At 42.6% G+C, this 144,179-nt stretch overlaps 2 protein-coding genes across 2 annotated transcripts; one reads left to right on the forward strand and one right to left on the reverse strand.

Annotated features, from left to right (window-relative positions):
• Positions 1 to 23,794: 23,794 nt before the first annotated feature.
• TNMD (tenomodulin) lies at positions 23,795 to 111,834 on the forward strand. Its single transcript, XM_075836723.1, has 7 exons — positions 23,795 to 23,818; positions 23,982 to 24,119; positions 60,457 to 60,597; positions 74,894 to 74,995; positions 77,097 to 77,250; positions 78,518 to 78,669; positions 110,895 to 111,834. Exons 1-7 carry the CDS (start codon positions 23,795 to 23,797, stop codon positions 111,102 to 111,104), a joined length of 921 nt encoding a protein of 306 aa, XP_075692838.1. The 3' UTR covers positions 111,105 to 111,834.
• Positions 78,990 to 109,741, reverse strand: LOC142658927 (uncharacterized). Its single transcript, XM_075834534.1, has 4 exons — positions 109,558 to 109,741; positions 109,281 to 109,434; positions 108,840 to 109,165; positions 78,990 to 79,108 (listed from the first exon to the last, which is right to left on the reverse strand). The coding sequence occupies exons 1-4, from the start codon at positions 109,739 to 109,741 to the stop codon at positions 78,990 to 78,992; spliced, it is 783 nt and encodes a 260-aa protein (XP_075690649.1).
• Positions 111,835 to 144,179: the final 32,345 nt, after the last annotated feature.

A 144,179-nucleotide genomic window follows, 5' to 3' on the forward strand; every position in this document is an offset into this window, starting at 1 on the left:
AAGGGAAGCAGATGGTTTGGAGCTTTGTATCATCAAATCCGAGCTCCGACCCCTATAAAGGATTTTGGACTTGTTGAGATAAAAAAAAAATGATCGGTGCACTTTAAATCAAGGAAGGTTATTTGCAGACTTGTACGTCTGTTCATCTATGACCTACAAAACGGCTCCTTCCCTGTAACATATGGCGGCTCGTGCCTCCTTAATAGCTCCGGGCTTGTTTAAAATGACAAACTAAGTGCCGCTGCTTCTTTGAGGTAGTGCCATCTCCCCGGTATATTAATAAATGGATTGTACAGGCTTCAGATTGCAGCCAAGAGATCTCTTTGGTTTAAACATTCCTCATTAAACATCATATTTTTTTCTCTCTGTAACATGTAAGATCCAATCAAAGGTGCCCATATTAGAGAACAGTGTCATGTAATTGTATGGAAAGAACTTTGCCGACTGTCTGGGAAAAAAATGTTTTCCATTTAGCGCCTCCAAACTCTGCGGGAAGTCTGGCGGGTATCTGAGTCTCGTGTTCTGCAGAGATAAAAATGTTTCTTTTTGAATTTGTTTTACAAGGTAAAAATTTGATGAAGAAAAAAACAAATGTGCTTTGAACACAACAATGAGAAGACATGGGAAAAGGAACGGTAACACGTGAATATATTGTAATATATATTGTTGGGGGAAAGCGTCCTTTTCATCACCTTCCAGCAGCCTGTAATTCCCTTTTTTCTTCCTGCAGAATTCATATATGGATGGAGACATCAAGCGGAGCGCTCCAGCAGCGTTATCTCCGTGTGGCCGGGAGCTACAGCAGTGGCACTATCTACAAGAAGGGGGAGTGCTATCTACAAGGGGGCTGTGGGCTGTGTGGCACTACCTAAAAGGAGGCTGTGTAGCACTACCTACAAGGGGGCTGTGTGGCACCACCTACAATGGGGCTGTGTGGCACTACCTACCAGGGGGCTGTGTGGCACTACCTACCAGGGGGCTTTGTGGCACTACCTACAGGGTGCTGTGTGGCACTACCTACAAGGGGGCTGTGTGGCACTACCTACAAGGGGGCTGTGTGGCACCACCTACAAGGGGGCTGTGTGGCACTACCTACCAGGGGGCTTTGTGGCACTACCTACAGGGTGCTGTGTGGCACTACCTACAAGGGGGCTGTGTGACACCACCTACAAGGGGGCTGTGTGGCACTACCTACAAGGGGGCTGTGTGACACTTCCTACCAGGGGGCTTTTTGGCACTACCTACAGGGTGCTGTGGGGCACTACCTACAAGTGGGCTGTGTGGCACTACCTACAAGGGGGCTGTGTGGCACTAGCTACAAGGGGTTGTGTGGCACTAGCTACCAGGGGGCTGTGTGGCACTATCTAGAGGGGGAATCTGTGAGTGGTGGGCTGATGGTCATTTTACTGTGAGTGGGGGGGCTGTTTGTCATTTTACTGCGAGTGGGGGGCTGATGGTCTTCAAGTGGTTTCCACCTCTGAGCCCCAATTTAAATTAATAGGAGGCAGAAAATACCTGCGTCGCCCATTTGGAGCTTTTTTGCCTGCGTCTTTTGCATTCGCTTCAACGGCTTAAAAAAATGCTAAATATTTTTTTTGCCTTACAAAAAACGCTGTGTGAACATGCCCTACGAGTGTAGTGCTTGTTTTTAGCCGTTTTCTGTCTTTCTTGAAAAATTTTTGGTAGGGGTGCCCTGAGGAAATGTTATTTTTCCAGTGCTGCCTCGAGTCCGAAAAGGTCGGGAAACTCTGTACTAGGCTACAGGATAACGCCGGCCAACGCAAGGATTCCGCTGTGGAGCAGCTCAGGTCATTGTGGAAACAGAGCCTAGGTGAGTACAATTTTTTTTTGTTTGGGGGCACTGTCTACAAGGGGGAAGTGGGAGGCTGTATGACACAATCTACAAGGATCAGGCGGGGGATGATGGCACTGTCTACAGGGAGACTGTATGACACTATCTACAAGGGGGCTGTGTGTGGCAGCCAGGGGGGGGGGGGGCATTAAACTGTGTGAAGGGCACTAAGCGGACATTATACTGTGTAGGGATACTACAGGGGGCAATATACTGTGTGTGACACTTAGGGGGCATAATACTGTGTGGGCACAATTAGAGGACAAAATACTGTGTCCTTGAAGGAGTTATAATATATTATTATACTGTATGGGGGGCACTAAAGGGGCATTACACTGTGTGGGGGCATTATACTTTCTTTATGGGGAATTTCTTTATGATGGGGCGGGGCGCCAAAAGAAAATTTCTCACGGGGGGGGGCATATATTCTAAGGCACCTACAGGGGCTTTTATGACATCTCATTCTACATCCATACATTAATATGGAGTTGTTCCCCCCCATTGCAGCTAAAACAGCTTCCACTCTTCTCTACAGGATTTTGGGGTCTGTGGGAATTTTTGCCCATTCATCCAAAGGAGCATTCATGAGGTTAAACACTGAGGTTCGGGGAGGGGGCTCATAATATCCATTCTTGTTCATCCCAAATGTGTTGGATGGGGTTGATCTCAGGGCTCTGTGTGGCCAGTCAAGTTCCTCCACCCCAAACTTCCCCAACCAACCAGCAAACCAACCGACCAACTAACCAACCGACCGACAGACCAACCAACCATGTCTTTATGGACCTTGTGCACTGGGGCGCAGTCATGAGGAGAAGAAAAGGCTGAACCCCAAACTGTTCCCACAAAGCTGCAAGCTACAATTGTCCAAAATGTTCTGTACACTGAAGCATTAAGATTTCCCCTCAATTGAACTTAGGGGTCGACCCCTGAAAAACAACCCCATAGCATTATCCTCCCCCACCAAGCTTTACAGCTGGCACATTGCAGTCAGGCAGGTAACGTTCGCCTGGCATTCACCAAACCCAGACTCATCATTAGACTGCCTGATCCAGATAGAGAAGCGTCACTCCACAGAACACGCTGCTCCAGAGTGCAGTGGTGGCGGCTTTACACCTCTCCATCCGACACTTGGCATTTTCCTAGTGAAGTAAGGCTGGCGTGCAGCTGCTCGGCCCCCATGCCATGAAGCTCCCGGGCACAGTTTTTGTGCGGATGTTAATACCAGAGGAGGGTTGTCAGGGGCGTAACTAGGGGGGCAGGCGGGGCATGTGCCCCGGGTGCAACTCAGAGGGGGGCGCCAGCGCCACCCCCTCCTGGACTATAATTGTACCTGCGTCTATAGGACACAGGTACAATTAGAAGCAATGATTGGCCGGGTACGTTCCGTGCCCGGCCATTCAGTGCCTTTCTACGAGTGAAGCGGCGCGATACTTTGCGTCATTGAAAGGCGCTGAATGACAGGGAAAATCACTCTGCCCTGCCATCAGCGCCTTTCATAGACGCTTCGTTCAACCCCAGGAGACCTGCGCAGAAGAAGAGAGCAGGTCTCCATTGCTGCCGGACGGGATTAAGGTGAGTTTAAATAGTTTGTTATTTTATTGTAATAAAAACGTGTGTGACCTTATCTACGGGGGAAGGGCGGGCTTATCTACAGGGGGGGCTTTATCTACAGGGGGGACTTTATCTATGGGGGGGCGCTATATACTGGGGGGCTATATACTGGGATGGGCTATCTATGGAGAACTATATACAGGGGTGGGCTATATCTATAGGGGGCTATATACAGTGGTGGGCTATCTGTGGAGCACTATATACAGGGGTGGACTATATGTGGAGCACTATATACAGGGGTGGACTATATGTGGAGCACTATATACAGGGGTTGGATATATCTACAGGGGGGCTATATCTACACGGGGAGCTATATACAGTTGTGGGCTATCTGTGGAGCACTATATACAGGGGTGGACTATATGTGGAGCACTATATACAGGGGTGGACTATATGTGGAGCACTATATACAGGGGTTGGCTATATCTACAGGGTGGCTATATACAGGGGTGGGCTATCTATGGAGCACTATATACAGGGGTGGGCTATATCTACAGGGAGCTATATACAGGTGTGGGCTATCTGTGGAGCACTATATACAGGGGTGGGCTATATCTACAGGGGGGGGGGCTATCTGTGGAGCAATATAGGGGGAGCTATTTGTGGGACACTATATACAGGGGTGGGCTATATGGGAGCACTATCTACAGGGGGCTCTATAGCAGGCACTATCTACAGGGGACACGGTGTGTGTGTGTGGGACAGAGTGTATGGTGCTTTTATAATTAGAGGTGCAGTGTATGGCGCTATTATATTTAGGGGCGTAGTGTGCGGTATAATGAGAACTTTATCCTTGTTTATAGGTGTAGAAATGTTGGAAAAGTAAGAAGCTGAAGACATCTGAGCGGCAAACTGCAGAAATGGGCTGTGACCGGGAGAAGTCATCATAGAGGTCTGGACCGGATGGAGAAAAAGAATTAGAATCTGAGACATCACCGGTGAGTCACTTAATGTAAATGTTTATTCTGCCTCTAATCAGTAATGTAGTCACTGTATGATCTGCAGCGAGATGATGGGTGGTATGATTATGATTTATTTGTTGTGAAACAGCAACTCCCGGCATATCCTTACCATTGTTCGGGCCATGATGGGATCTGGAAACAAATTAGTGCAAACCTATACGGCAGGGGTTGCACTAAATTGAGCTGTATTTGTGCTGGTGTTGTATTTATGTACTGATCTTTGTTCTGGTGCTGTATATCTGTAATGAGCTTTGTTCTGGTGCTGTATATATGTAATGAGCTTGGTTCTGGTGTTGTGTATAGAACTATATTGCTTGTAAAATGTACAAATGTTTTTATGCTCGAGTTACATTAAAAAGAAATGTGGAAAAGAAATGACACGTCATTGATTGGTAGAGAAAACAAACATGGCGAGGGGGAAGGAGATGTTGGGAAAGAGGTTGGGGGGGCGCCAAACTTAATCTTTGCCCCGGGTGTTGGATAACCTAGCTACGACTCTGGGTTTGTACTCTGCAGTTATGGAGTCAGCAGACTGCGGTTGACTTTTCTGCACTTGCTCCTCAGCACTCAGCGCCCTGGCTCTGTTACTTTACTGCACTTTGTGGCGGTTCCTTCCACTTTACAATAATATCACTCACAGCTGATGGTGGAATACCTAGTAGGGAAGAAATTTCCAGAACTGACTTGTTACAATGGTGGCGTCCTATTATAGGACCGCACTGGGATTCAGTGATCTCTTTACAATGACACGTTCCATCACAAAGGTATGTAAAGCCGACTATGTGGCGAGGGGCCCGGATCTTATACACCTGTGGGAATGGGACCAAATGATCGCCGGAATTCAATGATTAAGAGGGGGGGGGGCAATACTTTTCTCCAGATAGTGCAAATATATACACACATATAAGTTTTTCTGTTTTAGTTTTTTTTTTCTAGTATTTATTTTGTTAACTTTTTATTTATTGAATGCAGTGATGTGTCTTTCCTATGTAGTTAGGAGTCGGGCACAGATAGTCAGATACCAATGGGTTCAAAATCCTTTCAAGCCGTGAAACGCATCAGTTCAATTTAAAATTCAATGACCGTCTTGACAGTGAGCCAATGCGGTTAGCATAGAGGGAGAATCATTTGCTGTGATCTTTCTGAAAGCTAAGTCCAATTTAATTTTTTATTGCCCTTAGGTACAGGTATAGAAATTCTCCATATGGGTGAAAGAAAAAAAATGGAGTTTCGAATGTAAAAATAAGTCTCAACTTATATTAAGAAGCCGAGAGCCGCGTTTGAACTTGTACAGCCGGAATCTTCAAATAAACTTCGGTTTTATTATTAGCAAAAAAAAAAAATCTACAATCGCCGGTTAATCTCGTTTATAACAGAGAACAAAGAGTCGACATGAAAATAACAGCTACGTTATGTTTAAAGAAAAAGTGAAATATAAAAGTGTCCAGAAAGTGGAAATTTCCAGATTTCAGAGATTTGAGATATAAAAGTTATCGCACCTCCACAAGCTCTGAAGGGCCGGCTCCAGGGATCTCTCATTTTTTAGGATTCCAATAACTGATATCCATGATTACGTAACCACACATCACGTTCAGGATTTATGCAACCAAGTGAAACATAACGAATGTGCAGATAATCTGTAATATTTAAAGGACATTTACATTTATACGTATTTATTTATTTATATACTTATTTATAAGCATCACCTTATTTCTCTGTTTACGAATTAAAAATCTATACTAACATGGTAAAGTTGGAAATATAACCACTCCAGCTCTGCTACGTCTTTCTTCTGCACTTCTACCCAAAACTGTTTCGACTAGGGATTTGTGTTGAGGTAAAATTATGTTAATTTGTATTTATGGTCCTTTTGCCTTTGCAGCAGCTGCCTGGCACTGGTTTGTACTGAAAAATATTTTTTGTTCTAATCTGTTTTTTGTTTTTTTGTTTTTTCTGATTGTTTTTTGCTATATTGACTGGTATGAAATTCTAAAGTCATCATGTTATAGAACTGAACCATACAGATCTGTAATGTGTAAGAACCCTAAGGAGAATGTGCAGTCATCTGTAAACTGAAGTATAATTGGGTTATGCAACAAAACAATAACCCACAATACACGCTGCTGTGTTACGTGAGGACTCGGGATATCTTTGCATAGGGAATATCTGAAAATGAAAAAGTGCTGTCCCCTCAGGATAACCCCTGTCCATATGTCGTATTAGAGACGGTGTATAATATTATATTTCCCCTGCAACATGCCGCAGAGTTCAGGCAATGGGAGCCCCACTGATCGACTGACAATAGAGGGGCAGCCACAAAAAAAAGAGGGTTCCCCCTAGTTGGACAACCCATGGACTATACCTAAACTTTTTTTGTTTTTTTTTTTAATTCCTTCCATTTGTTATTGTATGAATATTTTTAGCCATGTGTGTCATTTTATTTAAAAAATTAAATAAAAAATATTCATATATAATATTGCTTTCTGATTTATACAATGTTGCTTTGTATTGTCGTTGTTCAATGTCTCTTTTTTAGGGACTTGAATTTATTAATGTCGACCTATTATTATTATATATCTGTAACTCTTTGCAAAGAAAACAATTTTGCTCCCAACGCTGACGGGTGCACAGGAGCCAGTTCACTGCTTTATTAATAGATCCCAGTGGAAACATAATATTACTTCACCCCAACAAGTGGCTACTCCCATCATGTGAAACTGTCAGGTTTCATTTAACATTTGATACAGAACATTTTTCATTGATTTTTGTTTTGTCTATGATTTACAGATCATTAAATGTATCCCCCCCCCCCCCCCCCATATATCAGTGATTACATCTCTACATTCAGAATACAGAATGATAATATTTGAATATTTGTTATTATTTAACAGAATATGTAAAAATGAAAAATATATCATAATAATAAGTTATTATATTTGCATTTTGATGGTGATGTACAACTGTCTATAGAAATATAATTTCATTTAAAAAAAACTTTTATTTTCAGATTCTACATTTTAGTAACGCAAGACTTTACTGTTTGGAAATATTTGAAGAAATAATTGTTTGTATACTTTAGGGGAGTTTTCTCATAGAGGACGGATATCCTGTTCGAGACGCCACATTTTGAGCCAGAACGGAGAGCTGTTCTGATAGTCCCAGTCCCGGTCAGTCCATGAATTGATAAATGAAGAAAGGAAAATGATCACGGCACCGGAGAGAATATTTGATGTAATATAATGGGTGCAAGCCTTTACAGGAACCTGATCCAAGGTCCCACAAATGGAAACAACAATTTTCAAGGAACTAGGCAGCACATCCAAAAATAGGAATTTTATTTACCCACAAATTCTACGTTTCAGTCCAGCAGGACCTTTCTCAAGCCTCATCCACAGGATAGGTCATCAGTATATGATCGGTGCGGGTCCGACACCCGGAAACCCACACTGATCAGCTGCTCCGGTGCCTCTGTGCATCAGACGTACATGCCGTAAGCAGTTGGGTTCGGTCACGGAATAGCGGTCTGGTTGCAGTACGGCAGCTCTGCTCCTTTTCAAGTGAATAGCTGCTATGCAGAATGGCCGCTATGCAGAATGGCCGCTATGTTGTGGTCAGAGCCTTCTGCTTCCAGCTACAACTACTGCAAACCCTGCATAACATCCAGTGCCCGGAGGCAGCCAGAGCAGCTGATCAGTGTGGGGTCCGGGTGTCATAGGTCACTGATAGGTCATCAGTTGTCTGGTCGTGGACAACCCCTTTAAGGCCAAAATTGTCCATGTCCTTAAAGGGATATTATGTTTTCAGAAAATAAATGTTATGCTTCGTATAATAAAAAGGTAAACTATGTTCCTCTCTACAGTCTGTTTCTGTATCAATTCTTCACGGTTTTCAACATCACTGCTTGCTGTCATTCAATAGAAACCTTCATTGTTAACTTCCAGTGCTAAAAATCGTTCCCGGTCATGTGATGGACACACAGGTGCTCAGTTTGTGACAAGACACAGCTCTGATACACATACTGTACTGTAACGAGCCGTGCAGCTGTGTGTCCATCACTGATATCTTGCACAATGAGCGATAGATACATTTGGCACATCTTTTGTCTGTCTCGTCCACGTTTAGGTTGTCTACAATTCAGACATTATTATTAAATCTGCCCCTTAGTAATTATAGATTGTAGAATCACATATATAAATGGCCACTAGAGGGCGCTGGACGTTAATATTTTCCTCTGTATCTCGGCTGATGGGAGTTATCCTGAAAGCTTTGGAATATTCTCACTGTCCTAAGAATAAACCTTTTTGCTTTGTGTTTCTCAGATTTATGTTTGTGAATTCTTTACAGTAGAACAGATGAATTGCTGTTGTACAGTGACGGCTTTACGCAGGTATATTCCAGGCCAAATCTGCGTTGCTCCATATAATATTCTGTTCTGATTAAGGAAAAAATTTAATATAAATATGTATAACAACCATTGAATTTCTAGAAATATATTTCTGCGTGCACTGCAAATAATCGATGCTTATCTGCTATATTTTGTTTATTCAGTGACTCCAGATCAGTCAGACATCCACCTACTCATACCCGAAACTCAGGCTGCTGCTTTCCCTCTAGACCTGCACATCCACCATGCTTTATACATAGTTGGCAACATTTGAATTTTTTTTTCCAGGAACACTTAGCCCAGAATCACACAAACGAGTGCAAACTCGGACGTGAAAAACTGCAGATTTTCACGTCCGAGTTGCACCCGTGCGGGTCTTCACAGATCCCCATGGATTTGAATCTAAGGACGGTTCCATTACAACAGACAATAGGACATGTTCTATTTTTCCACGGACCCTTCACACGGTCCGTTGAAACAACGGCCCCATTGAAATACATGTGTCCTTGTGACGGCCGTTGTTTTAATGGCCGTCACACGGACGTATTCTATGTTCGTGTGAATCTGGCCTTAGGGTGTGGCATCTTTGGTGGGTGTGTCCTATGGGCGTGTCTTATCTGGTGGTGTGGCGAGTGGGCGTGGTTTTCTTTCCTGGATTTCTGCATACAAATAAAGGAGCAAAAATGTCTACTATGGTGGCCGGTATGTCTCTGGTTATCTGGTTGTTTGCAGGCAGGTGATATCTCACTTTATCAACAGGGCTAGGCGATATGTGCTGACTACTACTGGCAGCGTAAAAACCAGCGTAGATAGTGCCACACTAAGTGCCCCTTGTAGATTATATCACACATTGCTTTCTGTAGATAATGCCACACATCCCCTTTTTAGATAATGCCACAGTGCCCCCTGGCGATAGTGCCACACACCCCCCCCCCTGTAGATAGTGCCACGTAGCTCCCTGGAGAGAATGCCACACAGCCCCTTGTGGATAATACCACAGTGCCCTCTGTATATGCCACAGCTCCCCTGTAGATAATGGCACACAGCCCCCTGTAGATAGTGCCACACAGCCCTTCTGTAAATAGAGCCATACAGTCCCCTGTAGATAGAGCCACACAGCCCCCTGTAAATGATGCCACACAGCCCCACTGTAGATGATTCCACACACCCCTTTGTAGATAGTGGCAAACACACCCCCTTGTAGATAATGCCAAACACCCCCTCACCCTGCAGATAGAGACATTGTGGTTCCTTCTAGGAGGGGAATCCTCAGCCCCCGCTCTGGTCAGGGATTTTTCTCCTGGAGGAGCCCCTGACAACACTGTCCATATATGGAGAGTGACGTCAAGATCTCTTCCAGTAGCGGAATCCCCGGCCAAAGCATCGGCAACAATCTGGCTGGGGATTCCAGCGCTCCAGGAGGAACCCCTGACTTCATACAGGAGCTCCCTCTATGATCGGAATTGTTGCCCGACGCTATGGCTGGAGATTCTGCTACTGGAGGAGTAAATGGCAGAGCAGGAAGCAGATAGTTTCCTGCTCTGCCATAGTATTTAATTGTATCTGCTTCCTGAGGACGCAGATACAATTAAATGTGGCAGTTGTCGGGACGCGTCCCGGGACAGTAATTTGCCGGGACTGTTTCTGTAAATTCAGGACTGTTGGCAACCATGGCTTTATAGTGCAGCACTTCTTCTGCTGAGTATAAGTCACTGTTACATATCTAAGAAGCTTAGCAGGAAGGGCTCATTTTTTCTTCCAAATGAATCAACAATTCAAACAGTACCCCACCCCCACAAAAAAAAAGAAAAGTCTATTACCCTACTATATCTTGGTATCTTGGGGTGCCCCCTGCCCAATGTTCTGGTTTGCTTGTGGGAGAGAACATCAGCTATTGATAACCACACACACCAGCCCCTCTCTGTTCCTAGACCTTATAGCAAAGCACTTATCCCTGGTATGGACCATTTTCTGAGTGGGGGAGGGGGTGTCATAGGTCATTGATAGGTGATGCTGAAAGAGTGACAATTTTACCATCAATTTCTAAGAAGCTAATTCAAAGGCAACAACCAATATGGCTGCACTTCCGGTTGTCAGAAAAAGGACGGCTACAAAAATAACCTAAATAAAATGCCAAAATGTCTAATTTAATAAAATGTTGCCCCTTTAACCATTTGGGTGAAAATCTATTTTAATCATTGTATAACCAACAGTTCTGCAACTTTCTGGTATGCTTTTTGTTTTAAAAAGTCTTGCTTGCTGTCAGTGAATGTAAGGATTCATGGTCTACAGTCAGAAGTTGAAAGCTTGTCCTGATTGACGCTGCTGCAGGTTGTTACAATGTATTAGTGTAGGTAAGAGCTGTAGAGTCCAGGAGAGAGATTTGTTCTGAGTTTAGCTTCAGGATTACCTAAATTCATACACTGTAACAAACTTTCAGCTGTGTCAGACCGACTGACCCTGACAGGTTTACTGTCCCTGAATGTAAAAAAAAGAATCTCTCGATTTGTTGACAGCAAGCAGAGATTCTGGAAATGAAAAGAAATGGAACCACAAAATATAAAAAAAAAATTGCAGAACTGTTTATTTTCAGAGCAAGAGAATATTGTCAGGAACAATGAATGGATTTTCTTCCTGGAAAAAAAACTAAATTTACCATGATACTGTCCCTTTAATATGAATGTTGTCCTATCGACCAGAGGTCCTCAATCTTTTATACCTTGTGAGTCACGTTCAAGTAAAAATTGTGAGCATGTTACACATAGAGAAACAGCAAATAATGAAATTTCAATTTGCAAACAAATATTTTATGTTGAAATTTTAGACAGGTGCTATACCCCCATAGGGGCACTTATCTGGGGTTAGGATGTGTCTGTAATATTAATGTGGATGTTATATTGTAGCAGGTGCAAATGGCCAGAACTGAAGCTCCCTTTAGCGTGCCGCACACGAGGGGTCCCTGTCTGCCGAGCCGCTGCTTGGGGACCACTGCTATAGACCAATCTGTAACCCACTGGTGCGTGAAATGCTGATGCCCCTCGTCCTGTGCTTCACCCCAGTATTATTTAAATGTGATGTCCCCTTTAAACCGAATCCAGTTTCAATAATAATAATAACAATAATAATAATCTACAATAAACCCTTTATTATATCTCCCCAAAACAGCGCAGCAGACGCCAGCGCAGTCTCCCGTGAAGTGTCAGGCGAGCGTATGATTGATAATGACTCGTAAAAAACAATATGAGAATACAACGCGGCCGCGCTTTTGACGGAGAACAGTTTGTTCTTACTTTGTTGCTGAGTTCATTTCATACTTTATTGTCACATTCTTACTGAACTGCAGAATGTATGAGGGTGTGTTGTGCATAAACGATAATAAAATACTCAGACCTCCAAAATAGAAGCGCACAAGGCGATGCCAAGCCGCAGCCGCCATCCCCGCAGACCACAAGTGAAGATTGTTTTTTGTTTTTCTTTGAAAATTAACATTAAGAGCAGAGAGGAACAAGGTGAGACATCTGGAATTTTAAGAACGATGGACATTTAGTCAATGGGATTAAACTTGGCTCGGAATTTCCTACTCCCTCCATTAAAATTAGGCAACATGATGGTTGCAGCTTCATGATCTCGGACTCAAACATGTCACTCTAATCACATAATGGGTCATACCAGTTGGGCAAAGGGGGAGCTCACTGTATGTCCGTTTGTTAGTGTTGAACTCAATGGAGAATGTATACATCTGTATCTAAAGAGCTCCCCCTAGTGGTAGCTGCAGGCAGCCTGAATTGTAACATAAACTGTAAAATTAACTGGTGGGGATTTGGAGCTTTGCATAAGAAAAAACGATTTACAACTGCCATAAATATATATATATACTTTCGGGCAGTGCCTGATTGGCCATACAGTAAGTCTGCCCCTGACCCTGAGTATAATCTCTAGAGTAAAACTTGGTATCTTTACCTTTCTTCTGTGGTCTCTATTTTTTTTATATATCTCTCTACCATTGACCCAAAACACCCTGTCCCTCTTGTTTCTCGATCTGTGCTTCTTTTGGAGATGTTCTATAGATTTGCCAGCGGCCGCCACTAGGAGGCGCTTCAATTATTCAGTTCAGTGTAAAAACAAGTCTGCAGTACACTCCCACGCTCCCTCTAGTGGTGACTGCAGGCAGCATGTTATCTTTGCAATTTCTTTCTACAGTATGCAGGGAATTTGGAGCTATGTATAAGAAAAACAGAATTTCCTACCAGTGTAAAATCATTAGAAGAAATTAATCAACACCGAATTTTGAACATATTTAAATGAAAAACAAAACAAAATGGTGTTCGGAGGTGGACATAACACTTAAAGGGGTCTTTCAGTGACACTTAATTTTTGGGGTGGGCAGCACACGAGCACTGAGGAATTTCATTAACACAAACAAAATGGAGCGGGCATTGAGGTGTAGTCAAAGACTTGAATGGGGTGGGCATTGAGGAGGCTGTGGACGAATAGGAAGCCTCCAACCCGGGTATATGTCAGAAGTCCCAGGTTTGAGGCTTCCTATTGGTCCACAGCCTCCTCAATGTCAGCACCATTCATTCTCTGCTTATGCTTCAATGCCGGCACAATTTTCTTCAAGTTCATGGTATTCCTCAGTGCTTGTGCGCTGCCCGCCCCAAAAAAAAACATTGGGGCGAGCAGCGCACAAGCATTGTGAAATAGCATGAACTAAAGTAAAGTAACTGAAGTAAATTACGCCGGCATTGACGCATAAGCAAAGAATGAACGGCGCGAGCATTGAGGAGGATGTGGACCAATAGGAAGCCTCAAACTCGGGTATAGGTCAGAAGTCCCAGGTTTGAGGCATCCTATTGGTCTTCAATGCCCGCGCCATTCATTCTCTGCTTATGCTTCTATGACAGACCTGGGTCGATACCAGTGAGGTATTGACACAGGTCTGTCGGCATAATAACGCTCGTGCACGAGCGTGTGCCGAAGAAAAAAAACTGTATGATGAAAAGCAGAACTTCCGGCCCGCCAGAGGAAGAGTAAATAGGAACAAATGTATTGCGATTTTTGACAAAATGTATAGAAGGAAATGGAATTAATTTTGACATAGAGTATTAGAACAAAAATGTTGTGTCCCTGGAAAAAACCCTTTAAGGACTACTTGTGCAGCGTTTTCTCTTACCCCTCCTTAATGCTGCTCTAGTCGGCACCTCTTTACAGATGTCTCTTTGGCAACCGGCGCCCCTTATGACATCATTATCGGGATGCATCATTTCCCTTCATATTACCATGTTGAACACCAAAATTTGGTGAAATAAAAGAAATGGTGAATTATTTGGCCAACGACTAAAGTATTTACTGTCGGAGATTTGGAAAGTTGGCATAGACTAGACCCGGGTCACCTTCCGTATCACACAATTTACTGCATCAAAGGCAAATGGTGTAAACAATGTGTTTTCCTAATCGAGAATCTTTATTTTTTATCCAAAACGGAGAGAATGTCGTCTCATAACGTGTCGTGCTGTGTTTACTCTCACAACGAGGGACCAGAGGCGCCAGATGTTCTCAAAGCCTAAAATATTTACACACATTTTACGATTTCTTTATCTTAGTTCAAAGTGTAAGCGGTAAATACCTGAGGGCTCCGCAACGTGTTTTACCGCAGATTCCTGCCCGGGAGGGTTTATAAACTTATTCCTAATCACTTCAAGCCAGTGGGTCCAGGAATGTATTAACCAGTTATATAGTTACATAGATGATAAGGTTGAAAGGAGACGCAGGTCCATCATGTCCAACTTATATTCCTACCGTGTGGATCCAGAGGAAGGCAAAAACCCTGTGTGGTGAATGCTAATTGCTTTCTATTAAAAAAAATCCTTTCCAACTCCACATTTGGCAATCAGAATAAATCCCTGGATCATTGTATCATCCCCAAAAATCTAGTACCCATAAGTGGTAATATTGTATTTTTCAAGAAAGTCATTCAGGTCCCTATTGTATTGATTCAATTAATCAAATGCAACAATTCAATTTAAACCCCGCAATTGCATTTCCTTCCATCCTCCCTCCATTCCTCTTTCCTTCCAGTCTCCTCTCCCATTCTTCTATCCTTCCTTTTTTCCTCCCTCTCTCTCCTACCTCCCTTTCTTCCTTCTTTCCTTCCCTTCCTTTGTGCCTCCCTCTATCCCTCCTTTCCTTCCTTCTTCCCTCTATTCCTCTTTCCTTCCTTCTTCCCTCTATTCCTTTTTCCTTCCATTCTCCCCTCTCATTCTTCTATTCTTCCTTTCTTCCTACCTTCTTGCCTCCTTCCTTCCTTCCTTTCTTCCTTCTTACCTTCCATCCACCCATCCTTTCTTCCTCCCTCCTTCCTTTGTCCCTTTATTCCTCTAGCCTTCTTTCCTCCCTCTATTCCTCCTTTCCTTACTTCTTTTCTTCCTCCATACTTCCATCCCTTACTTCCTTACTCCCTCCATTCCCATTCATCTATTCTTCCTACCTTCCTCCCTCCCTCCCACCCCCTGTTCTTCCTCCTTTACTGTCTTCTTTCTTTCCCTCCTTCCTTCCTTCCTTTCTTCCTCCATATTTCCATCCCTTACTTCCTTCCTCCCTCTAATCCTCTTTCCTTCCATTCTCCCCTCCCATTCTTCTATCCTTCCTTTCTTCCTTCCTCCCTTCCTCCCTCTCTCTACCTCCCTTTCTTCCTTCTTTCCTTCCCCTCCTTCGTGTCTCCCTCTAATCCGCCTTTCCTTCCTTCCTTCTTCCCTCTATTCCTCTTTCCTTCCATTCTTCCCTCTCATTCTTCTATTCTTCCTTTCTTCCTACCTTCTTCCCTCCCTCCCTCCTTCCTTCATTCATTCCTTCCTTCCTTCCTTTCTTCCTTCTTACCTTCCATCCATCCATCCTTCCTTCCTACCTTCCTTCCTCCCTCCTTCCTTTGTCCCTTTCTTCCTCTATCCTTCTTTCCTCCCTCTATTCCTCCTTTCCTTCCTTCCTTTCTTCCTCCATACTTCCATCCCTTACTTCCTTATTCCCTCCATTCCTGTTTCCTTCCATTCTCCCCTCCCATTCTTCTATTCTTCCTAGAAACTGCACTACTCATGTCCATGGGCTGTGTCTGTTATTGCAGCTCATCCCTATTCAAGTGAATGGGGCTGAGCTGCATTACCAGACATAGCCTATGTACAAACGTGGCGCTGTTTCTGGAAAGAAAGTATTACGCAGTTTCTTTTCAAATCAGACAAACTCTTTACCACTTTATTTACTGAATATTGGACGGTCCCTTTATCTCTTTGTGTAAGTGAAAAGTAAAAAAAAAAAATTAAAGAGAAAGATGCCCTAATAACACTAAGCTAGTGTGTGACAGCACTAAATAACCCCCGACAGCATCCAGGGAGGAGGGGGGTTGTAGTAGAATAGAGCGCACTTTTGTAGCCTAAATTCCATACCTGCCCCTGGGATGTGATAAAACATTGCTAATTTTTTTTTATCATAGTAGAATTCCAGGGCACCCTCTCTTTCACTGCTTGGCCCGTATGAGTGTCAGTATCCACTGAAGTCCTGGCATTCTGTTCACGATTTAGGAAACTCAGGATAAGCAGTGTTTTGATATAAGTTCTAAAGTACATGGAATTGTACAAGAAAAAGGAGGATGCCTCCAGCTCACCTTGGTTGGACATAGATGTTTGGTAAATTGTAAATGTAACAATAAAAAAAAAAGCAGAAAAAACTAGAAGAGGAAAGTTGCAACATAAAACCTGTGATTCTCATCAGTAAGTGATGCCGCCTCTGTATTCGCAGCCTATGAAGCCCCTGGAATAGCTCTGTTGATGGCAGTGAATGATCTGCTAAGAGGCTGACATATCCTTTCCCCTTTTCTCTTGCACTGACCTTCATTCCAGAGAACCTGTAATAGATCCAGATGATGAATATTAACGAAATACCTGAAAAAAACTCAACTTCTTATAGCAAATCTAGATCTTAAGAAGAGAGTCGGACTGAAATGTCTGGAATTTATATTACAAAAAGTCCCAACAGTAGCAGATTGAGCTGAGCGGTCCCCCAGGTTCACAAGACGCTTGCGCTGCAAATGAGAGACGCGGCAGGATTTACACATATTGGAAATGACTTATGCGTCTATAGGGCTGAGCCAAAAGTCAGGAACAAGCCCAATATTTACGAGATTGATCTCCTGGTTACTGTTAAAGGGACTGTGCACATTTGCAACCACTTTTTTATTGCTCTAATGCATCTGAAATAAAATATAGAGCAACCTTGCAATTAGCCTTGATTTAAACTCTCCTACCATTTTGGGTTTGCAGCTCCTATGCAGACCTATGTGTCTGCATGTTGGAAAAACAAAGCCTATGAAGCCCAATATTACTCTACTACGGTCTGTCGCTTGCAGAAGTGCACATACCCTATAAGTATTAAACCAGTAAATGCACCAACCCCCTACATTACCACCCCACCCCTCTGACATCGTGAAATCATACCTTGATTATAACTTTACAATTGTAATTTAAAATTGCAGGGGGTCACATTCCGAAGTCTGAGCCCTGTCAAACGATTGATCGGGTCGCTGATGATGAGCAGAAAAACCCACCAGCTGTGGGAAATCCTGATTCTAAGAAAAATCATTGCAATCGTTACATGCATGGATATGGTTAGAACCATCTATGGCCCAAAGAATTTTTAAGCAAAGAAAAATTACCTGTAAATCCATATTCTGTAGTTGTCTTCTTCCAGTTGTGCCTTTGGAGAGGGTCACCCAGCTTTCTGTATACCCTGAATGGTATATAAATCTGCAGTGCTATGGAACACAATAACACTTTAGTCGATACAGGGTATTTGTAAAGATGAGTGACAGCCCCTTTGGCACTCTAATCCCGGGATCCCACGTAGCGTAAACGCTGCGGAATTTCCAAAATGGAATTCTGAGCGAAAATTCCGCAGCATTTAGGGCTTATTCAGATGAACGGGATATTTGTCCGTGCAACGCGCGTGATTTTCACGTGCGTCGCACGGACATATATTAGTCTATGGGGCCGTGCAGACAGTTGCGTGATTTTTACACAGCGTGAGTCCGCAGTGAAAAAGTCACGACATGTCCGTTCTTTGGGCGTATTTCGCGCATCACGCACCCATTGAAGCACCAGCTGTCAAACTGTGAATGAAAACAGAAAAGCAACACGTACTTTTCTGTTTACAAACATCCAAACAGAGTGTCATAATGATGGCGGCTGCACGAAAATCACGCAGCCGCGCATCATACGGGGCTGCCACACGGAGCTGTTAAGTGCCTTTTGCGCACGCAAAACGCAGCGTTTTTTGCGTGCGCAAAACGTACATGCTAGTGTGAATCCGGCCTAAGGGCATGCCCAGACGTGGCGGATTTCTTCCGCAACTGTCCGCATCAATGTTGCGGATCTGCCCAAAATGGGCATTAAATTGATGCGGACTAGCCGTTGTGTATTGAGGTGAAGTATTTCCCTTCTCTCTATCAGTGCAGGATAGAGAGAAGGGACAGCCCTTTCCCTAGTAAAAGTAAACTAATTTCATACTTACCGGCCGTTGTCTTGGTGACGCGTCCCTCTTACGGCATCCAGCCCGACCTCCCTGGATGACGCGGCAGTCCATGTGACCGCTGCAGCCTGTGATTGCCCTGTGATTGGCTGCAGCCTGTGATTGGCCTGTGATTGGCTGCAGCCTGTGATTGGCCTGTGATTGGCTGTAGCCTGTGATTGGCCTGTGATTGGCTGCAGCCGTCACTTAGACTGAAACGTCATCCTGGGAAGCCGGACTGGAGGAAGAAGCAGGGAGTTCTCGGTAAGTATGAACTTCTATTTTTTTTACAGGTTGCTGTATATTGGGATCGGTAGTCACTGTCCAGGGTGCAGAAACAGTTACTGCCGATCGCTTAACGCTTTCAGCACCCTGGACAGTGACTACTGACGTCGCCTAGCAACGCTCCCGTAATTACGGGTGCACACACGTAGTCACCGGTAATTACGGGAGCCCCATTGACTTCCTCAGTCTGGCTGTAGACCTACAAATACATAGGTCCAGCCAGAATGAAGAAATGTCATGTTAGTAAAACTAATGCGCTCCGCAGCACACATAACATTTGCATGACAGCTGCGGACTTCATTGCGGAATTTTGAATCTCCAAGTCAATGGAGAAATTCCGCAATGAGTCCGCAACCAGTCCGCCACACGTCCACAACAACCATTGTATGCTGCGGACACCAAATTCCACACTGCAGCCTATGCTCCGCAGCGGAATTGTCCGCAACGTGCAAACGAACCCAACCACAAAGCTGAGGAAGGCAATGGAGAAACGGGTCCGCTGCAGATTTCCGCTGCGGACACTCCAGAGCAAATCCGCTACGTCTGGCCATGCCCTTACAGTAGCAGCAAAGTGGATGAGATTTAGAAAATGTCCTGCCCACTCTGCGGAAAAAAAACGCATTTTGTTCAATGAATTCAATGGGGATGCAAAACCCGCAACAGAAAGCCAAGCGGCTTTTGCTAAGTAATCACAGTGTTTACAGCCGCAAAAATCGAAATGCCGTAAGAAAAAAAAATCATACTTACCCAGAACGCCCTCCTTCTTCGTGCAGGCTGGCCTCCTGGGATAACGTTGCATCCCATGTGACTGCTGCAGCCAATCACAGGCTGCAGCAGTCACATGACCTGAAACGTCATCCTGAGAGGCCGGAGCGGATGTCAGAGGAGGGAGGGGATAAGTATGAATGGCTTTGCTCCGCAGCGGAAATTCTGTCCGAAAAATCGCACCACGATTTTTCAGACGGAATGTCCTGCGGGTTCCAGGTCGGACACGCTGCGTGATTTTTACACAGAGTATCCATCCCGTGGGAACCCGGCCAGAGGTGTCATTAGTGATTGTCCTTCAGTAACTGTTGGCTATAGGGGCCTATATAGGGTGCAGTCAAATTGCAGTTTATTGCAAGATTACTGTGAATATTTGACTAAATGCCCTTTTTTGTGAAATTGCAGCAAAACTGCAGCATTTTTCAGAGATTTTATTTTAAACACAGCAATAAACCAAAGTGGGGGTGGAGATTAACCAAGGGGCGTGGCTTATTATTGCTTGCTGTCAATTGTATTTAGAGTTCTAGTGGAGGAGAAAACAGTCAAACCGCAAACATAGTGTTGTCGTAGTCAGAGCTCAGTAGGGGGGGGGGGAGAAGGAGAGGGAGATAAAATGGAGGAGCCCAGGAAAATCATAGATGGAGAATATATTCCATAGAAGTCCTCATATAGGATTGGATTTCATTGTGAGAATTACAAGATTCTTTCCTCTTTTATATTTAGTACTTGTTTTAAAAGCCGAGCGATTATCCCCCGACTAGAACGTCATCCAGACACAACATAATAATTGTGGGATAAACATAAGAATGAGACTATAAAAAAAAAAATCTCAGTTTTTCAGAATTTAAAATACATTTCAGATGCTCAGAAGAATTGAATTACATTTTTTTTTCTTGTGGAATTTTACTCTAGTACTTTTTATCCCAGAGATCTCTGCAGAACAATGAATGGAAAATAGGAACTGCCAAAAGTAGCAGGAGAATTACAGGATCAGAGTGATGAGGAATCCTATTAACGGAAATAATACTGATGAGAGGCAGGCGCTGACACATTTTACCAACCGCTGCATACAGCTCAGCTTCCGTCCATGTCCCGTGATCCAAATAAATGGTGTTACATGTAAGAGTTTGGGTTCTGCATTATCATCCACAGTGACTCCACCAGCAGAATAGTGAGTGCAGCTCTGGAGTATAATACAGGATGTAACTCTGGATCAGTACAGGTTAAGTAATGTAATGTATGTACACAGTGACTCCACCAGCAGAATAGTGACTGCAGCTCTGGAGTATAATACAGGATGTAACTCAGGATCAGTACAGGATAAGTAATGTAATGTATGTACACAGTGACTCCACCAGCAGAATAGTGAGTGCAGCTCTGGAGTATAATACAGGATGTAACTCAGGATCAGTACAGGATAAGTAATGTAATGTATGTACACAGTGACTCCACCAGCAGAATAGTGAGTGCAGCTCTGGAGTATAATACAGGATGTAACTCAGGATTAGTACAGGATTAGTAATGTAATGTATGTACACAGTGACTCCACCAGCAGAATAATGAGTACAGCTCTGGAGTATAATACAGGATGTAACTCAGGATCAGTACAGGATAAGTAATGTAATGTATGTACACAGTGACTCCCCCAGCAGAATAGTGAGTGCAGCTCTGGAGTATAATACAGGATGTAACTCAGGATCAGTACAGGATAAGTAATGTAATGTATATACAGTGACTCCACCAGCAAAATAGTGAGTGGCAACCTGGCCACGACACAGGTAGCCGGTTCAAAAATTGCTGCCTTGTTTTGTCTACAATAGAGTAATGTAAAAGAATGTGGGCGCGTAGCGACCCACAAAATGGCGACAGCTACAGGACAATCACAACAAATCCAAAACGTTTGGATTTGTTGCAATGGTCATGGCAACTTGCGAGTTGCAACGTGGCCACATTAACTTACATTATTGTGATGTACGCAACACGACACAGTGATCTTTGGATGTGTTTTGTAGACAAAGTTGACTTGTAGACCTAGTATCAATGTCTATATATCACAAAAGGGCACATATATTTTCATTGGCCTAGAAATTTTCTTGAAATAGAGCTAGAGTAAAAAAAAAAAAAGTCACACAGTTATCTGGCAGATGTTGTCTTTTTTTTTCTGTGTTAATCATGGCTGAAAGGTTTTCGTTATATTTTTGTATCACATTTATAAAGCAACATTATCTGGTACATAAAGCTCTTGGTCAGCTGCAGGGATACAGTACATTGTTAAAAGGATTTTCTAAAGGGTGAAACGGGGCAAATTAAACTTTTCTTATACTTTTTGCATGGGTTTACTTCAAATTTTCATACCTTTGTTCAGTAAAAATCTCAATTTTCTTGACTGAAAAACTAAAAGCAAAAACTAATGTCAAACCTGTATACACATTCCATTCTTTCTCGGGTAAGGAGCTAATACAAGTCTGTGCAGCATATAGAGGCATTGAATAACACAGCAGATCGAACCCCTGTGAACATGTAGACGTGAATTCAAATCACTGCATTGCAAGTTGGAAAAAAACAAACATCAATTGGATATTGTATGGCACAGTACTAGCACACACTGACACAGTAGAGTAAATGATAGCACAGTGTCAGGCAGCTGCTGCAAAAGCTCATTAAACTCTAGCAGGCAGAAATAGCAACATCATTACAAATGGGGAAAGTAAGGTAATAATTCTTAATGATAAAGAATAATGTATAATAATAAGTGATAGCTCCAGGAAACATAAGATGACATGGGGGCCAATCTAAACAGTTAAATGATTTCTACAGATTCCTGCCCCATATCTTGGGGGTATCCAATTAGTGTGTAATAGACGGCTAGAACTATGTAGAAACTTATACTTAGGGCTCATACATAGATACTACTGTATAAAAGGACAGGTCCATGTGACTTCACGTAATATCTCGTTTTCCATATCTTGGCTGCACAGTGTAGAATATAATTTTCTGATGAAGGATATAATAGTTTGACATTTAGAAAATAAGCTGCTAGGAGACAGGTTCTAGCTCTTAGACTCCCATGCGACGATGCCTTATGTAAACTTTTAATTAAATTCGGCAAACACTTGAAATCATTTTACATTTTGGCGTCCAAAGTGCAACAGAAGGTGGATCCTGCCAGATTTAACAGATTGGTGAAGGTTTCCAGTCTTACCTGTGTCCCAGCAGAAATTAGCACGCCAAAAATTTTCTGGGGGCACAAAAAGTAAATAAAAAAATTGCCAAGAATTGACCTGAAGCATAGATTTTAATTTGATTTGAATTGTAGAATTTTTTCAGTGAATTATTATAATAAAAATCTCAATCTAACATCGCATAATAGTTGTTTTTTTTAAGTGTAACTAAACTTTTAAAAAACTTTTGACATGTCCGGAGTTTTGATTGGTGGGGGTCCGAGCACTCAGACCCCCACCGATCGCTAAAACCAAGCGCTTGGGTGAGTGATGTGCAATTTAGTTTCTGATCGGCTTTCCACAGAGCGGTGCATGGAAGCAATAGAAAGTCTACGAGTCGGTACATGGCTCGCTCCGCTTTTGCGAGGAAGGCTGATCGGAAACTAAGCGGCACAGCGCTCACCCGAGCACTTCTGCTGCATCATTTTAGTGATTGGTGGGGGTCTCAGTTCTCTGAACCCCACCGATCAAAACTTGTTTTAAAAAAGTAGTTACCTTTTAACCTAACTCTCATTGCCATACATAGACGATAGGGGGCCCTATAGAAAACATATAAAATGGCTTCCCATTATGGTACCATTTTTGCCACTTAGGACAGAAGGCCAAGCCATTTCCAGGGGCCAACTACAAATCCCCTTATTTGCTAAAAATGCAGTTCCTACAGAGAGGGGAAACCTACACAAGTTCTCACCACCCAGTAGAAAAGGGAATGGGATTAACCAGGACCGGGACCTCTCTCCCCAGGGGACCCCTATAGAAGCCGCATGGTCTGATTCTATGGTATGTACGTACATAACCCACCCCAAACGCCTAGGGGATGTATATCAATATGTATATATATATATATATATATATATAAATTCGAAAATATATATTTTTTCTGTATGTAAACTCTGGTTCTCACTAAGAATCTATACAGTGTATTTGGTGCTTGTCTTTGCATTGTTACATATGTTAGAACATTTTCCTGTGCTTAAAAAAATTACGCTCCTAGTAAAAAAAAAAAAATCTGGAATGGCAGATCATTAAGTCACTGAAATACAATCCCCTCCTGTGGTACTGGACCCGCCAGCTCAGTCTAAATTTCACAATAGCTGCCTCTGCATTGCCACTTATTCCTGCCTTGCAAACTGTATTAATACCAAATATAAAGAAAGACGAAATGATGGAGAACGGTCTTCAAACTGTAAGTGTAGCAGATTTTTTGTTATTTTACAATGTTATCATTTTAAAATTGTGTCTTTTCATTTTTTATACGCTAAATTTATGCATCAATATTTCAATGTAAAATAAAATAATGTTTAAATAATGAGCAAATAAGTAAAACTTTTTGGATTTTTTTTTTTCAGGGAGAAATATCAAAACCGAAAAAAAGGAATTTAAGGACATGTGCAATTCTTGCCATATCTGTGTGTTTACTCATGATTATATCACTTCTAATACTGTTGTTTTTTGTGAAGGATTTTTGGAAACAGATCCCAGAAAAGGTAAGAGATGATCTGTGATGCCTCAGTGTGTAGGATATATCTCAGCAGGTGATCTTTGATATTGTTTATGGTGAATTAAAGGAACATTCATTCATTTTGGGGTATAGATTTTTTTTATGCAGATTATTATTATTATTTGTATGAATCATTATCAATTATTATTACATATTATTATTATTTATTACTATTTTTTACTATTTTTCTTATTATTTTATTGTATTATTATTATATTTTTTTTTTTACTATTTTGCTTATATTATTATTATTATTATTATGTAACATTTTATTTTAGGATTTTTTTTTTTTTACCTGGATATTGGGAGCTATATATTTTTAACACAAAAAACTGCATTCAAATATAATAATTCCTGGTTCTATGTAGTAAAATTGCATCGCAAAATTAAATTCAGCTTTATGCTTTATATATGTTATATGGCACCCATAGAAATCTATGGGGCCCTGCGGAGTCATATAGATGATTTTGAAACGTGTGGCATGTTCCATTGGATGCTGTATTACGGCACCGCGCACCATATGGTGGTACACAACTCTGTAGTATGGAACAACAGGGACTCTGTGGGGCTCCGCGGACACAACAGAGCAGTAGAGAGGCAGCAAAGTGCGGCACATGGAGTCCCTATAGCTCTGTAGTATGAAGCTGCATGGAGTCCGCGTGTCGCCCTGGACATGGTAGAGAAGTATTGAGGCAGCATAGCGATTATATCCCACTGATTTTATAGTCGCTAATGATAATCATGATGTCTATGATACCAAAATACGATTATTTCGAAAAATGGAAATCCGCTACTTTGGTCGGATACTTTTCATTCACGCTTAAAAAATGTTTTGTGTCATTAGCGGTAAATAATGGCACTGTCGTGTTTTTTCCTTTCATCTTTTTCGTGTATTCCTGACGGGTGGGAATTCGAATGATCGCCACATTGTTCAGTTTATTATTTTTGTAAAAATTATTTTTTTTAATTACTGAAAAACAAAAGTATATAAACGTCTTCTTGTAGGAATCACAGCTGAATGGATATATGGACGCATTTTCTCGTCTCGCTTTTACCTCCTGAAATATTTCAGCAATTACAGACCTGATATTTAAAATTCTCCGAGAAGCTTAAAACTGTTAGAAACGTTCCAGTAAAAGTTTTATAGCAGAGGGTGTCACGCTGAGGAATATCTGCTCTGCTCCTCCTGGCCCTAAAGTTCTGCAGGCAGTTCAGATTACCCGCTGACTCCAGTGTGATCAATGGCTTTTCCAGAAGTTTCCACTCCCCTGCCAGGAGCCTGTGGAAAGTAAAATGGTAACACTGACGGCCAAGTTACCTGTACATACTGCACAGACATATAAGAAATTATTATTATATACATTATTATCTTATACTAAATGGAATTTAACAAAAAAATCAAAACTAACCAAGTTTCCCCACGAGTAAAACAAATGGGCCGATAAACAGCCTGTGGCGGTCAGAAGCGCCCATCATTGCTCACAGGAGATGTAATTTAAACTCCTAAAAATTTTTCTCAAAGAATGTGGGGATCACAATTTCACCTCTTCTGCCCTTAATTTTTTTAAATCATCCACAATGCTGTGTACACATTGAAGCTAACCACTAGGGGGAGCTTAGGAGCTGACTGCATATTATTGAGTTCAATGTATATATGTATTCAGTAAGCTCATAAGCGCCCTCTAGTGGTGGTTGCAGGAAGACAGAATTTTTTCAGAGCGATGTTGTAATGACGGGGTAGGGAGATGGACAAGTGAGCCCTAATCTACCCGCAACCCAGCCCCTGCCTACTTGCACGTCCTAGGCGACGGCGTACAACTGGGCGACGGTCCCTACACTCAATATGGGCACGACAGACAACACAAGACAGGGTACACAGAAGAAAGGGAAGTGGGGCAGTTGCCCACGGAAACACCGTGAGCAACAGGAGAGTGAACGAGCCGAGTCAAACCAGGAGAACACGTGGTAACAAAAGCAGAGCAGAAGAATAGTAGTCAATCAAGCCAGGGTCAATATGAAGCAGGTCAATGTAAATAGCAGGAACAGCAGAGCCAGGAGACAGGAGAATCACAGGCAAAGGACAAGCAGCAAATGAAGGTATACATAGACCAAGGGCGGGAGCTAGAACCGTCTGGCCAGGCTGTGATAGGTTCTCCCACTCCTCAGCCTTCTAGCCTGAGTGGTAGCAGATCGAGTCACTCTAGCCGACCTAGGCACAGATGCAGACTGATTAACCACGGGCGTCGACACAGAAGCTGTGTCAGGCAAATCCTTTACAGATGTTCCCTTTTTTATTTGTATGTCTATAATGGTATTAGCCAATTTAATGAGAATTATATCATGTCTATGGCCAGCTTTACCGTAGATTTGCACTTCAAATAACCCCTAAATGAAGACCATTGATAATCTGGACAACACTGAAAAATTGCTGAAAAAGCAATTGCATTAAAAAAAAAATTGTTCCATTCAACTACAGGGGTGATTGATGTCTTCTGCGTGGCTGCTGGGAACATTACCAATGCCCCACAGTTTCTTCTAGTCTATGTCTGAATCCTATTGTAGCGTCCATGGCCACGGGCAGTCGGGTTTACTCACCTCCCGACGCCCGCAGCCATGGATCAGTGAGCGCTGGCTCGCATCTCTTTCCTATGAGACGCCAGGGCTCACTTCCGCTCTGGTCCGCTGTGTCCCGTAGGGTGCATGCGCACACTCGTGCCCGGTCTTAAAGGGCCAGCGCGCGCACATGTGGACAGTCATCATAGTCAACTACAATGATTTCCTGGACTATAAGAAGGACCCTGCCCTTCTGATCCTTGCATGAGCGTTGTTAGTTTATCCCATGTCAGTCTTGCAAATGGTCCCTTAGTGTTTTCCTGTTCCAGTTGTTACCCGTGCCCTATTACCTGTTCCTGTATCCCGTGCTGTGTTCTTGTTCCTGTGCCTACTAGTGTTGGAGTCGTGGCTACAGCACCTGCTGTCGTTTGCCACGTCCAGTGACATCTTCCACGTCCAGTGTGATCCGCCACGTCTGGCGCAACCTGCTGCACCTGCTGTCATCTGCCACGTCTGGCATAACCTGCACCACCCACCTCCATCTGTGCCAAAGCCTCGGCCACTGTCTGGTCTATTCAGGTACCCTAGTGCGGGACTTTGTATTGCTGGGGTGCTCTGTTGTTTGGCAAGCTGCCTCCTCGCTATGGCGGTACGGCCTAGTGAGTCCACAGACCGTGACACCTATTTACGGTGGAGGACGACATTACAGATGAGAAGGTTTGCAGATTTGCATTCTACGAGGAGGATACAGATCTGTTATATGAGTTTTACCAGTTTCTGATCACCACAAAGCAAATCCGGGGATCAGATTTGCCAGATTGATGGTGAATCAATTTCTGCGGTATTTTCAGTTGTAACAGAAAAGACCCCAGCAATAACCATATGATAGGGAATTGATATTGAAGATATTGTGTCCCCTCTTTTATTCTGCATATTCTTTAGGTCTTTGTCTTATCAAACCACAGTCACATATAAATACCTTTAGCTCCCAGGCACACAACCGTAGTTTTTATCCGTAATTACGAATCTGTAATTACGGATATTCTGCGGACCCATTCATTTTTACAGGCCACGGACCCCTTTCCATATATGATCCATAAAATATAGAACATGTCCTACTCCTGTCCACAATTGCTTCACGGACTTGCTCATAAAAGTCTATGGGCGCGTGAAAAATTGCAGACGGCTACGGATGTTCATCCAGAGCCGTCCGTAATTGCGAAAGCGTTGCTATGCGATGGCAGGGGGTTCCCCAAAGAAAATGGCGCCTGTGTGATCATGTGACCTTTTCGAGGAGTTGGGACATGTTGGTGACATCATTTGTAGCCTCCCTTTTTTTTTTGCAGATCCGTAAATATGGATGCACTACGGACCGTATTTGCGGACAGAGTGCCAGATATGCGGATGACAGATCTGTATTTGCAAACATTAAAAACACTACGGTCGTGTGCATGAGGCCCAATGGCGGATCATCATTGGGCGTTTTGGGTGGCCGCCCAGGGCACGATGCTCTCGGTGGCCCACGGCCGGCCCCATGTACAATGCGTCAAAAAACGCGACAAAACTGCATTGTGTATGTCCTGTAAAGGACCTGCAGACATAAAAGTCACATGACCACAGCTCCTAGAACAGCAGCAAGAGAGAAGAACGTGATGTGAGGTGAGCTGCTAGGTAAGTATAAGGCTATGTTCACACGGCTTAGCAAAATACGTCTGAAATTACGGAGCTGTTTTCGCCTGAAAACAGCTCCTGATTTTCAGACGTTTTTTAACAACTCGCGTTTTTCGCAGCGTATTTTACGGCCATTATTGGAGCGTTTTTTCAATGGAGTCAATGGAAAACGGCTCCAAAAACGTCCCAAGAACTGACATGCACTTCTTTTTCGCGAGCGGCTTTTTACGAGCCGTATTTTGACAGCGACGTGTAAAATGACACCTCGTGGGAACAGAACACAGTAAAACCCATGGAAAGCAATGGCCAGATGTTTGGAGGCGTAATGGAGCCGTTTCTTCAGGCATATTTTGAGGCGTAAAACGCCCGAATTACGTCTGAAAACACTGCGTGTGAACATACCCTAAGGGTATGTTCACACAGCCTGTTTTCGGCCGTTTTTCGGGCCGTAAACGCCCTAAAAACGGCCGAAATATCTGAAGCAGAGCGCCTCCAAACCTCTGCCCATTGATTTCAATGGGAAAACGGCGCTCTGTTCCGACGGAGTGTTTTTCGCGGCGTTTTTTTCCGCGTAAAGAAACGCAGCGAAAAAGAAGTGCAGGACACTTCTTGGGACGTTTTTGGAGCCGTTTTCCATAGACTCTATTGAAAAAAGCTCCAAAAACGGGCGTAAAAATGCAGTGAAAAACGCAGCGAATATCGCGAGTGTCACAAAAAATGTCTGAAAATCAGGAGCTGTTTTCCCTTGAAAACAGCTCCGTATTTTCAGACATTTTTTAGTAAGCGTGTGAACATACCCTAAGGGGATCATGGATTTGTTTAAGGGGTCTGGGTCTGTATTTAGGCGGTCTGGGGTCTCTATGCGGTCTCTATTTAGTGGGTCTGGTCTGGGGTCTGTATTTAGGGTGTCTGGGGTCTCTATGCAGTCTCTATTTAGGGGGTCTGGTCTGGGGTCTGTATTTAGGAGTCTGTAGTAGTTTAAGGGGTCTGTATGTTTAAGGGGTCTGGTCTGGGGTCTGTATATTTAGGGGGTCTGGTCTGGGGTCTGTATATTTAGGGGGTCTGGTATGGGGTCTGTATTTAGGATTTCTCGGTTCTATATTTAGGGTGTCTGGTCTGGGGTCTGTATTAATTTAGGGAGCCAGGTCTGGGGTCATTATTAGTTTAGGGGGTCAGGTCTGGGGGTCTGTATTTAGGGGTCTGGTCTGGGATCTATTAGTTTATGGGGTCTGTATTCATGGGGAATTGTTTTGTGGTCTGTATTAGTTTAGGGGGTCAGGTCTGGGCTCTGTATTTAGGTGTCTGGTCTGTGGTCTATTATTTTATGAGGTCTGTATTTAGGGGGCCTGGTCTGGGGTCTGTATTAGTTTAAGGGGTCAGGTCTGGGGTCTGTATTTAGGTGTCTGGTCTGGGGTCTATTATTTTATGGGGTCTGTATTTAGGGGGACTGGTCTGGGGTCTGTATTAGTTTAGAAAGTCTGGTCTGGGGTATATTTAGGGAGTCAGGTCTGGGGTCATTATTAGTTTAGGGGGTCAGGTCTGGGGTCTGTATTTATGGGTCTGGTCGGAGGTCTGTATTTAGGGTGCTTGTTCTGGGGTCTGTATTTATTTAGGGTGCTTGTTCTAGGGTCTGTATTTATTTAGGGTGCGTGTTCTCGGGTCTGTATTTGTTTAGGGGGTCTGGTCTGGGGACTGCAATAGTTTAGAAGGTCTGGGGTCTGTATGTAATCTATGCTCTAGCCTGGGGTCCAAATGTATTAGTCTGAGTAAAAGGGGTTGTCCCGGCACATCGATAGGTCACCAGTATGAAAAACCGGTCTGTGCCCGGACCACCCCTTTAATGTATGGTTCTGGGCCTTGGTGTCTAAATTTGTGTGTTTCTATAGAGGCTGGAAATGGCTGCAGAAGTGCGGAGCAAAGATGTCTCATCAGGAGAAGTCGCCATAACGGTCTGCGTCAGATGGAGAAGAAAATAGAACGACTCCCATCAGAGAAGACGTCACTTGTGAGTCACTGGATCTATGGAGGATCTGTCCCCTCTCCGGACATGTCTGTTGTAGGAAATCCTTGTATTCTACATATGTTTGCGTACCCAGGACTAATAGACAAATGCATGTTACCATTCCCATTGTCAGGAGGATGTGTCCCTACACAGTGTGATACAGTCAGCTATGGTTGGAGACTGTCAGTATGAAGGGACACAGCCCTTTGACATGAGGAATCGTAACACCCATTTGTCAATGCTCTCACAGAGAGGTGGTGTTCACTATAGACACGGCTGAGTTGCGGTGGGGAAGGAGGGCCCAAGTTTGTGGAACAGCCCAGGGCCTATGGTCTACTTAATCCGCCACAGATGAGGCCTTAAAATATTCAGGGAAATCACAGGTAGCATATCATGATATCAGGACACATCATGCCAAACTGCAAACTCAGCTCTCCTACATCTTTACTTAATTTGATTAACAATCTTGGGTTGGATTAATCAAGATATGGTCCATAGATGTATACCAGGGGCAGACACACACACACACACACACACACACACACACATATACACACACACACACACACACACACACACATATACACACACACACACACACACACAAATACACACACACATATACACACACATATACACACACACACACACACACACACACATACACACACACATATACACACACACACACACATACACACACACACAAATACACACACATATATACACATACACACACATATATACACACATACACACACACATACACACACACACACACACACACACATATATATATATATACACACACGCACACACACACACACACATACACACACACATACACACACACATATACACACACATACGCACATACACACACACACACACACACACGCACATACACACACACACACACACACACACACACACACACACGCACACACACACACACACACCATCCTGCTACACTTTAGTATGGAACCAATTGACAGAATTGTCTGTAGAGCTTGTGCCAGGCAGGGTGTAGACAGGGACCGACTGGCAATACAGAATTTAGTGTGTGCCAGAAAGACTGAGGGGCCTGAGAAAATTTGTGGGTTGATTTTAGATGCCAAGTGTTACTAAAAATGTTAAGCTCGGTCCTAATCAGTCTCTGAATTCTGCATTTAATAAAAATATTTGTGGCCTGAAGTTACTGGGTTGGCAGTAGCTTCATTTTAAATGTCTAGACTTCACTAAGCAGTTTATGGCCTAAACTGAGTTGGGTGCAGGACTGGCATTTTATGGGCTAAGCGTGAGTATAATTAATGGGATTGTTCAGGATTAGAAAGAAGAACATATTTTTTCCCAAAACAGTGCCACCCTTGTCCATGGGCAGTGTCTGGTATTGCAGGCATGCCACATTTACTTAAAGAGAACCTTTCACCTCCCCATAAATGTGCAGCATGTAATGGGGAGGGCTGCACAAACCCTGAGGCACTTTACATTCTTTTTCTACCTCCCTCCGTTATTTAGATATCGGTGCCGTTATATTTGGCGCCCGATATTTAAGTAACCCCCTGAACAGTCAATGGGGCATGTACTGGAAAGGGGGCGTGTTACTGTGGCTGTGATACTGTCCAATCAGATACGGACAGTGTTACAGCAAGAGCGAGGATAGAGGTGAGAGTGTGCGCGAGCGCTCGCATGCTCTCACTCTTCAGCTTTCAAGATCAGTCTCCTACCAAACTGGCAAGGGGGCGTGTCTCTGCTACAGACAGTGTAAGAGCTGGAGAGAGGAGAGCGGGCATGCGCGCTCTCCTCTCTTCAGCTCTTGCGAGAGATCAGTCTTGTATTTTGTCTGCCGAACTGGCAAGGGGGCGTGTCTCTGCTACAGACAGAGCAAGCACTCCCCAGCTCTCACACTGTCCGCAGCAGTGACACGCCCCCTTGCCAGTTCGGCAGAAGACTGATCTTGAAAGCTGAAGAGTGACAGTGTGTGCGCGCACGCACCCTCTCTCCTCTTTCCTCGCTCTTGCTGTAACACTGTCCGTATCTGATTGGACAGTGTCACAGCCATAGTAACACGCCCCCTTGCCAGTACACGCCCCATTGACAGTTCAGGGGGTTATTTAAATATCGGGTGCCAAATATAACGGCACCGATATCTAAATAACGGAGGAAGGTAGAAAAAAATGTAAAGTGCCCCAGGGTTTGTGCAGCCCTCCCCATTACATGCGGCACTCAGCTGCACATGTATGGGGATGTGAAAGGTTCTCTTTAAGTGGGGATGAGCTGCTGTACCATCCACAGCCAAAAAATAATAGTGGTGCTGTTTCTGAAAAAAAAAAGAAGAAAAAACAGAGCATTTTTTTTAAATCCTTGACAACCCCCTTAACAATCACATCATAAATGATAATTTTTGGATAATTTATGGTACTAAAGAAGGAGACCAAGAAGGAGAATGAGGGGCACAGAGAGTGGGGGGCTGAGGCTGCTCTGCAATGTGGAGATGATTCTATTTAACTGGCGAGTATTGATGTCAGAACGAGCCGATTGTACAGCTATTATCTGCATACATCTCTACATCTGCAATAATGTCCGCTGTATGTGCAGCACTTTACCAGCAAATAATAATCATTTCTCTGTAAATGCAGTTATTCTGCAAAATACAGATGTAGCAGAGCTGCTATTCATCGCTTTTACTTGTGCTTCATGATAACTATTTAACTTCTTCCCGCACTGTGCCATATATAAATATATCTACAGTATATGGAATGGGCAGCAAGTTGCTCATGTGAGGCGAGCTGCTGTACATGTACGGTACTCGTATGGCATGGGCTAAAGAGCTGATCACGTGTTATTAGAAGCTGGTGTCAGCTGTATTAGCCATTTAATGCCTTAGATGCCAGGGTCAATAGCTACCTTGGCATATAAGGAGTTTGACAGGTAGGGGTCACATTCTCAGCCCATCGGCGCCCCTGTGACATGATCATGCAGTGCTGAGGGTTTGCCATGGCAGCAGGGGGCATAACAAAGGCTGCTAAGCCTGCCACGGACGTGAGCCTATTAGACCAGAGGCAGTGTACCACTGACAGGCATCAAATAAAACACTGCGCTATATAAGAAGGGCAGTGTATTAGCGATCACGTGTTCAAGTCCCTGTGTGGGCCAAAAAAACATTGTTAAAAAAGAATTAAAAATTGGTATCGCTGCATTCGTAATGACCTGAACTATAAAATAAGGACATTATTTAAAAAAATGCCAGAACTGGTACCGATGAATCAATACCAATCGCTAAAACAAAGCAGCAGAAGTGCTCAGGTGAGCGCTGAGCCGCTTTGTTTCTGATCAGCTCTTTCTGGATATCAATGTATCGGAGTACGGACTCAATAGAAAGTCTATGGGCCCGTACTTTGCGACATCGGCTTTCCGGAAAAAGCCGACAGAAACTAAGCAGCTCAGCACTCACCTGAGCACTTCTGCTGCTTCATTTTAGCGATTGGTGGGGGTCTCAGTGCTCGGACCCCCACCAATCAAATGTTTGTTGAACATTTAGTTACCCTTTAAACTTTGCTGCATTTGTCACTCTCTCCGTCTGCTGATCAGCTTTTTTTCATCTATATATGCGTGATTACATCTCACAGGCTTAGCTCTGCTGCATCAGACAAGCACAGCCCTAGTACATCAGACATACTCAACATTGCTGCATCTCTACATGTCCTACTGCACCTGACACACTCAGCTCTACTTCATCATACAGGCTCAACACTGCAGCATCTCTACTTCACCTGACACACTGACCTACATGACCTGCCTAAGTAGAGTCGTGTGTTAACCTTAGACCATACTATCCCACCACCCCCACTTTAGTAAAGACACATGACACCGAGGTTGGATGTGAAATGGCCACAGCAGCCGTTTATTAATTTCACAGTTTTATAAAAACAATTTAAATCCGAAACATTCGGATAACTAGTTAGGAATCCACCGGAGAATTCCTCCTAATAATTCACATGACCCAACATGGGTCAGAATCGTAAATAACAATTTAACGTTAACATTAACCCGAGCAGAGGAAGTCCTTGAAGCCCCTTCAGATATTCCTTTTTTAAGAACACACCGAATTAGCCATCTGCAAACCACCAATTACCTCCAGCCGTAAACCAGCTCGGAAGCACCGTTCACCTCTGCAGATGGCTCCAACCACTAGAAGTCCACTTCAAGGGGATAACACCCGATGAAGCCCTCAAGTGATATACCGACCACTAGAAGTCCACTTCAAAGGGATAACACCCGATGAAGCCTTCAAGTGATATACCTTCTACCAGAAGACCACTTCAAAGGGATAACACCTGATGAAGTCTTCAACCATGTACCTTTTTTGGGGGACGCATACCCCCGATGCGACCCCCCCACCATTTTGTACTGACTGGCCTCAAGGACTCCCCCCGCCACAGCGAAACAGGCCTTGACCACCTTAAGCCTGTGAGTTCCTCCACACCACCACCGCCCTTTCTATGCCTTCTGCTATCACCAAGCTCCAAAGATCAATGCCAACCTCGGTCAGATGAACCCCGTCACTCCTCCAGAAATTCCCCACTCCTGACTCCAAATCCCTATGCCTCACGCAAATGCCCCCGTTTTTTGCCACAAAACGGGACACCGCCCGATTAACTTTAATGCGAGCCTTATTGACTCTCTCCACAGATCTAGCTAACCGCCAATGCTTTCTTGGGACTATGTCCGACCACACTATCACCAACTTGGGATAAGATACCCACAAACACAACATATCATGTTTGATATCCCGCACCAACTCACGAAAGGGGCGGACTCCTAAGTCATTCCCACCCACGTGCAACACTAAGACCTCCGGAACCCTATCAAGCCGCGCATATGTCTGGAATTCCGCCAACACCCTGCTCCATGACATACTTCTAAATCCCAGCCAATGCACAACCGCATCCTGTCGCGGAATGCGCAACTGGCGACCATCCGGGCAGACGTCCGCCCTCAAAGCCCCCCAGTGCACGTAAGAATGACCCATCAACCACACCAAACACGGAGGCGAATCTGAAACGGAAAAAACAATTAGGCACCACCATATAACATTTGTAAAGCGTAAACAACAAAAATCATAACATATGGGGGCGGACATAGGACTTAAACCTGTTAGACTCCCAACGACCAATACGCCTCACCCCCTCATCATCCAACCCCCAGCGCCCCGCTTCTGTTGATGCGCCAATCCTGAAGGAATGAGATGAATATGAGCCTACCGCAACACCAACCGCCGTCAAACATTTTTTAAATACAGCTCCAAACTGAAACCTGGATAAAAACGACCCGTCCACATGACGTAACAAAGGCAAATCTGGAGACCCCCTGTTTTGCGTAAAACCCCGCATGCACTCTACTGGGCACATAACCGACCCCGGGAGGGCGAACAAAACTATCAGTTTACCCTTCCCTACTTGGTCAGTTTTTGACCGACGCAACCATACCTCCAGCCGATCTGCGAATAGGCTCACCTCCCCAGATCTCAGCCCCCCTGCCTGTTTGGTACTTGGCGACACCAACTCACCTATTCTAAATGCTCCAAAGAACGCTAACGAAAAAGCCAACCGAAACAAATCCATTTCGTCTGAAGAACGACAGACCGATGCTAATGAACCGCCCAACGAGCTAAGCAAAGCAAACGACACAGGCCTTCTACTATCCGCCTCCACCCTACCTCGGCGCAACCCCTTCAAAGCCTGCGATACCAGAAATTCCTTCGATACATCCTGAAAGCCCCTCAACTTAAACCCAAACGCCACCGCAGATATGAACCGGTTCACCTTCGCCACTGAAAACCCTGCCTCCCAGGCGTCCCCTAACCAGTACAAAAGTGCCACCAACCTGTCTCTATCCGTATTGACGTCACCCAACTCTCTTACCCACTCCTCCCACTGCCTCCAACAAGCAGCATAAGCACTCCACGTCGTGCGCGCCAAAGACCTTTGTAACAGCTGTTCTACGGGACCGATACCAGATCCCAAAGATGCTCCGGACAAGCCAAACCGAGACGTTCCGCTCCCGTTGCCAATTGCCGAAACCGGTCCCACTGCGAGCGAGAAAGAGCATCAGCGATACAATTCCGTACACCCGGGACATGCACCGCCACCACCCACGCGTTCAACGACAAACACACCAACACTAATTGTCGCAACAATTGAACTACCGGAGGAGAGGACGCCGTGATGTTATTAATGGCAAGCACCACCCCCATGTTGTCGCAGTAAAAACGGACCTTCTTATCCCTGAGCCTGTCCCCCCAAATGGTAGCCGCCACCACGATGGGAAACAGCTCGAGCAGGGCCAGATTCCGCGTGAGTCCACTGGACACCCAGCTAGCCGGCCATTGACCTGCGCACCACGGACCTCCCCCGTAAGCTCCAAAACCGCCCGCCCCAGCCGCATCCGTAAAAATATTCAAATCACTCGTATCCTGCGCTGGGGCCATCCATAGCGAGCGACCATTGTACTGGCCCAAGAAGTCATCCCAAACCTGAAGATCAGCTCGGTGCTCCTCCTTGAGCCGCACAAAATGATGCGGCGCACGCACTCCCGCCGTTGCCGCCGCCAACCTCCTACCAAACACCCTCCCCATCGGCATAATCCGGCAGGCGAAATTCAACTTCCTCAGCAGCGACTGAAGCTCCCTCAGTGTCATTTTCTTCATTCTACAAGCCCGCCGAACCTCCAGCCTCAAAGCACCCAACTTATCCGCCGGGAGACGACACTCCATTGCCACCGAGTCTATTTCGATTCCCAAAAAACAAATCGTCGCTACCGGGCCCTCCGTTTTTTCCGGCGCCAAAGGAATCCCAAAATCCCTCGCCACCTTCTGTAGTGCATGAAGCAAATTACCGCAAACCGGCGAACCCCCCGGGCCAACGCACAAAAAATCATCTAAGTAATGGATCAACGAGTCGACCCCGGATACTCCCCTCGTTACCCACTCCACGAAGCTACTAAACGCCTCGAAGTATGCACAAGAAAGGGAACACCCCATCGGAAGGCACCGATCCACGTAAAAAGCCCCATTCCAAAAACAACCCAACAGCCGTTGGCTTTCTGGATGAACCGGCAACAACCTGAACGCCGCCTCGATGTCGGTTTTTGCTAGCAGCGCCCCTGGACCCGCAGCCCGCACTAACCCCACCGCCTTATCGAATGAGGTATAAACTACGGAGCACAACTCGTGATCAATCCCGTCATTTACCGACGAACCCTTGGGATACGATAAATGTTGAATCAAACGAAATTTTCCGGGCTCGCGTTTAGGGACAATACCCAACGGGGACACAACTAAATCTTTTACCGGCGACTCAACAAACGGCCCCGACATGCGGCCCAACGAAACTTCTTTTAACAACTTTTCCGACACGACTTTTGCATGCAAGTAAGCCGATTTTAAATTCCTCCGCGTAACCGGAACCTCATAAGGAGGCGGAGGAATAACAAAACCAACACGAAACCCTTCGTAAAGCAACTTAGCCGCCGCCCTATCCGGATACTCATTTAGATAAGGGGCCATCTTTTCCACCCTCACCGGCGACACCCCCTTGACCAGCCGCGGCGGGCTGGTTCCCTGACCTCTTTTTCCGCAGACATTTTGCCGCCCCGTGTGATGCACCATTACACTCGGAACACACGTGCTTGAACTTGCACGTGGCCCCGAACTTGCACTGACCTTCATTAAATTGCCAGCAAAACCCCGCCTTCCCCCCGCCGCTTTGTCCAACCTGACTAGACTGGCCTCCCTGGCCGGAGCTCCCGGGAAAGGACTGCCTAACCGGAGCCGTAACCCGTAACCAGAGAGCAATATCCTTCTGGTCCCACCGAATCGCCGGCCGAACCGCCTTCCGCTGACGGAATTGCTCATCGTATCGCAGCCACGCCTGACCCCCATACGCCCTATGAGCCTCCCCAATGGCGTCAAAATAACAAAACAATGTGCGACCAATTAACGAAAGTCTGCGGGATAAGCCTATACCGCCGCCGTTCCTCCTCGTCCTTTTTACTCTCGTCCCGCTTGCCCTTATCCAAATTAAATTTAGCGAGCGGCAAGAGAGAAAAAATCTCAACATATTCGTCCTTCCAGATCCGCTCGCGCACCTCCTGCTTTAAATGCGCCCCTAACGTACCTTCAAAACAAACGTACACCTCCCCCCGAGCACGATCATCAATACGCACTCGATCGCCATCCTTTTGTGCCTCGGTCTGTACCGACACCGCGACCGCCTCTCTCACCGCCGTCACGGGCCGCGCCTGTAACGATCCCACGTCCCTGGGGCCTTCCCAAACTACCGCAGGGGACACTTCCGTGACTACCGGCGCCGCGGCCCTATCTAGGCGCCCCACCAGCTCCCGTAAGCAACCCACTAAGTCCGCCAGACCCGCTCCGTCGCGTCCGCCCGCGCCACTACCGGCCCCCGATGCAATGCTAGCAGCCCCCCCGCCGACACCCGACATAAAAATCGCTGTATAAGACAATGATGGAGTTATACACTCACCGGGCTGCACAGGCGCTGTGTTCCCGTCAGCCGGACCATCCTGACCTCGACGATACACGTCCAGTTCACCTTCCTCCAGCTCTTCTCTCGCCGACGACTGTCCATCCCAACGACATCTTCGGAACGGGGATGAAGACGCGCTGACCGATGGGCCGGCAACCTGCCGCCCGACCGCCGGGACCCAGACTTCCGACCGGACCTGTTGCCTCGACGTCGCTGCAGATCTAGGCGTCCGTCTAGACGATCCTGACGAAGCCTGCCCCCTGGCCGGAACATCACCAGGCGGGGCGGCCGTACCTTGTCCTCCAAATCTTCCATCTGATGGGGGAGGGGTGACAGGGAGCCCAGCCTGCGACTCCCTGCTTACCGCCGGACCCCGTCGCGGCCTGGGATTCCTGCCAGGACGCAGGGCCTGGGAAGGGGCGGTCCTCCCCGCTGCCTGGCCTGCAGCGTCCGGGATCGGGCTCCCTCTGCGACGCCGTGTCCGCGGGACTGCCTCCGGACTGAGGCGCTCTGGAGGTCGGGACCGCCGAGAGGGACGGGTCGACCCGGCCTGAGTCGCCGTCCCCCCCGGCAACGCTCTCTGCCTGCTCTGCGCAGGAGCGGTTGTTGCCGGCTCCCCCCCCGCCGCCATAGCCATGCTTGTAAGGGGGCCGGGGGAGGGGAGCCTGTCCCCTGCAACAGACCCCGAACGCCGGGCCTGACGTGGCGAAACGGCGTCCGGGATCCTAGTTATTGCAGCCACGGTCTCCTCTAGCCATCCGGGACCGTGGTGCACAGCAGCGGCACGCAGCCGCTCTAACATTAATGTCTCTGCCATGCTGAGAAGCGCGGGCAACGGGGAGCTTACTTTTTTCGTGTTACTCCTCCCGCTGCTTCCGGCTCAATGCCGAAAAACAGCGGGAAGCTCAGTAACGGCCCCCGTCCCCCTTAACTCCTCCCCGTCCCCCCTCCAACTCCCTCCAACTCTCCCTCACCTAATTAACCCTTTCCCTACCAGGACGGTCATGTCGGCTTCCCTTAATCCCTGCAGGCTGCGTCCAGCCTCTTCTTTACGTTGGACACACTGAGGTCTGCTATATCTGATACATTTATGCTACATCTTAACATGCTCTGTTGCAACTGACACACAGAGTTCTGCTACATCTGACACTTTAAGCTATGCTACACACAGTGGCGGCTTAAGTAGACCATAGGCCCTGGGCTGTTACCCAAACTTGGGCCCCCCTTCCGCACCGCCGCCCTGCCGCACCGTAACTATTTTTAACACTAACTTTTTGGGCAAGCATTAACAAATGGGTGTTACGATTCCCCTTGTCACAGGGCTGTGTCCCTGCATACTGACAGGATAACACTGTGCAGGGACACGTCCTCCTGACAAAGGGAATTGTCTATCAGTCCTGGACGGCAGGAAGACTTTTTGTGAAATACAAGGATTTCTTATAATAAACATGTCAGGAGAGGTGACAGATTCTCTATAAATCTAGTGACTCACAGGTGACGGCGTTTCAGATTCTAGTCGTTTTATTCCTCTTTTCTTCTCCATCCGGTCCAGAGCTCATAACGACTTCTCCTGACCATGACTCATTTCTGAAGAAATCTGCCATTCAGATGTCTTCGGCTCCTCACTTTTCCAACATTTCCACACCTATAAATGAAAATAAAGTTATCATGGTGCCACATACTGTGGCCCTAATTATAATAGCACCAAACACTGCGCGCCTGAATATAATAATACCACACACTGTGCGCCTGAATATAATAATACCATACACTGTAAAACACCACATACACACAGCCCCCTGTACGTAGTGCCACACACAGCCCCCTGTATATATCACACATCCCCCTATAGCTAGCACCACCCCCCCATAGAGAGTGTTACACACAGCCCTCTATTGATAGCGCCATACAGCCCTCCCCCTCTTGTAAATAGAGCCACAGAGCCACCCTGTAAAGAGCGCCACACATACCACTGGGGATAGCGACACACAGCCCTCCCCCTCTTGTATATAGTGCTACACATCCCTCCCCCTTTTTACATAGTGTCACACAGCGCTCCCCCCCTTGTATATAGTGCCACACAGCGCTCCCCCCTTGTATATAGTGCCACACAGCGCTCCCCCTTTGTATAGAGGGCCACACAGCGCTTCCCCCTTGCATATAGGGCCACTTAGCGATCCCCCTTGTATATAGGGCCACATAGCGCTCCCCCCTTTGTATATGGTGCCACACAGCGCTCCCCTCTCCCTTGTATATAGGGTCACACAGCACTTCCCCCCTTGTATATATGGCCACATAGCGCTCCCCCCTTGTGTATAGTGCACACAGTGCTCCCCCTTTGTATATAGTGCACACAGCGCTCCCCCTTTGTATATAGGGACACACAGCACTCCCCTCCCCCTTGTATATAGGCCCACACAGCGCCACCCTCCCCCTTGTATATAGGGCCACCCAGCACTCCACCTTGTATATAGTGTAACGGAGCACTCCCCCCCCCTCCTTGAATATATACACAGCGCTACCCCCACCTAAAAAAAAGATATGTATTTTACTTACCTTGCTCCGTGGTGGCCGCTCCAACTGGACGCATGTGGACGGACTAGACGCATGCGCAGACCGGCATGATGCAGTGACCGCATCACGCCGGCCTGCACAGGGAGTCTTTCCAGCGCCTTATAGGCTGCAAGCCGAACGTGGCCTGCAGCCTATAATATTCATTTGTATCTGAGTCCTGAGGACTCAGATACAAATGAATGTGGCTGCCGCTAGCACAAGGACCCCCTCCGGTGCTAGCGATGCCACCGGGCATGAGGGGGGCCCGTGTGGTCATGTGCGGTTCGGCGGCCATGGGCCCCCCGGGAGCCTTGGGCCCGAGGCGGCCGCCCGAACCGCTCTAATGATGATCCGCCACTGGCTACACAACCTACTACATTTCCACTCAATTCTGCTACATCTAATCAAGCTCTGCTGCATCTTTTACACTCAGTTCTACTACATTTGACCTATTGTAACAGACATCTTGTAATTCTGGTGGATTATTGAATATTCCGGGCCATATAGATTAGAATGGGGAGCAGGAATCGTGTCCCGCTTTTGTGAATAGTGCGTTCATCGAGCCCCTGGAATCACCCGGGAAGCGCACTACCGTGGCGCGGAGCGTTTTCCTATACTGCCGTCATCTCCTGTTCTTCCTTTCTATCCAGTTTTATTTATATTATTAGAAATTGTTTTGGAAACGTTCTGAATGTCTGGAGGAGTTGATACAAATGGAGCGAACCTTATCTTCACTCTGATAACTTGCAGCAGCGTAAGTGACGTATCACTAACTCATTGACAACTATTGAAAAAGTCAAGTTAAAGTTTCTTGCCCGTGTCAAGTTAAAGATGGCTACATCTGTACATTGTATCCTGATATACGAGTCTCGAGACGCGTTTTACACAACCTGCAGCTTCTTGGATTGTTTTGATTTCTTCAGACATTCTGAGCAGCTCGTCTCGGCGTGGAAGTGTGGCAGCGGTGTCAGTGATGGAGCGGTGTCAGTGATGGAGCGGTGTCAGTGATGGAGCGGTGTCAGTGATGGAGCGGTGTCAGTGATGGAGCGTCCTCCACGAGTACCGCTGGAAGCTGCGCTGGTTTCACTTTTTTCCATTAGGGTCTGGCGGGTGTACACGCTGACTGAAAGCAAAGCTGCATTAGAACGGCAGCGGAGCCTGAAAAGAGAAATTTTTATGGAAATTGTCACCACATTTTGAATTTACACAGGGACGAAACAAGTCTATTCTGTTCTAAAGAAACGTAATTTAAAAGGCATTTCCACCTAAAAAAATCGAACAAAAAGTCAAAACAGAGAAAGATGGGTAGGAATCACTGTGGTTACTGAAACGGGGGCTTTGTTGCTTCTCACCCAACTTTCCCAGACTTCTGTATAGCACATTTGGATGGTTTTGCAGAGATACTGTATACTGCATAAGCAGCCGTAATTGCATATAAGGGGTATGAGGAAGGTGGAGAAGTGTTCTTGTGGTTACTGTAAGGGAAGCTGCGTTGGTTATCACTCAGCTTTCCTAGCTCCTGAATAGCAAATTTGTATGGTCATGCAGAAATACGGTAAACTGCATAAAAAGGATTGCATTTCAGGAATATGAGAGAGGTGGGTAAGAGACCCTGTGGTTACTGGAGCTTTGCGGTGTTCATGCAGCTTTCCAAGACTCCTGAGCGGTAACTATGCCTGTGCTGAATAAGAGCCCCCGTAAACCAACTGGCACTGCTTTCCCAGGCTCCTGAATGACAATTCTGTCTAGTTATGCAGTGATACCGCATCATATAACTGGAAGGATTTACATCTCAGGAGTCTGAGAAAGCTGGATGAGAAACTCCTAAATTTCAAATATGTCTATGTAGCAGTATGGGGACGGAGAACTTCTCTGTGTATATCTAGGTAGGTTAGCCAGTCAGGAGCCTGAGAAAAGATGGGTGACATCTCCTGTAATGGCGTCCACATTGGTTGTCACTTAGCGCATAATTAAGATATATCTTGGGGATATTTTTCTGTGGGTTTTTTTTCGCAGTTTGTTGATGAATTTCAACAAATTTCACATGAGAAACAGATTGCAGAAGACAAATAAAATCTTCCTATATTCTTAGATTTTCATCAACTTAACTCAAAAATAACCGGTGACGTTAGCGGCCACATACCGCGCGCTCCTAACGAATGTGTACACAGCGCTAATTAGACTTTCTCACACCTTATGTTATTGTCGCTGCTATTCGAGGACAATTAACTCATCGTCGGCAAGAAGTTGGAAAACGTCTTCCAAGGACCACCACGTTTCTCCATCATAAAGACGGAGATTATAAAGGAGTTAAAGGGCCAGTGCAGTCTGACGTAACTAAAGCTTAAAGTGCAACTAAATGTTCGACAAATAGTGACATGTCAGAAGTTTTGATTGGTGGGGGTCCGAGCACTGAAACAAAGGGGCAGAAGTTCTCGTGTGAGCGCTCAGCCGCTTCTTTTCTGTTCAGCTTTTTCTGGAAAGCCGATGTACCGGTGTACGGGCTCATAGACTTTCTACATTGATTAAATTGATTTCTGGAAGAAGCCAAACAGACACGAAACAGACGCGTTTTAGCGATTGGTGGGGGTCTCAGTGCTCGGACCACCACCAATCAAAACTTCTGACTTGTCACTATGACATGTTAGAAGTTTGTCAAATGTTTCGTTACCCTTTAAAGCTTAGCTAAACGTTTGGCAAATTTCTGACGTGTCATAGTGACACGTCAGAAGTTTGGACTGGTGGGGGTACGAGCACTGAGACCCCCACCAATCGCTAGAACGAAGCTGCTGAAGCCCTCGTGTGAGCGCTCAGCCACTTCGTGTCTGTAATAACATTTCTGCAACTTTCTAATATACTTTTCAATTCCTCACTTTTTTCAAGTTTTCTGCTTGCTGTCAGTGAATGGGGGCATTCTTTACAACTAGAGGCTGAAAACCTGTCTTGAACTAGTAATTCTCACAGCTGAGGTTTTGTTACAATTGTATTCAGTCTAGACAATCCTCTGTGAGTTTTACACAGCAGCAGCACAAGTCTCTGCCGTGTCCTCATAGTTTGCTACAATTGATCAGTGCAGGTAAAATGTATTTTTGCTGCATTGTGTGAATGGGATGTTTTCAAATGTACAATTGTTACGATGTAACAACCAAAGATCACAAAACGAAAACATCTGCAGTAGTTAGAAAAAACCTGAGCGCTCCACGCAGCGATACTGCAATTTTTAAGTTGTCCTTTTGTCAAGTTGCTGAAGGGCTTCTATATATTCGTGTGAAATTGCTGGGCGTTTGGAGGAAGTCGTACATACCATAAAATCAAACCATGAGGCTTCTTTGGTGGCCCTTGGAGACAGCGGGCCCAGCCCCGGTTGCTTCATTCCCTTTGCTATTGGGTGGCCTGAAACAGTGCAGGACTAGGAAATGCATTGGTGGGGAATTTATCCAAGAGTCATGGAAAGATTGGGGAGGGGAAAACAAACACCAGACCCTTCTGGCCCCGGAATGTTTCTTACGTGTATCTGTTAGGGTATGTTCACACGCACTAATTACGGACGTAATTCGGGCGTTTTTGCCCCGAATTACGTCCCAAAATAGCGCCTCAATAGCGCTGACAAACATCTGCCCATTGAAAGCAATGGGCAGACGTTTGTCTGTTCACACGGGGCGTATATTTACGCGCCGCTGTCAAATGACGGCGCGTAAATAGACGCCCGCGTCAAAGAAGTGACCTGTCACTTCTTTGGCCGTAATTGGAGCCGTTATTCATTGACTCCAATGAATAGCAGCGCCAATTACGTCCGAAATTGACGCGGCGTTCAAGCGCCTGCACATGCCGGTACGGCTGAAATTACGGGGATGTTTTCAGGCTGAAACATCCCCGTAATTTCAGCCGTTACGGACGCCCTCGTGTGAACATACCCTAACTAGGAAAGCTGGGTGACAACCAATACGGGCATTTTTACTTGTGTTGTCACCCAGCTTGCCTAGAGTCCTGAAGGGCAGTTCAGACTGGTTATGCAGTGATGTGCAGCAGGGGTTATATGACTGAGAGCGATGGATCCGGCAGCAGCTTCTGGAGTCTCGGTCTATCTGGTTTCCATATTTTTGGGCTTGGACTACAGTCGTTTTATTATTAAGTGTGCGGAGGTGTCGGGACGCAGTGTCTCACCATGTTGTCATTTCCGTTGTTTTGATGATTAATTTTTTCTGCTGGATTTGTAAACTTGTTTCTTTTGTGATTTGTGAAGTGATGAGTGTAAAAAAAATTCTATTTATTTTATCATTTTATTCTTAATTGCATCATCACTCATAATGGGGGGGGGGTACCTCCAATCCTAATCCTGTTTACATTCAGGAGCTGAAAACAGTGCAGACCTGGGCCCACACACACAGCTGATGGGCTTGTTACAGTGTCTCAGTTTGGTTAGAGTTATCAGATTTGTGCTGGACTGTCCGTGTAATGCTTGGCTATGAAAGGTCCTTCGGAGGGAGAGATAGTTGTGAATATAAAAGACCTATATTGGGGTCCCATCTTCAGGATCCTCATCTCTTGGTCAGGGTGGAGAGCGGTTACATAGAGTGTCTCTCTCTCTGGAGGACCCGTCCTGTCCTGCATTACACAGACAACACATTGATATGAATGGACACTGTGTAATACTTAATTTCCCCTGTGGTGGCACTGCAGGAAAACTTAACACTTACTGACAGGTTTCCCCACTGATCACTGCTGATCGCTGGGGGTCTCAGCAGGAGGACATTTTGTAATCGGCTTATTGTTAAGGGACCCTTCTAAGAAGTAAAGATAGTAGAGAGGAGAACCATTTTAATTTAGACTTTGCTTGCTGAATGACCCATCTTTGCACTTTTAAGACAAGAATCTTCGCTGCCTCGGGACGATCATGTCGTGGAGATTCAGCACAGTTTTTGCATTTTCTTACCCTGTGATAAAACATTTGACATATCGTACTGTAGAGGCGCTCGCGGAGTGATTTAAATATTGCGCATATCGCTTCTGAGCTCTGCCAACAGCTTCCTCTTAAACTTTGCTAAGTGTGAAGTTTAATCTTAAAAGCCGTCACTGATAAACACAAACCGTAAAATATTTATCTGTCGCTTCAGCTCCTTCCCAACAAACATGTCAGTAATATAGAAAACATAGAGTAGGGACCATTCACTAATGTAAAGACGCTGAATGATCGCGTTACACAATGGCGTTCCCGCCAAACAAAATAATTATGGCATCAGTTATCAATTGGGTTTGTAAAAGGGGTGTGGCCTCCCAGAGGCGTAACTTAAAGGGGTATACCAGCCCTTAACATTTTTCACTTATCCACTGGATAGGTGAAAAATGCCAGATTGGATCCCCCACCGATCACCAGCACGGGGGTCCCCAGTTCCCCCCAGCTACAAGACGGCGGTGGGAAGGAGTTTGAATGGCACGCGGTGCCACTCCATTTAAAGTCTATGGGGCTGACGGAAAGAGCCTAGGGCCCAGGTGTGACTGCCAACTCTGCACCCCCCATAGCAGGGGTCAGCAACCTGTAGCACTGGTGCCATAGCTAGCACACTTCCCTCTCCCTGTGTCCTGTGCAGTTGTGCGCTTGCACAAGTGCACAAGTATTAGTAAATGAGCCGCATTGAGTTATGAAGTGAAATAGATTTTGCAGTTTGGACATCAACCAGTCTTCTGTTACTTAAGGGAGTGCCCATCTTTTGTCACTATTTTACAATTTATACATAGAATTAATCTTCACAAATTGTTGATTCCACCAGCAGAATAGTGAGTGCAGCTCTGGAGTATAAGGCTGGGTTCACACGTGGCGGAATTTCACTTAAATTCCGCTGCGGACACTCCACAGCGTTAATCCGCAGCGGAGCCGTTTCTCCATTGACTTCCACTTTAATTTAGCAGTGTTCGTTTAGACGATGCGTAAAATTCCGCTGCGGAGCATAGGCTGCGGAGCGGAATTTGGTGTCCGCAGCATGCTCTGTCTGTTGCGGAGCAGTGGCGGACTGGTTGCGGACTCATGGCGGAATTTCTCCATTGACTTCAATGGAGATTCTAATTTCCGCAATGAAGTCCGCAGCTGTCATGCACACGTTATGTGTGCTGCGGATGCGTTTTGCTTTTTTAACTTGACATTTCTTCATTCTGGCTGGACCTATGTATTTCTAGGTCTACAGCCAGACTGAGGAAGTCAATGGGGCTCCCGTAATGACGGGAGCGTTGCTAGGAGACGTCAGTAAATAGTCACTGTCCAGGGTGCTGAAAGAGTTAAGCGATCGGCAGTAACTGTTTCTGCACCCTGGACAGTGACTACCGATCCCAATATACAGCAACCTGTAAAAAAAATAGAAGTTCATACTTACCGAGAACTCCCTGCTTCTGTCTCCAGTCCGGCCTCCCAGGATGACGTTTCAGTCTAAGTGACGGCTGCAGCCAATCACAGGCCAATAACAGGCTGCAGCGGTCACATGGACTGCCGCGTCATCCAGGGAGGTCGGGCTGGATGCCGAAGGAGGGACGCGTCACCAAGACAACGGCCGGTAAGTATGAAATTCTTTGACTTTCACAAGGGAAAGTGCTGTCCCTTCTCTCTATCCTGCACTGATAGGGAGAAGGGAAGTACTTTTACCGCAGTCCGCAGCAGCTAGTCCGCATCAATTTACTGCACATTTTGGGCAGATCCGCAGCAGAATCTGCAACGCAGATTCTGTGCGGCATTGATGCGGACAGTTGCGGAGGAAATCCGCCACGTGGGGGCATGCCCTAAGACAGTCTGGTTTACGTAAAGCAGTTGTACAGGATTAGAAAAACATGGCTTCTTTCTTCCAAAAACAGCACCGCACCTGTCCACAGGTTGTGTGTGGTATTGCAGCTCAGCCCCTTTTACTTCAATTGAGATTAGCTGCAATACAATTAATAACCTGTGATCAGATGTGGCGCTATTTTTGAAAGTAGGCAGCCATGTTTTTGTAATCCTGAACAACCCCGTTTAACTTCCTAAATGAGGATATATAAGGGTTAATATATCAAAACTGTAACATCCACAACCTCAACGCCAACATTCGCAGATGTTCCCAATTTCCTAAAGTGAAACTATTCAGTTTGCATTTCTCACCAGTTAATTAAATTTGATTTTTACATTATTCCTAAATTTACCTTCCCCTCTAAAAAGAGAATAATAGTAACAAGCGACAACTTTCTGGTAATTATCCAGTCATTCTTGCTAAAGGTGCACAATTTTACCATTGAAACGGGCTTCTGGCTCCTTGTCTTTGTCCCGTAATTGCAGCTCACCTCCGCCGCTCTGATTGTGAAGATATAATGGCTTTTCTGCCTGGTGTATATCAGCTATCTGCATGGACCATGAGGTCAGCGCCAAGGTCAGTTATATTACAATGTCTGCTGCGGCGGGAACGGGCTTCAAAAGCGATCTGATATAAATGGAAAAAGCTCAGAAATGCAAAGTGATTACCGGATAATTTCACTAAGAGCTCCAGAAGATGAATTAAATCACACAGAAGCCTCCTCCGAGCCTCCATGACTGGTAATTTCTAGACAGTCGCCAATCAGTAGGTAGAAGTCATTTGGCCATAAGTGGTCTTCATAAAAGAGAAGCATGCCAGGACACGGTAAAGAGTCGTCTATATAGTCCTATATATGGGCATTATATTGATTCGGGGCGTTTAAATGTCTATCTTTCTTTAAAAAAATATACCGAAATATATATTAAAAAAATACTTTGAGAATATTTAAGATTTTTTTTTTTTCATTTTTAAAATTTTTAAATCCTAAAGGAAATAAATAAAGTTTTGCTGCACCATTTTATATGTGACATCATGTCACCTTGTACCCTAAGCCTTTAGTATTTTGCTGTTTTTGCTCCGGACTTCTCCTGACTTCAGTTTCTTGGAAAGGAAGCAGCTGTCTGATATTTACTATGGTCAGCCATATTAGCTCTCATCGGGCAGCCTTTTCTGTCACCTGGTCACTCAGAGAAACCTCTTTTTCCCATTCACTGATCTGACTGCCAGTCAATCACAAAGAGAGAACCCTCCTTTACGTCTCACTGGGCAGCAAGTAGGAGTGCTGAGAAGTGTGTGTGTGACATTGGTGATGGAGGAAGTAGCTAGCTTCTCCTTCTATTTGGATTTAATAGAAATCAACATAGCAGCAGCCTGGGATATAACTTACAAGGGTAAGACTTGTGGCACTGCAGTAGTTGGGGGTCCATGGTTGTCTATGGAACTGTGTCCTCTGTGTCCATACAAAGGAAGAAGAAAACGGTCTACAATGCAATATAATACAATGATGTGTGTGTTTCAGAGCAAACTGACTCCTTCTTCCGTCATTACACTGGGAAAAAAAAAGATGAAGGATACAATTTGCCCTAGCATTGTGACATCACGTGGCTGTTACCAGCACTCATCAGAAGCCTTGCATTTATTTCACAACTATTCTGTATGGATGTAGCAGAGTTGAGTCTGTCATCTTTAGCCAGCCAAGGGGTGTGTGATCCTTGCGGTTGCACAGTGCAACTTATCACTACTGTCGAGGTACCACTGGCTCTGGGCACCCAGAGCTTGCACTCAGATCTTACATTTGGTGCCCAAACCTAACAAATAGCGCTGCACTGTATGATCTGCTACATCCCCTAGTGTATGGATTGGGCAGCATTATTTGTGCACTGTATGACTGTATTATTTGGGCACTATATGATGCAGGTAGAGGGTACGGCACAGGGCACTAACCAACCTAAGGTCGGCCCTTCCTTTCACTTAACCTTTTGGGACATTATGATTTGTAATCATTTAGTAAGTTTACATCCAATGCAATGTAACATCAAGGAAAAATAATGGCAATATCACCAAGCCAAGCCGTGCTACATGACAAAATCAGTTCTGCTACTTCTGCATGCAATATTGCCCACCACATTACCCTCTTCTCTTCTCTTTTTCATTTCCTTAGCAGAGGACAAATCTGCATTATGAACGCTTCATCCTGACAATTAATAACAAACTCTTGGGGAATGAATATTTTCAGCATAAGACAGCTGTGCGAAGATAGAGCGCTGACGATGGCGCAGCCTCCTCGTCACTCCAGAGCGATGGCATTATGTACTTAACAATGAAGCGCGTGGTTAGCGGGGCGTCTCTGAGCGCCGGGCCTGATAAGGAGATTTTTTAGACAAGAACATGCATCTGATTTATATCCATCAGGCATCACCCAGGGCTCAGAACAAGCTGTTTTTATTTGTCAAATTAATTCATAATCTTGTTCTAATTAAGGCATATTGCAAAATCAAAACCTGTTTAGAGTCTGTAATTACATTAGGAGACGTGGGCCAGGCCAGGGGAGATGTGTAAACTCCCAAATCATCCTGGGTACACTCTCCGTCTACACCGCAGAGACGGAGAATGGATGTGCGGGGGTATGAAGCAATCTAGGAGGACAGATGTGTCACTACCTTGACGACTGTCAATCATCCGGTTCGGAAGGGAAGGCACCTGCTATATGGAGTTTACAGTGATAACAGCCATAAACAGCATCAACACCGGGAACGTGGAGGATAATGTGTGAGGAGAACACCTGGCATGGGGGCAACAACTCAAGGCTTCTTAAAATACCCCAAATATTTGTGTAGATACAAGCCATGAGGGCGATGACTCCATAAAATTGCTGCACATGCCAATCAAATACAGATGTAGCAGAGCTGGATTGATTATCAAGTTGTCTCTTTGGTACATTGGCTCTATGCAAAACCACAGATCAATTTTGATAACATGATAAGTTACGGAATGACAAACTCAGCTCTGCTATGTCTGTACCTTTAGTGCAGCCTCTATAGAGTAAAATAAAATTTGCATGTGAAGGAGACAGACAACTTATTGATATTGCATTAAGATTGTATCATCTCATCTTTGGTGAGGGGGTAAGACAGGTAATGGCCTCTTAAAGGGCACCTGACACTCACCACTTTTCCCCTGACGAAAAAAACATTTTAGACATTTCTCCATTGGGAAAATTCAATCCCTGAAATATTTCTGTTTCTCATGCAAATAACTACAACTGGAGTCCCAGGTACAGCGGCCGTTCTCTCCTTGTCATGATCAGCTCTTCAGTCAGTCGCATTATAAATGGAGGTCCAACTAAAAAGAGAAAAAAAGACAAAGCGCTGAATAGCATAATACTGTGAAAAAAGGATCGGTGTCGTGAGGTCATGCTGAATTTATGCTGAAGTAAATATTACCATCATACAATATTACAGAATATTACAAAAAATACTGCCATACAATGTCCAGATAATACCTTAGTACACAACACATACTGACATACAGTGCCCAAATAATAGTCCCATTATACATTGTTAATAAAGTAGTGCTATACTGTTCCCAAATAATAGTCCCATTATACATTGTCCACATAGTAGTGCCATACTGTGCCCAAATAGTAGTCGCATTATAGATTGGCCACATAGTAGTGCTATACTGTGCCCAAATAATACTGCCATACAGTGCCAAAATAATAGTTCCATTATACATTGTCCACATAGTAGTGTCATACTGTGCCCAAATAATACTGCCATACAGTGCCCAAATAATAGTCCCATTATATATTGTTCATATAGTAGTGCTATACTTTGCCCAAATAATAGTCGCATTATAGATTGGCCACATAGTAGTGCCATACTGAGCCCAGAAAATACTGTCTACAGTGCGCAAATAATAGTCCCATTATAGATTGTCCACATAGTAGTGCAATACTCTACCCAATAATACTGCCATACAGTGCCCAAATAAAAGTCCCATTATACATTGTCCACATTGTAGTGCCATACTGTGTCAAATTAACACGGTTGAAAAGTGCTCCAATGATAAACCAACCATATTATTGCCCTTATCATAGTGTCAGCCATAGTGTCCATATAATAGTCACAGTATCCATGTAATTCTGACAGTAGTAGTATATTATTATCTATATATATCAGTGTTACTCCTAGAAGGCCGTGTTCACATGTTGCAGATTTTAGGCACAGTTTCTCCACGGGACATCTGCGACACATGTTAGTGAATAGAATTTTTCTAAACTTCTCTCTCATACCGTCGATATGAAAATGCACGGCAGCTTTATCCCTGGTGGGTTTTTGTGTAGAACGCCATTTGTAGGGCATTAACCGCATTTATGTGTTAACCAACTTAATAGTGCCAGTCACATTAATATTGGCTGCTTCAAAGGCCAGCAGGATATTGTCGTGTATTAAAAGAGGCATGGACTCGCGGGACAGGGATGTAATAATGCCACTTTACAAAGCATTAGTGAGGCCTCATCTAGAATATGCAGTTCAGTTCTGGGCTCCAGTTCATAGAAAGGATGCCCTGGAGTTGGAAAAAATACAAAGAAGAGCAACGAAGCTAATTAGGGGCATGGAGAATCTAAGTTATGAGGAAAGATTGAAAGAATTAAACCTATTTAGCCTTGAGAAAAGACGACTAAGGGGGGACCTGATTAACTTATATAAATATATTAATGGCACATACAAAAAATATGGTGAAATCCTGTTCCTTGTAAAACCCCCTCAAAAAACAAGGGGGCACTCCCTCCGTCTGGAGAAAAAAAGGTTCAAGCTGCAGAGGCGACAAAGCTTCTTTACAGTGAGAACTGTGAATATATGGAATAGTCACCGCAGGAGCCGTCACAGCAGGGACAGTAGACACCGCAGGAGCCGTCACAGCAGGGACAGGAGGCACCGCAGGAGCCGTCACAGCAGGGACAGGAGATGGCTTTAAAAAAGGGTTAGATAATTTCCTAGAACAAAAAAATATTAGCTCCTATGTGTAGAAATTTTTTATTTTTTTTTTCCTTCCCTTTTCCCTTCCCTTGGTTGAACTTGATGGACATGTGTCTTTTTTCAGCCGTACTAACTATGTAACTATGTAACTATGTAACTATGTAACCCTACAATTACTATCAATAGTGCAAAGTCACAATGTGTCAATGTTTCACCTTATGTCGGACACTGAGACAATAAACACTTGTGTATCAAAAGTTGTGTTACGGATTCCGGCCTTCTAGAAAAACTTGTGCCAAGACAATGGAGGCGAATGCCCTGCGCCAACAGGCGGCAAAACAGACGCTGATCCTGGCATCTATGGGATATGCTCTAAAACGACTGTCAAAATTTGTTAAATGACCCCTTTAATACAATATATCCCATAACCCTTGGGACAAGGTTTCAGGAGAGCCTCAGGTTCTCAAACTTTCTATTTCGTGGCTGCATTTGTTAATACGGTCACCCTATAGAAACCCTCCGATATTTGGTAACATCTTTACATTACGGGTGAGGGTTGTCAGATTCTGACTGGAGCGCCATATAATGTTCCTAATAATATGTAGATGAGAAGAGGAGCCGCATGTAGATATGTGAAGGGGGAGGAAGACTCATCTTATTCCTCTGGGTAGACCCCGGACATTTGCTTGGTCTATAATTGATCCATTGCTTATAGCGGGACCTGTGATCCTCTGCACAGACCCGAGAGCACCTTTATGTTGTATAAATTTATGTAAGGACCGGGGGGGGGGACTACTTTATGTAAATGAGGCTTAATCATTGTATAATGAAAAGTTTTACAACTTTCTAATAGACTTTGTTTTTTAGGTTCCTTACCATTTTCAAAATATCTGCTTGCTGGCGTGGATGAAAACATTCTTGTCTACATCCAGAGGCTGAAAACCCTTCCACACCAAATACTTCTCAAAGCTAGTAGCTTGTTAGAATTGTATTCATTCTGTGAGATTAAAAAAAAACCTGTACTGAAGACTGATACAATTTATCTAGACTGATACATTGTAACAAACTCACAACAGAGATTTGTGCTGCTGATGCATTTAGCTAGCAGACTAGACACAATTGTAGCAAACTGTCAGTATGAGAAGTATTGGGTCTGTACAGGTTTTCAGTCTTTGGATGTAAATAAGAGTGATCCTGTTCACTGACAGTAAGCAGAGATCTTGAACACGGTGAGGAATTGAAATCCAAATTATATCAGAAAGTTGCAGAAGTTTTTATTATGTAATGATTAAACTCAATTTATGTAAGACCTGAGTCGACATGCTGAGTGTTGAAAAATGTGACTGGCTCAGGGTGGGGGTCACTGCTGGGTCAACTGAATGTGGAAGAAGGGGGTCAGTGGCACGACCCAATTGTATGGCTCTTGGCATTGCCATTCACAGCGGTTGTAGAGTATCATACAGAACTATCTGTAGGGTGTCCTCGCAGTGTAACCAGGATTATTTTGGGGTGTCACCCGTCCTCCTGCCGTCAGTTGTTTCCTCCTGATAAGTTCTGCTTGTAACTCTGTAGATGTTTCTTACATTTAATAAGTGAAGCCGGCGGCTTTGAGTTTTTTAATTTCATTTCTCCCATAAATCATATTGTAGGATCAGATTGTAAAATATGAAGAAGGCAGAACACAGAACGTACGCAGCTCCCCTGCTATCAGAATAATAATTACTAGATCCAGCAACATTTCCAAGTTCTCTGCGTTAAGAGATCACAAAATCAATAGGGAAATGGGAAAACTTTCTTAACCCTTTAAGTGCCACCCCACCTACCTCCCCAACCCTTCATAATTGTGTGGACACAATCTTCTTGTATAAATGTGAGAAGAGTCTCATCACTGCTCTGTGCTGCCGGGGGAACCCGCTCCCCCCACCATGTAACTCTCAGCCTGTAACCTCCCATAAGGTCCACACAATCTACTCCTTAAATACTATGTGCAGCTGGGGGAACCTGCTCCCCCCACCATGTAACTCTCATCCTGTAACCTCCCATAAGGTCCACACAATCTACTCCTTAAATACTATGTGCTGCCGGGGGAACCCGCTCCCCCCACCATGTAACTCTCAGCCTGTAACCTCCCATAAGGTCCACCCAATCTACTCCTTAAATACTATGTGCAGCTTGGGGAACCTGCTCCCCCCACCATGTAACTCTCAGCCTGTAAACTCCCATAAGGTCCACACAATCTACTCCTTAAATACTATGTGCAGCTGGGGGAACCTGCTCCCACCACCATGTAACTCTCAGCCTGTAACCTCCCATAAGGTCCACACAATCTACTCCTTAAATACTATGTGCAGCTTGGGGAACCTGCTCCCCCCACCATGTAACTCTCAGCCTGTAACCTCCCATAAGGTCCACACAATCTACTCCTTAAATACTATGTGCAGCTGGGGGAACCTGCTCCCCCCACCATGTAACTCTCAGCCTGTAACCTCCCATAAGGTCCACACAATCTACTCCTTAAATACTATGTACTGCTGGAGGAACCCACTCTCCGTACCCGTTATCCCCCTAATTACGCAGTAACCAGTCAAACTGCATATAATTACAGATGTAGCAGAGTTTGTTGTCTTTCTGTTTGAAAACTCTATAAGAAACTGAAAAACTGAGCTCTGCTACATCTGTGTGCTACATCTGTGTGCTACATCATCAACTTTACCAGCACCCCATTATCAGTAGGGATACTCTGAGCCAATGAACTTCTAGCCTTTAATAATATTTCCAGTTACATATTCAAGAATTCTTGTAGAGACGTCCCTCAGAGAGCACTACTATAACGCTATATGGTTTTAATAAAATTTGCAAATTTTGCTACGTTATTTTATGCTTTACTGTCATGTCTTTTGAAATTAATGTAAACCTCAAGGTGAAAAGTTTGCATTGCTGGCTCCTATAGTATGGGTGGGCTGTCATGTGGACATTCCTACCTCAGAGGAGTGTACTAATACAATTGGGAACAGAATGCATAGAAACAGTAACAGGGTAACATATAACATATACTGATAGAATTGTATTCAATGCGAGTGGGTGACCAGGTGACAAAAATAAGTTCTGCATAGCCTCAAAAGATGGCTGACTATTATTGAAATTAATGGAAGAGCAGCCCTGGAGCACAAACTGCTGCTCTAAGAATCAAAATACTAGGCAGACACTAAGTGAAGAGGTGATAGTGAAGGTTTATTATTACGGTTTCCCTCAAGAGCAAACCTTACCCTTAAAAGTTCAGGAAGAAAAGACGAAAATGCAGATTGAGCAGATATTGCAGAGCGTCGCCGTCCCTTGTTGCAATGGAATAGCATCAAGTGATTATTTTTTTTAATTGCTTTTCATGTTTCTTCTCAACTTGGAGATTTAAAAGAAAATAAAAACAGCTGCCAAAATCCCATTATTTAGAAACATCATCCCACACAGCGTCCTCTGATCGCGGCGGATTGAACTCAGTTAGGTATATAGCGAGTCTTTCTAGATGAATCCTCTTCTGTCATTGCAGTATGTTCCTGGCAGCAGTCACTCGCCGAACATCTGCTCACAATAATATTTCATCGTCACACGCTCACATGACACATCCCCACTTTTCCATGTTTGAGATATTGCAATTATGTTGCATCAAAGCTTTTCAAGAGATACAACTGTTAATCACATCCAAAATGGCAAACTCCCATGTATCAAGAGCTAGAGTATACTTTATTGTCCACTTTGTGTCAGTGTCGGAACTGCTTAGGGAGACATAATTACAAATGGTAACCTCATGCTTCTGTATACTAGAAAAAGGTAGGGTGAATGAAGCTTATAGGAAAGGGGGTCTAGTGTTCCTCTTACACTACACCCACCCATCCTGGTACCAATGTCCTCTTGACTTCTTATCTCTTGAATTATGTAGGTGCAGACAGTACTTCCTGCCCGTCTCTTCCTGTAAATGATGTAGGTACAGATAGTACTGCCTCTCTGTCTCTTTCTGTTAATGATTTTGATACAGATAGTACTGCCTCCCTGTCTCTCACTGTTAATAATTTAGATACAAATAGTACTTCCTCCCTATCTCTCCCTGTAAATGATGTAGGTACAGACAGTACTGCCTCCTTGTCTCTTCCTGTAAATGATGAAGGTACAGATAGTACTGCCTCCCTGTCTGTAATGTCGGGGTAGGGAGACAGACAAGTGAGCCCTAATCTACCCGCCACTCAGTCCCTGCCTACTTGCAACGACCCGCCCTAGTCGACGGGGTACAACTGGGCGTCGGTCCCTACACTCAATAGGTGCACGAAAGACAAACAGACAAGGGTACAAAGAAGCCAGGGAAATGGGGAAGTTGCCCACGGGGACACCGTGAGCAACAAGCGAAGTGAACGAGCCGAGTCAAACCAGGAGATGAGCGCGGTACAAAAACGCAGAGCAGAAGAGTGGTCAGAAAAGCCAAGGTCAAACACAAGCAGAGGATCAGTAGTTCAAGAAGCTGCAGCAGGGCCAGGAAACCAGCAGAGAAGAATCACAAGCAAAGGAGGAACAGGAAAGGCAGTTATAAATAGACAGAGGGCGGGAGCTAGCTCCGTCTGGCCAGGCTGTGATAGGCTCTCCCACTCCTAAGCCTGCCATGCTGGGTGGTAGAAGATGGAGTCAGTCTCACAGACATAGAAGCAGGTGCAGACTGATTACCTATGGGCGTCGACACAGAAGTTGTGTCTGGCAGATTCTTTACACTGTCTCTCCCTGTAAATTATGTAGGTACAGATAGTGCTGCCTCCCTGTCTCTTTCTGTAAATGATTTTGATACAGATAGTACTGCCTCCCTGTCTCTCCCTGTTAATGATTTAGATACAAATAGTACTTCCTCCCTATCTCTCCCTGTAAATGATGTAGGTACAGACAGTACTGCCTCCTTGTCTCTTCCTGTAAATGATGAAGGTACAAATAGTACTGCCTCCCTGTCTCTCCTGTAAATGATGTAGGTACAGATAGTACAGCCTCCCTGTCTCTCCCTGTAAATGATGCAGATACAGGTAGTACTGCTTCCGTATCCTTCCATGTAAATGATATAGATAGTAGTTCCTCCCTGTAAATGATGTAGGTACAGATAGTACTGCCTTCCTGTCTCTCCCTGTAAATGATTTTGATACAGATAGTACTGCCTCCCTTTCTCTTCCTGTAAATAATATATACAAAAAATTGGGACATAGAATATAATTAAAACCACAGAAAAAGGCCATACTCACAGATTAGGTGGTGGGTAAAATACCCGTTCCAAACAGGACGCACCCAGGTCAGAGAATGCTGTTGATGGGAAGTGCCCAGGTGTGTTTAAATAATGATAGCCACTCCCACTAACCTTGAGGGGAGTGGTGTGTTGGGCATGGAAGTAAATGTGTAGTAATAATAAATAATAAAGTACTGTGTATAGTGCACATGTGAGGTATAGGGGACATGACTAAGTGTAGTGTGTAGAGATCAGGGCTGTGAGTGAAACAAAAACGTGAGTGTAGTGTGTAAATATGGAGGCATAGTGTTTGGATAGTGAGGCACAGCATATATCGCCGAATAGCAGCCTATTTATAACGCCCATATTGTAAGAGAGCGGGCTGCCCTGCATGCAGTGCCAAACATCCGCACACCAGGCTATCCCAGCATCATAAGACCTGGGCGCGTCCTGAAAAAAAGTATATACAATGTAAGTAACCATGAGAAAACATGGGGTATTAGTTGTTGTTTTGGCCAAAAAAACGCAAGCTCGCAATCCACGTCACGGATCCCCACACTTGCGAGTCCCTACCTGGAACTTTACGTTCCAAAATCTAAGATATACAAAAAATTGGGACATAGAATATAATTAAAACCACAGAAAAAGGCCATACTCACAGATTAGGTGGTGGGTAAAATACCCGTTCCAAACAGGACGCAACCAGGTCAGAGAATGCTGTTGATGGGAAGTGCCCAGGTGTGTTTAAATAATGATAGCCACTCCCACTAACCTTGAGGGGAGTGGTGTGTTGGGCATGGAAGTAAATGTGTAGTAATAATAAATAATAAAGTACTGTGTATAGTGCACATGTGAGGTATAGGGGACATGACTAAGTGTAGTGTGTAGAGATCAGGGCTATCCTATTACCAGGCAGTCAAATGGACTAGGAATTTCTCCTGTTTCTAATGACCCAGTAAAGCAGCAGAAAATAAATAATGTAGTTACAGATAATACTGCTCCCATGTCTCTCCCTGTAAATGATGTAAGTATAGATAGTACTGTCTCTTACTGTAAATTATGTAGGTACAGATAGTACTGCCTTCCTATCTCTCCCTGTAAGTGATGCAAGTATAGATAGTACTTCCTCCCTGTCTCTCCCTGTAAATTATGTAGGTACAGATATTACTGCCTGCCTGTCTCTCCCAGTAAATTATTTAGATACATATAGTACTGCTTCCCTTTCTCTTCCTGTAAATGATGTAGGTACAGATAGTAGTGATCCCCTGTCTCTCCCTGTAAATGATGTAAGTATAGATAGTACTACCTCCCTGTCTCCTTCTGTAAATGATGTAGGTACAGATAGTACTGCTCCCCTGTCTCTCCGTGTAAATGATGTAAGTATAGATAGTACTGCCTCCCTGTCTCCTTCTGTAAATGATGTAGGTACAGATAGTACTGCCTCCCTGTCTCCTTCTGTAAATGATGTAGGTACAAATAGTACTGCCTTCCTATCTCTCCCTGTAAATTATATAAATATAGATAGTACTTTCTCCCTGATTCTACCTGTAAATGTAATAGGTACAGATAGAACTGCCTCATCGTATCACCCTATAAATAAGAAAGGATAGAAAAGTGAACCTTTGTTTACCCCTTCACTTGATTAAAGTGAAGAGGGAAAATCCCTGCATAGGTTTACACTACCCATAATGAAGGTTATAGCGCCAATCTGGGCTTGGAACCCCTCTTTATGGGCCCCTATTGTTGGTTCTATTTTTTATCCTATTACCAGGCAGTCAAATGGACTAGGAATTTCTCCTGTTTCTAATGACCCAGTAAAGCAGCAGAAAACATTTGATTTGTAATATAAAATTCCTCCGCAGCTTTTATTACCGCAGCTGAAATTGCATTTCAAAATGGCTCCATAAAACAATATTGTCTTCCATTATTATTCCTGTGTTTCTCCCTTTTGTCTCCCCGCAGGTCTATGATGTTGAATACAAATTTTTCAACAACGGTGAGAAGACAACAGTCTTGATGGAGATTGATCCACGGAACAAAATTGAAACTTTTCGGACAGAGAATGGCACAGATAATGCGGTGGAAATCCATGACTTTAAACACGTGCGTTCTGTCTAAAGAAAAAAAGGACTTGAGTTGTTTAGAAAAATGTGCCGTCAATGCAAAATAGTCCTAAAGTCGAGTTTTCCAGGCGTATTAACGACATAAGTTATGATAGAATTTCTCATTCCGTTTTACCTGTTTTATTGATGAACAAATTTCACCTTGATACAGCGCAATATTTCCAAACACCATAGGAAGACGCAGACAATTCGGGCCGGTATATAATAAGCGCTGTTTAATATGTGGCGGATACTTTATTGATACATTGTGTCATTTAGTTTCGAATGGTTTAGTAGTAAACTCTTTACAGAAATTGCTGAGAGCTGTAGCAGGCGTTTAACCCCTTCCGTCTGCCTTTCAACCCATTATACGTAAGAATTAGGGCAGTGGCGTAACTATCATAGAGGCAAATCCCATTATTAGCTATAGAATCTGAGGTGAGCGGGGGTGCGAGGGGTCCAGCACTGAACTGCATCCTCTGCTTCTTTACAAACCCTCATTAAGAAAAAGCATAACATTATTTACCTGCAGCTGCCACTAGGGGGAGCTCACGGTATACAGATTTATACAGATCATCATGAGTTCAAAGGGAGCAGTTCAAATAGTTAGTACCCCCTAGTGGTGGCTGCTGGCAGCCAGATTTCTATTATTTATCTATAATATTTGTCAGAGGGGCAAATTTTTAAATGAACATAAGATCTTTGGTTGCTGTCAATGAATTCAAGCCAAAACATTCATAGTTTACATTCAGATGTTACTTAGTTTGCAGATACATGCTGCTATACGCTGCCACATGCTAATATACGCCGCTGATACCCCTGCCGACTATTGAACACAGATATCCTTAAAAAAGATCCAATTTGGAAGGAAACGTTGCACATATGGATATCCGTTGCCGTATATTGTAATGAATCTACACTTTGTTAAGCATCAAACATTGACTGACTTGTGAACTAATTGTGTAGTGTGGATTCTGCTATATTACAGCTGAGAGTTTGTTACAATGCAGCAGTCTAGGCAACCTTGGTCAGCAGCATAGAATGATAAATTTTTACAAACCCACCTGCTGTGTAATCGGGAAAGGTCAGGACAAAGCGGAAGATTCACTATGAGCCAACGGGGACCCAAAAATCTGCAGCCGGACTCCTTCCAGTATGACGCTTGTGATGTTAGTTTGACATTTCAAGTCTCTAGCTGTAAGAACCCTTTTATGATAGAATAATCGAAATACAAATGATGAGGAGTGTAGTACTGACCTCCCGCTATATCCAGACTCATTCCAGGTCAGACCATATTTGTGTTCTCATTCAGCGGCTCATTACACTCCTCATTCTGTTTAATACCTAAATTTTATAGCCAGTTCTGACCCAGTTCCAGTCTATGCACCATCTGTTCTCTAAAACTACACAATATAACCCACCGGACGGATCTCATACTATCAAATGATCTAAGAATCTGAGTAAGCCGGATAATAAAGTAATTACCTTTTATTACTGGACAGGAAGTAAATTCACCTGAAGCTTCACAATACATCAGGACCAGTTATATAGAAAAATTGTCCTACCTGTTCACATCCATAACTTTGTCCACAAGAGAAGCATTATAGCAGTTATATTCTTGTATATAGGGGCAGTATTATAGTAGTTATATTCTTGTATATAGGAGCAGTATTATAGTAGCTATATTCTTGTATATAGGGAGCAGTATTATAGTAGTTATATACTTGTATATAGGAGGCAGTATTATAGTAGTTATATTCTTGTATATAGGGGGCAGTATTATAGTAGTTATATTCTTGTATATAGGGAGCAGTATTATAGTAGTTATATACTTGTATATAGGAGGCAGTATTATAGTAATTATATTCTTGTATATAGGAGGCAGTATTATAGTAGTTATATTCTTGTATATAGGGGGCAGTATTATAGTAGTTATAGTCTTGTATATAGGGAGCAGTATTATAGTAGTTATATACTTGTATATAGGAGGCAGTATTATAGTAGTTATATTCTTGTATATAGGGGCAGTATTATAGTAGTTATATTCTTGTATATAGGGGGCAGTATTATAGTAGTTATATTCCTGTATATAGGGGTAGTATTATAGTAGTTATATTCTTGTATATAGGAGGCAGTATTATAGTAGTTATATTCTTGTATATAGGGGGCAGTATTATAGTAGGTATATTCTTGTATATAGGGGGCAGTTTTATAGTAGTTATATTCTTGTATATAGGGGGCAGTATTATAGTAGTTATATTCCTGTATATAGGGGTAGTATTATAGTAGTTATATTCTTGTATATAGGGTCAGTATTATAGTAGTTATATTCTTGTATATAGGGGCAGTATTATAGTAGTTATATTCTTGTGTATAGGAGCAGTGTTATAGTAGTTATATTCTTGTATATAGGAGGCAGTATTATAGTAGTTATATTCTTGTATATAGAGGGCAGTATTATAGTAGGTATATTCTTGTATATAGGGGGAAGTTTTATAGTAGTTATATTCTTGTATATAGGGGGCAGTATTATAGTAGCTATATTCCTGTATATAGGGGTAGTATTATAGTAGTTATATTCTTGTATATAGGGTCAGTATTATAGTAGTTATATTCTTGTATATAGGAGGCAGTATTATAGTAGTTATATTCTTGTCCATAGGAGAGGATAGACGTGTGCTTGTGAGCTCCCTGTTAGGACTATGCATGGCTTCTGACCCAGGTGGAGGGGAGGGGTCCTGGGCTGATGATCCTGGGAAAGCCCAGAGTCTGGAGTTTGGCCTGCAGCATGGAGATGGTGGAGGTGATGATCTGGAAATGGTGGCTGGTGAGTCAACTGAATCTCATGATGTTGGTGAATTGTGCACAAAAATGACAAAGAAAAATATCTTTAAAATGGAAATGCAAGTTCGCAAATTGAGAACTGAAATTAACCAAGAGACTGATCCAAAGGCAAAGCTGATGAAATGTGAGTGTCTGGATGTTTGCACACGTGAGCTGGTTATATTGAAGGAGAGATTGCAGAAAGAATCATGCACAGTACCCAAAATAAAGAACTGGGCAATTGAGAACAAAAGGGAGACCAGAGCCCAAACTGTGAAGAGAAAAAATATCATTGCAAAAAAAGACACTGACTATAATATTGTGGCACAGGGAAACCCTGGAAGATATGAGTGTGCGGTGGCTGGAGGATCACATCGCTCATCATGTGTGGGGTCTGTGCAATCAGCCAACACAAATGCTGCTAAAGCTGCAGAGAAATGTGTGCCAGCTGACGAGGGGTTAACTGCAGTAGACTCTATGTGCAGTACTGATGAAGTGAATGCGAGTGGCACTCCTGGGAGTGAGCAAGAAAGTGCCTCATGTCCTGATATTATAAGTGAGACTTCGCTCAGCGCGGTGATTGACAGTCTATCTGATGAACCAGCGGCACAGGTTGAGGCGGACATTGCAGACCCAGTTCTGGAGGTTCAGCCGTCCGCAGTGTCAGTGAATGGAGTGCAGGTTACACAGCGATCAGGAGCAGACACAGGAAGATCTGCAGTACAATCAGCTGAGGAGAGGTCCAGTCCTGACCCACCTGCTGACAGACCTCAGTACAGGAGACTGTTCTCCAGCGTCACAAGACCGACTAACCCCCCACCTAAGAGGAGGAACGCGGTCAGAATCAGGTACTCAGGACCAGAGGAAAACCTCCCCTCCAGACTCTACATTGGGAAAGTTTTGTTGAAGGAGTTTATGAAGTTTAAAGCTTCTGAGGTGTTCGCTCTGATCCACGTTCCCTCCAGCAGGAATTATGACATCAGTTTCAAGCTGCAATATAGTCTAGACTTGTTCTGGAGTATTTATAATGATACAAAGGAGCACGCGATGTGGGAGCATCTACATGTCATCCAGCTGACTAAACCCCAGGTAGTCACCGCCACCGTCCTGTTCCAGTCTGAGGTGGTGGCTCTGGCAGATTTGCAGCACTGGTTGAGCAGATATTGTGAGGTGAAGAGACTGCCAACAAAGATCTATGATGAGGAGGAGATCTGGAATGGAGGATATTCTGTCAAGATCCAGCTGGTTCAGGAGAATGGAGTGACCAGACATCTGCCGCACTCATTCTACCTGGGCTCGGAGAGAGGCGTATGTTACTACCCTGGTCAACCGCGACTGTGCCATAGATGTGGGGGCAGACACCTGGCATTCAACTGTTCCCGTATTAAGTGCTCACTATGTGGTCAGTTTGGGCATGTGAAGGACGATTGTACAGGACCTGTCATCTGTAACCTGTGCTTAGGAACTGGACATACATTCCGGGAGTGTCCACATGCAGAACATAATAAGGAGGAGACCTTTAAAGAAGCCATGGAGGAAGACCAGGAGGATGTCTCCATATGTGTAGATACAACCCCAGAACCTGGAAGCCCCAACGATGATGTGAGCCAAAGTACCAGAGACCCTGCTCCAGGGACAAATGTCCCATCTGTGGATGCTGCACAAGTGTCACCAGCCACTGAAAATAGAGGTCATGCTAAAAGTAAAATATCCAGTCACTCTGTCACCAAACATCTGCCCAACACCAGTAAGGAACCAGCTGATCCAGCCGCAGCGACCAGTAAAAAACCAGCTGGGCCAGCCGCAGCGACCAGTAAAAAACCAGCTGATCCAGCCGCAGCGACCAGTATGGATGAGGAGGGATTTCAGACGGTTAAAAGGAGAAGTAAAACAGATGATTCTTCTAGGAAAAAAATCACTACTGCAAAGAAATCACCGGAGTCTCCAGTGCTGGCGATAACTGGGGGACGTTACTGTGCGCTGGGGGAAGATGACCAGGAAAAAGAAGCAGAGATGGTGCAAGTCTCCTCACACAACCCAGATGACGAACCTCAGGATGAAGACGCTGACCCCCCCAATGTCCACCAAAAGATGGGGTGTAACGGGACATAGCATTGGAAGAAGGAAAAAAAGTAGGAAAGACATGTAACCAGGATGAGGCTGAAAATCACCTCCTATCAATGTGAACAGTGTGAAGAATAGGAGCAGGCGGCGGGCGATATTCCAGCGTCTGTCTGACAACAAAACCAATGTCCTCTTTATACAAGAGACTTATCTACAGAGTAATGTCCCTGCTGTGTCCCTGCAGTCACCACATCTAGTGGGACAGTGAAGCTCTTTGCTGCTGTATGGAGACTTCTACCCCGAACTCCGTTTATATCATAGAGGTTCACTATATGTCATAAATGTGGTGACCGTGTACCCTCTGTGGTGTGCGCGATGCTGCCTGGTCACCAATAAAGAAGAACTCTCCTGTAATACTGTCTAGAATAATATCATGAAAAATAGTTGAAAGAATCTATACTGGAGCAATATTCATATATTATGGTTTGTTTAATGATTGTGATCTTATTAAGAGACAAATATTTATTTTCTTTATCTGTTATGAGTGTATTGGAAAGGTATTGTAATATTTTGTTGCAAGTTTTCAAATAAAAAAAAGATAATTATAGTAGTTATATTCTTGTATATAGGGGGCAGTTTTATAGTAGTTATATTCTTGTATATAGGGGGCAGTATTATAGTAGTTATATTCCTGTATATAGGGGTAGTATTATAGTAGTTATATTCTTGTATATAGGGAGCAGGATTATAGTAGTTATATTCTTGTATGTAGGAGCAGTATTCTAGTAGTTATATTCTTGTATATAGGAGGCAGTATTATAGTAGTTATATTCTTGTATATAGGTGGCAGTATTATAGTAGTTATATTGGTGTGTATATAGGGGCAGTATTATAGTAGTTATATTCTTGTATATAGGAGCAGTATTATAGTAGTTATATTCTTGTATATAGGGGCTGTATTATAGTAGTTATATACTTGTATATAGGAGCAGTATTATAGTAGTTATATTCTTGTATATAGGTGGCAGTATTATAGTAGTTATATTTGTGTATATAGGGGCAGTATTATAGTAGTTATATTCTTGTATATAGGAGCAGTATTATAGTAGTTATATTCTTGTATATAGGGGCATAATTATAGTAGTTATATTCTTGTATATAGGGGCAGTATTATAGTAGTTATATTCTTGTATATAGGAGCAGTATTATAGTAGTTATATTCTTGTATATAGGTGGCAGTATTATAGTAGTTATATTTGTGTATATAGGGGCAGTATTATAGTAGTTATATTCTTGTATATAGGGGCAGTATTATAGTAGTTATATTCTTGTATATAGGAGCAGTATTATAGTAGTTATATTCTTGTATATAGGAGCAGTATTATAGTAGTTATATTCTTGTACATAGGAGGCAGTATTATAGTAGTTATATACTTGTATATAGGAGCAGTATTAGGGCGGGTTCACACATGGCGGAATTGCACTTAAATTCCGCTGCGGACACTCCGCAGCGTTAATCCGCAGCGGAGCCGTTTCTACATTGACTTTCACTTTAATTTAGCAGTGTTCGTTTACACGATGCGTACAATTCCGCTGCGGAGCATAGGCTGCGGAGCGGAATTTGGTGTCCGCAGCATGCTCTGTCTGTTGCGGAGCAGTGGCGGACTCATGGCGGAATTTCTCCATTGACTTCAATGGAGATTCAAAGTTCCGCAATGAAGTCCGCAGCTGTCATGCACATGTCATGTGTGCTGCGGATGCGTCTTGCTTTTTTTACTTGACATTTCTTCATTCTGGCTGGACCTATGTATTTCTAGGTCTACAGCCAGACTGAGGAAGTCAATGGGGCTCCCGTAATGACGGGAGCGTTGCTAGGAGACGTCTGTAAATAGTCACTGTCCAGGGTGCTGAAAGAGTTAAGCGATCGGCAGTAACTGTTTCTGCACCCGGGACAGTGACTACCGATCCCAATATACATGTATCTGTAAAAAAAAATGAAGTTCGTACTTACCGAGAACTCCCTGTTTCTGTCTCCAGTCCGGCCTCCCAGGATGACGTTTCAGTGTAAGTGACGGCTGCAGCCAATCACAGGCCAAGCACAGGCTGCAGCGGTCACATGGACTGCCGCGTCATCCAGGGAGGTCGGGCTGGATGCCGAAGGAGGGACGCGTCATAAAGACAACGGGCGGTAAGTATGAATTTCTTTTACTTTCACTAGGGAAAGTGCTGTCCCTTCTCTCTATCCTGCACTGATAGGGAGAAGGGAAGCACTTTTCCCGCAGTCCGCAGCAGCTAGTCCGCATCAATTTTCTGCACATTTTGTGCAGATCCGCAGCCGTAATCCGCAACCCGGATTAGGTGCGGCATTGATGCGGACAGTTGCGGAGGAATTCCGCCATGTGTGGTCATGCCCTTATAGTAGTTATATTATTGTATATAGGGGCAGTATTATAGTAGTTATATTCTTGTATATAGGAGGCAGTATTATAGTAGTTATATTCTTGTATATAGGTGGCAGTATTATAGTAGTTATATTGGTGTGTATATAGGGAGCAGGATTATAGTAGTTATATTCTTGTATATAGGAGCAGTATTCTAGTAGTTATATTCTTGTATATAGGAGGCAGTATTATAGTAGTTATATTGGTGTGTATATAGGAGCAGTATTATAGTAGTTATATTCTTGTATATAGGGGCTGTATTATAGTAGTTATATTCTTGTATATATTGGCAGCATTATAGTAGTTATATTCTTGTATATAGGAGAAGTATTATAGTAGTTATATTCTTGTATATAGGGGCAGTATTATAGTAGTTATATTCCTGTATACAGGAGCAGTATTATAGTAGTTATATTCTTGTATATAGGAGCAGTATTATAGTAGTTATATTCTTGTATATAGGAGGCTGTATTATAGTAGTTATATTCTTGTATATAGGGGGCAGTTTTATAGTAGTTATATTCTTGTATATAGGGGGCAGTATTATAGTAGTTATATTCCTGTATATAGGGGTAGTATTATAGTAGTTATATTCTTGTATATAGGGAGCAGGATTATAGTAGTTATATTCTTGTATATAGGAGCAGTATTCTAGTAGTTATATTCTTGTATATAGGAGCAGTATTATAGTAGTTATATTCTTGTATATAGGGGCATAATTATAGTAGTTATATTCTTGTATATAGGGGCAGTATTATAGTAGTTATATTCTTGTATATAGGAGCAGTATTATAGTAGTTATATTCTTGTATATAGGTGGCAGTATTATAGTAGTTATATTTGTGTATATAGGGGCAGTATTATAGTAGTTATATTCTTGTATATAGGGGCAGTATTATAGTAGTTATATTCTTGTATATAGGAGCAGTATTATAGTAGTTATATTCTTGTATATAGGAGCAGTATTATAGTAGTTATATTCTTGTACATAGGAGGCAGTATTATAGTAGTTATATACTTGTATATAGGAGCAGTATTATAGTAGTTATATTATTGTATATAGGGGCAGTATTATAGTAGTTATATTCTTGTATATAGGAGGCAGTATTATAGTAGTTATATTCCTGTATATAGGTGGCAGTATTATAGTAGTTATATTGGTGTGTATATAGGGAGCAGGATTATAGTAGTTATATTCTTGTATATAGGAGCAGTATTCTAGTAGTTATATTCTTGTATATAGGAGGCAGTATTATAGTAGTTATATTGGTGTGTATATAGGAGCAGTATTATAGTAGTTATATTCTTGTATATAGGGGCTGTATTATAGTAGTTATATTCTTGTATATATTGGCAGCATTATAGTAGTTATATTCTTGTATATAGGAGAAGTATTATAGTAGTTATATTCTTGTATATAGGGGCAGTATTATAGTAGTTATATTCCTGTATACAGGAGCAGTATTATAGTAGTTATATTCTTGTATATAGGAGCAGTATTATAGTAGTTATATTCTTGTATATAGGGGCATAATTATAGTAGTTATATTCTTGTATATAGGGGCAGTATTATAGTAGTTATATTCTTGTATATAGGAGCAGTATTATAGTAGTTATATTCTTGTATATAGGTGGCAGTATTATAGTAGTTATATTTGTGTATATAGGGGCAGTATTATAGTAGTTATATTCTTGTATATAGGGGCAGTATTATAGTAGTTATATTCTTGTACATAGGAGGCAGTATTATAGTAGTTATATACTTGTATATAGGAGCAGTATTATAGTAGTTATATTATTGTATATAGGGGCAGTATTATAGTAGTTATATTATTGTATATAGGGGCAGTATTATAGTAGTTATTTTCTTGTATATAGGAGGCAGCATTATAGTAGTTATATTATTATATATAGGAGCAGTATTATAGTAGTTATATTCCTGTATATATGGGCAGTATTATAGTAGTTATATTCTTGTATATAGGGGCAGTGTTATAGTAGTTATATTATTGTATATAGGGACAGTATTATAGTAGTTATATTCTTGTATATAGGGGACAGTATTATAGTAGTTATATTCTTGTATATAGGGGCAGTATTATAGTAGTTATATTCTTGTATATAAGGGCAGTATTATAGTAGTTATATTCTTGTATATAGGAGCAGTATTATAGTAGTTATATTCTTGTATATACAGGCAGTATTATAGTAGTTATATTCTTGTATATAGGAGCAGTATTATAGTAGTTATATTCTTGTATATAGGAGAAGTATTATAGTAGTTATATTCTTGTATATAGGGGCAGTATTATAGTAGTTATATTCTTGTATATAGGAGCAGTATTACAGTAGTTATATTCTTGTATATAGGGGGCAGTATTATAGTAGTTATATTCTTGTATATAAGGGCAGTATTATAGTAGTTATATTCTTGTATATACAGGCAGTATTATAGTAGTTATATTCTTGTATATAGGGTCAGTATTATAGTAGTTATATACTTGTATATAGGAGCAGTGTTATAGTAGTTATATTCTTGTATATAGGAGGCAGTATTATAGTAGTTATATTCTTGTATATATTGGCAGCATTATAGTAGTTATATTCTTGTATATAGGAGAAGTATTATAGTAGTTATATTCTTGTATATAGGGGCAGTATTATAGTAGTTATATTCCTGTATACAGGAGCAGTATTATAGTAGTTATATTCTTGTATATAGGAGCAGTATTATAGTAGTTATATTCTTGTATATAGGAGGCTGTATTATAGTAGTTATATTCTTGTATATAGGGGCAGTATTATAGTAGTTATATTCTTGTATATAGGAGCAGTATTATAGTAGTTATATTCTTGTATATAGGAGGCTGTATTATAGTAGTTATATTCTTGTATATAGGGGGCAGTATTATAGTAGTTATATTCTTGTATATAGGGGCAGTATTATAGTAGTTATATTCTTGTATATAGGAGCAGTTTTATAGTAGTTATATTCTTGTATATAGGAGCAGTTTTATAGTAGTTATATTCTTGTATATAGGGGCAGTATTATAGTAGTTATATTCCTGTATACAGGAGCAGTATTATAGTAGTTATATTCTTGTTTATAGGAGCAGTATTATAGTAGTTATATTCTTGTATATAGGAGGCTGTATTATAGTAGTTATATTCTTGTATATAGGAGGCAGTATTATAGTAGTTATATTCTTGTATATAGGAGCAGTATTATAGTAGTTATATTCTTGTATATAGGGGGCAGTATTATAGTAGTTATATTCTTGTATATAGGGGGCAGTATTATAGTAGTTATATTCTTGTATATAGGGGCAGTTTTATAGTAGTTATATTCTTGTATATAGGGGGCAGTATTATAGTAGTTATATTCCTGTATATAGGGGTAGTATTATAGTAGTTATATTCTTGTATATAGGGAGCAGGATTATAGTAGTTATATTCTTGTATATAGGAGCAGTATTCTAGTAGTTATATTCTTGTATATAGGAGGCAGTATTATAGTAGTTATATTCTTGTATATAGGTGGCAGTATTATAGTAGTTATATTGGTGTGTATATAGGGGCAGTATTATAGTAGTTATATTCTTGTATATAGGAGCAGTATTATAGTAGTTATATTCTTGTATATAGGGGCTGTATTATATTAGTTATATACTTGTATATAGGAGCAGTATTATAGTAGTTATATTCTTGTATATAGGTGGCAGTATTATAGTAGTTATATTTGTGTGTATATAGGGGCAGTATTATAGTAGTTATATTCTTGTATATAGGAGCAGTATTATAGTAGTTATATTCTTGTATATAGGGGCATAATTATAGTAGTTATATTCTTGTATATAGGGGCAGTATTATAGTAGTTATATTCTTGTATATAGGAGCAGTATTATAGTACTTATATTCTTGTATATAGGTGGCAGTATTATAGTAGTTATATTTGTGTATATAGGGGCAGTATTATAGTAGTTATATTCTTGTATATAGGAGCAGTATTATAGTAGTTATATTCTTGTATATAGGGGCAGTATTATAGTAGTTATATTCTTGTATATAGGAGCAGTATTATAGTAGTTATATTCTTGTACATAGGAGGCAGTATTATAGTAGTTATATACTTGTATATAGGAGCAGTATTATAGTAGTTATATTCTTGTATATAGGGGGCAGTATTATACTAGTTATATTCTTGTATATAGGAGCAGTATTATAGTAGTTATATTCTTGTATATAGGGGCATAATTATAGTAGTTATATTCTTGTATATAGGGGCAGTATTATAGTAGTTATATTCTTGTATATAGGAGCAGTATTATAGTACTTATATTCTTGTATATAGGTGGCAGTATTATAGTAGTTATATTTGTGTATATAGGGGCAGTATTATAGTAGTTATATTCTTGTATATAGGAGCAGTATTATAGTAGTTATATTCTTGTATATAGGGGCAGTATTATAGTAGTTATATTCTTGTATATAGGAGCAGTATTATAGTAGTTATATTCTTGTACATAGGAGGCAGTATTATAGTAGTTATATACTTGTATATAGGAGCAGTATTATAGTAGTTATATTATTGTATATAGGGGCAGTATTATAGTAGTTATATTCTTGTATATAGGAGGCAGTATTATAGTAGTTATATTCTTGTATATAGGTGGCAGTATTATAGTAGTTATATTGGTGTGTATATAGGAGCAGTATTATAGTAGTTATATTCTTGTATATAGGAGCAGTATTATAGTAGTTATATTCTTGTATATAGGGGCAGTATTATAGTAGTTATATTCTTGTATATAGGGGCAGTATTATAGTAGTTATATTCTTGTATATAGGAGCAGTATTATAGTAGTTATATTCTTGTATATAGGTGGCAGTATTATAGTAGTTATATTTGTGTATATAGGGGCAGTATTATAGTAGTTATATTCTTGTATATAGGAGCAGTATTATAGTAGTTATATTCTTGTATATAGGGGCAGTATTATAGTAGTTATATTCTTGTATATAGGGGGCAGTATTATAGTAGTTATATTCTTGTATATAGGAGGCAGTATTATAGTAGTTATATTCTTGTATATAGGGGCAGTATTATAGTAGTTATATTCTTGTATATAGGAGCAGTATTATAGTAGTTATATTCTTGTATATAGGAGGCAGCATTATAGTAGTTATATTTGTGTATATAGGGGCAGTATTATAGTAGTTATATTCTTGTATATAGGAGCAGTATTATAGTAGTTATATTCTTGTATATAGGGGCAGTATTATAGTAGTTATATTCTTGTATATAGGGGCAGTATTATAGTAGTTATATTCTTGTATATAGGAGCAGTATTATAGTAGTTATATTCTTGTATATAGGTGGCAGTATTATAGTAGTTATATACTTGTATATAGGAGCAGTATTATAGTAGTTATATTATTGTATATAGGGGCAGTATTATAGTAGTTATATTCTTGTATATAGGAGGCAGCATTATAGTAGTTATATTATTATATATAGGAGCAGTATTATAGTAGTTATATTCCTGTATACAGGAGCAGTATTATAGTAGTTATATTCTTGTATATAGGAGCAATATTATAGTAGTTATATTCTTGTATATAGGAGGCTGTATTATAGTAGTTATATTCTTGTATATAGGGGGCAGTATTATAGTAGTTATATTCTTGTATATAGGGGGCAGTATTATAGTAGTTATATTCTTGTATATAGGAGCAGTTTTATAGTAGTTATAGTCTTGTATATAGGGGCAGTATTATACTAGTTATATTCTTGTATATAGGGGCAGTATTATAGTAGTTATATTCTTGTATATAGGAGCAGTATTATAGTAGTTATATTCTTGTATATAGGAGGCTGTATTATAGTAGTTATATTCTTGTATATAGGAGGCTGTATTATAGTAGTTATATTCTTGTATATAGGGGGCAGTATTATAGTAGTTATATTCCTGTATACAGGAGCAGTATTATAGTAGTTATATTCTTGTATATAGGAGCAGTATTATAGTAGTTATATTCTTGTATATAGGAGGCTGTATTATAGTAGTTATATTCTTGTATATAGGGGGCATTATTATAGTAGTTATATTCTTGTATATAGGGGGCAGTATTATAGTAGTTATATTCTTGTATATAGGGGCAGTATTATAGTAGTTATATTCTTGTATATAGGAGCAGTATTATAGTAGTTATATTCTTGTATATAGGGGCAGTATTATAGTAGTTATATTCCTGTATACAGGAGCAGTATTATAGTAGTTATATTCTTGTATATAGGAGCAGTATTATAGTAGTTATATTCTTGTATATAGGAGGCTGTATTATAGTAGTTATATTCTTGTATATAGGGGCAGTATTATAGTAGTTATATTCTTGTATATAGGGGGCAGTATTATAGTAGTTATATTCTTGTATATAGGAGGAGTATTATAGTAGTTATATTCTTGTATATAGGAGGAGTATTATAGTAGTTATATTCTTGTATATACAGGCAGTATTATAGTAGTTATATTCTTGTACATAGAGGTCAGTATTATAGTGGTTAGATTTTATTACATAGGTGACACTATTATAGTAGTTATATTCTTGTATATAGGAGGAGTATTATAGTAGTTATATTCTTGTATATAGGGGCAGTATTATAGTAGTTATATTCTTGTACATAGAGGTCAGTATTATAGTGGTTAGATTTTATTACATAGGTGACACTATTATTGTAGATCTTATTCTGAATAATGAACTGCACCATTTTAGTGAAGTAATTTCTTTAGGAATTCAGCAGAATACTCTTAACTAATTGCTAATTTCTCCTATTTAAATGTATTAAGTTTATGGATACAAGGATTTCTGAAGACTGCCACGTTGCTATGGAGTGATGTGTGATAATCCACAATCTTTTGACAATTGGTTGGATTATATTATCTTCACAATGTTTTTTTCTATTTTTAGGGAATTACTGGAATCTACTTTGCTGGACTTGAAAAATGCTTCATCAAGACTCAGAGTAAAGAAATCCCAGCCATTAAGGAGACAGAGTGGCTAGAAGTTGAGGTATTGTCCTACAACGTTTTTTTTACTATATAAATGGCAAAATAGGGCACAGGTGTAACTATTCATGTGTGGGTCCCATAACAAATCCTGGTCCCATAACAAATGGGCCCTCAGGTCACTTTCCACCAACAAGTGGGGGAATCAGAATAGTTTCTTTATGAACTTCCCTCCTCCTTCACTATTGCAGGGTCATGTCCTCCCAATTGACAACTCTTGATTCCAAACCCATTGATTGAAGTTGAGCCCCTGGTTGCCCTCACCTTTTCCCCTATTACTTTTAGGTACGCATTATCATGTAGGACAATGATTCTTAACTGCGGTGATCAATATCCCCCAAAAGATGATATTTCCCGACTTTCTTAAGTATTGCACAGGCGATATATAATTACGGCCAGTGCATTACGTGTTCTGTCTATAGGATATCTTCAAACCAAACACTTATGTCGGACATTGGTAACCCCAGCTATTTGGGAAAAGGGGGGTATAGAGACGTAAATTGAAGTTCCTGGGCCCCAGTTCAAGATCTATTACAGTGCCCCCCATTTACCACGGGCCATATATAATACTGGTGCCTTCTTATGTGGCAGAGGGACCTTGGAACCCATTTAAGCACCGGTACTCGGCTGCTTATGCTGCCTCGGCACCTCCTTTAGATACTTCCCTGGGGGGTATGTTTTCAATGGAATAGGCAGCTGGCAAAATTGGGAACAGTCACTTTATTTCTTAAAGTCTTTTAAGGGAGGCATATCAGGTCCTTGCTTAATTATATACACTTTATATACAGACACTGGTATACACCTCTGCATTGTACTTTTATAATGCTGAGGGGCCTTTGGTGCAACTGCAACCCCTGGCCCTATAGCTACACCCTAATGTACTATATATAACATACATTCCTTACTGTATAGACGGCTCTAGTCTTTTATGTTTTTATCCAGTGTATTGACTGTGTGGCCCCTGAGCTGGAAGTGTCAGTCATTATTCAGCAGCTCAATGAACAAGTTTCCAAAAGCCAAAGGGCACGGAATGGGGTAAATATTCTGTGTTCTCTATTTAGGCTGGATTACCGAGGTGGCGACCACATATTTGAGAATCTGCACCATTGCATTAATACTGACGCACTTACACCAATGCCAATTATTCTATATGGAAACTATCGAGCATTTCCTCTTAAAAACAAAAAAATACCAGTAAAAATAAGTTCACGAGTCGTCTTCTGCTGACAACTTGTTTCAAATTCTACTCAGTTGTTTCTTAGTTTTGTCTGTGTCTTTGTAAAGTTGAGTGACATCAAATATGGCCGCCATTACTGTGACTATAGGAGTTGTCATCAATTTTACTCAGGATGCGGAATAGAAAATGTGTCTGTAGCGCACTGATTAAAGCCCCTGCTCCCATATTGTAGCATACATAGACATCTGAGGAAGGAAGGAAGGAAGGAAGGAAGGAAGGAAGGGGATGGATAGAGGAAGGAAGGAATGGGATGAATAGAGGAAGGAAGGAAGGAAGGAAATAGATGGATAGAGGTATGAAGGAAGGAAAGGGATGGATAGAGGTAGGAAGGAAGGCAGGAAGGAAGGAAAGGGATAGAGGTAGGAAGGAAGGCAGGAAGGAAGGAAAGGGATAGATAGAGGAAAAAAGGAGATGGATTGGGGAAGGAAGGAATGGGATGGATAGAGGTAGGAAGGAGAAGGTAAGGAAAGAGGGAAGAATGAGATAAAGAAGAGAAGACAGATAGTTAGAGAGGGCTACAGGAGAGAAGGAAAAAGAAAGAAGGGAGGATGTAGGGGATAAACAGAACAAGGAAGGAGAAAGACAAGAAGAACGGAAGAAAGGGGAAAAAAGAACAGAAAGCAAGATAGGAATATAGGAGAGAAGGAAGATGGGAAAAAAAGAAAGTAAGGAGGGGAATAGAGAGAGACCAAGGAAGGGGAAAGAAAGGAGATAAGGAAGGCAGGACGAGATGGAGAGAAGAAAGAAAGAAAGAAAGAAAGAAAGAAAGAGAAAGAAGGCATGTAGGGAATACAGTACCTTGCAGACGGCCTTTGGAAGAAGGAGAGTATATATTTTATTTTCTTACTTTTATCTCCTCTCACTTTAGGACGGGGAAGTCTCTACCACAATCTATGAAGAGTCCATGTTCTGGATCCCCTCTGAGACTCCAATAGAGGACAAAGATTTCCTGCAGAATTCCCGCATCCTGGAGATATGTCACAATAAGTCTGTGCACTGGATCTTTCCGGCTTCTCCATCAGGTAACAGAATTTTCTCTTTAGAACAATAAGTATCTTCAGTATCTGCTGACATAATGTTTCATAGAAAAACAAAAATAATTATAAAATCACGTCATTTCTAACACAGACGACAGTGTGAGCAGGACACGTTTCCAACAGGTTTTCAGACTCAGTGTGAACAAGAATGTTTCTATTTACTGAAAGGAAGCAGAGATCTTGAAATGATTAGATATTGATAGACAAAGTACAAAGAACTTTTGCATTATACAATAACTAACCTTTATTTACATCAAATTAATTTACAAATTACTCAAATTGACACCAGCTGACGAAAAAGAAACTAAAAATGTGATGTGGAAATTTCTATATGATGTTTTGACATTAATGCTGATTGTACCATTATACAGACATTATAGAATAACTTTAAATGCTCATTAAAGCAATAGCATCACCTAATAAGCACAAGCATGTAGAGAATATGTCCGCCTAATTACTAATTACATTTAATTATTAAAATCATCAAAGCCATGTGCATTCTGCTGATTTAGACAATCCAATTACGTCTCATTTATGGAAAATACAACCTATTGTTTATTAAAACCGGTGACTAATTTGATAATTATCACAGAGGAGACGGAGCCCCCTGTAATTAGTTATATGATCGGAGACGGAGCCCCCTGTAATTAGTTATATGATCGGAGACGGAGCCCTTGGTGCAATGCAATTTACAGGGCATGAAGTGCAAGACATATTCATACAACTAGCAGTTCCAATTCCCCAGCAAATATAAGGCCTTGAGTTGTCTTCTTCTGCCAAGGCGATAAATAGATAGATAGATAGATAGGTATAATGCTACCTACCCTCTTTCCATTCCATACAGGAGAGATGGGCGACAAGACAGTTGTTACCGATGCCATTCCTGTGGAGATATTATGCTTTTCTTAGGTCCCTACCACCTAATAGTAGTTCTGATGTGATTAACCTGAGATGGGGCCCTTCTACTGCATGGGGCCCATGGCAGCTGCCTGTTCTACCTCTACGATATTTACACCCTTGGTCTCTTAGGATAGTTAGATTCATTTCAGCGCTGATTTCCTCTACAGAACCTGGGTGACAACCTGTGGGAGCTGTGATGATGACCAAACTGTCACTCAGCTTTCCCAGAGGCAGATATATCTAAGAAGCAGCCTCATATATTTGATTTGTAAGGGATTTAGGAATTTCTATTTATGGGGATTTCATTCTTGGGGAACTTTTCTTTTATGTCTGTCCTTTCTTTCCTTTTTAGCTCCTGAATTTGTAGATTTTGATGGCGGAGAAGACGATGAGTCTGTAGGAGAACAAAAATTACTTTTACCTAAAGATCAAAAAGATCAAAAGCAGAACGGCAAACGTCAGTCCAGATCCCTGACTGAAGAAGATCTACCTGTCAACGACTATGTGAGTGCAATTACCATGACGTCCTAATATCACAGTATATAACGTATATTCACAACTCACACAAATAAAACACGCAGAGCATTGTACTTGTGTAGGGGATGCAGTCCGGCCGTCCTGCGCAGCAGAGGCTGCAGGGAGAAGTCCGCTCCCCGCAGAGAGAAATTACCATTGGAGTAATGGGAGAAAATAATCCGAGACTACTGCAAAGCTCAGCCTGGGGCCCTAATAGTATTGATGCGATGGGTAGATGAATAAAAGAGGACCTGTCACTACAGATAAGTGAATTTCCTGAAAATCGTTTTGCGTCCGATTCAATCAAATCAGTCGTCAGATTGGATTCGGTCCACGTGAATTTGCTGTGAATGGCTAGATTGCCCTGGAAACTGGTGCCTGACTCTCTGATCCTCTAGGACTGACTGTATCCGGCCGCTCTCCAGCTCTATAAATCAGAGACAGCATTAATAATGTCACAGTGACAGCAACATATATAGTATAGGGCCCTTAACCGCAGTGTATTTTGGGAAGGCTGACTGAGGTCATGTGATCCTTTTTCCAATCTGTAAAACGGCGGCCGGCACTCACCGACAGATGTCATTTTGCCACAATTCGTGCGCTGCAAACTTAAAACGTTTCGGATTTGAATCTGAAACTTTTGGGATATTCGGGCCCAATTTGATCACTGTACAATTAATTCACTCATCTTTCCTGTCACCTCTCCTGACATGTCTATTTTAGTAAATACTTGTATTCCCCATAAAATAATAATTCTGAAACTTTTTTTCTTAGAACTTTGCATTGTGCTGTTCCTCTGTTATTCCTCCCAGAAATGTATGAATAAATTAACAATGAAGGAAGGAAAGAAGGAAGGAAGGAAGAACAGATGGAAGGATGAATAGACAAAAAGAAGGAAGGAAGAATAGACAGAAGGAAGGGTAGAATAGACAGATGGAAGGAAGGAAGAATGGAAGGAAGGAAGGAAGGAAGGAAGAATAGACGGATGGAGGGAAGGAATAAAGAATGGAAGGAAGGAAGGAAGAAAGGAAGGATAGACAGAAGGAAGGGTAGAATAGACAGATGGAAGGAAGAATAGACAGATGAAAGGAAGAAAGAGTGGTACGAAGAATGGACAGATGGAAGGATGAAAGGGGGCAAAGTAAAGAAGGAAGGAAGAATAGACAGAAATCAGGAAGGAAGAATAGACAGAAGATAGGAAAGGAAGAAGGAAGAATAGACAGAAGGAAGGAAGAATAGACAGATGGAAGAAAGAATAGACAGACGGAAGGAACAATTGACAAAAGGAAGGAAGGAAGAATAGACAGAAGGAGGGAAAAATTGACAGAAGCAAGGGTAGAATAGACAGATGGAAGGAAGGAAGAATATACGGAGGGAAGGAAGGAAGAAAGGAAGAATAGATGGAAGAAAGAATAGACGGACGGAAGGAAAGAAGAATAGGCAGATGGCAGGAAGGAAGAATAGGCAGAAGGAAGGAAGAATAGAAAAAAGGAAAGATGGGATAGACAGATGAAAGGAAGGAAGGAAGAATAGACAAACGGAAAGTAGAATAGACAGAAAGAAGGCAGAATAGAAAGAAATAAGGAAGGAAGAACAGACAGAAGGAAGGGTAGAATGGACAGATGTAAGGAAGGAAGAATAGACAGACGGAAGGAAGAATAGACAGACTGAAGGCAGAATAGACAGAAGGAAGGAAGAATAGACAGAAGGAAGAATAGACAGAAGACTGGAAAGAAAGAAGGAAGAATAGATAGAAGGAAGGAAGAATAGACAGAAGGAAGAAAGAATAAACAAAAGGAAGAAAGGAAGGAAGAATAGACAGAAGGAAGAAAGAATAAACAAAAGGAAGAAAGGAAGGAAGAATAGATGGAAGGAAGAATAGACAGAAGGAAGGAAGGAAGGAACGAACGAACGAACGAACGAACAAACGAACGAAGACTAGACAGATGGGAGGGAGGAAGGAAGGAAGGAAGGAAGAATAGACAGAAGGAAGGAAGAATAGACAGATGGAAGGAAGGAAGAATAGACGGAAGGAAGGAAGGAAGGCTGGGTCCTGGGCCCCAATGCAAAATCAATAGAAGGATAGATATGAGATGATAGCTAGATAGATAGATAGATAGATAGATAGATAGATAGATAGATAGATAGATATGAGATAGATATGAGATAGATAGATAGATATATATGAGATAGATAGATAGATAGATAGATAGATAGATAGATAGATAGATAGATAGATAGATAGATAGATAGATAGATAGATAGATATGGGATAGATATGAGATAGATAGATATGGGATAGATATGAGATAGATAGATATGGGATAGATATGAGATAGATAGATATTAGATAGATAGATAGATAGATATTAGATAGATAGATAGATAGATATTAGATAGATAGATAGATAGATAGATAGATAGATAGATAGATAGATAGATAGATAGATATGGGATAGATATGGGATAGATAGATAGATAGGATAGATAGATATGAGATAGATAGATAGATAGATAGATAGATAGATAGATAGATAGATATGGGATAGATAGATAGATAGATAGATAGATAGATAGATAGATAGATAGATATTTACCAGTATAATAATAATTAGCAGTAAACCCACAACTTGCTGCAGTCTGGTACATTACATTATTGCTCCACACAGACCGGCTGCCGCTGTGATACTAAGAATACTATGAATAAAATGTAAATCTCACATATGTTACGATGCATTTAGGATCTGGCTCCACCACTATTATGTACAGAGAACCCCTATGAGCGGAGTACAGCTGTGAGCAGCAGACGTTTTTCTGAACATCAATGTAAATAATGAATGCCGTCTCCCCTAATAGTCTTATGGAGGAGATCTGAAGCCTTTGGAGTCGGAACATCTAGGAAAAATGCTAACAGGACTGATTTGCAACCTGGATAATTATGGGAACAGTAGCGGCCCGTAAATGGATTAAAAAGGGAGAGCGTGAATAATGAATTGATGTTTCCAGACTGTACGCTGTAAAAGATACATGACAAAGGGAAGAGCCTTTAATGTTCCGATAAGTAACTGTCTCCGCTCTAACTTTGATGAGCCCTTTATGTCTTTACTTGATAAAACACAAGGTGTTAAAAAGGGAAAGATAAAAAAAGAAAAGAAATGATAATAAATTCCTGCGCTCGTCTTTCATTCGCCGTTCGCTGCAGTACATCAAGCGACAACAGCGTGCGACAGATGGGTCATCAATATTCATCATATACTGTATATGACACATTGAGATACTGCTGCTGCTTATATCATATCTACGTCTTGGCGCCAGTTTACTGATTTTCGTCCCGGCAGATGTTACGGAAAATAGAATATATAGACGTCACCCCGCTTCCGAAAAAGACGCCCTGGCTTGACTTGAACTAATAAGGACACTGTATAAAGATCAAGGAGGTCCATATCACTGCTTCTGAAGCTTCACGAGACATGCGGCAATGGCGTCAACGACCCAATGACTTCTTGATGGACTTCTCAATCTCCACTGGTTCAGAGGCCCCTCAATGTTAGCAAATGGGGCACAAGTAATATTTAACCCTCTTGTCTTGGCATGAAGTCTGGGAACCACCACCAAGAATGGGGCATCATTTTATTTGTTTGCTCGGGGTGTCCTCTTCTATATGGGCATCATTGCCATGGAGTGACAACCCAACAACTCAAGTGACATTATTGCGTCAGACACAGTGGCATCACTTGCGAGACCTCAGCTTTCAAACAGTCTCCCACCAAGGCCTAAAACCAAGGGGCCGTAGCCATGTCTGCTTTTTTTTGTCAAAACTTTGGCACTCCCAACCAGGTGCTGGACCCGGAATTGCATCATGGCCTCATTCAAGCCTAAGGGGCCACTCTGCTATACCCTGCAGTCTCTACATTCTTGGCATCGGTGGGAGCCCCAGAAGTCAGTCAACGAAATATGCAAACAAAAAAGCCAGAAGAAAGACGCCAGGTAAATGGTTCTGAACCCAGCGCCAATGTTCAGTAATATTATGACATCCCTAGTGTCATTTGTGCTGTCACGAACCCGGCAGCACGTATAGGACTCCTTTCCGCAAGTTTATGGTTAGCGCTAGCAGCGTTGAGGTGCGACGTGACAGACACGCAGGTTTTCACCAGGGAACACCAGTTGGCAGCATGGACTTACCTGCCAGAGACCTGGACGAGAGATGTTAGGAGAGCAACTAAATCATTAGAAAGTGCTCACCTTGATTGTAGATACTGGCAGGTATCACAATAAGGAAGGTGTAAGAACAATAGCTGCTGCCTGGTCCACAGACACAATAAAACTGCGTTTGTTGTCAAGTGATGAACAAAAAGACAAAAAAAATTAAAAAATGGAACCAAAGTGGCGCTGCTAATGATTGGCAATGAGGCTAAGCAAAGTTCATAATTTAATATTGGTGTGCAGGGTCGACAAGCTACTCATTTCAACGCGTCTTCATCAGGCTTATCTTAACAGTGTTAAGTACATAGAAAGTGCTAATAGTTGAGCGATATGTGTGCAAAACAGCGCCATATAGTTGGTTGTCTGTATGGGGTCTAAGAAAGATTGTCGGAAAAGATTGCAGAACGGCCGATCTGCAATGTACGGAGCCAACTGCTTCCAGCTCCGTACATTGGATAATGTGCAATAACATCCGGTGCGCGCAGGACACCGGAGCAGCTTAACTCTGCGGGGTCTGTGCAGGACCCGCACCGATGACATACTTATGACATATCCGGGGAATAGGTCATCAGTTGTCAGAAAGTGGAAAATTTAAGATAATAGGAAAGCTGCTAGATAATCGACACAACTCTATGAAGCGTTACAGTGGCCTCCACCAAAGGGAAGATGCTGCCATTGTTCAGATACCGGAGAGGTGTATATCCAAATTAACTATAGTGGCTATACAATAAATACATATATTCTACGTACAGAATCAATAAAAATGTGAGTCATGTTAAAACTGTTGGATGTGCGTTAAGTATATGTAGTTCAATACAAAAAAAGGAAATGTGGTTTATTCTAATAATAAACTACTTCCGGGTGAAGCGGCCTGTGATGTATCAGAGACAAACGGCAAAATCATGAAAAGAAAACATTGCCTTTATTCATAGATAAAAAGAACTAGATCAGGGGCGTAACTAGGAAAGACTGGGCCCCATAGCAAACTTTTGATTGGGCCCCCCCTCCCCTGGGTGCCACACACAGCCCCCCTTGTAGATAGTGCCATACAGCCCCCCCTGTACATAGTGCTCCCTCCGCCCCCTTGTAGATAGTGCCCCCCACCGCCCCCTTGTAGATAGTGCCATACAGCCCCCCTGTAGATAGTGCCATACAGCCCCCCTGTAGATAGTGCCATACAGCCCCCCTGTAGATAGTGCCATACAGCCCCCCTGTAGATAGTGCCATACAGCCCCCCTGTACATAGTGTCCCCACCTCCCCCTTGTAGATAGCGCCATACAGCCTCCCTGTAGATAGTGCCATACAGCTCCCCTGTACATAGTGCCCCCACCTCCCCCTTGTAGATAGTGCCATACAGCCTCCCTGTAGATAGCGCCATGCAGCCTCCCTGTAGATAGTGCCATGCAGCCTCCCTGTAGATAGCGCCATGCAGCCCCCTCCTGTAGATAGCGACCCCCACCTCCCCCATGTAGGTAGTGCGATACAGCCCTCCATAGCTAGCGCCATACAGCCCCCCTGTAGATACTGCCACACAGCTCCTCCTGTAGATAGTGACCCCCACCTCTCCCATGTAGACTGTGCGATACAGCCCCCCCCCCCGGTAGCTCGTGCCATACAGCCCCTCCTGTAGATAGTGCCATACAGCCCCCTGTAGATAGTGCCATACAGCCCACTGTAGAGTGCCATATAGCCCCCCTAGATAGCACACTACTTCCCCTTTGTAGATGGCACCATATATCGCCCCCCAAATAAATAAAACAAAAAACTTTATACTCACCTGGGACCCGTTCTCCAAAGCATCAACGCCGACGGGATCCGCCGGCGTGATCCAGTGATGTCATCACGCCGGCCTGCGCACGTGGCCTAGTAAATGGCAGAGCGGGGAGATACCTCCCTGCTTTGCCATAGCGTTCAATAGAATCTGCTTCCTATTGAATGTGGCGTCGCTACCACTGTAGTAGCCATAGCAGCTGCTAGTGGCGCCACCGGGCCATGACAGTGGGCGGCACGGGCCCCCTCATGCTGTGGGGCCCGTAGAAGCTGATACTAGATCTGAGCTCGATCTGTTTCTTATTTATTACTGATTTATTTATAGTGTTTAATGTATTTATTATATCGTTAATGACTCTGCCTTCAAGGCCGGGTGAACCGTGTTATTGCATTCTGTTTTACCTCTATATATATACTGAAGGTTGTAACTATATATCTCTGTTACATGAAAGGACTTCATTGGTCCTGAAACGCGTTGTTTGTTTTAATTTGATACAAATCCCAATGAGGTGATCAAGGGTTAATCCCCAAGACCTTTGGTTCTGTTAAGTGACCCCGTGTAGAGAAATGTGGGTGACTACTAATATAGCCGGGGGAAGAAGTGCGCAGAGATCTTTGACCTGCCTTCTGGGAATGTAGAAAGAAGGATATTCATACTGCCGGGCTCCAAATCATCGTCTTTATATTAAACTCTGAAATCAACAGATCCTCCCCCGTGATCAGTGGCAGTGCCTAGTAAACATTGATTGCATTAATTATTTTGCCAACATGGTGCATGCCAAAGAGCTATTACCTAATTTTCCTTTCCTATAATCCTATATATTATAGTATTTAATAGATACCCAGATTATACGGGCATGCTCCATATCACTATATACAAGAAGATGTATAACGTATACCAGCTGTACATATATAATTATATACAGAATATACCCAGGTTATACCAGCATGCTCCATATCACTATATACAGGAAGATGTATAACTTATACCAGCTGTACATATATAATTATATACAGAAGATACCCAGGTTATACCAGCATGCTCCATATCACTATATACAAGAAGATGTATAACGTATACCAGCTGTACATATATAATTATATACAGGAGATACCCAGGTTATATCAGCATGCTCCATATCACTATATACAAGAAGATATATAACTTATACCAGCTGTACATATATAATTATATACAGAAGATACCCAGGTTATACCAGCATGCTCCATATCACTATATACAAGAAGATGTATAACTTATACCAGCTGTACATATATAATTATATACAGAAGATACCCAGGTTATACCAGCATGCTCCATATCACTATATACAAGAAGATGTATAACTTATACCAGCTGTACATATATAATTATATACAGAAGATACCCAGGTTATACCAGCATGCTCCATATCACCATATACAAGAAGATGTATAACTTATACCAGCTGTACATATATAATTATATACAGAAGATACCCAGGTTATACCAGCATGCTCCATATCACTATATACAAGAAGATGTATAACTTATACCAGCTGTACATATATAATTATATACAGAAGATACCCAGGTTATACCAGCATGCTCCATATCACTATATACAAGAAGATGTATAACTTATACCAGCTGTACATATATAATTATATACAGAAGATACCCAGGTTATACCAGCATGCTCCATATCACCATATACAAGAAGATGTATAACTTATACCAGCTGTACATATATAATTATATACAGAAGATACACAGGTTATACCAGCATGCTCCATATCACTATATACAAGATGATGTATAACTTATACCAGCTGTACATATATAATTATATACAGAAGATGCCCAGGTTATACCAGCATGCTCCATATCACTATATACAAGAAGATGTATAACTTATACCAGCTGTACATATATAATTATATACAGAAGATGCCCAGGTTATACCAGCATGCTCCATATCACTATATACAAGAAGATGTATAACTTATACCAGCTGTACATATATAATTATATACAGAAGATACCCAGGTTATACCAGCATGCTCCATATCACTATATACAAGAAGATGTATAACTTATACCAGCTGTACATATATAATTATATACAGGAGATACCCAGGTTATACCCGCATGCTCCATATCACTATATACAAGAAGATGTATAACTTATACCAGCTGTACATATATAATTATATACAGGAGATACCCAGGTTATACCAGCATGCTCCATATCACTGTATATAAGATGTATAACTTATACCAGCTGTACATATATAATTATATACAGAAGATACTCAGGTTATACCAGCATGCTCCATATCACTATATACAAGAAGATGTATAACTTATACCAGCTGTACATATATAATTATATACAGAAGATACCCAGGTTATACCAGCATGCTCCATATCACTATATACAAGAAGATGTATAACTTATACCAGCTGTACACATATAATTATATACAGAAGATACCCAGGTTATACCACCATGCTCCATATCACTATATACAACAAGATGTATAACTTATACCAGCTGTACATATATAATTATGTACAGAAGATACCCAGGTTACACCAGCATGCTCCATATCACTATATACAAGAAGATGTATAACTTATACCAGCTGTACATATATAATTATATACAGAAGATACCCAGGTTATACCAGCATGCTCCATATCACTATATACAGGAAGATGTATAACTTATACCAGCTGTACATATATAATTATACACAGCAGATACCCAGGTTATACCAGCATGCTCCATATCACTATATACAAGAAGACGTATAACTTATACCAGCTGTACATATATAATTATATACAGGAGATACCCAGGTTATACCAGCATGCTCCATATCACTATATACAAGAAGATGTATAACTTATACCAGCTGTACATATATAATTATATACAGATGATACCCAGGTTATACCAGCATGCTCCATATCACTATGTACAAGAAGATGTATAATATACCAACTGTACATATATAATTATATACAGAAGATACCCAGGTTATACCAGCATGCTCCATATCACTATATACAAGAAGATGTATAACTTATACCAGCTGAACATATATAATTATATACAGAAGATACCCAGGTTATACCAGCATGCTCCATATCACTATATACAAGAAGATGTATAACTTATACCAGCTGTACATATATAATTATATACAGAAGATACCCAGGTTATACCAGCATGCTCCATATCACTATATACAAGAAGATGTATAACTTATACCAGCTGTACATATATAATTATATACAGGAGATACCCAGGTTATACCAGCATGCTGCATATCACTATATACAAGAAGATGTATAACTTATACCAGCTGTACATATATAATTATATACAGAAGATACCCAGGATATACCAGCATGCTCCATATCACTATATACAGGAAGATGTATAACTTATACCAGCTGTACATATATAATTATATACAGAATGTACCCAGGTTATACCAGCATGCTCCATATCACTATATACAAGAAGATGTATAACTTATACCAGCTGTTTATATATAATTATATACAGAAGATACCCAGGTTATACCAGCCTGCTCCATATCACTATATACAAGAAGATGTATAACTTATACCAGCTGTACATATATAATTATATACAGAAGATACCCAGGTTATACCAGCATGCTCCATATCACTATATACAAGAAGATGTATAACTTATACCAGCTGTACATATATAATTATATACAGAAGATACCCAGGTTATACCAGCATGCTCCATATCACTATATACAAGAAGATGTATAACTTATACCAGCTGTACATATATAATTATATACAGAAGATACCCAGGTTATACCAGCATGCTCCATATCACTATATACAAGAAAATGTATAACTTATACCAGCTGTACATATATAATTATATACAGAAGATACCCAGGTTATACCAGCATGCTCCATATCACTATATACAGGAAGATGTATACCTTATACCAGCTGTACATATATAATTATATACAGAAGATACCCAGGTTATACCAGCATGCTCCATATCACTATATACAGGAAGATGTATACCTTATACCAGCTGTACATATATAATTATATACAGAAGATACCCAGGTTATACCAGCATGCTCCATATCACTATATACAGGAAGATGTATAACTTATACCAGCATGCTCCTTATAACTATATACAAGAAGATGTATAACTTATACCGGCTGTACATATATAATTATATACAGAAGATACCCAGGTTATACCACCATGCTCCTTATCACTATATACAAGAAGATGTATAACTTATACCAGCTGTACATATATAATTATATACAGAAGATACCCAGGTTATACCAGCATGCTCCATATCACTATATACAAGAAGATGTATAACTTATACCAGCTGTACATATATAATTATATACAGAAGATACCCAGGTTATACCAGCATGCTCCATATCACTATGTACAAGAAGATGTATAACTTATACCAGCTGTACATATATAATTATATACAGAAGATACCCAGGTTATACCAGCATGCTCCATATCACTGTATATAGGAAGATGTATAACTTATACCAGCTGTACATATATAATTATATACAGAAGATCCCCAGGTTATACCAGCATGCTCCATATCACTATATACAAGAAGATGTATAACTTATACCAGCTGTACATATATAATTATATACAGAAGATGCCCAGGTTATACCAGCATGTTCCATATCACTATATACAAGAAGATGTATAACTTATACCAGCTGTACATATATAATTATATACAGAAGATACCCAGGTTATACCAGCATGCTCCATATCACTATATACAAGAAGATGTATAACTTATACCAGCTGTACATATATAATTATATACAGATGATACCCAGGTTATACCAGCATGGTCCAGGCACTCGGGTTATTCCATGTCCTGATTTTGCTTAAACTCAAAATCACATAGAAAAGTAAATTTTTTTAAGTGTTGAAGTATCTGAACATTTTTGGCCTCATTAATCTTATAGAAAGTTGTGTGCTGATAACAAAGCTTACAGGAGCTTTCGTCTTCCCTCTAAACTCGTATAGGTAACTTTCTTTACATCCACATGGAAGTCGCTCAAAGCCGCCTCAGCCTTTATGTGTGGGGAAAGGTAGGACTTTGATGAAGCTCTGATTTCACATCTCAGCCAAACACAACAAAGCAGATGAAACGCGGCTCATTTGTTCATTTCAGTTTGTCGTGTAAAGTGTTAATCTAATTAAGACGCTGGTAAGACACAACAAAGCCGCCACCGCTCTGTGATATTATATATGGAGGTTTCATGAAGAAAATAATACAATGTATCAGTGCAATGAATACACAGACGTAGATAGACAAACCGAGATCAAAAACATCATGCACATGGCCATATTACAGCTGCGTTTTGTATGGAGTATAACGGGGTTTCCATAGAGGTGCATGAGGCCTCTACTCCACAATTTACAGATGTGCCCACCCTTAACGTTTCTTTAATTGTGAGTACAATTTGGGATGATACCAATTCAATACAATCTCACGTCATCCCATTAAAAATCGTATACATGTAATATATATGTGTTTTTAACTTTGGTCTATGGGCCTGCATCTGTCGCAGGTCTACTTTTTTTTTCTTGTTTAACATCTTGCGCCATACATCTAGGGATATGTCGGATTTATAGATTAGGCTCTGTTCACACCTGCGTCATTATTTCCATTTCGCTGTTATAGCCTCTGTGCCCTACCGTATATCCTCCGTGCCCTGTTTAAAGCCTCCATGCCATGACGTGAATTCTCTGTGCCCTGACATAAAGCTTCTGCACCCTGTCGTAAAGCCTCCATGCCCTACTATATAGCCTCTGTGTGCTGCCATATAGTCTCTGTGCCCTGACATATAGCCTCGGTGCCCTGCCATATAGTCTTCCTGCCCTACCATATAGCCTCTGTGTGCTGCCATATAGCCTCTGTGCCCTGCCATATAGTCTCTGTGCCCTGCCATATAGCCTCAGTGCCCTGCCATATAGCCTCTGTGCCCTGCCATATAGTCTTCCTGCCCTGCCATATAGCCTCAGTGCCCTGCCATATAGTCTCTGTGCCCTGCCATATAGCCTCTGTGCCCTGCCATATAGCCTCTGTGCCCTGACATATATCCTCTGTGTGCTGCCATATAGTCTCTGTGCCCTGCCATATAGCCTCTGTGTGCTGCCATATAGCCTCTGTGCCCTGCCATATAGTCTCTGTGTCCTGCCATATAGCCTCTGTGCCCTGCCATATAGCCTCTGTGTGCTGCCATATAGCCTCTGTGCCCTGCCATATAGTCTTCCTACCCTGCCATATAGCCTCTGTGCCCTGACATATATCCTCTGTGTGCTGCCATATAGTCTCTGTGCCCTGCCATATAGCCTCTGTGTGCTGCCATATAGCTTCAATGCCCTGTTGTAAAGCCTTCGCGCCCTGACACACAGCCTTCATGTCATGACATGAATTCTCAGTGCCCTGCCGTAAAGTCTCGGTGCCCTGACATAAAGCTTCTGCACCCTGCTGTAAAGCCTTCATGCCCTACCATATAGCCTCTGTGCCCTGCCATACAGCCTTTGTGCCCTGCCATATAGTCTTCCTGCCCTGCCATATAGCCTCTGTGCCCTGCCGTAAATCCTCCATGCCCTGACATACAGCTGCCGTACAGACTCTGTGCCCTGCTGTTTAGTTTTTGTGCCTTGTTGTATAGCCTCTGTGCCAATCTGTCTGATACCTAAGTCTGTATGTGTAGGATGCACTTCAGGGGGCAATGACGTTTTAACCCATGGATCATCGAAGGGAAATGGGGGCAAAAAAGCACTAAGCCTCCTGTCCCAGGTGGTCAGAGGTGTATATACACTGAAAAACAATGGCCCCAATGCCAGAATTATAATAGGGCAAATCTCTTTGGTGTAATAAAAATAATATAGAGGTACATTTTGGAAAATCCACTGTAAATTTTGAAAATTTCTAACATGAAATGCAGATTGAGAGTTTTATAGTTGGCCCTTTGGAAATGTCCTGTTATAGGCGTCCCTGGTCCTTGACTTCTTTCTCCCGGACTCTCCTCTGTGTATAGACCTTGGCTGGGCAGTGGTACAAAAATTCAAAGATGATGCCATCAAGACAGTATATGAGCATTAGTTTGTTACTCTGTTTCAATACCTGAGAGATACAGTTTGGGCTCTGACCATTTTGCTGATAGTCGCTCCCCTGACACCTACTTCAGCTACAACCTGTGGGGTCCAGTGATACCAACACCTAGGGTTTTAGGTTCTGACCTTGTACAGTGTTTGATCTCCAGTTCTAGCCTACAAAGGGTCAACCCTAAAGACTGCAAACTTGGCACCTGAAAAATTGTCGGGGGTTAAGGATGAAGAATAGACTCTGCATCCCAATTTAGATGGAGCTAAGTTTATATTAACGCAGAGAATGAACCTCCCTGCACATGATACATTCAGCGTCATATATAAAATATCTATATGTGGCCCCTATCGTACCATCGGTGGGAAGAGACATCATTTTTCTTCTTTACTCGACCTATGACCTCTGTACTTGACGTAGACCACAGTGTTTCTGTTTGTTCTTGGTAAAACACAAAATTAAATCAAAAGCAAATAGAAAAACAAAAAATGTAAATAATTAGCAGAATAACAGTGGAAAAGCAAAATGAATCATATAAAAAAAAATGTTTCCACTTGGCACCATGGGTGTGACGGCAGCTGTAGACCGTTTTATTCCTGGAGTATAATGGACATATAAAGAGCTGAGAGCTGACACCCGCAGAGAACATTCAACTACCGCATTTAAGGGGGGATTCACACGAGCGTGTATTGGGTCCGTGCGGGCCGCGTGGTTTTCACGCACCACGCATAGACCAATACAAGTCTATGGGGCAGTACAGACAGTCCGTGCTTTTTGCACAGCGTTTGTTCGCTGCGCAAAAAGCGCGACAGGTTCAATAACTCTGCGTATTTCGCGCATCACGCACCCATTGAAGTCAATGGGTGCGTGAAAACCACGCAGGTTGCACGGAAGCACTTCCGTGCGAACCGACTGAAACAGCGCACCAGCTGTCAAAAGGATGAATGTAAACAGAAAAGCACCACGTGCTTTTCTGTTTCCAAGCATCCAAACGGAGTGTCTTGGAGATGAGCAAACCCGGCCAACCGAACCAAACTTCACCGGGTTCGGCCGAACTCGTTTTGGCCGAACCCGGCAAAAAAGTTTCCGGTCCGCGACGTCAGGAGACAGTCACTGTCCATGGTGCTGAAAGAGTTAAACTGTTTCAGCACCATGGACAGTGACTTCCGATCCCAATATACATGAACCTGTAGAAAAAAAACGAAGTTCTGACTTACCGAAAACTCCCGGCTTCTTCCTCCAGTCTGACCTCCCGGGATGACAATTCAGTCCAAGTGACAGCTCCAGCCAATCACAGGCCAAGCACAGGCTGCAGCGGTCACATGGACTGGCGCGTCATCCAGGGAGGTGGGGCCCGATGTCAAGAGAGGCGCGTCACCAAGGACGCGTCACCAAGGCAACGGCCGGGAAGTTCTCGGTAAGTACGAACTTTTTCTTTTTTTTCAACAGGTTTTTCGATAGGATGTGTTCGGCATTCACTGTCGAGGGTGCTGAAAGAGTTAGCTCTTTCAGCACCTTGGACAGTGACGGCCGTCGACTAGCCTCATCTCTATGATGGCGGCTGCGCGAAAATCACGCAGCCGCGCATCAGACACGGATGACACACGCAGCTGTCAAATGGTTTTTGAGCGCGCAAAACGCAGCGTTGTTTGCGCACGCAAAAACGCAACGTTCGTGTGTCTCTGCCCTAATACTGTGCATTTAGGGTATGTGCACACACACTAATTACGTCCCTAATTGACGGAACGTATTTCGGCCGCAAGACCCGGACCGAACACAGTGCAGGGAGCCGGGCTTATGTACGACGCTAGGAGTCCCTGCCTCGCTGCAGGACAACTGTCCCGTACTGAAAACATGATTACAGTTGTCCTGCAGCAAGGCAGGGACTCCTAGCGTCGTACATAAGCCCGGCTCCTTGCACTGTGTTCGGTCCGGGACTTGCGGCCGAAATACGTCCGTCAATTACGGACGTAATTAGTGTGTGTGCACATACCCTTAGTCTCTCAACACAAGCAACATTTTTGTTGTGGGCCATAAAGAAGGCAAAGAACTTCTAACCAAGACTGAGCTCTAAATCTGTTCTACAGGTCACATTCAATTAAAGGGGTACCCCCAACTTAAACTTTATGGCATATCCACAGGATAATTTACTAAGACGCAAATAAATTTTGGGATTGTGCCATCTCTGAATACATTTATAGGGTGGCCATAGCTAAAGTGTGAATCATGATGTTCTGTAAGGGTATGTTCACACGCACTAATTACGGACGTAATTCGGCCGTTTTTGCCCCGAATTACGTCCGAAAATAGCGCCTCAATAGCGCTGACAAACATCTGCCCATTGAAAGCAATGGGCAGACGTTTGTCTGTTCACACGAGGCGTAATTTACGCGCCGCTGTCAAATGACGGCGCGTAAATAGACGCCCGCATCAAAGAAGTGACCTGTCACTTCTTTGGCCGTATTTGGAGCCGTTATTCATTGACTCCAATGAATAGCAGCGCCAATTACGTCCGTAATGGACGCGGCGTGCACATGCCGTTACGGCTGAAATTACGGGGATGTTTTCAGGCTGAAACATCCCCGTAATTTTAGCCGTTACGGACGCCCTCGTGTGAACATACCCTAAGAGATGAGGTGTGTATTATGATGTTCTGCAGCAGCTGAGGTGTGTATTATGATGTTCTGTAGCAGATTAGGTGTGTATTATGATGTTCTGTAGCAGATTAGGTGTGTATTATGATGTTCTGCAGCAGCTGAGGTGTGTATTATGATGTTCTGTAGCAGATTAGGTGTGTATTATGATGTTCTGCAGCAGCTGAGGTGTGTATTATGATGTTCTGCAGGAGCGGAGGTGTGTATTATGATGTTCTGTAGCAGATTAGGTGTGTATTATATTGTTTTACAGTAGCTATGTTCTGTATTTTGATATTCTGCAGCAGCGGAGGTGTGTATTATGATGTTCCGCAGCAGCTGGGGTGTGTATTATGTTGTTTTGCTGTAGCTGTGTTCTGTATTATGATATTCTGCAGTAGCGGAGGTGTGTATTATGATGTTCTGCAGCAGCTGAGGTGTGTATTATGATGTTCTGCAGCAGCTGAGGTGTATTATGATGTTCTGTAGCAGATTAGATGTGTAATATGATGTTCTGCAGCAGCTGAGGTGTGTATTATGATGTTCTGTAGCAGATTAGATGTGTGTTATGATATTCTGCAGTAGCTGGGACACAGAACTGTATAATACACTTTATAGCTACTGAAGAATCTCTTTTTAATAAGAAATATCGGTCAATCAGTGGTTGACACAGGAGAAGGAACTTCCCATGAGGCCGGATTCACACGAGCGTGTGCGTTTTGCGTGCGAAAAAAACACAGCATTTTGCGCGCGCAAAAGGCACTTAACAGCTCCGTGTGTCATGATCATATGGTGCGCGGCTGTGTGATTTTCGCGCAGCCGCCATCATTATGACACTCTGTTTGTATGTTTGTAGCACGTGGTGCTTTTCTGTTTTCAATCATACTTTGTACTGATGTTGCGCGAATCACGCGCGCCCCACGGAAGTGCTTCCGTGTGCTGCGCGTGATTTTCACGCACCCATTGACTTCAATGGGTGCGTGATGCGTGAAAAACGCAGAAATATAGGATATGTCGTGAGTTTTACACTGCGCAAAAATCACTGACTGTCTGCACGGCCCCATAGACTAATATAGGTCCGGGCGAGGCGCGTGAATATCACGCGCGTTGCACGGACGTATATCACGTTCGTCTGAATAAGCCCTAAAGGTGATCTGTGCAGGTAAAGATAAGCAGTGCGTATGTTGCGCCGCTCATCTCTGTATGATTGTCAGGAGAGAATGTGATGATTATACAGATATTATTTACATCATAATAATAGAAAGTTACCACTTAACACACATGATAATAATAATAATAATAATACTGATAAATGATGATAATAATAATAATAATAATAATAATAATATTGATACTTCTGTGTTTTACATGAGATGTGATATAATTGCTCGGTCCAGTCACGATGCCCCAGCGTTGGTTTTGGAGATCATTTTGGTTTGGATAAATGAGGTTTTGGCTATTTTTATCCTGATAGCTGATATTAATCTAATAAACATGTACCAGGGTAGTTCGGCCTGAAATTAACGTCTAAGCTAAGAGCATCATTGCAATTTTCCGATAATTGATTTAATGCAGCATTTGTTACATTAGACTCCATCATAGTGTTCAGCAAAGGAAGCCGCCTGTCTGGATAAAGGGAGGATTGTCTTTAAAGGGACAGAATCTGTCAAATAGGATCCCTTCTAGTTCAGCAGTTCTCACAAAAAGGCAATCCTTAGGGCAAAGCCCCACGTGGCGGAATTGCTCTTGAATTCCGCTGCGGACACTCCGCAGCGTTAATCCGCAGCGGAGCCGTTTCTGCATTGACTTCCACTTCTTTTTAGTAGGCTTCGTTTAGACGAGGCTGAAAATTCCGCTGCGGAGCATAGGCTGCAGAGCAGAATTTGGTGTCCGCACAGTGGCGGATTAAGTAGACCATGGGCCCTGGGCTGTTACCCAAACTTGGGCCCCCCTTCCTCACCGTAACTATTTTTAACACTACCTTTTTGGGCAAGCATTAACAGTGTTACGATTCCCCTTGTCACAGCGCGGTGTCCCTACATACTGACAGGATCACACTGTGCAGGGACACAACCTCCTGACAAGGGGAATTGTCTATCAGTCCTGGACCGCAGAAAGACTTTTTGTGAAATACAAGGATTTCCTATAATAAACATGTCAGGAGAGGTGACAGATTCTCTATAAATCTAGTGACTCACAGGTGACGACGTCTCAGATTCTAGTAGTTTTTTTCCTCTTTTCTTCTCCATCCGGTCCAGCGCTCATGACGACTTCTCCCGGCCATGACTCATTTCTGAAGAATTTGCCACTTAGACGTCTCCTCACTTTTCCAACATTTCCACACCTATAAACGAAAATAAAGTTATCATGGTGCCACATAGTGTACCCCTAAATATAATAGCACCAAACACTGCGCGCCTGAATATAATACCACACACTGTAAAACACCATACACACAGCCCCCTGTACATAGTGCCACACACAGCCCCTGTAGATATTACACACCCCCATAGATATCGCCATACACAGCCCCCTCTATATATCACACATCCCCCTCGTAGAGAGCGTTACACACAGCCCCCTATAGATAGTGCCATACAGCCCCCCTGTAGAGAGCGCCACACAGCCCTCCCCCTCTTGTAAATAGCACCAAAAAGCCCCCCCTATAAAGAGCGCCACACACATACCACGGTGGATAGCACTACACAGCCCCCCCTTGCCTCACAGCGCTCCCCCTTGTATATAGTGCCTCACAGCGCTCCCCCTTGTATATAGTGCCTCACAGCGCTCCCCCTTGTATATAGTGCCTCACAGCGCTCCCCCTTGTATATAGTGCCTCACAGCGCTCCCCCTTGTATATAGTGCCTCACAGCGCTCCCCCTTGTATATAGTGCCTCACAGCGCTCCCCCTTGTATATAGTGCCTCACAGCGCTCACCCTTGTATATAGTGCCTCACAGCGCTCCCCCTTGTATATAGTGCCTCACAGCGCTCCCCTTGTATATAGTGTCACACAGCGCTCCCCCTTGTATATAGTGCCACACAGAGCTCCCCCTTGTATATAGTGCCACACAGCGCTCCCCCTTGTATATAGTGCCACAAGGTTATGTACACATTTAAAAACTTTATATTATAATTATATATATATATAGTATGTCTGTGTATCAGTGTGATTGATTGATTTTATTAAAAAATATTTTTACTTTTTGAGATACGGCTGCTTTGTATCCTGTATCCGTCAGGTCAGCAGGACTGACGGGATCAGTGACACGCAGGATCCACCTCAAATCTATCACATCTAAGATTATAATTTAGCGCAGGGCCCGTTTCACTGATCCCGTCAGTCCTGCTGACCTGACGGATACAGGATACAAAGCAGCTGTATCTCAAAAAGTGAAAATATTTTTTAATAAAACGTAATTACAAAGTTGCACCAAACACACATTTTTATTAAAAAAAAATAAAACAGACGTTATTTTTGCGACGTTTTTTCCGTAGACAATGCAGGTTTCGTTTTTTATCGTTTTTATGCACACATTTTTTGCCATTTTAGAATTTTTATTCATAAAGTTTGAAAATAATAGTAAAAAAAGAAGCTTTTTTACGTTTCAGCTATTTTTTTTTGGTAATAACATTGTTTTACCCTAAAATAGACCTTTTATCTGTGATCGTCATTGTCTACCGTAAATTTTAATATATTACATGTCTATATTAGGGTAATTGGGTCAGCGCTAGCGTTACAACAATGATTGGCGGGGGGGGGGAACGTTTTTTTTGGGGTGGGTATTTTATGTGTATTTATTATTATTTATTTTTTTTGCACTTTACTATTTTTTATTACTATGTTCTGATCCTCAAAGGTCAAAAAAGACCTTTGGGGAACTTTATATCTACTTTCTCTTTGTTTTACACCATGTTTTTCCACTGTAACTGGAGCTGCACAGCAGCCCCAGTTACAGGGGAAATCAGCCCTCTCACAGTGACGATTGTCACTAATAGGGCTGTGCTGGGTCTAGTAAGACCCAGCAACAGTCTGCCACTAACGGCACCCGGCGATCATGTGACCTGTCACATGATCACCGGGAGGAATAGAGACAGCGCCGCTGCTGCTGTCTCTATTCCTGTACACAAGCGTTCATTGAACGCTGTGTAAGAAGACATCGGAGAAGACAGAAGCAGCGAAAGCTGCTTCTGTCTTCTCCTCAGGGTCCCCGGCAGTCACTGACAGCCGGAGACCCGACATTCAGCTGCCCGATCGCGCGGGCAGCAAGTTAAAACCCGAGCCGTAGAAAGTCTATGGCTCGGGTTTTAAGCACCCGTCCCTGACCGCTGGCCGTAAAAATACAGCCAGCGGTCGGGAACCAGTTGGGCAGGAGGATAATCCTGTACTGACCTCAGCGCCGGTGACCGCCCGCCGGCTCTTCTCTTGCTGCTTTGGAGTAACAGAACAGCCGTCCGTCGCTGTTCTGTTACTCAATGGCGGCGGCCCGCACTGTCAGGGAGGCGTGTCCTACCCCTGGATCCCGGCGAATTCCCTGCTCCTCCCCATCTTCGGCCGTTAGCAGCGCTAGCGCGCTGAATAGATTTACGAGATAATGTGCGTTTCGGGCTGCCATGGGCCCCCTGGAAGCCTCGGGCCCCGGGCGGCCGCCCGAAACGCCCATATGATAATCCGCCACTGTGTCCGCAGCATACAATGGATGTTGCGGACTGGTTACGGACTCATTGCGGAAGTTCTCCATTGACTTTAATGGAGATTCTAAGTTCCGCAATGAAGTCCGCAGCTGTCATGCACATGTTATGTGTGCTGCGGATGTGTCTTGCTTTTTTGACATGACATTTCTTCATTCTGGCTGAACCTATGTATTTCTAGGTCTACAGCCAGACTGAGGAAGTCAATGGGGCTCCCGTAATGACGGGAGCGTTGCTAGGAGACGTCTGTAAATAGTCACTGTCCAGGGTGCTGAAAGAGTTAAGCGATCGGCAGTAACTGTTTCTGCACCCTGGACAGTGACTACCGATCCCAATATACAGAAACCTGTCAAAAAAATAGAAGTTCATACTTACCGAGAACTCCCTGCTTCTGTCTCCAGTCCGGCCTCCCAGGATGACGTTTCAGTCTAAGTGACGGCTGCAGCCAATCACAGGCTGCAGCGGTCACATGGACTGCCGCGTCATCCAGGGAGGTCGGGCTGGATGCCGAAAGAGGGACACGTCACCAAGACAACGGCCGGTAAGTATGAAATTTGTTTACTTTCACTAGGGAAAGTGCTGTCCCTTCTCTCTATCCTGCACTGATAGAGAGAAGGGAAGCACTTTTCCCGCAGTCCGCAGCAGCTAGTCCGCATCAATTTACTGCACATTTTGGGCAGATCCGCCGCAGAATCTGCAACGCAGATTCTGTGCGGCATTGATGCGGACAGTTGCGGAGGAAATCAGCCACGTCTGGCCATGCCCTTAATGGGGCTCGTCTACGATTATATAAATAAAGTTAATATAGTATAATATACATTTCTACAACTTTCTAATATACTTTGTGTTTCCATTCATCACCAATGTCAAGATAGGTTTGCTGTCAGTGAATGGGAACATTCTTGCTAACATCGGGAATCTGAAAACCTTTACACACCTAATATTTCTCACAGTTGAGGGTTTGTTACAATTGTATCCAGTCTAGACAATCCTCTATGAGGAAAACACAGCAGCAGAATAAATCTCTCTCTGGTCTTGATAGTTTGTTACAATGTAACAGTGCAAATAAAATGATTGGTCTGGAGTCTACACAGTTGACCTCTCAGATGATTGTCTAGACTGGATACAATTGTGAGAAGTAATAGGTCTGTACAGGTTTTCAGCCTTTGGGTGTATACAATATTCCCATATATTGCTTATTTTTTTGAGAAATTAAAAAACATTTGCCCACATTTACTAAAACTGGTCAAAGTGAAGAGGGTAGTGGATGAGATAAATGTGCGCCAATGTATATCAGAAAATTGCTGAATTTTTAATTAGATAATAATTAAAGGGTAACTAAACTTTCAACAAACTTCTGACATGTCAGAAGTTTTGAGCGGTGGGGGTCCGATCACTGAGACCCCCACCAATCACTAAATCAAAGCAGCAGAAGCGTTCAGGTGAGTGCTGAGCCGCTCGGTTTCTGATCGTCTTTTTTCGGAAATGAATGTATCGTAGTACAAGCTCAATAGACTGTCTATGGGCCTGGACACCGTTACATCGACTTTCCGAAAAAAGCCAATGAAAAACGAAGCGGCTCAGCACTCACCCGAATGCTTCTGCTGCTTTGTTTTAGCGATCAGTGGGGGTCTCAGTGCTCGGACCCCCACTGATCAATACTTCTGACATGTCACTATGATTAACTACACTTTAAAGAGTTTTTCTGGAACTTCAAATCTGATGGCTTATCCTTAGGACAGTATCACACATGATAGGATTAGATACACAGCACAGCAAATAGTATCACACAAGATAGGCTTAGATACACCAGCTCAGCAGACAGCATCACAACTGACTGGTTTAGATACACAGTTCAGCAGACAGCATCACAAATGGGAGGACTAGATACCCCGCTCAGCAATCAATATCACACATGGTAGGCTTAGATAAAGCTGCCCAGCAGACAGTATCACACATGATATGCTTACAACAATTGCCTCAGCGGACAGTATCCTATGTAATATGCTTAGTTACATAGCCCAGCAGACAGCATCACACATAATAAGCTTAGATACACAGCTCAGCAGACAGTATCACACATCCAAAGCTTAGATACACCGGATCAGCAGGCAGTATCACACATGATAAGCTTAGATACATCTATAAAGATGACAAAATGGCTCCTGAGCTCTGCCTAAGCAAACAACTAATTGTAAGTGGAATAAGATCTCGCAGTTACTAATACGATGTGGGGCGCAGGGTGTTTTGGAAGACGATTGCCAGTAGGATTCTGCAAACTTCATTAAACATTGAAGAAGACACATGTCATCTCCAGATTCTTATTTATGGAAGGATAACCATTTGTTGTTGGTTTTTTGCAAAGTTTGTTTGAAAGACGCAACACAAAGTCTGACATTCCGGCGTGATCCAGACGCAGCGCGCCCGTCCCGCTGTCGAGTCTTCTGTTCTCGGCGCTCCCTCTCTGTGTTTCTAATGAGGCATTAATGGGCTGCCAATTACACATGCAAATGAGAGATTTTACAGAGATGATTCTAACTGTACCTGAAGGCATAACATGCCACATAAACGTGGTCCAACATAAATCATTTGTATTCATTTTTATTTAAATAATTGTCTTTTTGCCGTTCACAGCGATCAGAGATCCCAGAGATTTTGCGCAAAAAAACGAATACCGATAAAAAATAAAGCTTTAGTTGAGAATGATTATTCCCAGACAATTCATTACGAGGCTCGGATACATTACATATATTATGTTGGTTATGATAAATGGCCCGAGCCTCCTACAGGCGCAGATGGTATTTACTATATGGCAAGGGAAGGTTAATGACTTGCTAAAATTAAGAGAATTCCCACAATGGCACTGACCCACATTATGGTCCTATCCACACAGTAAATAAGCGAATCCTTATTGCCGGAGCTTTCAGAGTGGACTCATTCACTGGGAATTAATTACAGACCATTTCATAAGGAAAAGTTACTATTGTAAACAAACAATCCTGTGCGCTTCCAGAAATAGAAATTTAAGGAGCAACTCTATTTTGAGAGTGCGTAGGGACTTGCATAACAATTTAGTAATATACTTTAATTACCGGGAAAGTTTCCCTATTTGTCTGGAGCGATTTAAAAATAGCCACATGACTAAATATCAAACTCAACTCGTAAATTCTACTGGCACCACAGAGCTCAACTATTCCCTAAAAGGACTTCTTCAACCACCGATTATGTCTGAGATTTAGAAAGCACCTTATAATTGTGCCTCCAAAGTACTAAAAAATAATTACTATAATACTGCCCCTATATACAAGAATATAACTACTATAATATTGCCCCCTATATACAAGAATATAACTACTATAATACTGCTCCTATATACAAGAATATAACTACTATAATACTGCTCCCTATATACAAGAATATAACTACTATAATACTGCCCCCTATATACAAGAATATAACTACTATAATACTGCTCCTATATACAAGAATATAACTACTATAATACTGCTCCTATATACAAGAATATAACTACTATAATACTGCTCCTATATACAAGAATATACCTACTACAATACTGCCCCTATATACAAGAATATAACTACTATAATACTGCACCCTATATACAAGAATATAACTACTATAATACTGCCCCTATATACAAGAATATAACTACTATAATACTGCTCCTATATACAAGAATATAAGTACTATAATACTGCACCCTATATACAAGAATATAAGTACTATAATACTGCCTCCTATATACAAGAATATAACTACTATAATACTGCCCCTATATACAAGAATATAACTACTATAATACTGCCTCCTATAAACAAGAATATAACTACTATAATACTGCCCCTATATACAAGAATATAACTACTATAATACTGCCCCTATATACAAGAACATAACTACTATAATACTGCACCCTATATACAAGAATATAAGTACTATAATACTGCCCCTATATACAAGAATATAACTACTAGAATACTGCACCCTATATACAAGAATATAACTACTATAATACTGCTCCTATATACAAGAATATAACTACTATAATACTGCTCCTATATACAAGAATATAACTACTATAATACTACCCCTATATACAAGAATATAACTACTATAATACTGCTTCTATATACAAGAATATAACTACTATAATACTACCCCTATATACAAGAATATAATTACTATATGACTGCCCCCTATATACAAGAATATAACTACTATAATACTGCCCCTTTATACAAGAATATAACTACTATAATACTGATCCTATATACAAGAATATAACTACTATAATACTGCCCCTATATACAAGAACATACCTACTATAATACTTCTCCTATATACAAGAATATAACTACTATAATATTTCCCCTATATACAAGAATATAACTACTATAATACTGCCCCCATATACAAGAATATAACTACTATAATACTGCCTCCTATATACAAGAATATAACTACTATAATGCTGCCCCCTATATACAAGAATATAACTACTATAATACTGCCCCTATATACAAGAATATAACTACTATAATATTGCCCCTATATACAAGAATATAACTACTATAATTCTGTCCCCTATACACAAGAATATAACTACTATAATACTGCCCCCTATATACAAGAATATAACTACTATAATACTGCCCCCTATATACAAGAATATAACTACTATAATACTGCCCCCTATATACAAGAATATAACTACTATAATATTGCCCCCCTATATACAAGAATATAACTACTATAATACTGCCCCTATATACAAGAATATAACTACTATAATACTGCCCCTATATACAAGAATATAACTACTATAATACTACCCCCTATATACAAGCATATAACTACTATAATACTGCCCCCTATATACAAGAATATAACTACTATAATACTGTCCCTATATACAAGAATATAACTACTATAATACTGCCCCCTATATACAAGAATATAACTACTATAATACTGTCCCCTATACACAAGAATATAACTACTATAATACTGCCCCCTATATACAAGAATATAACTACTATAATACTGCCCCCTATATACAAGAATATAACTACTATAATACTGCCCCCTATATACAAGAATATAACTACTATAATACTGCCCCCCTAAATACAAGAATATAACTACTATACTGCCCCTATATACAAGAATATAACTACTATAATGCTGCCCCCTATATACAAGAATATAACTACTATAATACTGCCCCTATGTACAAGAATATAACTACTATAATGCTGCCCCCTATATACAAGAATATAACTACTATAATACTGCTCCTATATACAAGAATATAACTACTATAATACTGCCCCCTATGTACAAGAATATAACTACTATAATACTGCCCCCTATATACAAGAATATAACTACTATAATACTGCTCCTATATACAAGAATATAACTACTATAATACTGTCACTATATACAAGAATATATCTACTATAATACTGCCCCTATATACAGGAATATAACTACTATAATACTGCCTCCTATATACAAGAACATAACTACTATAATACTGCAACCTACATACAAGAATATAACTACTATAATACTGCCCCCTATATACAAGAATATAACTACTATAATACTGCCTCCTATATACAAGAATATAACTACTATAATACTGCCCCCTATATACAAGAATATAACTACTATAATACTGCCCCCTATATACAAGAATATAACTACTATAATACTGTCCTTATATACAAGAATATAACTACTATAATACTGCCCCCTATATACAAGAATATAACTACTATAATACTGTCCCCTATACACAAGAATATAACTACTATAATACTGCCCCCTATATACAAGAATATAACTACTATAATACTGCCCCCTATATACAAGAATATAACTACTATACTGCCCCTATATACAAGAATATAACTACTATAATTCTGCCCCCTATATACAAGAATATAACTACTATAATACTGCCCCTATGTACAAGAATATAACTACTATAATGCTGCCCCCTATATACAAGAATATAACTACTATAATACTGCTCCTATATACAAGAATATAACTACTATAATACTGCCCCCTATGTACAAGAATATAACTACTATAATACTGCCCCCTATATACAAGAATATAACTACTATAATACTGCTCCTATATACAAGAATATAACTACTATAATACTGTCACTATATACAAGAATATATCTACTATAATACTGCCCCTATATACAGGAATATAACTACTATAATACTGCCTCCTATATACAAGAACATAACTACTATAATACTGCAACCTATATACAAGAATATAACTACTATAATACTGCCCCCTATATACAAGAATATAACTACTATAATACTGCCTCCTATATACAAGAATATAACTACTATAATACTGCCCCCTATATACAAGAATATAACTACTATAATACTGCCCCCTATATACAAGAATATAACTACTATAATACTGCCCCCTATATACAAGAATATAACTACTATAATACTACTCCCTATATACAAGAATATAACTACTAGAATACTGCCCCTATATACAAGAATATAACTACTATAATACTGCTCCTATATACAAGAATATAACTACTATAATATTACTGCCCCCTATATACAAGAATATAACTACTATAATACTGCCCCTATATACAAGAATATAACTACTATAATACTGCCCCCTATATACAAGAATATATCTACTATAATACTACTCCCTATATACAAGAATATAACTACTAGAATACTGCCCCTATATATAAGAATATAACTACTATAATACTGCCACCTATATACAAGAATATAACTACTATAATACGGCCCCCTATATACAAGAATATAACTACTATAATACTGCTCCCTATATACAAGAATATAACTCCTATAATACTGCCCCTATATACAAGAATATAACTACTATAATATTACTGCCCCCTATATACAAGAATATAACTACTATAATACTGCCACCTATATACAAGAATATAACTACTATAATAATGCCCCCTATATACAAGAATATATCTACTATAATACTACTCCCTATATACAAGAATATAACTACTAGAATACTGCCCCTATATACAAGAATATAACTACTATAATACTGCCCTCTATATACAAGAATATAACTACTATAATACTGCCCCTATATACAAGAATATAACTACTATAATACTGCCCCTATATACAATAATATAAGTACTCTAATACTGCCCCTATATACAAGAATATAACTACTATAATACTGCCCCCCTATATACAAGAATATATCTACTATAATACTACTCCCTATATACAAGAATATAACTACTATAATACTGCCCCTATATACAATAATATAACTACTATAATACTGCCCCTATATACAAGAATATAACTACTATAATACTGCCCCCTATATACAAGAATATATCTACTATAATACTACTCCCTATATACAAGAATATAACTACTATAATACTGCCCCTATATACAAGAATATAACTACTATAATACTGCCCCCTATATACAAGAATATATCTACTATAATACTACTCCCTATATACAAGAATATAACTACTAGAATACTGCCCCTATATACAAGAATATAACTACTATAATACTGCTCCTATATACAAGAATATAACTACTAGAATACTGCCCCTATATACAAGAATATAACTACTATAATACTGCTCCTATATACAAGAATATAACTACTATAATATTACTGCTCCTATATACAAGAATATAACTACTATAATACTGCCCCTATATACAAGAATATAACTACTATAATACTGCCCCCTATATACAAGAATATATCTACTATAATACTACTCCCTATATACAAGAATATAACTACTATAATACTGCCCCTATATACAAGAATATAACTACTAGAATACTGCCCCTATATACAAGAATATAACTACTATAATACTGCTCCCTATATACAAGAATATAACTACTATAATACTGCCCCCTATATACAAGAATATAACTACTATAATACTGCCCCTATATACAAGAATATAACTACTATAATACTACCCTCTATATACAAGAATATAACTACTATAATACTGCTCCTATATACAAGAATATAACTACTATAATACTGCCCCTATATACAAGAATATAACTACTATAATACTGCCCCTATATACAAGAATATAACTACAAGGGCATGGCCCCACGTGGCGGAATTCTTCAGCAACTGTCCGCATCAATGCCGCACAGAATCTGTGTTGCAGATTCTGTTGCGGCTTTGCCCAAAATTGGCATTAAATTGATGCGGACTAGCCGTTGCGGACTGCGGTAAAAGTACTTCCCTTCTCTCTATCAGTGCAGGATAGAGAGAAGGGACAGCACTTTCCGTAGTAAAAGTAAAAGAAATTCATACTTACCGGCCGTTGTCTTGGTGACGCGTCCCTCTTTCGGCATTCAGCCCGACCTCCCTGGATGACACGGCAGTCCATGTGACCGCTGCAGCCTGTGATTGGCCTGTGATTGGCTGCAGCCTGTGATTGGCCTTTGATTGGCTGCAGCCTGTTATTGGCCTGTGATTGGCTGCAGCCGTCACTTAGGCCTCGTTTACACGAGCGTGTGCGTTTTGCGCGCGCAAAAAACGCTGCGTTTTGCGCGCGTTGGCATTGCGTTTTGCCTGCGTATACGCAGCGTTGTTGCGTTTTAAACGCGCGCATGACTAGCGTTTGCAACGCGCGTCAAAAACGCAGAGGAGATTCATGCCAGGCCAGCCTACAAATAGGCCAGCTGGCCCAACCCCTGCTTGCTGGGAGAAGCAGGTTTAGCACCTTAATCTCCGCCTCTGCCGAGCTCGTCGATGTGTGTACATCTGTCTGGGTTTGAGCAGGACTTTATAAAGTTGGCAACCTTCTTTCTGGAGATAGAATGTTGTGTGGGCGAAAGTTTGGAAAGGCCAATTGCTAGTGTACATAGTTTGCCTCGGGGCCCATGACAGCACCTAAACGTCCGCACCTCTTGCAAACCATATCAAACCCCGAGTGATTACCTAAAACCTCATATGACGTGTGTATTCATTGGACCCAAATCCCAGAGGTGTGCGAGGGTATAGGCCAAGGAAATGTGGGCCAAACATTGTGTGGAGGGCTATCAATGAAAAACCACACGAAATATAACCATTCAACATTAAAGTTTTTATTACAGGGTTTTGCAAAAGCCCACAAATGTTTCCTCAAACAAAAAACACCAACATGGTGTATAATATCGATCCAACACAAAAACAGGACGGCGAGTTGGCATCCCTGCACCCACAAATAGTGTGGCGTCCCAAATTCCGGCCTCCAACACACTTAAAGGTGTTGGTACTGGTGGCCCGGGGACGAATAGGCCTGCATTTCAGCACCACTATGCTGGACCTGGAGCTGTGTAGGTTGTTCCTCGGCAGCATAGTGGTGCTGATGTTGTCCGGGGTATGTTGGCCCAGGGAAGTGGGGAGCCATAGGGCGCATATACGGATGCGGGCGGTGCATCTGGGGGCCTGGGTGGAATGGGCCCGGCACCTGGGGCGTGGTGGCCGGCATGGCTGTACTGCGCCACTGTTCAATGGCCGTGAAGCACACATGCGGATTGTGGGGCGGTCTGGAAGCGTCGATCAACGTCACGATCGACGCTTGCAGACGGCCCATACGGTCCATGGGGACCAGCCGGAGGAGGGGAACGATGCTTCGGCCAAAGGCGTCGTTCCCGTCCTCTTCAGCGGCTCGCCGTAGATAGTCCAGGACACGGGCATCTACTTGCCCCGCTGCGGAGGCCTGTTGAGCACGGGCCCGGCGAGTGCGGGCACGCACGGGGCGCTCCTCTGCCGGAGAGGCGACGGGCCGTGCGGACTGGCCAGGGGCGGGCTCCAGGGGTGTCGGCTCTGGGCTAGGGGGCAGGACAGGGGCAGCAGGAGGTTCCGGCCGAGACTCGCCCACGTCTGTCTCTTCTGCGGTATCCTCCAAATTGTCTGTGGTTCTAGAAAGAGGAAATTACGTTAGAACAGAATATCTAACAATGCCTACAACAACACGATGGCAAACAGGACATGGGCGAACACACATTAGACACATGCAATGGCAGAAACTCTTACGTGCGCATCTCCATGATGTCCTTCAAGAACATCAGCTGTTGGGTATACATATACGGTCGCTTGCGAGATGCGCCATCCCCGCTGCGTCCCCTTTCACCCATTTCACGCCGGAATTGGTCACGGCAGCTCCGCCACCGTGTTTTGATCTCTTGGACTGTTGGAGTTAAAAAACAGATATCATGCCATCAGACCTATGACCTATGACCTCTCACTTTATACAGGGCCCCAGTTCTTCAAAAGGGATGTCATGCTTTGGCAGAAAATGCCTGGTACTCACCCAACCGACTGCGGTCACGGGTTCGGCCACTCTCCCACTCCTGGCCAAACAGCTCCTTTGCCACCTCCTCCCAGGTGTCCTCCTTGGCCGTCCGGTTGTGGTACGCCTCCGAGCGAGTGTCCCAAATTTCGGGGTGTCCCTGGACCAGGACGAGGAGGCGCTCCACGTCCATCCCACGCGGCATGGCAGCAGATGTTGACAGTGGAAGATACCTGCACAGTCTCCAGTCACAAGCCCTGCCCACTCGCAGTGGAAACTCAAGCACTTCCTGGTTTTGGTTTGCTTTGTCCAGCTTTATAGACTGTTTTTCATGGACATAACAAGTGATGCGTGATTTTCGCGCATGCAACGCAGGAGCGTCCGTGTGGCATGCGTTGTTTTCACGCACCCATTGACTTCAATGGGTGCGTGATGCGCGAAAAACGCACGATTTTAGAACATGTCGTGAGTTTTACGCAACGCACGCGCACTGCGCAAAATTCACGCATCGTCTAAACAGCCCCATAGACTATTATAGGTGCGTACGACACGCGTGAAAAGCACGCGCGTCGCACGCGCGTATAATACGCTCGTGTAAATGAGGCCTTAGACTGAAACGTCATCCTGGGAGGCCGGACTGGAGACAGAAGCAGGGAGTTCTCGGTAAGTATGAACTTCTATTTTTTTTACAGGTTGCTGTATATTGGGATCGGTAGTCACTGTCCAGGGTGCAGAAACGGTTACTGCCGATCGCTTAACTCTTTCAGCACCCTGGACAGTGACTATTTACTGACGTCGCCTAGCAACGCTCCTGTAATTATGGGTGCACACACGTAGTCACTCGTAATTACGGGAGCCCCATTGACTTCCTCAGTCTGGCTGTAGACCTAGAAATACATAGGTCCAGCTAGAATGAAGAAATGTCATGTCAAAAAAGCAAGACGCATCCGCAGCACACATAACATGTGCATGACAGCTGCAGACTTCATTGCGGAATTTAGAATCTCCATTGAAGTCAATGGAGAACTTCCGCAATGAGTCCGCAACCAGTCCGCCACACGTCCGCAACAGCCATTGTATGCTGCGGACACCAAATTCCGCACTGCAGCCTATGCTCCGCAGCGGAATTGTCTGCATCGTCTAAATGAACACTGCTAAAAAGCTGTGGAAGGCAATGGAGAAACGGCTCCGCTGCGGATTAATGCTGCGGAGTGTCTGCAGCGGAATTCCAGAGCAATTCCGCTACGTGAGGCCTTGCCCTAATACATTTGCTAGTTGGTAACATTTTGCCTCTTCTACTGGACGTTGCCGAATCAGTTGTTTTCATTAGAATTTTCTCTTTTTCTCTTGTTCTGTAGAGAGAAGTTGGTCTTGACTTCCATCCGATGTGGGATCACAGAGGTTTCTGCTGCACTCACTGCCGCCGTGGACAGAGATACTGCCAGCGTGTGTGTGAGCCCCTCCTGGGGTACTACCCCTATCCTTATTGTTACGGCTCAGGGCGTGTGATCTGCAGGATAATTATGCCCTGTAACTGGTGGGTTGCCCGTATGTTGGGCAGGGTATAACATTGATTAGCTCTTTACTATCTGTATACATTTAATGTGAAGCAAGAAGAGTCATCCAGGGGTCTTGTATTGTCTCAGAGTTACAACTCCCATCAGCCGCAGTGTTATATATAATAATGAGGTAAAAGAAAGAAAATCTGTCATGTGATTCGATTTGACTAAATATTAAAGTCTGACTGATTATGATAGGAAAATTGCAGTCCCCCCCCCCCCCCGCCCTGGTAGCGGAAATCGTCTTCGGTTTATATGGCGCCATTTCAGTCATGAACATCTGGTGTAATTCTGACAAATAGCACGAGTGTAATATATAGAAAATATATCGAAAACCAACTTCCTACCAGTGAGGCCATCATTTACAAATGGTTTTATCTAATTAATACAATATATTTGTGGGTGGCATTAGGTCCCGATTGGTGAGACTTACATTTCGCTCAAAGTCTGATAGATTTGGTCAATTTGGTTCTGAAGCCCCAACGGAATTGACTGAATCCATAAAGCGGTTTTCCGGATTTATGTAAATAAGGCTCAATCATTTGATAATAAACTGTTTGCCATTTTCTAATAGACTTATCTCTGTAAAGAAATAGATAACACACAGGGGAGGTAATATGACACTGACTTTTTGAGTGTGGGAAAATAGTTGTCAGGGCAATAAGCCACAAATTACTACAATGTAGAAACTAGACTGTAAGGCTATGTTCACACGCTGAGTCAAAAACGTCTGAAAATACGGAGCTGGTTTCAAGGGAAAACAGCTTCTGATTTTCAGATGTTTTTGAAGCCGCTCGCGATATGCACTGCGTTTTTAGTGCCGTTTGTTTACGGACGTTTTTGGAGCTGTTTTCTATGGAGTCTATGAAAAACGGCTCCAAAAACGTCCCAAGAAGTGACCTGCACTTCTTTTTCGCTGACGTTTTTTTTTCCGTGGCAGTTTTTCAAAACGGCCACGTAAAAAAACGGCCCGTCGGAACAGAACGCCGTTTTTCCTATTAAAATCAATGGGTAGATGTTTGGAGGCGTTCTTCTTCTGATTTTTCAGCCGTTTTTCGGCCGTTTACGGCCGTGTGAACATACCCTTACAGTGAACACAGTAAGCGCAATGCTATGTTCACACCACGCTAAAACCACTACGTTCGGCGTATATACTTAGGGTATGTGCACACGTAGTGACCAAAAACGTCTGAAAATCCAGAGCTGTTTTCAAGGGAAAACAGACCCTGCTTTTCAGACGTTTTTTGACCAACTGCAATTTTTGCGGCGTTTTTCGCGCCGTTTTTTACGTCCGTTTTTGGAGCTGTTTTCATTGGAGTCTATGAGAAAACAGCTCCAAAAACGTCTGAAAGAAGTGTCCTGCACTTCTTTTGACGAGGCTGTATTTTTACGCGTCGTCGTTTGACAGCTGTCAAACGACGACGCGTAAATAACAGGTCGTCTGCACAGTACGTCGGCAAACCCATTCAAATGAATGGGCAGATGTTTGCCGACGTATTGTAGCACTATTTTCAGACGTAAAACGAGGCATAATACGCCTCGTTTACGTCTGAAAATAGGTCGTGTGAACCCAGCCTTAGAGATGATTTTGTCGTATTCCCCAAATGTGTCCATTGGGTACAGTGGGCCAGATGTATTATAAAGGTCTGTCCTTTTGGTGTACATCTCCCCTATATGTATTGGCAGATCTTTTTTTTTCATTGTGTTGAAAGGTATTTGACTATACTTTCCAATGCAAAGGGTTTCCCACTAAAAAAGTATACGGCAAAGCAAAGGTGTAGCTATAGGAAGAAAGAGGTAGCTGTTGCCTTCTGGGCCCCGGAGCCTGAGGAGCCTAAGGCCACGTTTAGACGTGGCGGAATTTCTTATGATTTACGCTGCGGACAGTCTGCAGTGGAATTCTCCAGCGGCCGTTTTTTACATTTGTTTCTATAAATTTTTAGGAAACCGTTCAGATGTTGCAGAAAATAACTGTGCGGAAATCAGGCTGCGGTGCAGAATTTTCCCTCCCAGCATGCACTGTCTGTGGCGGAGAAGAAGCGGAATTTCACTGCGGATTTCAGCCTTTGCAATGCAAAAACTGAAATCTGTGGCAAGTCCGCTGTGTTTTCTGCAACGTCTGAATTACCTGTCAAATATGCAAATGTTGCTGCAGATTCGTTGCGTAATTGCCCCAAATCTGCACCAACATTTGCAGCGGAAAAATTCTTCCACGTGTGAATGTGGCCTAAAAGTCCTTCTGCCACATAGGAAGACCCAATTATTACAAATGGCACCTGGTAGGTGGGAGTGGGGGGCAGTTATGTTTGGCATATACGTCAAAAGATTTTCCTGGCATATGTGCCAAATGCTGCTACAGAGCTGTTGCCATTTGACAATTAGAGACTGAACAGAAAACCATAAATAATATAAAGAAGTGGAGTCTGACAACTATTTGCTATTGTGGGAAAATAGTTGTCATGGAGAAAAAATAAATAAATCCAGGAGTTGACACAAAGTTGAAACTGGATTGTAACGGCAACTATAGAGGGGCACTAAGTCTTTACAACATGCAGGTGAGGCGCTTACATGAGCTCTATCGGAGAAATAATTTGACTTTTTCTTACTAGGGCTCATCCACACGCCCTCCGGAATTGCTGCGTTTTTTCCGGCCGAAATTATGGCCGGAAAAAACACAGCAGAATACAGTAGCAGCATAGTGGCTGAAATTTAACAAATCTCATCCACATGCTGCGCCAAATTTACAAACCTAAATTGACCCGCGGTGCATATTTTTTGGTCCGCAGCATGTCAATTCCTGCTACGGAAAGTGTGCAGAATTGATACGCTTTTCAGAGGAGGTGTCTCCATCTCCTAACATTGGGAAAAACGCAGCAATTTCTGCACCATTTTCTGCCGTAAAAAAACGCAGGAAATGGTGCGTTTTTGCCACAGCGAATGTCTTTGGCTTTCAACAGAATTGCTGCAGAAATTTTCTGCAGCAATTCCATTGTGTGTAGACGAGCCCTAAGGGTATGTTCACACGCTGAGAGGCATTTACGTGTGAAAAGACAGACAGTTAACAGCTGCCTCGTTTCACACGTAAATGCTCCTCCTCGCATTTTGCGAGGCGGCTGAGACGCTCGTAAATCTTGAGTTGTGCTTCATTGAGTTCAATGAAGAACAGCTCAAATTACGTGGCAAAGAAGTGCCCTGCACTTCTTTGCCGAGGCAGTCCATTTACGCGTCGTCGTTTGACAGCTGTCAAACGACGACGCGTAAATAACAGGTTGTCTGCACAGTACGTCGGCAAACCAATTCAAATGAATGGGCAGATGTTTGCCGACGTATTGTAGCCGTATTTTCAGGCGTAAAACGAGGCATAATACACCTCGTTTACGCCTGAAAATAGGTCGTGTGAACCCAGCCTTAGAGTTTCCCAAAATGGACATTTGTGGGAGCTGTGCTTTCTGAAAACACAAGACTTCAGGTTGGCCATTCTTTTATTCTTGTATATGTCATTTTTCTAAATTGTCACATAATATTCTTTCATTGTGTATTGCCAGTAATCACTCTATAAAATGTGGTATTTTTCCTTTAATGATTTTTACCTGAAAGACATCACGCTGTTATTTTTGCATCGTCAATAAATCAATATTCGTCGTGGTGTTTTTCTAGAAACGTCTGAGTGTCAGGAATCCTTGACTCGGTGCCGTCTGTAAATCACACAAGTCTTCATTGACTTTAAGTAGGAATTTACAGTCTCTCCTTTTATTTCAATGTTGAAATTATAAAAAAATATATAAATGATCCCGAGCTCACGGAATACTGAGGCGGCATAAAACATTGCAGACTGATTTACTGGTGCGGAGAACTGAGAAGGTTGAGTGTTGTGTCTGAGTTTCCATAAATTCTGTACGTAAATCATAATCAGCACTGGAGGTTTTCATTCTTTTAAGGTGGGGGTCATCTACTAGAAGAGAACGAAGGTGTGACCTCCCAACAATCCTGTATTATACTCCAGAGCTGCACTCACTATTCTGCTGGTGGAGTCACTGTGTACATATATTACATTACTGATCCTGAGTTACATCCTGTATCTCTTTATTTTATATAAATTTACAAAACATAAACTGAAAAACAAATACATAACTAATTCCATATAACCAAAAAGTGACAACCAAATTCTTATAAACAAATTTTCTTATATACATCTCTGTATATGAGAAAACTATACCAGACCCGGCCACATACACCCCACTCTTATATACTTACATCTACACTTCATCCGAAGCTAAACAATAACTAGAATATATATACAAACATCATATAAACGTAATCCAAAGTACTAACAGAAAATCCCCCGACCCGCGTCAACCAAAGGACTAAAGAAACAACATAATAATGATAATAATAATAATAATCAAACAACATAATAATAACAAATAAAATAATAATAACAAAAACAATCCAAAATATAATAATACTAATCCCAATTTTTTTTTTTTTTATCTTTTTTTTTTTAAATTTTTTATTTTTTTTTTTAAACACACTATACACATCCTGACTTTCCTTAACCTTACCCTTCTTACCTAAACTCCACCACCCCAGCCAGCATCTCGCCTCATGTCCTCTCACGTCCGCATAGTCCAGATGCTGGCCCCCACCACCACACCCAACACCCCTGCCCAGCCCCCCGCCCCATGTCCTCCCATGTCCGCATAGTCCGGGGCTGGGTCAGGCAAACCCCCCCCCCCCCCCGACCCCTCCCAACCTATCTATTAACCCCCTTAAGTCTATCCCTATTCTAACAACATTTCTACAATATAATACAATACACATCACCAAATTGTCCAAATACCAAACCATATACAAAATACACCGTACCCGAAAGCACCAAGTTCGGTCGCTTGTAAACCTTTTTCCTGCCATTTCAATCCTAAACAAAACAAAAATCTTCCTGTGCTTACCTCGCCCATCACCAGATAGAGAGAAGGGAAAGCCCCCCCCAGCTCCCCCCCCAGAGGCCAAGGTACCACGTCCACCGCTGCACCCTCCCTATCGCTTGCCCTATCTCCTTACCCTATTACTAGCCCTTTCTTGACCCTATTGAAAGCTGACCCTATGCTGACCCTCACCTTTCCCTTATTCCGAGCCCTATCGCTATATTTATTTTTTTTTTTTATTGGTGCCTCAGCGGAACGCAGACCCCCACCTCCAGTTGAGCACCGGTGACGACTCCCCCTCCCTCATGAAGGCAGACACATTAAGGCACCCAAAAGGAAAAGCCCCTCCAAAGACGAGAGGCTTTGGATGCTCCCAATCTGCCAACCTCCAAAGAATGCACCTTCACCAGGTCACCCATGATATTGCTAACAACCTCATCCACTAGGAGGATTTTCTTCTGGGTAGAAACTAGACATCGTGCATTCCACATAAAGTGCCTGACCACTATACTGACTAGAAACAAGGTGCAATGGTCCCTACCACCGAGGTCTCCGAACACTCCATAGGCCCACCCAGCATAGGAGAGGCTGGTTAGGCCTGGCCAACCAATGGAGGCTCCCACCCTTTTGTATACCTCTGTATTGAAAGGGCAATGAAGCAGGAAATGCTCCATGCTTTCCAGCACTCCGCCGCACTCCTCCCGGGGGCAATCCCGATCATCAGAGCTTCTGCACTTTAGATTGCCCCTCACATACAGTCTCCCATGGAAGCAACGCCAAGCCAGATCCCAAAACTTCTGGGGAATCCTCGCTGAATTTAAAAGTTTTAATCCCACCCCGAGGTCACTACTTGGGCAGTCTTTGAGCGCCAGGGGCTTCTGGAAGTGGGTCATCAGGACCCTCCTGTCAAGAAATTTTCTCGACATGGTCCTGATCTCCCACACCTCCAGACCCCACCGGCGAACAATCTTCAGCGCCAGGGTGGCATAAGCCGGGAGATGTCCGTGAGGTGTACGCAGGTCTTTCACTTGCCCTCCTCTCTCCCATTCCTGGAAGAAAGGCCGAAACCACCCCCTGCAGGAGGATATCCACCAAGGAGCCCTCTCTTGCCAGAGGTTTGCCAGGTTGATCTTAACAAAGGTGTTCACTAGGAACACCACCGGGTTAACCATACCTAACCCGCCTAGTGTCCTTGGTAGGTAAGTAACCTCCCTCTTGATTAGGTTGAGCCTGTTCCCCCATAACAGCTGGAAGAACAGGCTATAGACCCGAGTCCAGAGAGGTTCTGGCAAGATGCACACACTGCCCAGGTAAAGCAACATGGGCACCAGGTAGGCCTTGGCCAAGTGAACCCTTTCCCTCAGGGTTAAGGACCAACCCTTCCATTGGTCGACCTTCTGGGCAACTAGATTCAGCCTATCCTCCCAGTTCTTCTTGGGGTAATCACCCGGGCCAAATTCGACTCCTAAGATCTTAGCAGACCCCTGAGGCTCTGGAAGGGTGTCCGGGAGATCAAAACCAGGATCTCCTCCTCCCAGCCAGAGACTTTTGCACTTATCCCGGTTGATCTTGGACCCAGATGCCAATGAGTAACGCTCCACTTCCGACATCACCCACTCTGCCTCCCCTCTCGAGGAGACAAAAATGGAGACGTCGTCTGCGTACGCAACCACCCTCTGAGTGGCCTCCGGCCCCTCCAGGCCGGCCCCGACTCCCGCCAATGGCCCACGATCGATCCTTTTAAGAAAAGGATCAATTGCGAACGCATATAGCAAAGGGCTCAAGGGACAACCCTGGCGGACACCAGACCCAACCTCAAAGGGGGTTCCAACCCAACCGTTCACCAGGGCAAAAGTCTCAGCCCCAGTGTATAAGGTCTGTAGCCAATTGACAAACCCCCCCGGTAGGCCGTACCTCAGAAGGACCGACCAGAGGTACTCGTGGTCCACCCAGTCAAAAGCCTTGGCCTGGTCCAAGGACAGGATGTACCCCTCCCACCGACCAGAATTTCCCTGCTCCACTGCCTCTCTGACACTGAGGACAGCACTAAATGTGCTGCGGCCTGGAACAGAGCAATGCTGGACCGGCGAAAGGAGCCGGGATGCAAACTTCACCAGCCGATTAAACAGCACCTTTGCGAGAACCTTTCTGTCCGTATTGAGCAGCGCTATGGGACGCCAATTCTCAATACGGGTCGAGTCTTTACCCTTCGATAAAACGATCAAGGCCGACCTCCTCATTGACATTGGCAAAGTACCCGAGGAAAGGCACTCATTAAACACCTCAGTCAAGAGGGGAACTAGGGTTCCTTTAAAAGTCTTATAAAACTCGGATGTTAAGCCATCCGGCCCTGGCGATTTTTTGAGGGCAAGCCCATCAATCGCCAATCCAACTTCCTCTTCCTTGATCGAGTCTATCAAAACACCGAGAGAGGGGTCTACCCCTGGCTCAGGGATGGTTTCAGCCAGGAAAGCCGACATCTCGTCTCGGTTTGGATCTTGCTTCCCCAAGAGGTGCGAGTAGAAGGATCTGACGACCTCCAAGATCCCTGATTTGGATCTCTTCAGAGATCCTGTACTATCAATCAGTCCTGTCACAACCTTACGACTCACTGACATCTTACAGTTCCTGTAGGGGTCGGGCGAGCGGTACTTCCCGAAATCCCTCTCAAGAACTAAAGATGTGTGCCTATCATACTGACACCTCCTGAGCAAAGCTTTCACCACGGAGATCTCCTCCCCACTACCCCCGGTTGAGACCAGATGTTCGAGTTTCCCCCTCAGTTCCTGATATAGGCGGTACCTACTCATGGACCTGAGGCTTGAGAGCCTGCGGAAAAATCCTGCCACCCGGACTTTAAACAACTCCCACCACTCAGACTTAGTACCACTGAGATCCAACAAAGGTACCTGGCTCTGAAGAAAATCCTCAAAGGCCTGTCTTATCTCCGCTTCTTCCAAGAGAGTAGAATTCAGCCTCCATATACCTCTTCCCATCTGGAGGGACTCTGCAATGTTCAAAGAGAAAATAATCATACAGTGATCGGAGAACTCCACCTCAACAACGGACACTGGTGAAGAGATGGCTTCCTCCTTCAAGAAAAACCTGTCTATCCTAGACCTACAACTACCTCTACGATAGGTGAAACCCGAGTGGCCTGGGGTATGCCTGATGTGGATATCCACCAGGCGAGCATCGCTAACTATATTTTTTAATGCTACACTATCATAGGTCAATTTTTTATCTCCGGAACCTCCTCTATCTCGGGGCCTCACGACAGTATTGAAGTCCCCTCCAAAGATAACTTGTCGACCTGAAAAAAGGAAAGGCTTAATCCTCATGAAGAGACTTTTACGGTCCCATTTGCTCTGGGGTCCGTATATATTGATTAGTCTTAATTCCTGTCCCCTCATGAGGACATCTAAGATCAAGCACCTCCCCATTTCTAACTCAATCATCCGTCGGCATGTTACCGGTGCGGTGAAAAGGACCGCCACTCCGCTATAGGGCTCAGCCGCAAGAGACCAGTAGGAGGGCCCGCGTCGCCACTCCCTCCTAGATTTAACGACGTCTGCCAAAAGTGACAGCCTGGTCTCCTGCAAAAACAAAATGTCGGCTTCAACTCGGCCAAGAAAATCAAAGGCTGCAAATCTCGCCCTATCTGACTTAATGCTGGCAACGTTAATTGATGCCAGCGTCAACGGAGTGGGTGCCGCCATCATGGATGTTTGAGTTAGACGGCTTTCTTCTTCCCACCCCCTCCTCTATCTGATGAGGACCCCCCTTCTTTGCCTCGCTTCTTGCAAACTGAGGAGTCCATACTCACCACCCTATTCCCATCTTCATCCCCAAGTTCCGGGTCAACCTCCCCCTCTGGGGGCAACGGCCCCTGCAGCAGGGGAGGCTCAACGACTCTAGGGTGCCCTACCATGCCCTCCCTCTTAGTATGAGAGGCTGGAATGTCCACGAGAGCATGGTATCGATCAGTAGAGCGCACCAGGGGGGTACAGGATTTACTTTCCTGGGCCAGGGCGGGGCCAGATGTATTTGGCCCTTGGGTTTTGCCCGGTGTCCCTTTTGCTGTAGGCTGAGTCCTCTCTTCCTCTCCCACACTTTCATAGTGGGAGGACTGAGAGTCCTCAGCCCTCTGCTCCCTTTGGATCCTCCTCATCTCCCCGTTCAATTCGGCCTCCCCAGGGGCATCAGCTTCAGGGGGGGCATCCAGATCCGAATCAGAGGTCGTCCCAGTTTCCTGGAGCGCCCTCCAAATCCTCTCCTTCCTTCGCTTCTCCGCCCTTCTCTGGCGAGAAGGGGGACCCTTCTTTGCATTCTTCCCTTGCCCCTGTGCCCCATCGTCCCTGCCCGCACCCTCACCCACGGAGGCCTCCCTCCTTTCATCCTCCGCAGGTTTGGAACAGGCATTGACAACAGAGCGAGGACACCGACTGAACGGGTGACCTAAGCCACCACACAGGTTGCAGCGAATACGGTCACACGATGCGGCTAGATGACCAATCCCCCCACAATGAGCACACTTCTGCACCTTGCAGCCTGCACTCAAATGTGAGGGGTCGCCACACCGGTGACACAACTTCGGCTGCCCCTGGTAGAAGACAAGGATCCGATCTCTTCCCAGGAAAGCAGACGATGGTATGTGGGACACCGTCTGTCCCAGACGCTTTAGTTTAACCATGAACGTCCAGGCCCCTGACCAGATGCCAAACTCATCCATGTTCTTCCGTGGCATCTCTACTACCTCTCCGTACCTTCCCAACCAGGTCATGATATCAATACAAGAGAGTGACTCGTTACAGGTAAGAACGGTCACTCTCTTGGGACCACTTTGGCGAGAAATTGCTTGTGCAGCAAAGTCTCGCCAGCCAGGCTCGTCCTTCATCAGCTCGTAGTTCCCCCAGAAGACCTCAAGGCCCCCTAGGTGAACAAAGCTGATGTCAAACTCGACCGAGCCATGAGGATGTATCAAGGCAAAGATGTCACTCGCCTTGAAGCCCATCCCCAGCAACAGCTCCACCACCCTCTTTCTGGGAGGGCACGCATCATTGCCACGCCACCGGAGACGGACCACATTCCTCCTGGCTACAGCCTGCCCGGCTGTTGGGAGCGACCACTGATCTCCTCGTTGCTCTCGGAAGGCATTTAGACCATATCTGTCTATCCAGAAAGACAGGTCCTTCTGCACTCCCCCTATGGTTAGGGTTTGCTTTCCCTCTCTTAAAGCGTCCAAGAGACGTTGTTGCAAGTTACCGTCCCCGGACCTTGAGGATGAAGATGGGTGGGCCCGCTGTCCCCCCGCTGCCACACCAGCATAAGACCTGCCGGATGTCACAGCAAGAGGAGCGCCAGGCCCATTGCCCCTGGTTGATACCCCATCCCCACCACCCACCACCTCACCACCTACAGACACAGCACTCAACACCCCATTACCAGCAGACACTCCAGCATCTTTATTTACAGACACCTGCATACCCCCAGCAGTTCCCACATCCACAGCCGCAACTTTTTTATTTAACCCACCAGGTCCCCCTGCAGTCATCCTTCTGGCCAGGCCTGGTCCTATGTTATGTATTTTTTCTGTGCATTTTGTGTGGGTAGACACTGCTTCAGTCTCCGCATCATCAGGCACCTTTGCAGGGACGCCACCAGATGTTATAAGCGGTGTCCCCGCTGTGCCCTCCGCCTCATTAACCTCCATCTTTTCTATGTGCGGAACATTTTTGGGAAAGGGGCCACCGCCGCCCCCGACGCCAGCAGCCCCCTTCTCGCCTACACCACTTTTCAGTGATGCGGACGAAGGAGCCACTGACGTCACTGGAGCCGCCTCCGGCGCCGGACCACTCCCCCCTCCCACAGAGGAGTGGCCAACAGAGCCGGAGCCCCCTCTGTGACCGCCCTTGTCTGGAACGTCTGACGGCTTTACTGCGACACCGACAGACTTCCGGCTTTCAGACACCACATCCGGTTTCTGGTTTACCCGTTCTCCAGACCGCTGACTCGCATCAGAGACCAGTTTCCCGGGCTCGCCATTAACCGGACACGGGGACACACCCCCTGGCGTCACCAGGCCACCAGTACCGCCCCCTTTGCAGGGGTTGGCGTCCGGCGCCATTTTGACCACCACGTGTTCTAATGCCGGACCCGTAACACTCTCCCCACATTCCCGCTCCAGCCCCACTGCAGAGGCTTGAGCTGGGGGTCTTGCGGGACCTGCGCCCTGATCCTGACTTGCATCTGGCTCAGAGCACAGGAAGGATCTTGCTGTGTACACCATTTTAAATGAACCTTCAGCAGATTTTTTTTCCTTTGTCTTTTTTTTCTTCTTAAATTTTTTTTTCTTTTCTTTTCCTCCTCTGCGGGTAACTCCGCACCGAAACAAAATCCCTGGAAGGATACCGGCGACTCCACGTTACGGATCTGTGTAAGTAATCCTGGAGGCCGCTCACTGTCAGTATCAAAACTCTCCTGATTTCTCCCAGCTGTGTGTCCACCCTCCTCCTCCTCACTGCTCCTGGGTGCCTCAGAATCTGAGCCTTCTCTGGACTTTGCATTCTCATGCTCCATTTTCTCCCCCACAATTTCGTTTGCTGTGTCTGGGGCTCTGCTGTCTTCCTCCACACATTCTATTTTTATAGGTTCTGCCATCTCGGCAAACCTCTCTTCATTTTTTAATTTTTCACCAAACACCCCTCCGCCTGCCAAAATCTCCTCACGTCTCTCTTCCACTTCTTTTATTTCCTCCAACAAGGATTTCACATTTAAAAGGTATCGGGACCTCTTACCTCCTGAGGCTTTTGCAGCTCTTCCTCTGGCGACTGCCAAGTCCGCACGGAGCCGTTGCAGCGACTTCCTGAGGTCCCGATACTCCTCCAACCGCATAGCCAGACGGGAGCTGAAGTTCTCCACCGTCTCTCCGGTCCTCAGCTGTCCCCATTCCTCCACACGACCGTCATCCAAATGTCCGGACGGCGCTGGTCCTTCTCCAGATGACAACACCTCGATCACCCTGCCGGACCGCGTCTCCATACCCTTATCCAGGGTTCCAGCCTCAGGGGGAGCCAGGACAGCCTTGCCCCGAGATGATCTCCTCACCCCCGCGACTATTTGCATATTCCCAGCCAGCTGGGATGACCCTCTACCCCCCGCTGGCATGCTCCGGGAGGTAGAGGTCTGAGGCTCCATCCTAGGATGGAACCCCCCTCAGGGTACTTTCCAAGCCCTGGCAGATGGTATGAGGCCTGGGCAGATAGAATAAGGAAAGTCCCTGTATCCAAGGCCTGCACGTTAGTCTCAGCAGCTCTCTCCACACGTCCTACTCCACCCACTCCAGAGCTGCACTGACTATTCTGCTGGTGGAGTCACTGTGTACATATATTACATTACTTATCCTGTACTGATCCTGAGTTATATCCTGTATTACACTCCAGAGCTGCACTCACTATTCTGCTGGTGGAGTCACTGTGTACATATATTACATTACTTATCCTGTACTGATCCTGAGTTACATCCTGTATTATACTCCAGAGCTGCACTCACTATTCTGCTGGTGGAGTCGCTGTGTACATATATTACATTACTTATCCTGTACTGATCCTGAGTTACATCCTGTATTATACTCCAGAGCTGCACTCACTATTCTGCTGGTGGAGTCACTGTGTACATACATTACATTACTTATCCTGTACTGATCCTGAGTTACATCCTGTATTATACTCCAGAGCTGCACTCACTATTCCGCTGGTGTAGTCACTGTGTACATACATTACTTATCCTGTACTGATCCTGAGTTACATCCTGTATTATACTCCAGAGCTGCACTCACTATTCTCCGCCTCCGTTGTTCACTTCTGTTATTCATTATGTGATATTTATTGGCTGAATAGATGACTGCAGTCACAAAGGAGAAAGCAGTGTGTGGTAAGTCCTGGGCCTTCAGATGGACCGTGTTTAATTTGTTCTCCAAGTGACTGGGGTCCAGTGAGCAGATGTCCCTTCCAGCCCACATTTCTGATCTATATATTAAAATATTAATTACATTTTTATGTCTCCTCGCACTCACATGCGTATACGTACCCGTAAGAACCAATATTACTGATAACACTAGTGACAAATAACATGCTAGAACTACAGTGAAGACTGACACAAGGACAAGGCTGATGGAGATAAAGGAAAACATAGTTCTGAATAAAAGTGGAGATTTATTTGCCATTCAGGATGTGTGATAAGCTGAGTGACAACCTCTATGGGCACTGTAAGGGGGGATTCACACAAGCGTGTATTCGGTCCGTGCGGGCCGCGTGGTTTTCACGCGGCACGCATGGACCAATACAAGTCTATGGGGCAGTACAGACAGTCCGTGCTTTTTGCGCAGCGTTTGTCTGCTGCGCAAAAAGCGCGACAGGTTCAATAACTGCGTATTTCGCGCATCACGCACTCATTGAAGTCAATGGGTGCGTGAAAATCACGCGCACCACACGGAAGCACTTCCGTGGGACGAGCGTGATTCGCGCAACAGCAGTGAAAAGGATGAATGAAAACAGAAAAGCACCACGTGCTTTTCTGTTTCCGAACATCCAAACGGAGTGTCTTTGAGATGAGCGAACTCGGACAAGCGAACCGAACTTCACCGGGTTCGGCCAAACTCGTTTTGGCCGATCCCGGCAAAAAAATTATCGGTACGCGACGTCAGGAGATAGTCACTGTCCATGGTGCTGAAAGAGTTAAACTGTTTCAGCACCATGGACAGTGACTTCCGATCCCAAAATACATGAACCTGTAGAAAAAAAAACGAAGTTCTGACTTACCGCTAACTCCCGGCTTCTTCCTCCAGTCTGACCTCCCGGGATGACAATTAAGTCCAAGTGACAGCTCCAGCCAATCACAGGCCAAGCACAGGCTGCAGCGGTCACATGGACTGGCGCGTCATCCAGGGAGGTGGGGCCCGATGTCAAGAGAGGTACGTCACCAAGGACGAGTCACCAAGGCAACGGCCGGGAAGTTCTCGGTAAGTACAAACTTTTTCTTTTTTTTCTACAGGTTTTGCGATATTGTGTTCGGCATTCACTGTCGAGGGTGCTGAAAGAGTTAGCTCTTTCAGCACCTTGGACAGTGACGGCCGTCGACTAGCTTCATCTCTATGATGGCGGCTGCGCGAAAATCACGCAGCCGCGCATCAGACACGGATGACACACGCAGCTGTCAAATGGTTTTTGCGCGCGCAAAACGCCGCGTTGTTTGCGCGCGCAAAAACGCAACGCTCGTGTGAATCTGCCCTAATGGCGCATTAGTGGTTGTCACCCAGCTTTATCGGAGTCTCGGCCAAGACAGAATATTAAAAGATGACCCGCGGACTTTGGGGACACTTTAATGGAGACGTGCTCCTTCCTTATGACCCTGACTTAGTAAAATTAAAGTTTTCATCACAACTGAGGCCCTAATTTTGGAACATGAGGCTACAGCTGTGTCTGTGTTTAAGTCTCACCTTATATTAATGAATCGCTCAACTGAAACAAGAGAAATTCACCAGTAACAAATTATCGCTGCATCCACAATCAGCTCCTACTTCATCCCACAGACGGAGGACAAGTCGGCGCAGCGTTTAATTAGCCGCGCAATTCATGAATATCTGAAATTCACTGTTTTATCTGTTTCCGGAAAGCTGGGTGACAACTAATATGGCAGCTATAACAGATTACATAGGGGTTCAGACCCAGCTCTTTACATAGTTACATAGTTACATAGTTACATAGTTAGTACGGCTGAAAAAAGACACATGTCCATCAAGTTCAACCAAGGGAAGGGAAAAGGGAAGGAAAAATTTCTACACATAGGAGCTAATATTTTTTTGTTCTAGGAAATTATCTAACCCTTTTTTAAAGCCATCTACTGTCCCTGCTGTGACGGCTCCTGCGGTGTCTACTGTCCCTGCTGTGACCAGCTCCTGCGGTAGGCTATTCCATAAATTCACCGTTCTTACTGTAAAGAAGCCTTGTCGCCTCTGCAGCTTGAACCTTTTTTTCTCCAGACGGAGGGAGTGCCCCCTTGTTTTTTGAGGGGGTTTTACAAGGAACAGGATTTCACCATATTTTTTGTATGTGCCATTAATATATTTATATAAGTTAATCATGTCCCCCCTTAGTCGTCTTTTTTCAAGGCTAAATAGGTTTAATTCTTTCAATCTTTCCTCATAACTTAAATTCTCCATGCCCCTTATTAGCTTCGTTGCTCTTCTTTGTATTTTTTCCAACTCCAGGGCATCCTTTCTATGAACTGGAGCCCAGAACTGAACTGCATATTCTAGATGAGGCCTCACTAATGCTTTGTAAAGTGGCATTATTACATCCCTGTCCCGCGAGTCCATGCCTCTTTTAATACACGACAATATCCTGCTGGCCTTTGAAGCAGCTGATTGACACTGCATGCTGTTATTGAGTTTATGATTTACAAGTACACCCAGATCCTTCTCAACAAGTGAATCCGCCAGTGTAGCGCCCCCTAGGACATATGATGCATGCAGGTTGTTGGTACCAAGATGCATAACTTTACATTTATCTACATTAAACTTCATTTGCCAAGTGGACGCCCAAACACTTAGTTTGTTTAAATCTGCCTGTAATTCATGAACATCTTCCATAGTCTGAACTATATTACATAGCTTGGTGTCATCTGCAAAAATAGAAATAGTGCTATTAATCCCTTCCTCTATATCATTAATAAATAAGTTGAATAATAGTGGTCCCAGCACTGAACCCTGGGGTACACCACTTATAACCGGGGACCATTCAGAGTAGGAATCATTGACCACAACTCTCTGGATACGGTCCTTGAGCCAATTCTCAATCCAATTACAAACTAGATTTTCTAAACCTATAGTCCTTAATTTACCCATTAGGCGTCTATGGGGGACAGTGTCAAATGCCTTTGCAAAGTCCAAAAACACTAAATCCACAGCGGCCCCTCTGTCTAGACTTCTGCTCACCTCTTCATAAAAACAGATTAGGTTAGTTTGACAACTTCTGTCCTTAGTAAAACCGTGCTGGCTGTCACTTATAATGCTATTTATTGTCACATAATTCTGTATATAGTCCCTCAATAGCCCCTCAAACATTTTCCCCACGATGGATGTTAAGCTTACTGGTCTATAATTACCCGGTGAAGACCTAGAGCCCTTTTTGAAAATAGGCACCACATTTGCCCTGCGCCAGTCCCTTGGCACTATACCTGTCACTAGAGATTCTCTGAATATTATGAAAAGGGGGACAGAAATAACTGAACTAAGCTCTTTAAGAATTCTAGGGTGTAACCCATCTGGTCCCGGAGCCTTGTGCACATTTATTTTATTTAATTTAGCTTGGACCATCTCTACATTCATCCAATTCAGTATATCAACTGATATATTAACAGCACTGGCACCGGCTACATCAGCTGCTCTTTCTTCTGTTGTATATACAGAGCTAAAGAACCCATTTAGTAACTCTGCCTTCTCTTGATCCCCTGTGATCAACTCCCCATTACCATTATCTAGGGGTCCTACATGTTCAGACCTTGGCTTTTTTGCATTTATATGCTTGAAGAATTTTTTAGGATTTGTTTTACTATCCTTGGCCACCTGCCTTTCATTTTGTATTTTTGCTAATTTTATTACATTTTTACAGATTTTATTAAGCTCTTTATATTTTACAAAGGCTACAGCTGTACCCTCAGATTTGTATTTTTTAAATGCCCTTTTTTTGTCATGTATTGCCCCTTTCACAGAAAGTGTAAGCCATGTGGGGTTTAATTTGAGTCGTTTATACTTATTACCTGTAGGAATAAATTTTGCACTATAATAACTCAAAGTAGATTTGAAAATCTCCCATTTATCATTTGTCCCATTATTTGACATTAGTTCTTCCCAGTCCATATCCTGAATTGCAGCCCTCATCCTGGGGAAATTGGCTTTCTTAAAATTAAATGTTTTTGCCCTCCCAGCCTGCGTTTGTTTTTTACAGTATAGGTAAAATGTAACTATATTATGATCACTGTTACCGAGGTTTTCACGAACATTGACATTCCCAACAAGATCTGCATTATTAGAAATGACCAGATCCAACAGAGCTTCACCTCTAGTCGGGTCTTCCACAAACTGGCCCATAAAATTTTCCTGCAACAGGTTGAGGAAATGTCTCCCCTTTGCAGTTGAAGCCGAACCATGACACCAATTAATATCCCGGAAATTAAAATCTCCCATTATCACTACAGTACCCGCCTGTGCAGCCCGCTCCATCTGTTTATATAGCTGAACTTCCATCTCCTCAGTTATATTGGGGGGTCTATAGATTACACCAAAAGTAATTTCTTCAGTGTTTACCTCCCTTTCTAGTTCCACCCACAAGGTTTCAACCTCCTCACAGTCTTCACCCACTATTGTCTCTTTCACACTCGCCTTCATATCACTTCTCACATACAGACATACACCACCACCTTTCCTATTTGTCCTGTCTTTACGAAAAAGTGTAAAACCCTGTAGATTTACAGCCCAGTCATGTGAAGAGTCCAGCCATGTTTCAGCAACACCAACTATATCAATATTTTCTTCCAGTATCAAGGCCTCCAGCTCCCCCATTTTGCTTGCTAGACTTCTGGCATTTGTGAACATACACTTTAACTTGCCTGTCAGTTTTTCACTTTTATTATCAGAAATGTGATTTGACATTAATCGGGCCTTTTTATTTACACTGATGTTTTGTAACGAAAGGATCTCCTTATCTTGTTGTCTAGTCCTCTCCCCACATTCTGTTTCTCCCCCCACCAATATAGTCTGACCCCTCTCTAACCTGGCTACCCCTTTTTTTTCTACATTGACCTCCCTCCTCAGCCCTAGTTTAAATACTCCGCCACCCCAGCTAGAATTCTCTCCCCCAGCACAGCGGACCCCCTTCCATTTAGGTGCAAATCATCTGCAGAATACAGTTTGTACCCCAATGAAAAGTCAGCCCAGTGCTCTAGGAACCCAAATCCTTCTCCTCTACACCAAGACTTCAGCCATGCATTTAACTCCCTAAGCTCCCGCTGTCTTTCCTGTGATGCGCATGGCACAGGCAGTATTCCTGAGAATACAACCTTGGAGGTCCTTCCCTTCAGCTTGTAGCCTAGTTCTTTAAAATTATTCTTAAGGCTCCTCCACCTACCATTTATTCTGTCGTTGGTACCGACATGGACCACGACAGCTGGATCATCACCAGCCCCTCCCAGCAATTTGTCCACCCGTTCCACCACATGCCGAACCCTGGCACCAGGGAGACAGCAAACCATTCGGTTGAGGCGGTCTTGGCGACAAATTATTCTATCCGTCTTCCTGATTATAGAATCCCCTACAACTATCAATTGTCTTGGCTTGCCTGCATTACCATCCCGCCGACTACTAGCTGGGCTGTTCTCCCGGCTGTTAGGGAGATCAGTATCCACTAGGGCTGCCTTTTCTGAGACTGACACCCTCGCATCATCTCCCAACCTGGCAATTTTGCTTGGAATGCCAGAAACCGGATCGGCCTTCCTTGTCTTTGACCCCTTTCTACTGCCCCTAACTACATTAACCCAGCTACTTACCTGATCCTGCTCACCCATGTCTTCACCCTCCAGTTGTAACCCACTAACTGCATGCTCTGTGAGCAGCAAGCTCCGCTCAAAATTGTCTATCCTCCTCAGTGTTGCATTCTGCTCCTCCAGATCTCTAATACGAGCTTCCAGGTGAACAACATGCTCACATCTGCCACAGAGATATTCACCCTGGAACTCCGGCTCCAGTCGTGTATACATATGACAAACTGTGCACTGAAGAAAACCTCCAATCTTGCTATCCATTATCCAAGTTACACCAAAACAGCGAACAATTGTCAAAGAAAAAGCAAAGAAGAGTACTTACTGGGGCTTCAACTCCTCTTTTCAACTCCGGTTTTAGAACTCCACTTAGTTCACAAGCCACTTAAACCACGAAGCTCAGAAAGAACGGTAAAATTACCTAGGTTTGCACTAATACCTCCTGTTACTGCAGATTTGCCGTTCAGGAGTCTGGGAAAGCTGTGTGACAAAGCCTATGGGATCTGTAAGAGCAGTCATGATGATTGTCGATATCACCAGTTTTCACACAAAGCCAATCAGGACTCTAGGAAAGCTGTGTCACTCCGGTAGTAGCTGTAACGGTGGCCATCATGAATGTCAGTGTCACCCAGCTTTCCCAGAAAAAAAACCAACTATGAACAGGAACTTCCACTATGTAGTTTCTGGATAACATCTGTTTCTGGAAAGCTGGGTGAAGTCTAATATGGAGTTAAAGGGGTTTTCTCACAAACGTGTATCCCTAATCCACAGGATAGGGGATACATGTGTGATCGCTGGGGGTCTGACCACTGGGACCTCCAGTGATGAGGAGAACGGGGAACTGAAAGCCCCCCCAAGTGCTCCATAAGAATGGAGCGCTAGTGCGCATGCTCGAAGTGGCAGGACCCCCAGCGATCACACATTTAACCCCTTATTCTGTGGATTAGGGATAAACGTGTTTGTGGGAAAAATCCCGTTAATTTGTAATATTTGATGTTTCAGATCCTTATTTGGTCACGTTCTGCTGCAGCTATGGGGGAATTATACTGTATGGCGGCAGCTATGGGGGTATTATACTGTATGGCGGCAGCTATGGGGGTATTATACTGTATGGCGGCAGCTATGGGGGTATTATACTGTATGGCGGCAGCTATGGGGGTATTATACTGTGTGGAGGCAGCTATGGGGGTATTATACTGTATGGCGGCAGCTATGGGGGTATTATACTGTATGGCGGCAGCTATGGGGGTATTATACTGTATGGCGGCAGCTATGGGGGTATTATACTGTATGGCGGCAGCTATGGGGGTATTATACTGTATGGCGGCAGCTATGGGGGTATTATACTGTGTGGAGGCAGCTATGGGGGTATTATACTGTATGGCGGCAGCTATGGGGGTATTATACTGTATGGCGGCAGCTATGGGGGTATTATACTGTATGGCGGCAGCTATGGGGGTATTATACTGTATGGCGGCAGCTATGGGGGTATTATACTGTATGGCGGCAGCTATGGGGGTATTATACTGTATGGCGGCAGCTATGGGGGTATTATACTGTATGGCGGCAGCTATGGGGGTATTATACTGTATGGCGGCAGCTATGGGGGTATTATACTGTATGGCGGCAGCTATGGGGGTATTATACTGTATGGCGGCAGCTATGAGGGTATTATACTGTATGGCGGCAGCTATGGGGGTATTATACTGTATGGCGGCAGCTATGGGGGAATTATACTGTATGGCGGCAGCTATGGGGGTATTATACTGTATGGCGGCAGCTATTGGGGTATTATACTGTATAGCGGCAGCTATGGGGGAATTATACTGTATGGCGACAGCTATGGGGGTATTATACTGTATGGCGGCAGCTATGGGGGAATTATACTGTATGGCGACAGCTATGGGGGTATTATACTGTATGGCGGCAGCTATGGGGGTATTATACTGTATGGCGGCAGCTATGGGGGAATTATACTGTATGGCGACAGCTATGGGGGTATTATACTGTATGGCGGCAGCTATGGGGGTATTATACTGTATGGTGGCAGCTATGGGGGTATTATACTGTATGGGGGCATCTGTGTGGGCATTATACTGTATGGGTGCAACTATGGGGCCATTATTTTGTGTGGGGACAGCTATGGGGCATTATACTGCATGGGAGGGACTATGGGGGCATTATACTGTGTGGGACACACAATCGGGGTACTATACTGTGTTGGGGCAGCAATGGGGGCTTTATACTGTGTGGAAGGCACTATGGGGTATTATACAGTGTGGGGTCAGCTATAGGGGTATTATACTGTGTAAGGGGTTCTATGGGAGCATTGTACCATGTGGGCTGAAGCGGGTGTGTATGGGCGGGATTGGGTGGGGTTAGAGGTGTGGCTTAACAGGTGAAAAATTTGCTACACACACGGCTTCACTTGTCCCTTTTTACGAAACTGAAAAGTTGGGAGCTATGCTGCTGATATGGTCGCTATAACATTATACCCATGGGTCAACGCCCAGCAATCCTGGTGTCCGGAACGACAAGTTTAGCCGTGCAGTGCTGCATTTCATCCTCGGGGGGGATCAGATAGAAATGGTGATTTGGTGATGAAGCAGAATGTGACGTCTTGCTCCCCTCCTCCCTTTCCAGAGACATCCCGGCCTCCATGTAGCGGGACACGCTCGGTCGAGGCTCCGCACCTCCAGGCTGTGCTAATAAACAGCGGCGCCTCCGATAGAAGCCTCCGCGTGCCTGTGTATTGGGGTTTCCAGACGACTCGTATGCGCAGTGTCACCCCGCTCATAATCTAATGGTGTTTACCACATAAAAATGAATGGCATCTGTAAACGTTTGCATGTCGAGTAGTGAGTGGTCCGTGATAACGGCGACGGAAATGAAATGTTCTGTTGGCAGCGCCGCCTAATAAACAGCGGCACTTTATTTCAATTAGCTGCTCCGGAAAATAAAGACCTTCATGTGGAAGATGGAAATTTCATTCTCAGACAATTGACTCGTGTTATAGATTCTCCTCAGGCAACGAAAGCTTTCCTTGTTCTTCTGAGACTACTACTCTCATCATGTCTGTCTCATCCAAAACAAAGGCACAGTGGACAACGAGGGTCAACAGAGATGTAATAAAGAAATACATTCTAATCGCGTATATATTATAGACTATTCCAGTAATGCAATACAGTCCTACAGATATACTCAAATATACACATATATATAACAAAAAAGTAGGTTTTGCTACATATTAGTATTATTATTATTAGTGTTATTACTATTATTGGTATTATTATTATTATTATTGGTTCTATTATTATTATTATTATTATTATTTTTTCGTATTATTATTATTATTATTATTGGTATTATTATTATTATTATTATTGGTATTATTATTATTATTATTATTATTGGTATTATTATTATTTTTTGGTATTATTATTATTGGTATTATTATTATTATTATTATTATTATTGGTATTATTATTAATGAATAGACTGCACAGATCAAAGAATAATCTCATAGGGGGAGATGCATTAAGACTGCAATAGTCTTATTAAAAAAAACAAGCTGGTGTGAGGCCCCCATGCCCGGCCGTGCCCGTAATCTCGGCCGGTGATTACGGGCATGGCCGGCCATGGACAGTCGTCTGCGTGTGCGGAGCGTGTTCCCATTATAAAGTATGAGAGCACGGTCCGTAAAATAAAAAAATAAGACATGTCCTTACGGTCTGTAATTGCGGATCAAAATTACAGCCGTGTGCACGGGGCCGAAGATGCAACAATTTACTACGAGGCACACACCTTGAAAAAAATTTGGCGCATGTTGTGCTGCCCATGTGACACTGGATGAAATCTACGCAGGTCTGGAGTTGGCTATAATTTCGGCCAGTTTCAGGCGTAAATTCTAGTAAATATATTGGGCTGCAGTGGCCAAGTCCTTCCAACTTTTTTGAAAAGTAGCGAGAGCAGCGGAACAACCCAAAACTCACAATTTTTGCAACATTTCAAGGAAACCTGGGGCAGGACATTTGTTAACTTCCCCCAATAGAGATTATTACGTCATTTGGGTGGAGCTACCCTATAAACCGTGACTCCACCTACTCTGCACAAACTTTTAGGGTATGTTCACACAGGACGGATACGCTGCGTAAAAGCACACAGCCTATTCGCTCTGTGTGCCGCAGGGAATGCCAGCCGAAAAACGGCACCAAATTGTGGTGCAGATTTCAGCCCGGAATATCCGCTACAGAAAACTGCACAGAGAAAATAAAAATGCTTAACACGGTGCCGCGTCCCTCCAGCATCCTGACGTTCTGATGCCCTGGGATACGTTTCATCCCATGTGACCGCTACAGCCAGTGATTGGCCGCAGCGGTCACATGGGATGAAACGTCATCCCAGGAGGCTGGCCTGGATGAAGAAGCACAGACTTCTGGGTAAGTATAAGATTTTGGGTTTTTTTCTGAGCTGCGTTAATTGTGGCGGAATCACAGCGATTCCGCCGCAAAAAAAACAACATCTGCTATTTGTCGCAGGTTTTACCTCCCCATTGAAATGTAAAAAACGGCTGCTGCAGAATTCCACTGCGGACTGTCAGCCACGTCTGACCGTGGCCTTAATCATGATGTCTCTGCACCTTTAACAAGCTCAGAAGTCAAATCTCTCTCCTTATGTGAAGTTTTTACAAGAAACACGGTCCACCCTCGGCCGCAGCTTATCAAGCACGTTGCAGCTTCTTCCCCCGTCAATGGGAGACGTCTTATGAATCAGTGCCTGTAATTCTATTTAAGGAGAGCGATTGGCTGATTCGGGGCCAGATAAACGGCACGGTGTCAAAGTGCTGAAGTCGCAGGTTATTGATGAGCCGTGATTCTGATAAAGGGTAAAATAATAATCCGGTTAAATCTCGGTTTATTGGCGAGTCGGTAATTACCGCTCCCGGAACTATCTGTTACCCTGACGCGTTTTGCATATTTAAGCTTTAAAAGAAATGGTTATTAAAATCCTAAATCAGTCTCAGTGGGAGCTTCTGCTTAACAACAGATGGGAACAATAGACGCGATTCTTACGATTCTCACCTCTCCTTTTACCAGCAGAGAAACGTTGCCGTTTAATTGGAGGATAAATCGCAATAGTCGTAGTCAAGTCAGAACCAGTCACAAAATGTTCAGCTTTATTTTTCCTGTTGGCAAAAAAAAAAAAAAGTATTCACGCCCATCCGGAGAAAGGTATGGAAGTCTGTGATGACATTAGAGCTGAAATGACAGTAAAAATCAGGGAGATAGAAACTCAATCCATCCGATATTTAGGGCAGGAGCAATTTTACACGTTCTTATACAGTAACTTAAAGGGGTTATACAGGATTAGATAAATACGGCTGCTTCCTTACGAGAACAGCGCCACACCTGTCCAAGGGTTGTGTCTGGTATTGCAGCTCAGCTCCACTTAAGTGAATAGGGCTGAACTGCAATACCACACAAAAACTGTGGACAGGTGTGGCGCTGTTTATGGAAGGAAGCAGCCATCTAATCTTGGACAATCCATTTAAAGGGACAGAACACCTAAAAATAAATGAGTAATAAAGTAAAGAAAACACCTGTCGGCGAGTCGGCAAGACTTTGTGTTTCTCAAACAATCTTGTAGAAAAATTGGAAAGAGAAAGAGTGATCAATCTCCTTCTGGTCTATTACATCTTCAGAAGGGAAGAGCTGAGGGGTGGGGCTTGACTTGCCTGGTTCCATTGGAGACAAAACAGGCCAAGCCCCTCCCCTTTTCTGATGAACTGGAGTAATACAGGCGGGGGAGAAGTCAGTAGAGCAAAATGGAAGCCACAAGGGACACATTTGGAAGACTTACTGATTTTTTTATCCTTGTGAATGTGATAAAAAAAATATTGGCGACTCATCTTTAGGTTCAGTCTCCCTTTAAAAATTTTTCCCACTTAAAGGGGTTGATTAGGATTTGAAAAGCACAGTTGCTTTCCTCCAAAAACAGCTCCACACCTGTCTACAGGTTGTGTGTGGTATTGCAGTTTTGTCCAATTCACACCAATGGAGCTGAGCTGCAATACCAAGTGCAACCATGGACAGGTGTGGCGCTGTTTTTGGTAAAAAGCCACCATTTTTCTTTAACTCTGAACTACCTTTTACGCTGTAAAAAAAAAAGAGCGACAGGGAGTCTATCAGGTGAATAATGTTTTTTTTTATTGTTTTATGGCTTCCTCCCATGGCCAGATTTTTGCTGAACGCGGAAAATTCTTTTTAGGCTACATGCACACGTTGTGTATTTTGCTGCGGAAAATAAGCAGCAAAACTGCAGGAAACCGCAAGAAATTCGCAGCAAAAAAATGCACCTTTTTATTATGCGTTTTTCGGTGCAGTTTTTACGCTTTAAAGCGTAAACTGCGGCGTTTTCATGCTGCGGGTTTTGCTGCGTATTTCCCCAGAACTAGGGAGATAGAATTCGCAAGCGTAATCACAGGATACATTGACATGCCGCTGTTTCGAAAATACACACCGCGGGTCAATTTACGTCCCGAAAATGACCGCAGCGTGGACATGGGATTCCCTGTAATACTCGTTGTGTGCATTGACCCTAAAAGGGCCGTCTCATCGTAGAGATTAGTGGCATATAACAAGGTTGTGCCACCAAGGTCTGATTACTAGTGACGCGTTGTGCCACTTCGGCTCCGGTCCGCTCAGCTTTTTCCAGGCGGCCACATAGACGACCACTATACTCAATCCATGAGGCCGCCCGGAGATTAGACTTTCCTAGCGCCGCTGCCACTTTATTGTCAGGGATCCCAGCGGTCAGACACCTGCCAATCCCACATTAGTGGCATATCCTAGTGATATGCCACCAATGTCTGTGATGAGACAACCCATTTCAATACATGGTATTGGTACATTTCACGGATCCCCCTTTGCTTTCTATCTTATATACCACGTCCAGCTTTGATCTCGGCATATATATATATATATATATATAGAAGTGAACGGCGGCGATCAGTGGTTTATCTATTCTCCATTATTAGAGTAGGACTGCAGCTGTGTACTACGGCCACTGTACAATTGTGCAGTCCAGGCCTTTTAAGAACTTTTGCCTGCGTTAAACTATTACGCCCCAGGACGTCAAGGGGGTTAAAGAAGATATTTAGGCCCCTCCCCCTTATTAAGCCACATTTCCCTGTGGTGCAAAATCATTCTATTCTTGCGTTTATGGAAATCAACTCTCTTTTGTCCTGCTGATATTCTACTTATAAACCAAAGCAATTTTGAACAAGCAGTGCTGGAGTGTAAAGCATGGAGGGGGACAGAAAATCAGTCTGAGCTGATACAGGAGTTAGCTTTCGGACTACACAATGCAGCTAAGCTGGAATCACTGATCATAGCTGCGCCCTAATAGACTAGAACTATAAATCAGCCGACAACAAACACAAGGAGAAGGAGTTACTCATGGGTTTCGATATTAACTTTCAGACCTCAACTTTCATTCTGCGGTTGCTGCTGGATGCGTCTTCTGTGTGGGAGTGTTTAAATTGAACACACGGCAAACTAATTTGGCACCTAGAAAATCATTAGTTCCCATCTCCATAGCAATAATAAGGAAATAATAAGCCGATTCTAGCAGAATTCGAAATAATGCACAAAACGAATAATTATAAAGATAATAATAATATAAACTCTAGAACATAAGGGAAAGTTCTCATCTTCACTTCTGATAAGTCAGTTCTTTGGAGTTTTTCAATAAATTTACAGAAAGACATTTGGGTACAAGTCAATGTAAACACAGACCTGCAATTATTTGCTTATTTGCATAGACACGGCATTATATAACTTATACCAGCTGTACATATATAATTATATACTGAAGATACCCAGGTTATACCAGCATGCTCCATATCACTATATACAAGAAGATGTATAATATACCAGCTGTACATATATAATTATATATAGAAGATACCCAGGTTATACCAGCATGCTCCATATCACTATATACAAGAAGATGTATAACTTATACCAGCTGTACATGTATAGTTATATACAGAAGATACCCGGGTTATACCAGCATGTTCCATATCACTATCACTATATACAAGAAGATGTATAATTTATACTAGCTGTACATATATAATTATATACTGAAGATACCCAGGTTATACCAGCCTGCTCCATATCACTATATACAAGAAGATGTATAACTTATACCAGCTGTACATATATAGTTATATACAGAAGATACCCGGGTTATACCAGCATGCTCCATATCACTATATACAAGAAGCTGTATAACTTATACCAGCTGTACATATATAATTATATACAGAAGATACCCAGGTTATACCAGCATGCTCCATATCACTATATACAAGAAGATGTATAACTTATAGCAGCTGTACATATATAATTATATACAGAAGATACCCAGGTTATACCAGCATGCTCCATATCACTATATACAAGAAGATGTATAACTTATACCAGCTGTACATATATAATTATATACAGAAGATACCCAGGTTATACCAGCATGCTCCATATCACTATATACAAGAAGATGTATAACTTGTACCAGCTGTACATATATAATTATATACAGAAGATGCCCAGGTTATACCAGCATGCTCCATATCACTATATACAAGAAGATGTATAACTTAAACCAACTGTACATATATAATTATATACAGAAGATGCCCAGGTTATACCAGCATGCTACATATCACTATATACAAGAAGATGTATAACTTATACCAGCTGTACATATATAATTATATACAGAAGATAGCCAGGTTATACCAGCATGCTCCATATCCCTATATACAAGAAGATGTATAACTTATACCAGCTGTACATATATAATTATATACAGAAGATACCCAGGTTATACCAGCATGCTCCATATCACTATATACAGGAAGATGTATAACTTATACCAGCTGTACATATATAATTATATACAGAAGATACCCAGGTTATACCAGCATGCTCCATATCACTATATACAAGAAGATGTATAACTTATACCAGCTCTACATATATAATGATATACAGGAGATACCCAGGTTATACCAGCATGCTCCATATCACTATATACAAGAAGATGTATAACTTATACCAGCTGTACATATATAATGATATACAGGAGATACCCAGGTTATACCAGCATGCTCCATATCACTATATACAAGAAGATGTATAACTTATACCAGCTGTACATATCTAATTATATACAGAAGATACCCAGGTTATACCAGCATGCTCCATATCACTATATACAAGAAGATGTATAACTTATACCAGCTGTACATATATAATTATATACAGAAGATACCCAGGTTATACCAGCATGCTTCATATCACTATATACAAGATGTATAACTTATACCAGCTGTACATATATAATTATATACAGAAGATACCCAGGTTATACCAGCATGCTCCATATCACTATATACAAGAAGTTGTATAACTTATACCAGCCGTACATATATAATTATATACAGAAGATACCCAGGTTATACCAGCATGGTACATATCACTATATACAAGAAGATATATAACTTATACCAGCTGTACATATATAATTATATACAGAAGATACCTAGGTTATACCAGCATGCTCCATATCACTATATACACGAAGACGTATAACTTATACCAGTTGTACATATATAATTATATACAGAAGATACCCAGGTTATACCAGCATGCTCCTTATCACTATATACAAGAAGATGTATAACTTATACCAGCTGTACATATATAATTATATACAGGAGATACCCAGGTTATACCAGCATGCTGCATATCACTATATACAAGAAGATGTATAACTTATACCAGATGTACATATATAATTATATAATTATATACAGAAGACGCCCAGGTTATACCAGCATGCTCCATATCACTATATAGAAGAAGACGTATAATTTATACCAGCTGTACATATATTATTATATACAGAAGATACCCAGGTTATACCAGCATGCTCCATATCACTGTATACAAGAAGATGTATAACTTATACCAGCTGTACATATATAATTATATACAGAAGATACCCAGGTTAAACCAGCATGCTCCATATCACTATATACAGGAAGATGTATAACTTCTACCAGCTGTACATATATAATTATATACAGAAGATACCCAGGTTATACCAGCATGCTCCATATTACTATATACAAGAAGATGTATAACTTATACCAGCTCTACATATATAATGATATACAGGAGATACCCAGGTTATACCAGCATGCTCCATATCACTATATACGAGAAGATGTATAACTTATACCAGCTGTACATATATAATGATATACAGGAGATACCCAGGTTATACCAGCATGCTCCATATCACTATATACAAGAAGATGTATAACTTATACCAGCTGTACATATATAATTATATACAGAAGATACCCAGGTTATACCAGCATGCTCCATATCACTATATACAAGAAGATGTATAACTCATACCAGCTGTACATACATAATTATATACAGGAGATACCCAGGTTATACCAGCATGCTCCATATCACTATATACAGGAAGATGTATAACTTATACCAGCTGTACCTATATAATTATATACAGAAGATACCCAGGCTATACCAGCATACTTCATATCACTATATACAGGAAGATGTATAACTTATACCAGCTGTACATATATAATTATATACAGAAGATACCCAGGCTATACCAGCATACTTCATATCACTATATACAAGAAGATGTATAACTTTTACCAGCTGTACATATATAATTATATACAGAAGATACCCAGGTTATACCAGCATGCTCCATATCACTATATACAAGAAGATGTATAACTTATACCAGCTGTACATATATAATTATATACAGAATATACCCAGGTTATACCAGCATGCTCCATATCACTATATACAAGAAGATGTATAACTTATACCAGCTGTACATATATAATTATATACAGAAGATACCCAGGTTATACCAGCATGCCCCATATCACTATATACAAGAAGATGTATAACTTATACCAGCTGTACATATATAATTATATACAGAAGATGCCCAGGTTATACCAGCATGCTCCATATCACTATATACAAGATGATGTTTAACGTATACCAGCTGTACATATATAATTAAATACAGAAGATACCCAGGTTATACCAGCATGCTCCATATCACTATATACAAGAGGATGTATAACTTATACCAGCTGTACATATATAATTATATACAGGAGATACCCAGGTTATACCAGCATGCTCCATATCACTATATACAAGAAGATGTATAACTTATACCAGCTGTACATATATAATTATATACAGAAGATACCCAGGTTATACCAGCATGCTCCATATCACTATATACAAGAGGATGTATAACTTATACCAGCTGTACATATATAATTATATACAGGAGATACCCAGGTTATACCAGCATGCTCCATATCACTATATACAAGAAGATGTATAACTTATACCAGCTGTACATATATAATTATATACAGAAGATACCCAGGTTATACCAGCATGCTCCATATCACTATATACAGGAAGATGTATAACTTATACCAGCTGTACATATATAATTATATACAGAAGATACCCAGGTTATACCAGCATGCTCCATATCACTATATACAAGAAGATGTATAACTTATACCAGCTCTACATATATAATGATATACAGGAGATACCCAGGTTATACCAGCATGCTCCATATCACTATATACAAGAAGATGTATAACTTATACCAGCTGTACATATATAATGATATACAGGAGATACCCAGGTTATACCAGCATGCTCCATATCACTATATACAAGAAGATGTATAACTTATACCAGCTGTACATATCTAATTATATACAGAAGATACCCAGGTTATACCAGCATGCTCCATATCACTATATACAAGAAGATGTATAACTCATACCAGCTGTACATACATAATTATATACAGAAGATACCCAGGTTATACCAGCATGCTGCATATCACTATATACAAGAAGATGTATAACTTATACCAGCTGTACATATATAATTATATACAGAAGATACCCAGGTTATACCAGCATGCTTCATATCACTATATACAAGATGTATAACTTATACCAGCTGTACATATATAATTATATACAGAAGATACCCAGGTTATACCAGCATGCTCCATATCACTATATACAAGAAGTTGTATAACTTATACCAGCCGTACATATATAATTATATACAGAAGATACCCAGGTTATACCAGCATGGTACATATCACTATATACAAGAAGATATATAACTTATACCAGCTGTACATATATAATTATATACAGAAGATACCTAGGTTATACCAGCATGCTCCATATCACTATATACACGAAGACGTATAACTTATACCAGTTGTACATATATAATTATATACAGAAGATACCCAGGTTATACCAGCATGCTCCTTATCACTATATACAAGAAGATGTATAACTTATACCAGCTGTACATATATAATTATATACAGGAGATACCCAGGTTATACCAGCATGCTGCATATCACTATATACAAGAAGATGTATAACTTATACCAGATGTACATATATAATTATATACAGAAGACGCCCAGGTTATACCAGCATGCTCCATATCACTATATACAAGAAGATGTATAACTCATACCAGCTGTACATACATAATTATATACAGGAGATACCCAGGTTATACCAGCATGCTCCATATCACTATATACAGGAAGATGTATAACTTATACCAGCTGTACCTATATAATTATATACAGAAGATACCCAGGCTATACCAGCATACTTCATATCACTATATACAGGAAGATGTATAACTTATACCAGCTGTACATATATAATTATATACAGAAGATACCCAGGCTATACCAGCATACTTCATATCACTATATACAAGAAGATGTATAACTTTTACCAGCTGTACATATATAATTATATACAGAAGATACCCAGGTTATACCAGCATGCTCCATATCACTATATACAAGAAGATGTATAACTTATACCAGCTGTACATATATAATTATATACAGAATATACCCAGGTTATACCAGCATGCTCCATATCACTATATACAAGAAGATGTATAACTTATACCAGCTGTACATATATAATTATATACAGAAGATACCCAGGTTATACCAGCATGCCCCATATCACTATATACAAGAAGATGTATAACTTATACCAGCTGTACATATATAATTATATACAGAAGATGCCCAGGTTATACCAGCATGCTCCATATCACTATATACAAGATGATGTTTAACGTATACCAGCTGTACATATATAATTAAATACAGAAGATACCCAGGTTATACCAGCATGCTCCATATCACTATATACAAGAGGATGTATAACTTATACCAGCTGTACATATATAATTATATACAGGAGATACCCAGGTTATACCAGCATGCTCCATATCACTATATACAAGAAGATGTATAACTTATACCAGCTGTACATATATAATGATATACAGGAGATACCCAGGTTATACCAGCATGCTCCATATCACTATATACAGGAAGATGTATAACTTATACCAGCTGTACATATATAATTATATACAGAAGATACCCAGGTTATACCAGCATGCTCCATATCACTATATACAAGAAGATGTATAACTTATACCAGCTCTACATATATAATGATATACAGGAGATACCCAGGTTATACCAGCATGCTCCATATCACTATATACAAGAAGATGTATAACTTATACCAGCTCTACATATATAATGATATACAGGAGATACCCAGGTTATACCAGCATGCTCCATATCACTATATACAAGAAGATGTAGAACTTATACCAGCTGTACATATATAATTATATGCAGAAGAGACCCAGGTTATAGCAGCATGCTCCATATCACTATATACAAGAAGATGCACATAACTTATACCAGCTGTACATATATAATTATATACAGAAGATACCCAGGTTATACCAGCATGCTCCATGTCACTATATACAAGAAGATGTATAACTTATACCAGCTGTACATATATAATTATATACAGAATATACCCAGGTTATACCAGCATGCTCCATATCACTATATACAAGAAGATGTATAACTTATACCAGCTGTACATATATAATTATATACAGAATATACCCAGGTTATACCAGCATGCTCCATATCACTATATACAAGAAGATGTATAACTTATACCAGCTGTACATATATAATTATATACAGAAGATACCCAGGTTATACCAGCATGCCCCATATCACTATATACAAGAAGATGTATAACTTATACCAGCTGTACATATATAATTATATACAGAAGATGCCCAGGTTATACCAGCATGCTCCATATCACTATATACAAGATGATGTTTAACGTATACCTGCTGTACATATATAATTAAATACAGAAGATACCCAAGTTATACCAGCATGCTCCATATCACTATATACAAGAGGATGTATAACTTATACCAGCTGTACATATATAATGATATACAGGAGATACCCAGGTTATACCAGCATGCTCCATATCACTATATAC

The sequence above is a fragment of the Rhinoderma darwinii genome, chromosome 8 (assembly GCF_050947455.1).
Source record: "Rhinoderma darwinii isolate aRhiDar2 chromosome 8, aRhiDar2.hap1, whole genome shotgun sequence".
Classification (NCBI taxonomy): domain Eukaryota; kingdom Metazoa; phylum Chordata; class Amphibia; order Anura; family Rhinodermatidae; genus Rhinoderma; species Rhinoderma darwinii.

Coding starts and splice junctions, on each gene's coding strand:
- TNMD (XM_075836723.1), top strand. CDS start 23,795: ATGATGGAGAACGGTCTTCAAACT. Junction 23,819..23,981: donor TGGAGAACGGTCTTCAAACT/GTAAGTGTAGCA, acceptor TTTTTTTTTCAG/GGAGAAATATCAAAACCGAA. Junction 74,996..77,096: donor CAGAGTGGCTAGAAGTTGAG/GTATTGTCCTAC, acceptor CTCTCACTTTAG/GACGGGGAAGTCTCTACCAC.
- LOC142658927 (XM_075834534.1), bottom strand. CDS start 109,741: ATGCCGCGTGGGATGGACGTGGAGCGCCTCCTCGTCCTGGTCCAGGGA. Junction 109,435..109,557: donor CCGTGACCGCAGTCGGTTGG/GTGAGTACCAGG, acceptor TAACTCCAACAG/TCCAAGAGATCAAAACACGG. Junction 79,109..108,839: donor CCGGCTGGTCCCCATGGACC/GTATGGGCCGTC, acceptor TCTGATTTATAG/AGCTGGAGAGCGGCCGGATA.